Source organism: Polypterus senegalus, chromosome 2 (assembly GCF_016835505.1).
Source record: "Polypterus senegalus isolate Bchr_013 chromosome 2, ASM1683550v1, whole genome shotgun sequence".
In the NCBI taxonomy this organism is placed as follows: Eukaryota; Metazoa; Chordata; class Cladistia; order Polypteriformes; family Polypteridae; genus Polypterus; species Polypterus senegalus.
This window is the reverse complement of record NC_053155.1, coordinates 87,263,459-87,407,637: the sequence shown is the minus strand read 5'-3', so window position 1 is coordinate 87,407,637 and position 144,179 is coordinate 87,263,459. Positions and strand designations below refer to the sequence as shown.

Sequence of the window (144,179 nt, the reverse complement as noted above, 5' to 3'; positions counted from 1 at the left end):
GTCACGTGCTCCTCTAAACCATTTTCAACCACGCACACGGTAATCTCACAAAGTAGAACGTTATAAAGAGGTTAAGAAATATTGGTGCGATGCACATGCAGAGCAGGTTAGAGATTATGAAAGTAGTAAAAATCAAAAGTCTAAAAAACCTGATAGCAAAGATCGCATTAGTGCTAACAAATGTAAATTATTTCTCTGCGAATTAACGAAACAGCGAAAAGAGATCGAATATATGGTGTGGAGGCTGGCCCGGACACAGACAGGCAGATACGTTTATATCACCCACAACACATTTATTATACATTACTTACAAAGTTCAGTGCCACACAAACCCCACAAGTCCCCAAAGTCCTGGCCACAACACCAATGCCTTGCTTCTTCAGGCCGCCTCCTTCCTCCTCCAAGACCTCGTCTTTCTCTTCCCGACTCCAGCCATTATCTGAAGGGAGGCGGCCCCTTTTATAAGCACCTGGATGTGCTCTAGGTGTGTTCCAGCAACTTCCCACCGACACGCCCCAGTGTGGCTGAAGTGCCGGCTGCATTCCTGGAAGCACTCCGGGTGTCCCTGCTCTTCTTCCCCACAGTACTTCCGGGTGTGGCGGAAGTGCTGAGGTCCAGGGTCTCCAAGGCATTGGGGCGCCCCCTGGCGGTGACCACGGACCCCTACAGGGTGGAGCTTCAAAGCTCTGTACCCGTGGCCCCCAAAGGTACCAGGGTGGTTGCCCCGACATGGTCTGGGGAGGGAGCAAGCCCTCCTCCAGTCCTCCTGGGCGTCCCGGCTGGGTCGCCACCCCAGCCATCTCTGACAATGGGCATACGTAGGTGATATGACAGAAGTATATAGATATTCTTCACCTTTAAAATTTAAGTCAGAAACTTGTAGATCATGTAATTCGTGTTGCCATCAGGGAAAAGTAGTGTTTCTTCCCAATGAGGAAGCACATCCACGAGTATTAAAAGATTTGTTATTTGGTGAAAATGAAATCCACAAACACTAAAGGCAAAATATCTGAATCTACAATAATCTGTTTGCGTTCGCATTATTCAATGCTCAAAATGTAAATTTACATGATTTAGGACCATACGCTTTGAGAATTTATGGTCCTGCAACAATTAAAGCGAAAGAGTTAAATGATCGGACGTATTAGAAATTCTATAGCCAATAACAGATACTAATCCATACATCCAAAAGTATTGCACTTTACACGAAACTTATCTGCAAAACCCTCACATGCATGTATTGGTTACTTTACGAAATAAATTATTACCTCCTGATGATGATTGTTTTGTCTGTGCTGAAATTCCAAACACATAAACCTATTCTGAATTATGGTACAAGGTCATTAAACAGCTATTCGCTTTATAACACCACTTAGAAAAGATTCATTTTTGATTTTGAATCATCATTGACTGACCTAGCAGGTTGGCCTAGCTGGATAATGTCACCTCTAGTATCTGACTTGAGGTGAAAAGAATTACTGTAGAGACAGAGAACATTTTTGAGGCTCCAGAAGTGAGCTTAAATGACACTTTGGAGTTAACAAAGTGCACTAAGGCACTTAAGACATCTTTATAATTATAGATCTTTATAATAGAGAAGGGAAATTAGGTTGATTTCAGGATTGCAGGGGATGAGGTAAGAGCAATGAGAATAGGAACTAAGCTTTTTCAGATAAGCAAAAGTAGATTACGAGGTGACATGATTGCAGTGTTTAAATTATGAAGGGAATTAATACACTGAACTGAGACTGTTATTTAAAAATGAGTTCATCAAGAACATGGGGACACAGTTGGAAACTTGTTAAGGGTAAAGTTCACACAAACATTAGGAAGTTTTTCTTCACACAGGGAACAACAGGCACATGGAATAAGCTACCAAGTAGTGTGGCAGACAGTAAGACTTTAGGAACTCTCAAAACTAGACTTTGCAAGAATTAAATAGATAGGATTGGCAAACTTTGTTGGGCTGAACTGGATATTCTTGTCTTGATTGTTCTAATGAAAGTGCTCTGCTAAACTGAGAGACGCTTTAGCATAGACTTGGAATCATAACCATCCATCCATCCATTATCCAACCCGCTATATCCTAACTACAGGGTCATGGGGGTCTGCCAGAGCCAATCCCAGCCAACACAGGGTGCAAGGGTGGAGACAAAACCCCTGGCAGGGTGCCAGCCCACCGCAGGCATAACCAAATATTTCACATTATTTGTAAGTTACCTGAATGAAGGGATGCCTCCCTCCAGTAGTACAGCAAGAAAAAATATGGAAGTTATTTACAAGCCTTTTTGATTATACAAACAACCCCAACAAACTGATAAACTAAGAACTCACAAAATTACAATGAATTGCAATTTCAGCCTATGTCCATGATTAGACATTGTGATAAATATTCTATAAATTAAGACATAATGTGAAAAGAAACTTGCTTGTTGATGCTGCCATTGCTCCAATCAGCACTGATGGGATTCCCAAGAAGAAGCAAAACCCGCCTGACAGGTAGCATGTTATCTGTGCCACCTTACTGCTGGCTGAGGCCAGAACTCTCTGGTAGAAAGTCTGAAAACAAACCATGGCAAAACTCTGAAAAGCAAATTGAAAATGTGTGCATTAGTAAAACTGTTATACATGTGATAATGGTAGTTTTCAGCTTTTGTGATAAATTACTTCGTAATCTGAATGTCATGTTCTGACTGTGAGAATTCAGACGAAAGCCTCATGAGTCGGCCTTTATTCTGTCAAACAAAGGGCCACAGAATTTATGAGAATACACACAATAAAAATGCTATAAAACTGCAATATCAGTTTAAAGTGGCTCTAGAAGTGCATCACCTCCTTTTCACATTTTATTGGACTATGGTATATTATCTTAATACATTGTCTTAGGATTTTTCTTTACATTATTCAGCATTAAAATACTATGACATCAATATCAATAGAAAATCCAGACCTCTTCAATTAATTTTAAATGAAAAAAGAGTAAGTAAGAAGTATACAGTAATCCCTTGCTACTTCGCGGTTCAGTTTTCGCGGATTCACGACTTCGCGGGTTTTTTAAATATAGTAGTAGTATTTCCTAGTCTAAGAACAACAAAACAAGTTCGGTGACTAAGTGCGTTGTAACACGGGCTGTGATTGGTACATGGGAGGGAGATGATAAATCACAGATTCCCGCTTTCTAATCAGGCCCATGATTGGTGCTTTGACTGATGCCCAGATCCCACAGCATCTCCCCTTGTCTCTCTGTCACGGCCATTTCACTTCAAGCTTTCTCGCCGAAGCGGTTTACTTTACACTGTACTGTGTGTGATTTTTTTGTAGTTTCTTTGTGTTGAACTTCGCTTCAATTTTCACCCCCTGCAATGGCTCCCAAACGTGCTCCTTCTTCCAAGGCTGGTGCTGGGCCTAAACGCCAACGAAGAATGATGACGATCGCTGAGAAGGTGAAACTTCTGGATATGTTGAAGGAAGGGAGAACGTTCGCGGCTCTGGCTGCAGACTGGCTAATGATCTGCAAGAGCGGTCACAGGAATGGGACGACGATATGGTTCGATCAGTCCAATTTTGCAACAAGGTCGACGTCATGACCACCTACAAGCTGCTCTTCGACCAGAAAAAGAAGCAGCGGCAGCAACTGCCGATCACAATGTTTTTGCAGCCTCGCAAAAAAGAGCCAGTTCCTACTACTACTACGGATACACCTTTGGAAACCGTGGAAGAGGTGCCCCAGGAAATAGCACCGCCATCTGAAGAGACGTAAAATACAGTCAATGGCTCCGCAGTAAAAATCATCATCATTTTTACTGCACAGCATATTCATCACCATCATCACGTCATATACTGTATAGGTATGTGTACTTCGCTATACAGTAACTATAAACTTATCTACCGATTTCATATTGCTTAACAGTTGTCCCTGTTATTAATAGAGTAAAGGGTGGGTTGTAAACAGTACAGGGAGGGTTTAAAAACGTCCAAATACACGTTAAATAATTAAATAAATATGGGGTCTCTACTTCGTGGAAATTCAATTATTGCGGCCGGCCTTGGAACCTATCTCCCGCGATAAACGAAGGATTACTGTATACAGAAAACAAGTCATTCATCCTGTTTAAAATAATATATGTTCATAAAGTGATTAATGTCACATGTACAGTGAACAGCAACAAACAACATGTTGTCACACTCAAGTGGTGTGATCTAAAGGTGAAACTGACATTTCTGAGCAGAAACAGGTGAAGAAAAAGAATTAAAATTACATAAATTAAAGTAAATAACTTGTTCATTCAGTACAAGCTCTAAAATGTATATATGAAACCTATATGAAAGCTAAAATTTACAAATCTTTCTAGAGTATTAAAAAAGATGAAAATGGCCAATTCCACAGGCACCTTATATTAATCTCCAGTGTAACTGAATGTATTTATAAGTAAAATAATTGTATGGAGCAACCTATTAGACAAAACTAAGCCAATAAATAAATGATCTAATCAATAAATCTGCTGTGAATTGTGACAAGAAATAATTAATAACACAAAATATGAATATACTGTAGATAAATAAATGTGTCACAATGTATTTATATTTTTGCCTATTTCTCTCTGTATTTATTTACATGTTTCTTCACTTATTTATTTCAGTATTGCTGCACACAACATGAGATAATCCCAGAAATGACAACTGCCACTTCCACTTGTCAAAATTAAGAGGGCTTGTTCTAGTGACTGCTGCTATTGATTGGTGAATTGTCTGCAGAGTGAATGCTTGCACTTTGTTTGTTTTGGGAATCCTGTGGCTCATGTGCTAGCTCGAAGTTGTGACTGTGCGAAGCCGATACACCGAATTTCTGTGTGAAGCAATGACTTCATTTCAGGAAACTCTGAACTGATCGTCAGGAGTCTGCATCTGAAGTGTCTGCAGGAAACGAGGCACTTGATGGCTGGAAGTTTATATCTGCTTTGCCGATGATTCACCAATCAAAACACAGGACTCGTTAGAGCCCGCCCTCTCAAATTTGACAACTGAAAGAGACTGTTTTCATTTCAGAGCTTATTTTATGTTGTGTGGGTGTTACTGAAATAAATGAATAAGGAAATAATTAAACTTAATAAAAGGACAAGTGTCAATGTGTGTGTCTGTGTATCCATCTGGTTGCTATGTCTCTCTTATATGCGATTATTAGGATTTATAAACACCTTAGTAATGATTGTGATGCATTTTATTGTTGCAAATGTTTGTGATATACCATTGGTTGGAATGAAAAATGCAGCTGGTTTTAACATTGCATGCATTAAAAATAAGGCATGAAACTCATTTCAAAGCACATAAGGTCCAAAAGCACTTCCAAAAACCCACTGTGGGGAACACAGGGCAAGTGTAAGGGCAGACAGGATCTTATTTTCACAAAAAATAATCTGTCTGAATTGGTAACTGAATCAGCAGGACATTAAACCAAGAGGTAACATTTGCCATGTTGGCTATGCAATGCAAGTTTAAATGTTAGCCAGTGAAAACAACATCAAAACATCTAGAAATTATATGAGCGTATTTAAAATAACACACCTTTTGTGTAATATTTCTCTGCTTCTTTGTTTCAGTTATCAATTTTCATCACAATAATGATTGCCAGGCCTTATACATGTAGCATGGACATTTTACAGAGCGTAAAATATAACACTGCTGGTCTAGTTATGCCAAAGGAAACAAAGAAGTCACCAAAGTAAGCTTGGTGAAGTAGCAGAATTGACTGTTGTAACGTGTTGCATGTTGGATGGACATGCAAGTAAAAATTTCGCTGTACTCTGTATATAAGCACACTGACAGACATTTTGGGTGCTGTTACATTTATGTTTTCTTTTTTTCCTTTTACAGAGATCTTTTCAATTAGCTTCTAGGATTATTCTACACAAGGCTGCTTCAACCTGATTATCAAATCTCAGCCTGGCTGGGGTTCAAATTCATGCTGTTCATTTCTGATTCTTTCATTTATGTTGATTATGAGCATCATTCACAATTTTTGACTTTGCCTGTGTATATCAGCTTCCTTAATCAGTGACATTTCAGTTCTGATATTAATTGTAGTTTTAGTTTTTATTTTATTTTATAAAATTAACTTTTATTTTTATTTCATTCTAGTTTTCAGTGGAGTCAACAATTTTTATTTTTATTTAGTTCTGTGTTAAAAATTTATATATATTTATATTTTATTTAGTTCAGACTTTTTACATAATAATAGTACAATTTTAGGTTTTTTTCTGTTGCAAGACCACAAATGATGGCCTATGCACATTTCAATGCAAGTTATGTTTCAGTGAACAAAATAAACTCACAGTTCATAATGCCGCTAAACACAGCTTGACTATCAATGATCAAACAGATTAAGTGGCCTAATGAGTACAGTCAGCAAGATCAAATGTTTCAGCCCAAGAAACCAGTCTGTGCAAGCAGGTTGCTGTTCACCTTTAAACAAGCACGCATTTCGAGAGATTTGTTCATGTTGCAACAACGTCCACTGTTCAGATAGCCGCACAGTGAAAATATTCGCTTGACGAGCGCCTGTAATGCAGGTCCACAGACAAGGTCCTCGGCCACTGGCGCCAGTAGACTGTATGTTGACGATGTCTGCTGCCGGTACTGAAGCAGTGGTGTGCAGTGAGGTTCATGGCTGGTGAGGCACTGACTCCTTCAGAATGAATTTACAAATATATGAACCTAAAAGAGTAGCTTAGTCACTATTCAGTTGGAAGCATGCACATTGACTACTGGTTATGTTTCATATCCCATCAGCATTGTTTACATACAGATAGGTAAGGCACATTTGGCTAAGAAAGAACGTTACTTTAATAGCAGCGAGAGCGGAGAACAGCGCATTTGCTCAGCACCTTCCATGCGTTCTAAATCTGCCATTGTAATTCTACAATTCCTACTCAATCAATACAAATGAAAGTATAGAGTGGTGTACAAAAAAAACTGATTTCAATTTTGATCTTAATTGAAATTTTTTTAAATTAATTTTAAAACAGACTATTCAACAAAAGGATAACAAGAAAAACAAAAGAATATTTTATTTAAGATCAAAATTTTGAAATATTGGAGTTTTTTTCTTACTCTGATCCCATTTTTTATAAAATTGAAAATCGTTTATGGTCTTACCTTTATTTGTAAATGATGTCCATGCGCCTATCCTTCTCCACGAAAATGTCTGTCACCTTCTTGTAAAAGTCCTCCTTTGCGTTTAGTGTTAAATGTCTTAATCGACCATTTTGGCAGTTAGTCGGAACAAAAAATAAAAAAACGGACCACTGCAGTGCACTTGATTTTCTGATATCGCTAACTTATTGGAGCCTAGAGCCTCTGCGTAGAAGAACAGCAGCAACGAGCACCTGTTGGGCTCACATCTGCCTCTTTCAGTCTTTTCAATTCAGTTTTATGTCCGATCAGTAAGACTAGATATGTCACACACATTCATTACAGATATTAGCCGGACTGTGGAAAGTCAGGGTATACAATAAACGTGTGTGCAAACATTATATTGGCGACATACAGAGAGACAGCAACAGGCACACGTCAATTCCATGCATCAACCCCAGTGTGTGAGGGACTGCGCAGTCCAAGGCTCGGCTCGGCTCTTGTCGTCTGTCGCTGCCGCACCTCGCATTTCTCTCTTATATTTGATTAGAAAATGTGCAAATTCAACGATTTTTGGCTATGAAAATTATCAAACGTATTGACGCCATACAGAAAATAAATGTATACCTCAGACTAGTGGACAAATGTATTTTATGTTATCATTATTAGATTTTTTTTTACTTTTCATGATGACAGTTGTTACCGCACGTCCCTGTATGAAGTGCAGTCATGGTGCAAGAGAAGTGCTGGACTGCCACTAAACACTGATCCAGCTGGTCCTGCACTGAAACTCCCAGACACTTTTCTTCTTCTCGCATGCTACATTTGCTTTTATTATCATCTGCGCTGTAATTAAAGTATTTCCACATGTTACCTTCTCGCTTTCTAACAGCAAACATCTGTGCAAAACTCACCCTTGTCAAACACAAGTGCTTACTGCTTCAACCTAACGAGCCAAAAGTGCGCAAGAAACAAACAAACGGTCCTTTATGGAAGTTGCGCCATGTGACTATAGTAAGCCCAAGTTACAAGATCACCGTATACTGAGCAGTGCAACGCATCTGTACGCTCAGGGTGACCTACAAATAACCCCTCTGCACGACTGAACTGGATTGAACGAAAATGCTATTGCTGTTTTTTCCGCTTTTACTCAATTTTCATGCTCGCTTTAGTTCGTTCACATATCCCAGATTTTCATTTTTATTTAGTTTTAGTTTCTACGGCCATGTGGCGCGTTTCCCCGAGGTTTGATCCAGCTTGTAAGATCATAATTGTTGGGGACCCGAGAGGCTGGACCAGGCCAAGAGGTCACCCATGTGACACCTGGCTGCGGCAGATAGAGGGTCATTTCCAGAGAGTGGGACTGGACTGCGTGTCTCGGATCGCGAGTTGTTTTGTTGTGTAGTGGGTGCGGCAACCATAGACATATATAGATAGACGCCGCATTCACTGTGTTTCCAGTCGACACGATACGTCAGTGCGTCCGCCCTGTTGCGAGTGGCAAAAATGCCATTTAAACTAATACAGGTAGACGTGAAACCGGTGTTCTGACAATTTGTCCTACTTTGTCGAAGTATCCTACCGTAGTTAAAAATTTCTTCCCACTTTTTTTTCCATAGCTTAAAAAAGCAAAATAAACAAGTTCTAATTAGCACATTAAATTAACAGTTTATTTATTACACACTATGTCAACAAAAGCAGCAGATTACTTGGCATGAATGGTATACACCGTATATGTTACAGCCATCCGTTTATTGTAAGTCATAACATTAAACTCATGACGTTATACCATGTCATCATTTAAAATGTTGTATTTAGAAGTCGTCTATCAAATTTATGTAAATGTTAACATTTCTCAATTTATTCTATATGCATCATTTTGGTCTGCGCATGCGTAGTATCAGTGAGTAGATCATTTTGAAGGGTAGGCTGTTTCGTTAGAACACCAGGTTTTCTGATGAAAAACAATAACGTTTAAAACAGTATCGTTTACATACAACAGATTTTGGCGAATCGTTTACATGCAATTATTTATATCAATTTATACACTAATAATGGCAATTATTAAATAATTATTATTATTAAATAATTCCTCCCATATAAGTAACATTTCTCGGACTGCCTTCTTCCATCTCCAAAACATTTCTAGACTTCGTCCTGTTCTTACGCAACACAGTACTAAAGTATTGGTTAATGCCCTAGTCACCTCACGTATCTGGCATCCCACAAAAACGTATCCATCGCTTACAACTTATTCAAAATTCTGCTGCCAGGATAATAACCTGCTGTTCTAAATCCACTGAACATATTACACCGATTCTCTCTCAACTTCTCTGGCTCCCTTTTAACTACCGAATATGATAAAAAATACTGCTCTTAACATGTATAGCTCTCCACAGCCTCACTGCTCTCCTACAGACTTACATTCCCTCTCGCTCACTCAGATCCTCATCTGCAGCTCGACTTTCTGTACCACACGTCAGACTCTGTTCTATGGGAGCTCCAGCGTCTCTCATAGTGCTCGTCAACTCAGGAATTCTCTTCCCACTCATGCTCGTCAACTCAATTCAATAACACATTTTAAAACTGCATTCAAAACTTATCTTTTCAAACTGGCACACCAATTATGAATTTTGCACTGTTACTGCCAGTTATCCTTGTTTGTTTGCTAATTATTTCTTTTTGATTTATCCTTCTCTTGTTTTAATTTTACTAATGTTTCATTTTATTGTAAGGTGACCCTGAGTGCTAAGAAAGGCGCCTATGAAATAAAATGTATTATTATTATTATTATTATTATTATTATTAATTATTGAGATGAAAACTTGAACAATGTCTTAAAGTCAAATACTAAGACTGCAACTGGCAGTCTGGTCTGTCTTTTAACAGTGAGAGGATACACTCAATGACAAAAATAAACACTTTTATTGTATATAAATTGGCTTAATAATTTCTGAAAACATTTCACTCATTCCTCTCTCAATCTCTCTCTCTCTCTCACACACACACACACATGTGGTTACTTAAATATATACAAGATAGGATCTAAAATCCTTGAAACACAACTGTCTTACATAGCTTTTTCCATGTGTTGCCATATTGAGAGTATTCAGTCTGGCAATATGGTGCAGCCTTTGTTTGTGGAAGACAGACACAACTAAAGACATGAACATAAAATGATGGTTGTCAATTTCAAACTGTGTGTTCTTCAATGAGCTCCTTGAGAAAAAAAACATCATCTGAACCAACCTCAGCCAGAACAAATTGATTGATCAAAGATACACTGACAGCTTGTCCTAATGTCGACTGTTGGATAACACGCTCAGCTACTTTGACCACCTTGACTGTACCGTCAGAAGGAATCATCAAACCTCCTTTGTTTCTTAATGTGAACAAGTGGTAGGTACATCTGTTACCAAACTAGCATGGCACACATCACAGGATCTTTCTCAAAATCCCATCTAAGGGCTACCTTCCAACTGCTTCCTAAGGTGGATTTCTTTGGGAAACCTTCAGAGTTTGAGAAATGTTAACAGCTAACAACAATCTACATAGTTAGTGACTAAATACGTTTAGCCAAAGCGTATCACCTGAGCACATAAATGCATAGCTTTGCTAGCTTAGTCTGGCGTAACTGAAGTTAAGATTATAAAATGGGATTTTCTAATGGCCAAATATAACCAAACAATTGTTCAGCCTTACCTATGAGATGTAATTCCCCGGGATCTGGTTTGGAGCGTACAGCGGTTTGTACAATCCCAAGCAGCACATGCGTAAGGCATTATTATTATTATTAATAATATTATTATTATCCATTACTTCACTCCACAGCAGTGCCACTTTCGCAATATGGCGGCAACATTGACGTATGATGCTGCTGGTCTGGATACTCTGTATGTTCAATTCATCATAATAACTATTCACAGTGGCTCTAAAATCCGTTCTGACCCCTACTCTCTTTTGTTTCTTTTCCGGTTTCTTTGTGGTGGCGGCGCCTACTCAAAGCATCATGATGCACCAACATTGATGGACTGAAAGCCAGAAGTCTACGTGACCATCATCATCAAGTCCTTCCATGAAAACCCTAAATACAAAGAGGACTGTTTGACTAATGTTAAGTAGATTGCCCAGAGGGGACTGGGCGGTCTCTTGGTCTGGAACCCCTACAGATTTTAATTTTTTTTCTCCAGCTGTCTGGAGTTTTTTTTTTTTTCTGTCCACCCTGGCCATCGGACCTTACTTATTCTATGGTAATTAATGTTGACTTATGTTTATTTTTTATTGTGTCTTCTATTTTTCTATTCTTCATTTTGTAAAGAACTTTGAGCTACATTTTTTTGTATGAAAATGTGCTATATAAATAAATGTTGATTGATTGATTGATTGGTCATGTGGTGTCTAGTAATTCTATGTCTATGGGGCAACGCACTGTACCAGTGCAGGCTCCCCAACTTGATTTGACTTTGTTCCTCTGCCTTAATTTGCGACTCTTCAATTCCACCCGGGGGAGTAAATGCGAACATTAATTTTATTTTAATTTTTTTCATTTTTATTACTATTTAATTTAATATTGTTTCTTTGTATCAGTATACTGCTGCTGGATTATGTGAATTTCCCCTTGGGATTAATAAAGTATCTATCTATCTATCTATCTATCTATCTATCTATCTATCTATCTATCTATCTATTTCAGTTCTCGTTCTTGTAAAATGAAAAACAATATTTTTAGTTCTAGTTCTCGTTTTTGTTATAAAAATATCACTGCTTTGTGTTCTACAGTGTTCTTCTCATTGTTATTGAAGAGCATTTTATGTAAAGAAAAAAATCTTATTTCATAAAGATTCTGTAATGCCTGTTTTATGTGTAGCTGGGATTTTTGATGGCAATCTCTTCCTCTAGTGGCCAATTTTGGAAGTGCTTTTGAACTCCTAGTTCATGAAACTGATAATCTGCTCTCTATTATTTAAGGCTGGTCCTTGCTTTGTATCCAGTACTTCTGGGTTGGGATTGCATGACCCTGTATTAGATTTAATGGGTTAAGATAATTAATAGATGGAAGCTGTAACGCAGCACTTTCTCTCTAGTGGCTGCTGTCATGACAGTTGGCAGAGGAAAATGGAAACAGGTCTCTCTTTTGATTTTTATGTTGAAGTGCCCTAAGATACAACCAAGTGCTCGTAATAATGAGAGTGATAAAAAATTAATTAACGGTTGTGGCATTTCTTTACATTTGAAATAACAGTGTCCATCCAGTTCCAAACATTTGTCAAATCCAGGAATCCGATCCAGGGAGGCTGATGTAAAGTGTGAGTTGCAGTGTACACAATGTCAGTGACTGCAGGGTGTAAGATGAGAAAAGGAATACAGATCCACTGCAAATGAAAGAAAAACACAACAAGAGGCACATGAGTGGATATAATGTGTAATAGACAAAGATGCAAATATTACACATTTTTAGTAGATTCTGTCTGCCTAGTAAAACATTAATTAAGAGACCTCTTTCCCAAACATGCAGTAAAGTTATACATTTCAAAAGTGTGCTGATAGATCCAAAACATTTTACTTGCCTTGCCTAACATGCACTGAACTCAGTGGTATCAAGTCTTAGATTCTGTGTCTCAGCAGAAGAGGACCACAGATAATTTTATTCATCCCATATAAGTAAATTGTTTGTGTAGTAAGACAGACTGTAAGAGATTTAAATGATTTTAAACATGTTCAGTTATAAATAACACAACAGTAAAGAGTTCACTGAGGTGGACATAGCAAGTTATACTTGATCACTCCACCCCAGCATGAAATGGAGACGGTGTTTTAAATCCTACTCCTGATAAAAAGGAAAAATTCATAAATAGCTACATAAAATTAGACAAAACAGTCTGATTTGTCTAAAATAAGAGAGCTTGGAAGGTAACTTCTCCATTCCCATCCAAAAGTTCAATTTACAGCGTGATGCTGCATCCTCATCATCATTAGGGCAAGTCAATCTATCATGCAGCTGTAATTACAGAAATGATGAGGAACTGGTATGCTTTGATAGTTAAAAAAGGTGATTTTTTGAATATATAAAATGTATCTATTCTTATTCATTTCTGTAATCACTGCTACATGATAGACTTTCATTCCACCTGATGACAAAAAATAATACATCAACTTTCAGAAATCTTAGGGAGGACTCATGAGAGACTAATGCTTAACAATGCAGAAAACAAAAACCAGGAAGCACTTTTTGTCTTAAGATATCTTATTTTTGTAAAGATGCAAAAGAAACATAAGTAGCAAAGCTTAGCTTTGTCTGTTGACTACTTTTTTGTTTACTCCCTTAAGAAAAATGTTACTGCATCTCTGATTCGCTCCAAATAAATCCTGTTTGATTTTATTCACCATCTTTTCAGTTTCAAGTCAGGTTGAGGACCATGTACTGACACAGCTCATTGCCTCACCTGCCAGATGAAGAAACAGCTCAGGAATCCCAACTGGCAACTCCCAGGCAGACACGCAGTCCAGTCCCAGTCCTTGGAAATGTCCCTTTATTAGCCACAGCCAGGTGTTACGTGGGCATCCCCTTGGTCTGGTCCAGCCACTCAGGTCCTCAACAATGAGGATCCTATGAGCCTGATCACCCTTGGAGAATCACGCCACACGGCCGTAGTGCAATAACTGATGCTCCTTCACAATGCAGGTAATGTGCCTTATTCAGGACTCTGTGAGCATCTGCTTTCTTGACATAAAATCAGACCAGCAGTACGCAAGGATTCCCAGCAGAGACACAATACCAAAGGAGTCCAGTCTTTGTCTCAGGTCACTGGATAATGTCCATGTCTTGCAGCCATGTAGCAAAACAGGAAGCACCAGGACTCGAAAGACTTGGACTTTTTTCCTTATGCACAAACCCCTTTCCAGCAACCTCATGACCCCCATGCTCTCCCAATCCATCTACTGACTTCATAGGAAGAGTCACCAGAGACATGAATGTTGCTGCTGATGTAAGTAAATCTCTTGAGGCGGTCGACACTCTCTGCAGACAGACACACTGCTAATGGCTGTGCCTAAGAGGTCATTAAATGCCTGGGTCTTGGTTTTTATCCAGGACACTTGCAAGCCCAGACACTCAGAATCCTTGCTCAGTCTTTTGAGAACCTCTTTCAGGGCCTTTATTGACTCCGCGAAGATCACAGCATCATCAGCAAAGTCAAGATCAGTGAATCTTTCTTCACCAACAGATGCCCCACAGCCGCTGGACCCCACAGCATTGCCCAACAGTCAGTCCATACAAGAATTGATAAGAGTTGAACACTTTATGAAAATCGACAAAAGCTGCAAAAAAAACTCTGCCAATATTCTCAGTGCCAGGATCCGGTCGATGGTAGACTTCTTAGGCATAAAATCAAACTGCTCCGGTTGCTGGTAGGTGAACAGGTGCTGACAGATCCTATTGAGGATGACCCTAGCAAGGACCTTACTCAGCACCTAGAACATAATTATTCCCTTGTATTTGCTGCAATCCAGGTGATTACCCTTCCCTTTCCAGATAGGGATTACAAGTCCTGTTTTCCAGTCAGTTCGGTTGATTCCATCGTCCCAAATGGAAACAATGATTGCTTGCAAAGCCAGGAGGACTGCCTTACCACCAGCCTGGAGCAGTTCACCCCGGACATCACAGATTCCTGCAGCCTTCCCTAAGCTCAGCTGGTTCACCACCTATGCAATCTCTGTGGGTGGTTCACAGCTAATTGGAGGATCAGCCTCAAGAACTGTAGACCCAGAAATGTCCAACATCCTAGCAGGAGGATAAGCTTTAAAAGGCTGCTCAAAGGAACCAGCGGTAACAATCGCAGCATCATCCGTAAGGACCATTCCATCCCATCATAGCAAATCCACTTAACTCCTTCATTTGGTTGTCTGAAACGTATGCCGCGTCAGCAGTGATTCAGGTATACGGGTATGCACTCCCCGAAGTAGCTGGAAGGCAGAAACGGAGCCGGCCTGGATAAAACAGCCATTTTTGACGTAGTACATGCACTTACTTATACTAGGCCAATAATTATACACACAAGTATATACACATTCTGATCTTTGTAAAGTGTACATCAGATCACAGTATATTTACGAAATAATGGTGTATTCACTCCCACCAAACTGATGATAATGAGATGAAGCTGGACTAATAGCCAATTATGTAGGCCACAGAGTACAGCCACCAAGTAAGGTATAACACTTGCCTTGTAGAGATGATGATGGATTGATAGGATTCGATACCCAAAATCACTTTCATCATTCCACGCAAAGTTGAAGCCACAAAGTGAAAGCCAGAGGTGCCAGTTAAATTCTGTATCCCCTTAAAAAGAAATACAAAACAAGGGTGCTGCACATTACGTAATTTAGTATATACCTGTATGTTTTTCTATTGAAGTACCTTAGTATTGCGGTACTTACAATATATAAAGTGTTATTATTAAAATAACTCATGAAGGAAATTGGAAAACAATGATACAAGATTTAAAATAAAAGTATAAGTAGGAACAGCACCTGCTTAAACCAGTTTAGGATCAGAGGTGGAGCCCACTGAAGCAGCACTAGGTGTGAGGCCATTAACCTTGGATGAGGATGCTAATGCATTGCGAATTAGATAAATTGTTAAAATAAAAGGAGACCAGACATTTGAATGATTTTCTATCATCTTAAATGATACATGCATACAGTACCATCCATCCATCATTATCTAACCCTGATATATCTAACTACATAAGTCTGAAGTCTGCCTGTTACTTTAATGGAGTGCATGATAAAGTTCAAGCTGCACAGGGGTATTTGTTCAACTTTGATGCTCAGCATGAGTGAATTGTTCTCCTGCACTTATGTTGGGAAATGTATTTGGAACAAGATGAGTTAGTTTGTCTGACACAAGATGAGACAGGAAGCCATAAACTTATACTGGCAAGTTAACTAACTCTGGAGTACTTTCAGCCATTACATTTTCAGCAGAAATGTTTCCAAGAAACACTACTGGGGCTACTTAATGCAAAAGAGCAAAATATCATAATACCTCTTACTTGGGCATTGTGATCTTTTTAGTTATTCACAATTAAGTGTTATGTGTTTTTAAGCCAGTGTGTATATATATATATATACCATATATATATATATATATATATATATATATATTTGTAATAATTGGCTGGGTCATGCCCGGCCAGGACACCTACTGCATATTTCGGGTGAGCAGCTGGTTAGCTCAATGCCTCTCCGGGCAGCAGGTAACAGCGCTGTAACAATGATTCCCCAACCTCGCATGGCTCATGGAGATGGAGTCCTCAGCTAGTTGGGAGCTAGGGGTGGCGCTAGGGGGTGCTGCTTGGAATCAACAGCCCGACTGGATGAGTCTTCAGCCCCTCCTGCGTGCAATTTAGGGACCCAATTCCAGCGCATGAGGCACTTCCGGTGGAGCTATAAAAGGAGTCAGCCACCACCACTTTCAGGGGCAAGAATGGGAGGGAGGAGGACTAAGCTTAGTGAGGAAGAATTGTGGTGGATGAAGAGTGTTTTGAGTGGTGTTGTGTTTTTGCTTTGGGATTGTGCTGGGCTGTATGACGCGGGAAGGCGTGTCTCACGGCTGAAAAAATAAAACTCTTTGTTTATTTTTCGTGCCTCTAGATCAGTCTGTGCGAGATTCGGGCACTATATAGCACCTTATTAATATATATATATATATATATATATATATACGATATATATATATATATATATATATATATATAAATATAAATATATATATATATATACTATATATATATATACTCCTTAGCAAAAAAGCGTCCTTTTTGGGACTGTGTATTTCAACAATAATGTTTTAAAAATCCAAATAGCACAGATCTTCATTGTAAAGGGTTTAAACAATATTTTTCCATGCATATTCAATTAACCATAATCAATTAATTAGCATGCACCTGTGGGAGGCGTCGTTAAGACCTTAACAGCTTACAGAGAAGTAGGCATTTAGGTCACAGTTCACAAAAACGCAGGGGTACTAAAGAGACTTGTCTGCCGACTGTGAAAAACACCCAAGAAGATGCCCAGGGTCCCTGCTCATCTAGTGAGAGCGTGCGTGGAAGGCATGCTGGGGAGGCATGAGGACTGCTGAAGTGTGGCTAGGGCAATAAATTTGCGCATGTCGCGCCTGTGAGACACCTAAGACAGCGCTACAGGGAGACAGGAAGGACAGCTGATCATAAATTAGCAGTGGAAGACCACGTGTAATACTTTTCACAGGATCGGTACATCAGAATATGCAGGCGGTGGGATAGCCCACAACAACTGCCAGTCACCAGAGACACACAATCCCTTCATCCAGTGCTCAGACTGTCTGCAATAGGCGAGAGGCTACGGACTGAGGGCTTAGGCCTGTTGAGCAGGTCCTTACCGGAACATCATCAGCAACAGCGCGCCTATGGGCACAAACCACCGTGGACAGACAGGATGGCAAAAGTGTCTTCGCACTGATGATGAGTCGGTTTTGTCTCACCAGGGTGATGGGCCGGATTCATGTTTATCATGGAAGGAATTGAGCCGTCTGGGACTGGTTAGGGTGAGGGCTAGGGACCATTCCCCAGAAATGTCGGAACTTGCAGGTGCGCGGCGAATTTGGAAGAGTGGGAAACATCTCACAGCAGAACTGGCAAATCTGGTCCCGTCCATGAGGAGGATGCACTGCAGTACTTCAAGCAGCTGGTGGCCACACCAGATACTGGCTATTTTTTGATTTTAGGCACTCCTTCATTTCAGGACACGGTACGGTATTTTAGTTTATGTCTTATGGGTATTTGACTCTTTGAGTATTCATACAAATATTTACACATTAAGTTTACTGAAAGTAAAACAGTTGCGAGAATCAGAGACGTTTCTTTTTGCTGAGTAATATATATATATATACAGTGGAACCTCTCAGAATCTGACAGCTGTATACGAGAAATTGAGATCTGAGGAAAGTATGATGAAAAATTTGGATCTAATCCCCGAGCATTGGCTTTCGTATGCTTGAGCCATGAGCCAGGCTGTGGGTATCGTGGTAGCGTTTCCCGATCTGCCTCGACTCGGGGATTCGCCCAAGCTGATGCTGCCAGCCCGTCAGCTCACTCAGTGTTCCCTTGAATTTCTTTCTCCCGTAGCGTGAGGATCAGCGTATGATTTCAATTGTTTCGCTGTAGCAGTTCACCATATAAGTATCAAAAATGTCGGACATGCAGGCGGAATAGGAGATGATTGCCTCAAGAGGAGAGAGAGAAAGAGAGAGGCTAAGCGTCATGAAGTGACGAAAAGATAAGGAGAGGGAGTAGCGGGGCCCGTGAACTAAGAAGATAAGAGAGAGAGGCGTCGTGAGTGAGAGAGATAAGGAAGAGGCAGCGCCTTACGAGGAGAAGAGTGCACTCCAGCTTCGGTTATGCTCACGCAGCGCTCCAGCAGACAAAGTGTATCCGCTACTACTCGTATTGCGGAACTTCCGCTCATTTTATCAAGTCAAAATAGATTAAAAATTTAAGCATCTTGCAAAACACTTATAAACCAAGTTACTTTTCGCAAACCAAAGTTACACTTGTATATCTTATTTATCAGTGTTATTTGTTAGGAAAATTGATTTTATGTTGATATTATTTTGGGGGTGGAATTAATTAACTGGATTTCCACGGTTATTTTTCAATATAGGGAAGTTTGTTCTGAATCACGAGAAATTAAACTTTACAAACAGTGCTGGAGCGAATTAAACTCACACGCATCTCGAGTTCCACTATATATATATATGTTTGAAGGATCACAGGTGGACTGTTACCTGGGGCAGGGATTACGGATGAGGAGACAAAGCATTGAAACATGTTTCAAAAAAGGAACCAGAAAAGTCCTTAAATTATCATTATTGCATTCACAATTTGGCAAAATTATGTAAAGCATACTTTAGCAAATAACATAAACTTCATTTTAAATACATATCTTTATATGCTGAGACAGCATGTATGAAGCTGTAGATGGATATTCAAATTATAACCAGGAGATTTTAGGACTGGTCAAGGAACTTGACTCATGCTTTTCTGCAATGTAATTTAATGTCTAAGGAATGGAGCAGTAATCTCAAAGCTACAGGTTCAGCTGCCACTGCTAACTCACTTTGTAACTCAGATCAGTTCACTCAGTGTGCTTGTGCTCCAGCTGCAAAAAATATACATATAAACAATACATGTTAATAAAAGGATTAGTATATGTGTGTCCGTCTAGCTACTTTGTCTGCCATTTCAATAGATGGTGCAACACACATTAACACTGCTTTGAAGAATCCAATACCAAATGGCATATAACAGATACAGTACATATGTATTGTATGGTGCACAGCAAACATTAACGCTGAGGTCTATGTTGATTACTTAGATTTCAACACATCTTAGACAGGTAGCTACTTGCATTATAACTCAGCACTATTATAGAGTTTTGGAATTTTGTTCATTATGGAAAGGTGCTATATAAGAAAATAATTCTGCACAGTTTAGGCAAAGATTCAAAATAGTAGATAGCCAAGAATCTAACATGTGTTTTTAGAACATTAGGATATTAGAACAATTTAGATGAGAACAGGCCATTCAGCTCAACAAACCTTACCAGTCCTATCCACTTAATTCTTCTAAACAAACTTCAAGTCGAGATTTGGAAGTCCCTAAAGTCTTAAGTCTATTGCAAGTGTTTATGGTTCTCTGTGTAAAGGAAAACTTCTTAATGTTTGTGCGAAATTTACCCTTAACAAGTTTCCAACTGTGTCCCCTTGTTCTTGATGGACTCATTTTAAAATAACAGTCTCGATCCACTGTATTAATTCCCTTCATAATTTTAAACACTTCAATCATGCCACCTCTTAATCTTCTTTTGTTTACACTGAAAAGGCTCAGCTCTTTTGTTCTTTTTTATTATTAAATCTATTTAAAACATATAACACTCCATACAATCAAGTCACACATAAGAAAACTAAAATCAAATCAACCCCCACCCAGGAGAAAGAAAGGAAGGCCAACAACCAGAGTAAAACTGTTTAGAGTAGTAAAGATTGAAAGGAGACTTTTCTCCCAATATAAATGCTTTTCTAAATGTTAATGATTAGGTCCTACCAGGTTTTAAAAAAGTTTTGAACAGGTCCTCTAAACTGAGAATTAGATTGTGTTTCCAATATTCAAGTAGTATATAACATTAGTTACCCACTGACCTAAAAGAGGTGGGTTAAGATTCTTCCAGTTGAGCAAGATAAGTCTAAACTTATTAGTCTTGGATAATTTCAAATGAGATAGATGTGCTTGATAAAAGATTTTAAGTTGCATAATTTAATGTTTTACACATACGGAACTAGAGTGAATTCTGTGCTTGGCTGCCTTCCACTTCTGAAATGTTGAGTAAGAGATCCTTTTTCCATTTTACTCTGGGAACTTTAAAAAGTTTTTATATATTATAGAAATGCTGTCTGAGTCCCCAAGACTGATCAATATCTCTTCTGGAATAGAAATAGGTGGGAGGAGAGGAAAGCTGGGCAGATTTTATTTACCAAAGTTTCTAATTTGGAGAGAGTGGAAAATTGTGTTGATGGGAGATTAAATTTAGAGTGTAATTGTTCATAGGATGCAATGACACTATTTATATACAAATCTCTATTCTTTCCTCATAATTCATCCCCTGTAACCCAGGAATCAGCCTAGTCGCTTATCTCTGATCCTTTACTAGCACTGCTATGTCCTTTTGTAGCCTGGAGACCAAAAAGGCACATGATACTCTAGATGAGGCCTAACCAGTTCATTATAAAGCTTAAGCATAACCTCCTTGGACTCGTACTCCACACATCATAACCTAACATTTTGTTTGCTTTCTTAATGGCTTCTGAACACTGTCTGACAGTTGATAGCGTAGAGTCCACTACGACCAGCTCCGTCTGTCTGTCCCTCTGTATGTCTGTCCGCTTTTCACAAGAGAACTACTTAATGGATTTAGATCAGGTTTTTTTCTATAATTTGCTTGAATATTCCAATTGATTTTGCAACTTCTCTCATTGCACTAAGTATCATAATTCGCTTGTAGCAGCAATTTATTCACGTGAATCTGAGGGAGAGGCTGCAGGCCGATGGGAGGGGGAAGCTGTAGATGCAGTCATATTAAAAAGTTTGGGAACCCCTCTTAATTCTTTGGATTTTTGTTTATCATTGGCTGAGCTTTCAAAGCAGGAACTTCCTTTTAATATATGAAGTGCCTTTAGGAAACAGTAGTATTTCAGCAGTGACATTAAGTTTATTGGATTAACAGAAAATATACAATATGCATCATAACAAAATTAGACAGGTGCATAAATTTGGGCACCCCAACAGAGATATGACATCAATACTTAGTTGAGTCTCCTTTTGTAAATATAACAGCCTCTAGATGCCTCCTATAGTCTTTGATGAGTGTCTGGATTCTGGATGGAGATATTTTTGACCATTCTTCCATACAAAATCTCTCCAGTTCAGTTAAATTTGATGGCTGCTGAGCATGGACAGCCTGCTTCAAATCATCATAGATTTTCAATGATATTCAAGTCAGGGGACTGTGATGGCCATTCCAGAACATTGTACTTCTCCCTCTGCATGAATGCCTTTGTAGATTTCGAACTGTGTTTTGGGTCATTGTCTTGTTGGAATATCCAACCCCTGCGTAACTTCAACTTTGTGACTGATACTTGAACATTATCCTGAAGAATTTGTTGATATTGGGTTGAATTCATCTGACCCTCGACTTTAACATGGGCCCCAATCCCTGAACTATCTACACAGCCCCACAGCATGATGGAACCTCCACCAAATTTGACAGTAGGTAGCAGGTGTTTTTCTTGGAATGTGGTGTTCTTCTTCCGCCATGCAAAGTGTTTTTTGTTATGACCAAATAACTCAATTTTTGTCTATCAGTCCAAAGCACTTTGTTCCAAAATTAATCTGGCCTGTCTAAATGAGCATTTGCATACAACAAGCGACTGTTTGTGGTGTGAGTGCAGAAAGGGCTTCTTTCTCATCACCTTGCCATATAGATATTCTTTGTGCAAATTGCGCTGAATTGTAGAACGATGTACAGATACACCATCTGCAGAAAGATGTTCCTGCATGTCTTTGGAGGTGATCTGTGAGTTGTTTGTAATCATTCTCACAATCCTGCACATATGCCGCTCCTGTATTTTTCTTGGCCTGCCAGACCGACCTGGGTTTAACAGCAACTGTGCCTGTGGCCTTCCAATTCCTGATTACATTTCTTACAGTTGAAACTGACAGTTTAAACCTCTGAGATAGCTGTTTGTAGCCTTCCCCTAAACCATGAGACTGAACAATCTTAGTTTTCAGATCTTTTGAGAGTTGCATTGAGGATCCCATGCTGTCACTCTTCAGAAGAGAGTCAAAGGGAAGCACAACTTGCAATTGACAACCTTAAATACATTTTCTTATGATTGGACACACCTGTCTATGAAGTTCAAGGCTTAATGAGCTAATCCAACCAATATGGTGTTTCAAGTAATCAGTATTGAGCAGTTACATGCATTCAAATCAGCAAAATTACAAGGGGACCCACATTTTTGCACAGCCAGTTTTTCACATTTGATTTAATTTCATACAACTAAATACTGCTTCACTAAAACTTTTTGTTCGGAAAACACCCCAGTACTCAGATGTTCCTAGGAAGTAAAGACATACCGCTGTTATCTTTTTTGTTGAAAGTAGAGCAAATTATTATGCAGGCTGAGAGGGGTTCCCAAAATTGTTCATATGACTGTATATTGATTTTTAAAGTTTGTCTTGTTTCACTACCATGGTATGCAACTTTACCAAGTCATTTCTGAACAATCATGCGTAAATGTGTGATAAGATCATTAGGTGAGACTTGATTTGTCTCTGTATTTTTTTTGTTCTTTTTACAGTAAGTTAAATTCACCATCAGTATTGACTTGAGGTGAGGTTGGGGGCATGCGCTGATAGTGTATTGCCTTGATCAGCTTGTATCTAATGACCAGCAGAATGTGTTACTTATGCTAATCTACTAAAATCACAAACATTTAATGGTGCCAGGAATTTATAGCTGTTAGACAATGTTCCTTAGTATTACTTCTTTAAAACCTAATCATGATTGTTCTGCCCCACATCTTGTTAGTTGAAATTGTTATTTGTTGAGCTGTGCTCCCCCTTCATCTTGTCATTTATTAACACACGAGTCAGTCACATCCCACACTCACAGTGGTGCTATAAAAGTCTATGAAACTCACGTAAAGCATGTAGGTCCCATAATAAACATTTGAATACAATACACCCCATGTTCCTCACATAGGTACCCCTTTATCTCTTGTTTCGGTCACATCTTTAGGATATATAAACCCCTGGGTCTGGTTAGTTGTGGTACGCAGCAATTTGAACCTCTGTCTACACGCTTCTCTTTGTCTTGATCCAACCGTGGAAATCACTCACCTTGTAAGTGTCTTTTAAAGCTTTATTGTTGAATGTATACTGTCTGCTATGTATTGCTTTGTAAAACATTCTTTATTGTTTTTGATTGAACACCTTTATATACCAGTATGTTTCTTTTGTATATATTTCAGTTTATAACGAGGTACGTCCAGTAAAAATCCTTCAAGACAGCTCACTCACCCCTTGTCATTTTTTATGTGGAAGTGACAAGTTGTTTAAGTCTCTGCGGCCGCGTTGTACAGACAGTGCGGAGTGGGGCAGAAAAATGATGTTCCTTGAAAGAAATACGATGCAATAGTTGGTATTCTTGCCACAAGTCCCCATGTGTCCACAAACGTTTTACAGACCTACTTTGCAAATCATAAACACAAAGTCACTTCTTGATTGATCAATGGGAACTGCAATGCAAATCATTCTTGCAACTCTCACACCTGATGAACTCTAGCTGAAGTTGCCTTAGTTCATTTTTTTTTGACATATTTAGAAATCTGTGAGGAGCTTGTCAGCCACTCGGATCATGTTGGGAACATGCATGTACTGACTAAATGACATTCAGTGACTACCGTAATTTTATGAAAAACCACTTAGTAGCTTGCAAGTTGAACCAAAACTAAATGTTGTATGCTTGCCCTTAGAAAATGCACTAAAAGAAAACAAAGAAAAAGATTCTATAAATGCACCCACATTACAAAACATATCCTGTTAAGAAAAGATTAAGCACAGTACAGTATATTAGAATTGATTCGTCACTGTGTGTGTGTGTGTTTGTGACCATGGAGGGGGCACAATAGAGTGTTAATCCAGCCATAGATGCGCTAGGGGAAGGATGGCCCACTAACAATAGTAAATACTCCATCATTTAAAGAACAATAATAGTAAATCTTGGTCTCATGCTGGACTCACACAGCTCATGATCAGATTGTTTAACACAATGTAGAGAGGATAACACAGTCGGAGTTTTGTTTATATCCTTTGCTATCCGGGTAGACAGCCATCTTAGTAAAGCGCCTAAGAAATAAAATTTATACTCTTCCAAAACAATATTAAGAGTGAATATGTAAGAGTATAAAATTACAAATTAGAGGGTTAAGACTATTTACAAAGAGAAGACTTGGAAAGTAAAAATAATAAAAAAAGACTGATTACTTAGACGGAACTGCCTTTTCTTCTCTCCCAATTAGCTAAGCAGTAAAGAGGAGGAGGGATGAGCTGAAGCCAGCAGGATATCTCAGAGAGGAGCTTGGGAGCAGAACTGCGTGAAGCAGAACTACACTACATCAGGCAGTGCGATCTTGTGAAGAAGGAACTGGCCTTAAAACTTCAAGACTTCTTGTTCATTGCCTGCTCTTGAGAAAGTCACTGAACTTGTCTGTTAACCTTAAAATAATTATATATTAACTGTACTTCTGAAATGCCTTGTCTATGGTGCTTCCTGTAGAAACTCACTATTTAAGAATGTTTTTTGTTCATAAGCTTGAACATTTCTTTTCAATACTGAGCTGAATTAGGACACTGGCAACGTCCTACGTTTACTTATTTGGCTGACACCTTTATCCAAGCACAGGCAGGGCACGTGACTTGCTCAATGTCACATGGTGTCAGTAGCGCAATTTGAACCTACAAGCTCAGGGTTTGAAGTCCAAACCCTTAACCACTTCACTACAATGCTTCCAAAAGATTCTAACATTTTTTAGGTCTGCAAACCACATGACACTTTGAAATATATAAACATTTTCTGGTTGCAAGAAACGTGTTGCTTTTTACACCTGAGTGGAATTTCCTTGACTATCTTTGTGCATGTTCAGTGAAATTTTTCTTGATAAACTTCATTTCCTTTTGTCTTGTTCATGAATTTCATCTGTTTAATTGTAATAGATGCTGCATCCCAGTCATCTTACTTGTGGCGAAGGTTCTGGACATTCACTTAATGGAAAAGGAGACATTTCTTTTTATTTAGCTAAGTACTAAGACCCTCTGCAAAAAGGCATTAAGGAACAGGGATTGGGCAGATTGCAAACTTTGATCCTTTATCCACTGTAGAGCTGGAAAAGCATATGGTAGAAGTTATGGGACTTAGGAAAGGGAGACATCAAGACACAGAGTTAAAAATCCAGAGAGTAACCCTTCATGCCAGTAAGAAAAGACAGAAAGCATTAAGAATCAATAAGTCCTGTCATTGCAGTGTGTGGATTGGAATGAAATCCTTAAGGAGCACAAAAACAGAGATTTTGGGCACCTTCGCACTACTGCATTTTCATTTAAAAATAACTTTTTAGACTAAAATGATCTCTGTCCACACAAATGTTTTCATGTCTTTTATGAAAGTATCGTCACCAGCACTAAAACAACCAAAAACGTAGTTGACAGAGACATTTGTCCACGCTAAGCGTGCGCACAGGAAAAGGAAGTGTTCTTCACACTAGACATTCATTTGAAGCTTGCGTTTACACACGGGGAATGGCAATATATGAGAAACATAAAAACAGAATGCTTTGATTTGACTGACAAAATCATACAGTATATCTGCTCCAGACCCTGGAATTGATCTCAGAATGGGGTTCAAAGATCACTCCTTACCAGAGACACATGTCTAGAATCAAAAAGTGAGTTGGATAAAGGCTCGCTGGTGAAGAGGAAGGAAGACCAGAGCCTTCAACAAAGACAGACAGAAAGGACAGCAGTTCAGGGAGTTTTGAAAAGCAAGAAATTAATCTGCTTTTGAAGTTGTTATTTTTCCTATTGCAGGATTATTTGGAGTTGAAGGTCATTGCAGTAGCTTTGGACTCAAGACAGAACCCAGTCAAGAACAGGGTTCTGGTCCGTTGCCAACGATACTCATAGACACAGCCTCTAGTTTCCAATCAAACTTACATGCATGCGTTTGGGATGTGTGAGAAAAACTGAAAATGAAGAAGAACAAAGACAGAATATGTCAATTCCATACAGGGCAGTGTTTGAAAGTGAACCCAGATCCCTGGACATGTGAAGCATCAACACTAACCACTGTGCCACTGTGGTGTTCCCCTACTAGACAGACAGACAGACATAAATTCTTTGCATAAACGTCCAGTAGATTAACAGAACCAGATTTTGTTTATTTCTGTGTTATAATTATGTGTTGGAGTTAAGCCAGGGTGGCACATACCCATTGCATTGATTGAAGGTTTTAGCAGCAAGATTATGGGCACACAGCTCCTAAGACTTTTAAAGATTAGTTTAGGATTTAATATTTTGCCCTTCAAGACTGAATGGCAACAGTGTGCCCTATTTATAATTACTTACCTAATCCTGCAAGAATAGCACCTGTCCAAAATACATCTGAAATCACAGAAGAAACGACCAGAATACAAGATATGACGTCTCCATATTTAATTTGGAATGGATCAATCATAGTTGTGTACTTTTTCTCTCTCATGGGTTTGGCAAAGAAAATCCCACCTGGTGATGAGTAAACATATTGTTACATAAATGTAATATATAACTGATTTATGGCTGAAGTAATTAAACATTCATATTATATCTGTTTGAAGTGGCATGCCTGTCATAATGCTTGCCACTACGGCGGGTGCAAATTTATTTAGTTAGCTGTTAGGTTGGCTGTCATTAGTCAGTCTTTGACACTACTGCACATATTTACTGATTACTAGGAGGTTCAGGAGCTGAACCAAGAAAACAATGTGAAATCTTTGGAAAAATACGTTATTATGAAAAATTAAAGGTGAACTGAACCCAGAATCTAAAGACAGGTGTACAAGTGGGATGTAGAAAAGAAAAGACGCAAGAGTGGTGCATGGGGAAGAAACCTCAAGAGTGGTGGAAATTTGATAAAGACGAACAAGTGGTCTTTATTGGGTGGCATGAAATGATTTGGTGAAACACAGAATCTGATGAAGTATAATTTATTTAAAAGGCAAAGTAATTGGTGAGGAGTGCAAAGAAAGTGAGGATTTCTTTCAGAACTAAATAATTCTAAGCATCATTACTACTTAGTTATACTATTTTGACAATGTGAAGAAGCACGATTTTGTACAATTCTTCCATTTTATGAAAAAGGATAATCCATTAAAGCAGGGGTTCTCAAGTTCAGTCATCAGTGCTCTATAACTTAACGTTTTCATCCCAAAAATTTTTAGAATCAGTTAGTCCTTATTAGCTTATTGTTTAATTTTCTGATCTTTTTCCTTTACTTATTTTAACTTCGGAAATGTGCAGTAGTGTGAGAATTACTTTTATAACAAATTAAGATTGTTTTCCATTGCTTTAAATGCTTAATTTTACTTGTTGTGTTCTTTTCAATGCACTTTGTTCTGTTGAGTTTTCTCTCTTAAATTTATCTGACAATTAACAATCAGGTGCAAATGACATTTAAAGCTAAAAGGCAGTGTTATCGACTCGGGTACTTATTAGCAAATAATGGCTTTAATAACCTGAATATTAACAAAGATAAAATATTAAACAGCAAGATAAATTGAATGAGTTAATTCTATTCTAGCCCACATAAATTGTTGCTTCATCAAGCAATCATTTAGCATAACTGGAGTAACACAAGAAAACACAGAAGCTGGGAAATGGCAGCTTGCTTAATTAATGGAAAGAATCCAATTAAAGGGACAAACTTCAGATGAAAATCTGCAGTCACAGGACTGAACTTGAAAATCTCTGCATTGAAGCAGCATGGAGCAATGGGTGGAAACTAACCTTCTCTCTTGGCACAATCTTTCACTATGCACCTATCATCACTCCACACTGCCAATTTAGAGTGTCCAAATCAACCTACAAGTGTTTTGGATGTTTAAGCACCAGGAGAAAACAGAGGAGAGCAGCAAATTGCACTTATGTGGTGACTGAACTTCAGATTGGACTTGAGCACCCACAGTTGCAAGGGAAAAGTACTATTTACTGTGCCATGATGTCACCTACAATCATATGTAAAGGAAAAATGTGAGCGAACAAAACTGAATCAATCTAAACAATCATGGTAAACATATTTACTGATACCTTCTGATTTTATGTTCTCTTTTACCACTTCATGAGGTCTTACTCATAAGAAAATGAAGTCATGTAATTGGAGGCATGAATCTCTCTTACCAACGAATGAACCTAAAGTATATATCAGAGGCCCCAGTGCCCAGAGGAGACCATGAGCGTACGTAGCTTCTGCTGTTCCCAAAATGAATCCACCTCCAACACCGGTAGCTGTCAAATACAAGACAGAGGAACTCAGATGAAGGAGAAGTGTAAGTAGGATAAGGTGAACATTGACTTTATGAAGACCCATCTAAGCAGAAGCCATTGGCTCCATTTGCTAATTTTCAAGAAAATGTTAATTTGGTGCCCATTAAATTTTCCATTACATGTTAGTTCTCCTTGTTCTCTTAAAGTGGGGTCTCTGAAAAAAATATATTGTGAATTATTAAAGAATGATTAAAATGTCAACAAATTCCTTACTGTTGACTCAGCATAGATTTCTACATGTAAAATGTTTGCAATGCAAATGACAGGGCACCACGAGCCACATGTTACTGGGACTGTTGCCACTGCACATTGTTTGGACTGAAAGGCAGTCTCAAGACCCGTCTCTCACTCTTTGTCCATCCATTTGTCCTGATCATGGTCGTGGTGGCAATATACTGAGTTGAAGAGGTTATCTTATTTTCAGAAACAGTTTTCAATACTTTTAAAGAATTCCCACATGACTTCACAGAAGATTTAAATCTTCTGGCATGTCTTTGGCCTGCCAAAGGATTTAATTTCAGTGGGTCCAACCAGGTACAATTCCTGTTGAAGGAGTCATCCTCACTAAATGCCCAGACACTTGTAGTGACTGATCTTAATACAGTGATGCATGTGCGCTTCATGGAAGTTCTTGTGTATAGTTGAATTTTGGGTGTATGAGTGAGCACAGCAACCGTGTGCAGAACCCTCATGTCAGCCACTTGTAACCACTGTCATGGGGTGACCTGCTGAAGCAAAAGGGGAGAAGGCCACAACTTGCTGGAAAATGGAGCTAAGAAAAGGATGGAAGGGTCCTGGGGCTGTCTGGAAGGGACAATAGTTCCATCTATGTACTGGACTCCAATATCTGGTTTGGGTTACAATCCCCACTGGGGATATTTTGCCTGCCTTGCCAAGCTTTGTCTTCCACAGTGATGGTTGACAACAGAAGATCTCTGGGAGGTTGTAGAAGAGGTGAGGAGGTTTTTCTTCTGCTTACTGCCAAGAACCGCAGCCCAGGATCACGCAAGAGTTTCTGATCTTTCTACTGATTTGTTGGCACTGAGAGCTGGGAGTTGGAAGGAAGAGAATAATTGCTCTTTACAAAGGGAGAGTGGCCAGGTACTACAGGCAAAATAAGAGAGAGACAGTGAATGAGTGACAGAGAGAGAAGAGTAACGAAAAGGCACCTAGATGTTTAGAAGACTGCTAGCCCAAGCAGAAACATAGCATAGCTACGCCTTTAGATAATCAGATAACCAACATCTATGGCACTTTACAGGAATGATAAATGCTTTATTGTCTTAACAACATCAGTTACATGGGTTTTCAGTTTAGAAAGCATGTACAAATATGATGCCAATTCAATTGTAGAACTTAAGGAAGTCAGTAATCATTATTTCCCAACAAACGAATTTAATGCAAATGTGTTTAGACATATTCAGGCCCTCTGCAAATCATTCTCAACGGACTCATGAACTTCTTTAATCTACAGGCCTTCCAAAACTCAACGTTGGTTTTGAAGGAACACCTGCTAAGTTTGCATTAAAGGCCACTTTCTTTAACTTTATAGCTTCCTTTACGATGGCCATTAGCCATTAGCAGATTTTGAGTTTTAACAATCAGGCACTCACCTGTCATTGTGAAGACGCCAACCAAGATGCCAATATTTCTCCCTCCCACCATGGACACTTCGCTCCTCTCCCCTTTACATTTTCTTTCCTCTTTCTTGGACTTCCTGGATGCCCAAATTCCAGTGACCAGAATGATTAAATAAAATACAATGACGGCAATCAATCCAGGGATGTTCAGAGCCATCTTCAAAGACAGGGAACAAATGTTTTCTGTTATATATAGAGCAGTGTGAAGTTGGCAGTTTAATTCCCCTTTTATTCAAATTGTCCCATTTTCATGCAGTTGATGCCTGATCAATACTTTTGATGGGTTCCAACATTGGTTAATACTTTGTCTTTGTGGGGTGTCGAACTAGACTAAGCAGGTCAGAGAATATTATGTTATGATATCTGATCACTTGCATGCTACTTAATTGGCAATTCTTATCTAAACTGACCACATACTGCATGAGTGAATGTCTTCTGCAGTGGTCTAGTGTACTATCCAGGGTTGGCTCCTGCCTTATGCCCAATGATGTCAGAAGAAGAAGAAGGTTTAGAATTTATATAATACTCAAAACACTTTTCACTGAGAGGGGGGAACCATTTCAACCACCACCTATGTGCAGTAGCCACTTGGGAAATGTGTTAGCAGCCGTTTTGTTCCAGTACAATCACCACACATTAGTTTTTAGGTGGTAAAGGAGGGAGGGAAACAGTTAGTCAGGAAGGGACAGGGGATGATTAGGGGGGGCAGAATGTTCAGGTTGTGATGGGCAAATTAGCCAGGACATAGGGAAACACACTAATCTTTATGAAAAATGTCCTTGGGTCTTGAATGACCACAGAGAGTCAGAAACAAGGTTTTACACCTTGTGCAAAGGACGCTGCCACTTTTACAGTACAGTGTCCCCTGTCACTGAACTGGGGCATTGGGTTCCACACATAGACAACAGGGTAAGCACCCCCTGCTGACAACACCAACACCTCTTTCAGCAGCAACCCAAGCTTTTCCAAGATGGAAAGGGTTCAACTAATTACAGTAGCCACCTAAGCTCTTACATACAAATTCTTGATCCTCAGTGCCAATTGATGCTGTAAATTTAAAAAAGTAAATGAAAATTATTATGAAAGGTTGACCACCTTATTATAAATACACAAGCTGTTGTTTCTGCCTCGAGAAGATACCATATGAGTACTCAAAATTGTATTATGAGCCAGGGTCATCTGCTTATAGGAATTCCATCCATCCATTTTAAAACTGCTTTGTTCAGTTTGCAGTTACAAGAAATCACATCTACGATGGCAGCATCAAACAGAAAGCTGAGACCCTGTAATTTAGCTTTACCAGTCAAACGAAGGGCACAACATTGGGTTGTAGGAAGGTGCAAGAGGAACAAAGGGACAACACACAAAGTCCATTACAGAAAGTAAGGTCAAAAATTAAATTATCACCTGAGAGCTGCGTCCTCACGTCTATCTGTGCACCTTCCTCAGTATTAAATACAGATAACCACTAAAATGATTCGTTTTATTAGTTCGGCCAATAGCTTGTACACTATGCACCTACTATACTGCTTCTTTCTGCTTATCAAATCCATCCTTCCAACCATCCATTATCCAACCTGCTATATCCTAACTGCACGGTCACGGGGGTCTGCTGGAGCCAATCCCAGCCAACACAGGGCGCAAGGCAGGAAACAAACCCTGGGCAGGGCGCCCGCCCACCGTAGTTATCAAATCCTTTTCCAATCATTTTTATCTGTTTAGTGTTTATATGGCTGCCCTTTATCATCTAGAATATTTGCGTAACCTGTCTTGCACTTTCTTATCTTGATGCTTTGAACTGCAGTCTTGTGATCCATGCCAACCGTATGGATTGTCTGCTTGGTGCAAACCTCCTTATAACACTATACCCTGATTTTTTGAGAAACATATTAAATTAAAGAAAAACAAAAAACAGTTTTCATTAACTAATCCTCAGCCCAACAGTTACAAACTAAACTGAATTAGAGCCAAGTGACATTTAGTGGAAAGACATTTCTTATTATTAAAGAACAAGGCAGCTTTAATAATAACAAAATTCATATATTTTGAAGATTTGTTTCACTGGTTGATAAGCTTAATTTCACTATACATTCATCCACGCACAAAGAGTTACAAGTGTCTAAATCTTATCTGTACTTATCCATCCAAGTAAAAAAGACACCCCTACCTTCTTGAGATATGATAGTTATCCTTAAAGATGCAAAAGATATAGAGACTTAGGCAGCAGACAAAGCTGATATGGCAAGTATAAAACAATTCTCAGCTAAGCCAAACAAAATCCAACTAACTCAGTTGTATTCTGAAGACTCTGCCAGCTGAAATTACTTCTGCTGCCACTAACTAAGCCAATAAATGTCACGTGATCTCATTCAGTGCCAGGCAGCAGGCTCCATTTTGGCTCTTGGAGGACACCCATTCTGAGCCACAATGGTACCATTAAAGAAGACATTTAAGTGGATTATTAAGAGGAAAGTAATTCTGATTAGTTTGTCCTTTTTGTTACAGTCACCATGCTAACATTTGTGTTGTTTTTCAATTCTTAAATCATTATACCTGACTTGCTGTTGTTCATTGATATTCATTTATATTGCACCAGAGCTCTGATTTGTGGTTAGCACTCAGTTCAGGTCCTGAATTCTGACTGAGAAAGCATTGGTTTGATTAAGTTCCTCCTCTGCTCTTTTTAAAAAATGCTATGTGCTGCCTCTTTCCACAATTATTTGGAAAAAGTGAAATCCTCTCATTACAACTCATTTGTGTTCAAAGTCAAAAGCATGGTTTTCTGATGTGACATATAGGGGGCGCTATCGCTCCCTTGAACCCTCAGATCAAATGTCAGACATGAGGTAAAAGTCCAAATATTGACTTTATTAATATTGCACAGTGCACAAAGCACCCTCCTCTCCACAATACTCATAAACCAATAATCACTAATAAACAATCCTCCACTCCCATACGCATTGCCACCCTTCCACCCAGCTCACCTCGTCGTCTGGGAGTTCCCAGCATCCTTTTATAGTCCCTGACCCGGAAGTGTTTCCCACCCTTCAGTCCATGATTCCTTCTCACTTCTGTGTCAGATAAAAAGTCCTTTTCTTTACCCCGGAAGCACGTCATTCCCCTTGTCAATGTGACTCAGACATACTTCTGGGGCGTAAGGCAAATAATCGCTGTTCCTCCTTGCAGCGCCTCCTAGCGGTCCCCATGGTATCCAGCAGGGCTGTGAATAAAGACTCTAATGTCCATGATGCCCTGCTGGCATTCAGGGCACCTCCATGCTGCAGGGAGGGCTCCACCTGGTGGCGTGGGGGTATTGGTCGGGATGAACGGCTGGCCATATATTATACTGACTAATATGTTTTATCAGATTTAAAATCAGAGTTTAAAGTGTTAGTTTGCTTTCATATTGAGTTTTATCACACAGCTCTCTGCAGCACAATCACTTCATCCTTTGCTGAACCTTTAGTTTATAATTTCAGGAGCCTAAGCCTATCATGTTAACACTGGGCACAAGGCAGAAACCAACCCAACCCTGGACTGGCCAGCACTTACACACATCCACGCTCACTCATTCAGGGCCAATTGACCTGGAAAGACACGTGGAAAGAAAACTATAACACCTCCTTTGTAGACATGGTAGGTATGAAAAACACAAGCCAGTCCGAACAACTTGTACTGCTGATGCCCACGACCCATCTTCTTTTCTCAAACTGACCACCCAATGTTTTATGAATCTGGCTAGGAGGTGAGCATTTACTTCAGAAACAAAATAGAAAGAACTCTCAGCAGCTACTCTGGATTCCTCCAAATCTACGGCTTGCACAGTTCCAGCAATCCACAGCAATGTTTAGTTTCATGACAATGCAATCCAGGATGCCATTTGTTTAGTGGCACTGACTAAAGGTGTTAGACAGAAGGGTAAAAGACGGATGTTACAATGGAATGTTCTCACATTTTAATGTAATCTCTGAATGGCTTTCTTAAAGATGCGATTATATATAATTTTTATAGTGATTTTCCACTCCCCTTTACAAGTCTTAATCCATATGTGTGAGAATCCATACATCCTGTTTTCCAGTTCTTTTATACAACAGCTATTTGCTTTAAATTTTATCAGCAGGGAACATAGGGACATAAGCAAGGCAATATTTCTTACCAGTTTTTCATAGTTCTAGGAGACTAGGTTAAACAAATTAAAAGTTTGAATTTAAATAATTAGAATAAAAAATTTGCATTTCTCTTTTGTACTGTTTAAACTTGGACTAAGTTTACCCTACAACTACAATTAAAAGTTTCAGCATGAATTGTACTAATAAATACTGTTGCATTTTTCAGTTTTGGAAATTACCGAGAGAGAAAAAACAAAACCAAACAGTTTTTAATCAGTTTTTTCATATACTGGCCAGTTAGCAGCAAAAGTGTGATTGTCATGCTATGTTTGAGGAGTACAGGTAATAAGGGCCCAAGATGAGATAGAGCCCAAACCAAGAAAGCTAATATATCTGTCTGTTCTCTGACTGCTGACCCATTTAGGCCTGTCTGCCCTTAAAAGCAAACATTACTAACTGTCTTGATTTCAGACGAGCAGGTAGGAAGGAGAGACGGGCTACAATATGTTGGCTGTTCTCACTGAACTGCCAGAAGCGCTCCCAGGATAGTGTCTTAAAGTTTTCACAAAAACATTCTGAGTGTTAATTTACAAGAATTTAGCAATCTGCCCAATTTACAAAGCCCTCCTCTCTCTTAGAGCATGTTAAATAGAAATAAATATCAGTTTTCAAAGCTTAATAAAATGATAGCAGACATAGTGGTAGTAGAAGTCTTGACATGTAAACAGAGTACAGCCATGATCAATGAGAATGCATGTATTTAATAAAAAACAGAAATCAGCTTACCTATTTAATTGTAAAAGATGAATAGATTCATTTGGCCTATATTTTATTCAATCTGTTAAAGAATACAGTTAACCTCTGACATGAGTAGCTGTTTAAAATCAATTGACACTGCTCTCTTGCAACACCAAATATTCTATCATGAAGACACCTTTCCTTGAAGCTTGTACCAAATTTGAAATGCTTAAATTCTTTTCCTGTAATCTCACAGTTATTATATCAAACTTCTGTGTCCTGAATCTGCAGGTAACCAAAAGACAAATTTTGTGAATAAACCAAGAGAAGCAGGGGATTACAGAGAGGAGGTGAAGTCATTAGTGGAATGGTGTGATAAAAACAATTTGATACTGAATATCGAAAAAATGAAAGAACTGGTGATCGACTTCAGGAAGAAACAGCTGACACACACCCCGGTCTACATCAACAACACTGCTGTGGAAATTGTGCAGTCTACCAAGTTCCTAGGAGTAAATGTGACAAACAACCTCAACTGGTCCCTGCACACCTCCTCCATCACTAAGAAGGCTCACCAGCACCTGATCTTCTTGCGGAGGCTAAAGAGGGCCTATCTCAGCAAGTCAGTCCTCGCCACTTTCTACAGAGGGACCATAGAGAGCGTGCTAACCAGCAGCAGCTCTCTGTGGCAGGAGAGCTGCAGTGCTTCAGACTGGAAAGCACTGAGGAAGGTTGTGAGGGCTGCTGAGAGGATCATTGGAGCCCCGCTGCCTAACGTACAAGACTTGGCAAAGCAACGCTGTCTGGCCAGAGCTGTGCGGATCACCAGAGACCCCACTCATCCTGCCTCTGAACTCTTTTCCCTCATGCCCTCTGGCAGAAGATACCGTAGCCTAAAATGCAGAACCACCAGGTTTAAAAACAGTTTTTTTCCTACCACCATTCGTCTTTTAACTCTTTCAGGGCTGATGTCAACTTTTGTCAAAATTCAGGAGTAGAGGACGGTAATCAGCTGTAAAGTGCAATAAAACTCCTCCTTACGTTTTAGTCTGACTCTCTATGCTAGAAATAAAGTTACAGAGCTTTGTTGATTGAACCTTGATTCCCTACGCATGCATGAGTAGAGAAGAGCAAACAACCTCTAAAATGGCACCGACATCTGGTGAGAGACCAATGTGAATGTGCAAAGTGGGGATGTTTTACTTAATTTCGCTGAATAGGAGCCTGACTTGTCAGACTCCGAGTTTGTTGCAAGTGATCTGGAGATGGATGTCAAAAACGAAAGTAAGGTACCAGCATCATCTGATTGGTCCCCAGCTGATCGTGGTGCTGAACACGTTTGTGCAGCTGAGGACCACCACTTATGATGACAAGAGGTACAAACCATATTGCTTAACACAGCAACAGCCACCGCCACCCGCCTACTGTGCGAAGATAACCAGGCAGCCGGCCCACCGTGCATTCCTGCTGACCATCAAGGTGCCCCCATGCAACCACTGCCAACAGAGAAGCTTAACATGTGCCAACGGCAGCCACAGCATATAGCAACAGATGTTTTATGTTGATTTATGTGTGAAACCGTTGCTTTGTGTGCTTTTCAGAAAACTACGTTTTTTGGAAAAAATATTCAGCCCTCAAAGAGTTAAATACCATGTGTTTTTATTAATGTCTTGTGCATCGTCTTTTCGTTCTGCAGCACATATTGGATGTTCTGCTGAATGACAAATAAACTTGAATTGAATTGAATTGAAAAGGTAAAACAAAAGAAAATGAGTTCCATGAACTAATTTAATACACACTTTTAATTATCCCACGTGTCTTACAACAGAATATTACAAACTCAACAAAGAAACACATAAAATTTTCCAGGTGCCAATAAACCAGAGCCGTAGGGTACAAAAGAAAATATCTGTGAAACAAATAAAACAATGAAAAAATAGTCAAAAAATAGATGCAAAGATAATATAATTAAAAAAAAACAGTGTGAGCCCACTATATGAAATGGTCAGTCCAAGATTTGTGCAAAAATTATTGACGAGAATATATCGTGAAGAATAAACAAGCATAGCATCAGGAGAAACTGAACAAAGTGTCAGTGAATTCCTGATCGCATCATGTGATGTAAAGTGTAGGTTTGGCCGATGCATTTCAACAAGAACCTCTTCTTCAGGGCACAACAAACCGAGAAGAGAATAGAATATATACATTAAACACATCAAACCAGAGACTTTGAACTACCTATTGTACAAACTCAGGTGCTCACAATAGCAGATGCCTTATCAGTCAAATAACCAAAAACAGAAACAGTAATCATAAGTTAATTATAACCAGATGTATAAGCACTTAAGGAAGAAACTACTTAACAAGAGATGAAGCTTACCTCACCAGATATTAATAAGCAGCCTTGACTGAGGGGCTTGTAACTATCCATCTATCCATAATCCAACCCACTATATCCTAACTAAAGGGTCACAGGGGTCGGCTGGAGCCAGTCCCAGCCAACACAGGGCGCAAGGCAGGAAACAAACCCAGGGCAGGGCGCCAGTCCACCAAGGGCACACACACCAAGCACAATTTAGAATCGCCAATGCACCTAACTAGTCTTTGGACTGTGGGAGGAAACCAGAGCACCCAGAGAAAATCCACCCAGACACAGGGAGAACATGCAAACTCCACACAGGGAGGACCCGGGAAGCAAACCCAGGTCTCCTAACTGCGAGGCAGCAGCGCTGCCCACTGCGCCACCATGCCACTCGGCTTGTAACTAGGTAAAAGGAAAACCAAGCACAGTCCAAACTCAATAAAATAGAACTAGAAAGCCAAAGCTGTGTGAAAATGATAATAATGAAGAAACAGTTTACCTTACACAATTCATACGCAACACAGAAGTCTGCGACTGTCTGAATGGAAATGAAAGCAAAAGTATGTAAAAAAAACTCAGGGGTTTATCAAGCAAAAGTCTAAATGAAAAATCCAATGTGCTTCCATGCATAACAATAAGTTATCAAAGTTACTCCGATGAGAGTGTGGTCTTATTACTTCAAGAATGGTAAACCTAGGGTCTGAAACTTTACGGTTTGTAGATGTTTAATAGTTTTGGTCCTGATGTTGGTTTTATATTTTGCAATACGATAAAGGATGGACCATAGGGTTTTACCTATGCATTACAAAGGGCAGGAACATAACAATGCTACAGGTAAATGACAATTTGAACTGATAACTATAATTTAAGCAGGGAAAATGTCCAGGAGTAATATGCTTAGAAGCCATGTTGAAGGTAATAGAAATCATTGCACATAAATAATTAACTAAATGATTCAGAATATGGTGAATCAGACAGACTAGGATATAATCTTAATAAATGGCAATGTTTCAAAATGATACATTTAATCTGACTTGCATAATAAGAATATGTAAGACTACACATTATCCTATTAGAAGTCGTGAATTTCTTCATTGGTTTAAGTAATAACTCCCTGTTAGTGTAATGGGCATGTTCAAATGCCATCTTGACACAGATTTTAGAATCTCTTCTATGCAAGAGATGGGCTTTCATATCTCTGGCTTGTCTAATGAAATTGTCCCATTCTAAGCAAATATAATGAAAACGAAAGAAATGAGATACAGGTACATTATTAATCAGTCATCTAGGATGAAAACTAGAAGCATGTAGTAAAGTATTACAATCAGTTGGTTTGTGATATAAAGAAAATCGAAAAGTGTTATTACGCATATATATACTTGTATCTAAAAACAAAATAGAGTTGACACTATTATTAAGTGTAAAAGATAAATTAGAATTGCAATTATTGATCACTCCTCCACACAAACCTTTAAGGATACAAAGTTCACAGTTGCAGTGCAATTACGCTCAGAATGATAGGACACGGAACAATAATCTCAGATTTCACCCTGCTATGCTCATTCCTTAGCTCTGCTCTTCCTTGTGTGAAGGTTAAGACTCAAAAGAGCTCCCCTTCAAGTAGCCAGGCATATATACATAGACATATATTCATATATATATTGTGAGATGTGTCCGGCTTGTCATCCTGGCCAATACCCCCAGGCCACCAGATGGAGCCCTCCCTGCAGTATGGAGGTGCCCCGAAGACCAGCAGGGAGTCATGGGACATGTAGTTTTTATACAAGACCCTGCTGGATGCCACAGGGGCCGCAAGAAGGAGCTGCAGGGAGGACTAAAGACTTCTTCGTGCCCTGTAACCCGGAAGTGAGTCAGAGGAAGAGCGACGTGCTTCGGGGTGAAAAGAAAGTACTTGTACCTGATCCAGAAGTGATTGAAAGTCAGATGGACTGGGGATTGGAACGCTTCCGGGTCAGGGTATTTAAAAGGACTGTGGGAGCTACCAGACGGTGAGCTGAGCTGGGTGGAAGGGAGGCAACGCGTCTGGGAGTCGGAGGATTGTTTATTATTGTAGTTAATTGTGATTTATATGAGTATAGTGGAGGAGAGGGTGCTTTGTGCACTGTGGCATTTAAATAAAGTCAATTATTGGACTTTTACCTGGTGTCTGGAGTCGTGGACAAGGGTTCAAATGAGCGATAGCGCCCCCTATCTGTCACAATATATATATAGTGGAGGCTGGCCCGGACACAGACAGGCAGACACGTTCATTTTTCCCACCACACGTTTATTTACAGCTATACTGTATACAATGTCCATAAGTGCCACACAAACCCCACAAGTCCCCAAAGTCCTGGCCACAACAATGCCTTTCTTCCTTTTCAGGCCGCCTCTTTGCCTCCTCCAGCAAGCTCAGTTCACTCCGCTCCCGACTCTCACCATTATCTGAAGGGAGGCGGCCCCTTTTATCCACACCCGGATGTGCTCCAGGTGCTTCCCAGCAATCTTTCGCCGACACGCCCCAGTGTGGCGGAAGTGCCGGCTGTATCCCCGGAAGCATTTTAGGTGTCCCTGCTCTTCTTCCCCCCAGCACTTCCTGGTGTGCCGGAAGTGCTGAGGTCCAGGGCTCCAAAGGCATGGGGGCGTCCCCTAGTGGTGACCACAGGCCCCTACAGGATGGAGCTTCAAAGTTCTGTACCCGTGGTCCCCAAAGGAACCAGGGCGGTCACCCCCAAATTGTCTGGGGAAGGCACAAGCCCTCCTGCAGTTCTCCTGGGCTTCCCAGCCGGGTCGCCACCCCAGCCACCTCTGACAATATATATATAGTCAAAAGTACGACAAAGAGTCACACAAAAAAGGTTTGGGGCAGCCACCCATATTGGCTGCAAATAGATAAATTTAAAGTTATAGATTTTTACAGGTTGGAGTCCAAAACTGAACTGATTTGCTTCGGGGTCAGGTGGAATTTCCTGTAACTGGTCTACAGAGAAGTAAGAGAAAGAGTTACAGCACACCGCCGCCCCTTGGTCTGGCATGGAATTCCCTTTAGTTACATCCCATGTGCACATATACATATAGTGGTGGACAGCCGGGCCCCTGCCTGGCTGGGACTCCTCGCCAGTGAAACGACCAGAGGACTTACATCCCCCAGAGCGTTAAATGGCAGCCCCTTGGTTTGCAGCAGTGCCTCAGTCTCCCACAGGGCTCCTTGGGAATTATAGTTTGGGTTCCGTTGGCACCGCCAAGGGGAATGCAGGTACTGTTGGGCCATTTGTTGTTGCACTTCCTCCACATCCAAAGTGCTGCAAGAAGAAGGATATCAAGCACCTGGAGCACTTCCAGGTGCCACATACTGTAAAAGGAGCCAGTGGCCACTACTTGGAGAGCCAGAGTCGGGTGGAAGGGAGACGAAGCTCGCCAGGAGAAGTGGAGGCGGACAGAGAGAAAGGAGAAAGAAAAAAGAAGAGAATTATGCTGTGTTTCCTATGCTTGTGACTGTACTGTGAATGTGGGAAATGGGGCAAAGTGTTTCCCACGTGGAAAAGAAGAAAAATAAAAAGTCTGTGCTGAAGTTGTGTCTTGGCTCTTGACCTAGCTGTTCCCAGCGTTGGTGATAAAAAATAGAGACAAACGTGCAAGCAGGAAAACTGGATTGATAGGTTTTAATCCAAAAACTAGTGCCATAAATAAAAGAATCTAGACTATTACATTTCATACCATACAACCTGGATTGTCCTGTATGTCTAAAAGCAGCTGAAGATCAGCAACACATGCAAAATGTGTGTCAAGTAGCTCTTATCTTATTGTTACTTGAAGCTTTGGCAGTAATTTACTTCTTGTTACTCTTTACATCTGGTTGATTTCTACCTGCTAGCTAGTTCATTGTCAGAGCATACTTTTAGCCTCTTTGCAGTAGGTAAAATTAAAAAATAAATAGCAACTACTTAGCAGCATAGTGTCACAGGAGGTAGTGTTAATACCTCACAGTACTCAGACACTGGTACAATTTCCAGCTAGGTGTAACTTATGTGTGAAGTTTGTGTGTTCTGTCTTAGTCCATATGATTTTTATTTGGATACGAGTTTATGTTTTTATGAGTGTGCCCTGCACTGAGTGACCTTCTTTTGTGGATGTTATCATGCAAGGGTACATACTGACTCCTAGTAACCCTGTCGTCAAATCAGTTAAACAACTAAATGGTTTAAAAGTTAGACATTGCATGGGTTCTGGTTGATCATTTCCACTTTGCTCAGCATGAAATTCTCCAGTGTGCTGAACATATGGATTCTAATTATGCATTACTATGACTATAGCAGGGTGGCACGGTGGCTCAGTGGTTGCCTCACAGTTAGGAGACCCGGGTTCACTTCCCAGGTCCTCACTGTGTGGAATTTGCATGTTCTCCCCGTGTCTGCATAGGTTTCCTCCAGGTGCTCCGGTTTCTTCCCACAGTCCAAAGACATGCAGGTTAGGTGGATTGGCAATCCTAAATTGTCCCTAGCGTGTGGTTGATGTGTGTGTGTGTGCCCTGTCCAGGGTTTGTTTCCTGCCTTGCGCCCTGTGTTGGCTGGGATTGGCTCCAGCAGACCCCCGTGACCCTTTATTAGGATATAGTGGGTTGGAGGATGGATGGATGACTATAGCACATTTCCTCTATTAGAAAAACAAAGATTTTTGCTTTACATCTTATAAAATGAAAGTGACAAAAAAGATCTTTGCCTTAAATTGCCTATAGGCTTTGTCATTACATTTAAAATGTGACCTGCCATCCTCTATTCCTTTATCCTGGAATACTATTTTTAAAAGTGTCTCCCATTCTTCCAAAATCCTGAATTACCCAGTCTGCAAGACAATTAAAGTTTGAGTCTGGTCACTGAATCCACTTTTGTTCTCTAACAGCTCTCCATGCTTTGATTCTTCCTCCTGGCACACTTTTCTGGTTCTTCTTTTCTGACTCCTTTTTCCTTTCATCTCTACAGGTCTTTTCTCATGCACTGTTGAGGCCATGTAATCATTGTCTTCTAGCTTTGAGTAATGAGAAAAGCGCTATATAAAGAATTATTAGCTGGAAATTCCTATTTATCTTCTAATCTCTGAAAGTCCCAATCTGTAAACTGATTGCTCTTGAATTCTTTGCATTGAGGGTCAGCAAGTCATCTGGTTTCATTATCAATACGTGGCTTTTAGTTTTATTTCTCAAACTTAGTTTCAGGCCTTTGTTTTCCATTTGTATTTTCTGCGCCTAGGTTGTGGGTAGAGGGCTATGAGAGTGTGTGTGAGGGTTTGTTGTTTTACTCTGTTCTTTTAAAACTAGTTGCAATTATTTCACATCTTGTAACTACTGAAATCAAAAAGAATTTGTTCGCAAAAAAATGTTGAATCAACTCTGAGTAGGAATTCCCAGTCACAGAGCATTTCAACCTTGCATGGTTTTGCAAGGCTAGCATTTTACCAAACTGACTAATTGGATTGTTTCTGTGTTTATTTTCCTCTACATATTAACCTGAAATCACTAACTGAAGTGCAGTGAAGTTAAATTCTAGAAAGTTGATTCAGTTCATCTGGACATAGTTCTTTTCCTAGGGAGATACGTTACATCATTCATCCAATTGACTTCTTCAGTCTAGAGGAAGAATTTCCTTACTTGGATTATTGAGCATGCATCGAGACAGTGAAGTTAAAGAACAATAATGGATGAATGGGTCAAAAAGATTGTAACACCTGAACTGTAACTGTGGTGCTAATTTTTCTCATAACCTTGTGTCTCACATCAGTGCAAGGTGCTATTGGAGTGGAATCTTTGGCGTACGAGCATTTGTAATGCACTTGGAAAGTCAGGAAGCTTGCGGTGGGCTGGCACCGTGCCCGGGGTTTGTTTCCTGCCTTGCACCCTGTGTTGGCTGGGATTGGCTCCAGCGGACCCCTGTGACCCTGTAGTTGGGATATAGTGGGTTGGATAATGGATGGATGGATGGAAGTCTGGAAACTTGAGACCCCAAACAGAAATACTAGGGGGTCCAAAACACGAATGTGATGGAACTTGACTCTTTGGCTAAGCAAATAAAAAAAAACTTCCATTTGTATTGTCCCGTCCTACAGTGTGTACCATTCCTCTGCACTTTACAATGTGGTGGATGGCCGGCTTCATATTCCGGTCCTCACCCCCAGGCCGCCAGAAGGAGCTCTCCTGACAGCGTGGACGGGCCCCGAATTCCAGCAGGGCCTTATGGACTATGTAGTTTTTATGCACAGCCCTGCTGGATACCTTGGGGGCCACTGGGAGTCGCTGTCAGAGGGCCCGTGGACTCGTATATGCCCTATAACCCAGAAGTACGTCATAATCCCGGGACAAGAAGAGACAACGTGCTTCCGGGGTGAAGATATGGACTATTTACCCTGACCCGGAAGGAATAAGGACTTGTGGACTGTTGGGCAGGAAGACCTCTGGGTCAGGGGGTATAAAGGGATGCTGAGAAAGCCCAGACACTAAGCTGAGCTGGGAGGGTGCTTAGTGCACATATTTACTGTAGAAATAAAAGAATAATAGTTATACTTTTATCTAGTGTCTGGCGTGGTACCTGAAGATTCAAGAGGTGGACCAGAACCTCAACTGTGACAACAAGTATAGATGCCCTGTAAAATGTATTCATTTTATTTTTATAGTTGAGGCACAGGTGGGTTAAGTGACTTTCTCATGTCCACGTAACCAATCAGAGGTGGGGATTTAACCTTATGGTTCAGAGTCTAGGTCCTTAACAAATTTAAAACTAAGTATGTGTCACTTCAGCCTGCAACCTGCTTTTATAGTCCAAAGGAGAATTTGAAAAGAAACTGCACTATGTCTTGTGATCTGTAAGCTCTCATAGATAAAAGTTCCAGCTAAATATGTAAATGTGACATTTTATGCACTCTATAGCTATTATCTAGTATTACGTGTGTTTGTATAGTTTATTTTAATATTAGTATTAATTATTTGAAAATGGCCATATTATTCAGTAATTCTACCAAGCATTTTAGCAAACATTTTATTGTATGTGTAGTGATATCAGGAAAGCTGTTCTGCATATTAAATAACATATAAGATAAATAATACATTCTTATATGTCATGATGCCAGAGGGTGGCAACATGTTGCTATTGGTCAGAGATACAAGTAAGGGCTGAACGGCTTGTTCTTGTCAAAGTTGTTCTTATATATTTAATGAAATTTGAGCCTTTTTGGCAATAGATCTCATTATAGACACTAAATCCATCAAAAATTGCACCTCCATATATATGAAAACTAGTGTATGGAGAAGGTGAGACATGAATAAGAAAACCAGAACAAGAATTTATAAGAAGAGTCAAGAACAGGACTATACACAGGGTTTGATATGATGTAAATTTAATATCTGTTTGATATGGAGTAAAGGAAATACTTACCTACTGATCCAGTAAAGCTCCTGTGTTGCTTGATACCAGTACCAGACATACTGTACCTAATTATATACCCAGTAAAGCTGTCATGTAAAGGAATAAACTCCTCTTTTCACACTCTGATCATTTATCACTTTTATTGTTGTTCTCTATCTCCTTTATTGCTGTTTCGCAAATAACCTTTGCTTCAAACACAGAGTCCAAAGGTTATAAGTGGTTCATTTATCCTAGCTCCACATTTATTCTCTTTCTGGTTCTTACTCCTTTATCTCATTCTTCACTGCATACCATTACTTCTGTATATTCTGTGTTTAATTTTTAATCCTATGTGTTCCAGACCTTCTTGCTAATTTCATACTCTCCTTTGTAGTTTACTTCAAGATTCTGCTACTATGGTCAAATCAAAGGAAACAGTTGTTCTCAAAACTCTTCATTTCTGATGTTCTCACTTGGTACATTCATCATTATTATAAAACAGTGTGGGCTGAGCATTGACAAAACTCACTGCTGCTCTGCTTTCTTTTTTCTGACATATTATTTACTCCCACATACATTCCATAGATTATTCTAATAATTCTTTCCCGAGACACCAGTCATCCAGCTGCCTGCTTGACCCTGGCTCAAGTAAAGTTTTTTTTAATGTAATATTTGAATATTTTGTTATTTGATTTTTTCATTTCATATCCTTTATTAATTCCCGATGAGAAATTGTCTTTTTGCATGGCCTTTGGAGGTCAGAACACATGCTTAGCCATTGTAGCAGGGCTGTGCATAAAAACCACATTGTCCATGATGCCCTGCTGGTCTTCTGGGGACCTCCATGCTGCAAGGAGGGCTCCACCTGGCGGCTTGGGGGTATTGGCTGAGATGAATGGCCGGCCATATCTTACAGTATTCCCCCCCCAGCGACGAATCATGATTCGGAGCGGCCAGCCCCGCGAGGGATGTCTTCCTCCAGGAGGAGTTGTTCGGGCTCTGGCGAAGTCCAGAAAACTTCTGGGAGAACCTTGGGGGATTATTATATAAAAAAGGATTTCTATTCCACGTCCTCCCAGGACAATTTCGCCATCCATGTCCCGGTCGGCAGCATTCGTAACACAGCTGCCTTCCTCCAGTGTGTATCCCTCTGCGAGTCTGGAAACAGTCTGGAAACTTCTGCTCCGCCCCTTTGTACACTGAGGAGGGTTCCACGGCCGCCCCTGAGTTCTCAGCTTGCTGCTCAACTTTGTCAGGAGACCCCCTCTTTATTCTTGGGATCCCCTGTTTAATCTGGGGCTTGTCCACAGTTTGGGTCTTTCTATTAATGAAAGAGAGCCCTTTTACTGTCTGCATGCCCTTTGATTTATTAATAACACGGGTCGGGGTCTTTAAGACCGAATCGCTCCCTTCCCCCGGCCACTCTGTAAATGTTCTGACCTCGTTTGTAGGGCACGTAGTGTACTGGCACCCGCTATTTATTAAAAGCGGGCCCGGTTTACACTGCGTCCCTCTTGTTTTATATACGGTACGGGTTTCACATACCTGTACCGCCACATCATGATATATGGGAGGCTCCCCACCAAATCGCCGCACATAATCCCTCAGCTTCTCCAACGGCGTTTTGGCTGCCACTCCCAATTCCCCGATGATCTTCTCAATGGTTGTCAGGACCTGTAAGAAACTATTTACGGGCTCGATCAAGCACTCGAGTTCCCGCAAGTCAATCTTATTTTTTATTTCGACCGGCAAAAGACTTACTTCCTCGTCTGTCTTCTCCGCCGGCCAGGAGCCAATGAGCATGCCCGCTTCAGGCACGTGCTCTGACGGGTCTCGCGGAGGCTTCTGGGACTTGGAGTTCTCTTCACAGGTTGAGGATCGGGCCGCTTCTTTTAGCAGGCTGCGGTTTGTCTTTTTTTCTTTTATGACCTCCCGAACAGCCATTTCCCGACCCTCCTTACCTTTTTGTGGGTGGCGCGCCGCCGCCTCCCCTTCCACTTCCGAAAGTCCGAGTCCGTTCCTTCGGGTTCGAAGGCGCAAACAGCGGGACGCGGTCCTCCTCCTTCCCAGCCTGCACCGGGTTTGTTGCCATGTCCCTCCTCGGCTACCGTCACGCGGAAGTCGACTCCTAGGCGCTCTGGCTTCGACAGGAGCAGGCCGCCGTCTTCGGGGCACTCTCCTTTTTCCCTCGGAGCCTCCAGGTGATCATCTCCAAGATACATGCACGGGACAAAGCGAGTAACAATAAAAGAATTTGTAATGTCGTTCCCGGCACGTAACTTAGAGTGATCGTTGCTTCCTGGAGGTTTCTCCGGACTTGTAAAGCCTCTCCTTGACTCCTCCCGAGCGTCGGCCATTGCACCTAAGGCACTCCCGCTGGCGTTGTCGCTTTGCTTGTCCTTCTTCTTCCCCATTACGGACTTGATAAAGGTGAGGTTGGCGATTTTACCTGTGTGTGTCGTGACGCTGTCTTCTTGGGGTTCTCTGTCCACAATAAAATTTTTAAATTCAGGTCCTCTGCCAAACTGACGGCCAAAGAATCCTGCCAGCTACGCCAATTGTGACAGATTAAGCGCTTGCTCGCACCCTTGCACCCTCAGACACCACGTCAGACACTAGGTAAAAGTCCAATAATGATATTTATTATATCAATAATGTGCACAAAGCACCCTCCACTCCCAAATACTCCAATAACAATCAATAAACCACAATATTAATAATAATTCTCCACTCTCCCAGACGCTTAGCCACACTGCCTCCCAACTCAGCTCTCCGTCTGGGAGCTCCCACAGTCTTTTTATACTCCCTGACCCGGAGGTGTTTCTGCCCATCAGTCCACAAGTCTTTATTCCTTCCGGGTCAAGGTAAATAGTCCTTTTCTTCAACCTGGAAGTCCGTTGCAATTCCTATGACGAACCTCCGGGTCACAAGGCACGAAGAAGCCCTCGGTCCTCCCTGCAGCTCCCTCCTGTGGCCCCCATGGCATCATGGTGCATAAAAACCACATTGTCCATGATGCCCTGCTGGTCTTCTGGGGACCTCCATGCTGCAAGGAGGGCTCCACCTGGTGGCTTGGGGGTATTGGCTGGGATGAATGGCCAGCCATATCGTACAACCTTTAAAGCCTCCATCTTGGGCTACTATAGTCAGTTCTGTTTAGGACTCTGTGATATGCGCATCGTTTCTTTGATAAGAAAACCCTTTTGCCGCTGGGAAAAACAATATATACGGGTGACTGCCCCAAACCTTTATAATGTCTTGGACTTGTTTATATGACAATATATATATATATATATATATATATATATATATATATATATATATGTATATATTTTAAACTAACACTTACTGTAACTTGTATATTATATTAATAAAATAAATTGAAAGCTTACATAATAACATTCAGTGAAACTGAGAATATAATGATTATCTTTAAATAGGAATCTTTACTCATACTTCCTATTTACCACATGCTCGTGTATACAAATAATGCAATCTACCTATCCAGTCATTGCATGGGTTTTTCCAGCGCACAACTGCTTTAACGTGCCCAGAACAAATCTTACAAATGGTGGTGAGCAACAGAGAATGATATTTGCTAAATTTTACAATTTAGCAAATTTTACAACACAAGTTTTAATCTATGCCCATTTGGGAGACGATTATAGTTTGTGTTAAATCAGCTTTTAGCAATTCACTCAAGAGCTACAGTCCTGTTACCATTTTGATTGTTTAATTTTATTTTACCATGTCTGTGACTTCTGTGCTACAGTTGGAGGAGTATTATTATTGGCATCATCATGATTGTTGTTTTTGTTTGTGTTATTGTTGGACTGTATAGGTTGTCAGATGTTACGACTGAAAATAACTAGTATGCAAAAATAGTATAAAATAATATATATAATAGGAGGTGGTGTGGTGGTCATGAGGCTAGGGTTCTGCATCAGCAATCAGATGCTCCCGTCCTGCCATTTGGTTTGAGTCTAAGTGTCCGTAGGTCTGTATAGTTTAAAAAAAATGTTGCATTGCTCAGGGCTGTTTCTGGGCAATAGATTGTGCTGTACCGAGGCATCCGAAATAATCATTTGTTTCTGGTCTGGTCCAGTCCAGACAAATGTTTCTAAATAAAATATAGATAGGAATCTCTACATGAGGCTGCAGTAATATTCCCTGTCCACTAGAGGGTGACCTTTGCCCTTTCCTGGACAGCCAGTCCTCAGAAACGACCCTGTACCTGGCTATCAAAACATACATACTTTATATTTAGTTTTATTGTAACCTGCCATATTTATTTCACCCAAATCTAATTATAACCCTAATTGCAAAGGTGAACAGTAGTGAAGCCTGAATCCAAGACACAAACAGGACACTTCTACATAAATCAGTCTTTTTATTCCTAGAAAAAGCATATAACCAGTATACAGTACTACTATTACAGACAAGTTAATCCAGCTAGTAACCTGATTGTTTTAGCTGAGCAACACATGAGTGAAATAAACCATGGGCTGGATTTGTCTCATAGCTCTCTACTCCATCTTGTGGATATATAAAAGATGTTACAATGAAAAAAACCCTGAGCTCATTCCAGTTTATCAATTAGTTGGTACTGTACACACACAAATCGCCCTCTGCCTGACACTCTGACAAAACAAAAGCATAAGATACATTCATTCTAGACTGATGAATTTTACATTTGAATCCACTGTAAGCACTAGAAGCAAAAACTTAGTAATCAACTGTGAGTAGTAGGCTTGCAAGTAGATCCCAAGTATTCAGAAAATTTGAAGTAACTTGTAGTGCCACCAATCAGCTACCATGCATTTAACAAAAAACGGGAAATAAGATTGTTAAATTTTGTTACTAAAGCACTCAATATCCCTTTATTTATTTTCTAACCAACTTAATCCTCTTAAGAGTTGTTGGGGGTAATGGTAGCTAGTCTAGAAGCACTGGGCCCAAGGCAGGAGCTAATCATGAATGGAGCTCCATTTAATCACAAAGTTTACTCACGTGAATAAACACCAACCTACTAAAACGTCTTCACATCAAATCATATAAGAGTCGCCAAATAACCCAGAATGTGTATTTTTGTGACGTGAGAGGAATAGTTAAAAGTTACCGTCTATTTTATTTTGAAAGTGTAGGCGAAAGACACTTTATCCGGTGAATGTTCATTCTTAATGGTGAACAAGTTAAATCTGATAATGCTTAAATTATTAGCCTTGTTTAACATGTACACCCTGCAATACTTACCAAATTTACAGGTTTGATTTTATCTTTACTCATTGGGTAGGATTTGCATGCATGAGAGCTGACAATCAATGAACGCTCATCCGGAAATTCAATGCATATAATGCAGCAACAAGTAATATAGAACACTGATGTTTTGAGCCTCACAAACTGAAGAGTAGCTCTTTGGTCTGATATCTCATGTTAAAAATACCACAGCAGAATGGAAAAAAAACAGGGCTGAAATTGTTTTCTGAATATACCATACCTGAACCCTTGGTACAGTACAGGCTCCATTAAGCATCACTCTATTGGCTGTCATTAAAAGGAACGAGCATTACAGTGCTGGAGGTCGGCTTTCAGTCGGTAATGTGACATTGGCAGTGATCATCAGTCATTCAAATTGACATGATCTGGTGATGTGATCAGCAAAGCTGAAATAACCCATGGATAGAAGATGTTTAATGTGACACAGCCTAAGTTTCTCCAGCTGCTAGACTAAACCTCTTAGGCCCTGTCCACATGGGCATTCAAATCTTGGTTAAATGAATGCGCTGTGAGTTGCATTTTGTAGAGGCGCTTCCAATATGACGTTACATTTGCATTCGTTTCCCTCTGGTAAATGCCAATCTGCAGCACAGATTATAGTTTTGTGTGTTTACCTGCAGGGGTAGTTACCAGGGAGTCCAGAGTGTTTTTAGCCTGTGGGGTTTGAGGTTCATCCTTCATTGGATTTGTAAAATAAGGATCAGTTGGCTTTATTAGACCTGAATATTGACTTCCTTGTGTTTAAAACAGCGACATAGGCAGAGAAAAGATGGCCGCCGCTACTGGGTTCACCCGCTGACTGCAAGGAGTGTGAAGAAATGAAGCTTTTGTGCAATCTATGAAAAAATGTGACGATTTCCGCATAAGTTCTTCAAATACTGTTGGGTGTCAGTCTCCAGTTTTGATTGTCTGCTGCAGCTGGTATAGCACCATATTACATGCAAGTCAACCAATATGTGAGTCAGTGTTAGCCATGAAGAGGTGCTGCTTGTCACCTTGAAGTAAGCAATATACAAACAGTACTCGCGTACGCACTCACCCACTGTCATTAATAATCCATAGTAGATAAACATACGTCATTAGGATGGAGAAGTAGTGTGTTAAAGAAGTTATGAAAAAGAAAAGGAAACATTTTAAAAATAACGTAACATGATTGTCAATGCAATTGTTTTGTCACTGTTATGAGTGTTGCTGTCATATATATATATACATACACACACACAGACACACACACATATAAACATATATACATATACATATATACATATCTACATATACACATATCTACACATACACATATCTATATATATATATATACATATACACATCTAATGTACAGATATATACACATACATATACACACATACATACACACACACATATACATATATACATATACAGTAATCCCTCTTCGATCGCGAACCCCCCGCGATAGGTGAAAATCCGCGAAGTAGAAACCATTTGTGTGTATGGTTATTTTTAGATCTTTTAAGCCCTTATACGTTAAGACTGAACATAACTAGTATGCAAAAATAATATAAAATAATAAATATAATGGGATGTGGAGTGGTGGCCATGAGGCTAGGGTTCTGCATGAGCAATCAGATTCTCCTAACCAGTCATTTGGTTTGAGTCTGAGTGTCATATATTATATACTAGCAAAATACCCGCGCTTCGCAGCGGAGAAGTAGTGTGTTAACGAAGTAATGAAAAAGAAAAGGAAACATTTTAATAATAACATAACATAATTGACAATGTAATTGTTTTGTCTTTGTCATGAGTGTTGCTGGCATATATATATATATATATTTATATTGTAAAAGATGCAGAAGTAGACAGCATAAAGGTTTGGGGTTTTCCAGCCCAGTATATTGTAGACAATCCACAATAAATTAAATGAAAAAGCAGGTCAAAATATCAACTAAACAGTTCATATGCGCGACCCGTATCATGGCGTCCGCGGCCATTTTATTAGGGAGGAGCCGGAAGTGTAGGAATGCTGGGAAGGACTGTGAGGGAGGATGGGATTGATGACGTCAGGACAAGATGGCAGAGGAAGGGCGGAAGTACCGTACTGCGGTCAAAACCCGGCTTATGGTGGAGGAAGGTCTTTTCTCCTATGAGGAAGCAGAGGGAGAAAGTTAGTACCCCGCCATTCCCTGCCGGCGAATGTGTCCCCAGGTGCGTTTGAATCCGTCTGCGATCTCCTACTCGCGCATGCTTGACATGATCCCCCCCTTAGCCCAAGACCGTCAGGTCGGGCGGACCTAACCGAGAGGTCGTGAATACGAGAGAGGGCATCGGCATTGGTCTGAAGGGTGCCTCGCCGATAAGTGACAGTGAACTTATACGGCTGTAGGTCCAGAAACCACCTGGTGACCCGCGGATTCGACTCTTTATGGAGGGACATCCACTGAAGGGCAGCGTGATCAGTCACCAGAGCGAATTTGCGACCAAGCAGGTAATAACGGAGATGGGTCACTGCCCACTTAATGGCCAAGGCCTCCCTCTCCACTGCCGCGTACCTGGCCTCCCAGTCCATCAGTTTCCGGCTTAGATACATTACAGGGTGTTCGACACCATCGACGCTTTGGCTTAACACGGCACCCAGGCCTGTGTCCGAAGCGTCGGTCTGGAGAATAAAAGGGAGCCCAAAATCGGGTGTCCACAATACAGGTGTCGACGTTAGGGCCTTCTTTAGGTCACTGATGCGTGTTCCGCCTTGTCAGTCCACACCACGTATAAGGGAGTGCCCTTCTTTGTCAAATTGGTCAAGGGTGCTGCTCTTTTGGAGAAACGGGGAACGAACCGGCGGTAGTACCCCACTAGCCCCAAGAAAGCCTGCACCTGCCTCTTGGTATTCGGACGGGGCCAATCTAAGATGTCTTTAACTTTTGAACACTGTGGTCTCACCTGTCCCCGTCCCACTAGGTAGCCTAAATACTTGGCCTCTTTTAAGCCAAAATAACACTTCCGTGGATTGATGCAGAGGCCGGCTTTAGCTAGTGTTTTGAGGACAGCTGTGACCTGCAATAGATGCTCCTCCTAGGTGCCGGAATAGATGACGACGTCATCCAGGTAGGCGGCACTATAGGACTGGTGGGGCTTCAGCACTCTATCTACCAGACTTTGAAAAGTCGCCGGGGCCCCGTGCAGCCCAAATGGGAGAACCTTGTATTGCCAGTGCCCGCTAGGGGTGCTAAAGGCCGTTTTTTCTTTCGTGGATGCCGTTAAGGGAATTTGCCAATACCCTTTTGTCATGTCAAGAGTAGTCAAGTATCGAGCTGTACCTAGCCGCTCAAGGAGGTCGTCAATGCGGGGCATTGGGTAGGCATCGAATTTGGAGACTTGATTCAGACGTCTAAAGTCGTTACAAAATCTCCAGGAGCCGTCTGGCTTGGACACGAGGACAATAGGGCTGGACCAGGGGCTATGGCTTTCCTCAATTATATCCATGTCCAACATTCGCTGCACCTCTAATTCCACCTCCGTGCGTTTTGCCTCCGGGAGTCTATAGGGCCTCTCCCGGACGATTACACCGGGGTCCGTGACTATGTCATGGGCAATCAGCAAGGTCCGGCCAGGCGTCTCGCTCACTATATAGACTATATAGGCGAATGTGTCCCCAGGTGCGTTTGAATCCATCCGCGATCTCTTACTCGCGCGTGCGTGACTATATATATATATATATATATATATATATATATATATATATATATATATATATATATATATATATATATATGTCACACACGCAAGCATGGGAGGCAGCTAAAGGGCTTGAGTGATGGCAGTTCTGAGACAGGCGGGCTGTGGCAGAGTGCACTGACTCTTTTCTCACTTCCCTGTAGACCATCCCTGGGAGACTCCACCTGGCTCTCGTGACATCACTTCGGGACCGAACCAATGGAGACAGAACCAACAGGCGCCGGCCCCTGATGTCACGTCGGGCCTGATCCAATGAGTGACGAACACGTGCCCATTCCCATGACCTCACTTCCTGTCTTCCCCTTTAAAAGCCTGCCCTTTTTCCCCTTACCCTCAGTCTTGTCTTGGACTCGTTTGTATGCACATCAGTGCTGTTGTTGGTGAAAGAAACGATTTTGCAGCCAGGATACCAAATATACGGGTGGCTGCCCCAAAACTTCTTTGAGTATGTCTCAGTTTTGTGACATTGGCGTAGCCGGCAGGATGGAGAAGTCATGAAAGAGAAGGGGACAGGACCTGCAAAATGTCCAGGTGGGATCGTACCGGGGCCGAGTTTTCAGGCGGGGAGGGTGGCCCGTGTTTGAGTGGCCGGTACAGGCTCTGCTCCGGCATGCTCATATAGGCAATCTAGACAGGCCAGGGAGTGTTCGGGAGGGGCTCACAGACGTGGGCTGCCGGAAGGGGAGGCTAAGAGGGCTCTTTGTGCTCTCTCGAGGAGAGTGCCTGCCTCCCTGTGAAGCCAGAGCCCCGATTTCCACCTAGGGGTGCCCCAGACTGGCAGGTGAGTAACCTGAAAACTGGAGGTTTGACCCAGAGCGCCAACCCCACAGCAAGCCTGGTCCCTATGGGAAAAAGTAGGGCAGTGGCTGCGGCCACAGAAACTTAAGCCCTCCCAAGTCATAGAGCAGGTGGCTTGCTACCTGCTTCTGGACACACTACCCGTGGTTTCACCCAGCCGGTCTGGGGTAGGGAATTTTTAAATATGGCAGAGCTCATAGAGCTCGTGGAGAAACAAAGGACGGGCTCGCAATCTGGGGAGCTGAACCGTCCTCTAGCCAACTCAACGGGTATGTCCCAACACCTAGCCCCCCCCTGTACAACCCAGAGCTTGTGCCGGCGTCCCCGGGGTCGCGGGCGCTCAAACCGCTTGGGAATGAGGCGGAATGCAGGTGGAGGGGGAGGAGGGGTTGGTGTGCTCTGATAAACCCGTTGGCGGTTCCACACACAGGCGTGGGATCGCCAACGGGTACAAAACGCCTGCTCTGTTAGACACCGGCAGCAACACTACCATTGTTGCTCGCCGCTTTGTGCTACGCGACAGTGGTTAAATTATAAGGTCGGTATAACCTGTGTCCACGGGAAACCCGCTGGTACAAGGCCGCCACGTGTGTCATCAGTTCACGGGGATCAGTCCGAAATTAACTGTGGCAATCCTTCCTGATCCTCCACACCGGTGATACTGGGGGAACTGGCCTGAAATTAAAAGCGGTGAGACACATACCACTCCCGGGAATACTTTGAGCCTTGTTATAGACGGGCACGAGCCGTCTCAAGTTGCCTCCACGCCGTGTAATCAGCCGGCAGAGAGAGACGAAGCGGCTTCCCTGAGTGACGTGGTTACCCTCGGCCGTCGTGCTGGTACGCCATCCACTGAAGCCGAGGCGGAATGGGAGGAAGCCACGCCCCTTGAGGTCGACGCTGACCCTCTCTGTATTGCGGTTTCAATTTAAAGAGACGCCGGCTTCTTTCAGAAGGGAGCAATGGAATGACGACTCCCTGAAATTTGCAAAAAATGCAGTGGTCTTTGTAAATGGCCAACGCACTAATCAGTCTATACCACAGGGCCCTTACTTTGTATTAGACAATGACCTTCTTTATCGTGTAGCAATGCATGATGGGCAGGAGAGAAAGCTGCTGCTAGTTCCGCGTACCTTCCGGCGGCAGGTCTGCGAGCTAGCACACGCCCACCTCCTAGGTGGCCACTTGGGCACCGAAAAAACTCTGGAGCGGATCAAGCTCCGTTTCTACTGGCCGGAGTCAATGAGGAGGTTCGTCGCTTTTGCGCTTCCTGCCCGGAGTGTCAACTGCGACAAATTCCCAGGAGGGACCGTGCTCTCTTGTCCCTATACCCTGATTGATGTTCCCTTCCAAAGAATCGGGGTCGATTTGGTTGGACCCCTAGAGCCCTCAGCCCGAGGACACAAGTACATTTTAGTCCTCGTGGATTACGCTACACGATACCCTGAAGCTGTTCCGCTGCGCTCAGCTACATCCAAAGCTATCGCGACGGAATTACTAGGGTCTTTTCGCGTGGGTGTTCCCAAGGAAGTCTTGACAGACCAGGGGACACGTTCACCTCGGAGACGTTCAAGGAGACTGCCAAGTTGCTGAAAATAAAGCATTTAAAGACCGCGGTGTATCATCCTCAAACCGACGGGTTAGTAGAGAGGTTTAATCAGACTCTCAAGCAAATGCTGCGTAAGGTGGTCAGCGAGGATGGAAGGAACTGGGATCAGCTCCTCCCCCTCGTCCTTTTTGCTTATCGGAAGTCCCACAAGCCTCCACGGGTTCTCCCCTTTGAATTACTGTATGGGCGACAACCTCGGGCATATTAGACATTCTAAAAGAAGGATGGGAAGAAGAGGCTCTTCCCTCTACAAACATATTAGAGTATATCGCGCAGTTACGCGATAGATTGGGAAAGATTCGCCTCTCCTTAAAAGTCACATGGAAGAAGCACAAGCAGCACAGGCCCGTATTACAACCGCGGCACGTCTCTTCGGGAGTTCCACCCAGGAGATCGGGTCATGGTCCTAGTGCCTACCTCCCACTCTAAGCTGCTTGCCCATTGGCAGGGCCCCTACGAAGTTAAGGAGAGGAAGGGACTGGTCGACTATTTGGTGAGTCAACCCAATCGTCGGCCAAAGGAGCGGGTTTATCATGTGAACTTGCTGAAACCGTGGAAGGACAGGGACCCCGATCCCTCCTCCGCCAGCCCCGCCACTCTTCGCCACACACACGCCTTAACTTCGCACGGACTTAAGTCCCAGACAACGGCAGGAGCTGGAAACAGTTATCCGGGCCGTCCGGGAGGTAGTCAGTGAACGCCCCGGAAGGACCTCTCTGGTTGAGCACAACATTGTGACAGAGCCCGGGGTTATTGTCCGAGAACGCCCGTATCGTCTTCCCGAGGCAAAAAGGGCTGAAGTGGAGCTTGAGATCAAGCGCATGCTGGAGCTAGGTGTGATTGAGGAAAGTTATAGTCCCTGGTCCAGCCCCATTGTGCTCGCCGGTAAGCCTGACGGAGTTGGAGGTTTTGCAATGACTTCCGCCGGCTTAATCAAGTCTCCCAATTTGATGCTTATCCAATGCCTCGAGGGGACGACCTCCTCGAGAGGCTGGGACAGGCTCAATACTTGACCACACTTGACATGACAAAAGGGTACTGGCAGGTTCCTTTAACGGACACCGCAAGGAAAAAAACGCGTTTAGTACCCCTAGCGGACACTGGCAGTATCGTGTCCTTCCATTTGGGTTACACGGGCTCCAGCAACCTTCCAGCGCCTGGTGGACAAAGTGCTCCGCCTCATAACTCATACAGTGCTGCCTACCTGGATGACGTGGTCATCTATTCCAGCACATGGACAGAACACCTACAGCAGGTCCAAGCGGTATTACGGACACTTGGTGAGGCCGGGCTCCGGATTAATCCCAAGAAATGCTTCTTTGGGTTAAGTGAAGCCAAATATTTAGGCTACCTGGTGGGTCGGGGTACCGTGAGGCCACAGTGCTCCAAAGTTGATGCCATTTTGAAATGGCCCCGTCCGCGAACCAAGCGGCAGGTCCAAGCCTTTCGGATTAGCCGGGTACTACCGCCGGTTTGTACCCGTTTTGGAGAGAGCGGCGCCTTGACTGATTTAACAAAGAAGAGGGCCCCAACATTGTGGTATGGACTGAAACACAGACACTGCATTTAGTGACTTGAAACAGGCCCTTACGTCTGCACCTATTTTGATGGCACCTAACTTCTCTTTGCCTTTCATCCTCCAGACGGACGCGGACACAGGCCTGGGCGCCGTGCTGAGCCAAAGCGTCGATGGTGTGGAACACCCCATCATGTTCCTAAGCCGGAAACTGTTGGACCGGGAAACCAGGTATGCAGCGGTGGAGAGGGAGGCTCTGGCGATTAAATGGGCGATTACTCAGCTGAGGTACTACCTGTTGGGCCGGGAGTTCACTCTTGTCACGGACCATGCACCTCTACAGTGGATGGCCCTGCACAAGGAGTCGAATCCCCGGGTCACCCGGTGGTTTCTTGACCTGCAGCCGTACAAGTTTTCGCTTGTTCATCGTCGGGGTGCTCTCCATGCCAACGCTGATGCTCTTTCTCGGGTTCACGACCTCTCGGTTAGGGTCGCCCGACCCGACGGGTCTGGGCTAAGGGGGGGGCCTTGTCACACACGTGCGCATGGGAGGCAGCTAAAGGGCTTGAGTGATGGCAGTTCTGAGACAGGCGGGCTGTGGCAGAGTGCGCTGACTCTTTTTCTCACTTCCCTGTAGACCATCCCTGGGAGACTCCACCTGGCTCTCGTGACATCACTTCCGGGACCGAACCAATGGAGACAGAACCAACAGACGCCGGCCCCTGATGTCACGTCCGGGCCTGATCCAATGAGTGACGAACACGTGCCCGATTCCCATGACCTCACTTCCTGTCTTCCCCTTTAAAAGCCTGCCCTTTTTCCCCTTACCCTCAGTCTTGTCTTGGACTCGTTTGTATGCACATCAGTGCTGTTGTTGGTGAAAGAAACGATTTTGCAGCCAGGATACCAAATATACGGGTGGCTGCCCCAAAACTTCTTCGAGTATGTCTCAGTTTTGTGACAATATATATTGTCAGGGATGCCAGGGGCCATGACCCGGCCGGGACGCCAGGAGGGACCGGAAGAGGGCCAGAGCCCTGCCTGGATCACGTGGGGTTTGCCTTCCGGGTTGCTTTGGGGGCCACGGGTCGAGGGCATGGAAGCCCTTCCCTGTAGGGGCCCGTGGTCACCGCCAGGAGGCGCCCCAATGCCTTGGGGACTTGTTTCCCCAGCACTCCCGCCACACCAGGAAGTGCTGGGGGGAAGACTTTGGAGGATGCCCGGAGAGCAGCCGGGAGGACAGCCGGCACTTCCGCCACACTGGGGCGTGGCCAGAAGAAGATTGCCGGGAACACCTGGGGCTCATCCGGGTCCTCTATAAAAGGGGCCGTCTCCATTCATTCGAGGCTAGAGTCGGGTGGAAGAAGGACGAGGCAGAAGAGAGTGGAGGCGGCCCGAGAAGAAGGTATTGTGGCCAGGACTGAGTGTCATTTTGGGGTTTGTGCACTTTATGGACTTTTGAACTGGGTCTGAGTGACCATTGAATTGGGTCTGAGTGACCAATATTGTAAATTATTGTGTTTAATAAACGTGTGGTGGTTTTTAAAACAACATGTCCGCCTGTCTGTGTCCGGGCAAAGTTCACATCTGGCGTAGTCGGCAGGATGCTCCGCCTGTTTCAAGGCGGGGACCTGTATATCACAAATTTGTTGTGGACAGCCCGGCGCAGCAGGGGACCCCACCCACGTACCGCGGGGGCTGCGTGCACACAGCCCGCTGGTAAAGAACCCCACGGACCGCCAGGGGTCCGCAGGGGGGGCCGTTATTCCCTGATGCGGGAGGGCGGCGTGCCTACAGCGAGTGCAGCGGTCTCCAACGAGCGCGCCGTTGCTGGAGGCGCCCGGGACGGCATGGCGTCAAGAAAGGCCACGCCGAGGAGGTGTCCTCGGTTTGACGAGTCCGGGGAGGTGAGTTCCCTGCCTAGCGGCAGCCGGCCCATGGGGGCCGGGCGTGTTTTCTTTATTGCAGACAGGGACTTCCCGGATCCACGTCAGTGGCAGGCGATGCTGGTCTGCGGGGCTCCGGCAGCACAGCGGCAGCTGCGAGGACTGCGGAGGAGGAGACGCTGCAGCTCGAGAGGTGCTGGCAACAGCAAGGCTGCTGGCAGGCACGTCGACACCGCAAAAGGAGAGCCAAGATGGCCGCGGACCAGAAGTCCCTCCCCCTGACAGGCCCGCGATTGGATGGTGTGTCTTGTGTGCCCGCCGATGACTGCAGAGAGGCGGGACCAAGGAATGTCCATCACGGGCAGGGGGGAGACCCGATTGGGCCGGAGGAGAAGGCCCACAGGAAGTGGCCGGCGTTGGAGGCTGACAGACAGGTAGGCTCCGCGTCGGTTAACTTCCTGTCTTTGCCGGCTGCTCTGGCGGAGCTGGAGGCATCACTTCAGCCCGTGGAGCAGCGTGTATTACAGATGCTACGTGCTCTCCGGGCTGAGGTGCTGGAACTGGAGAGGAAGGCGCTCGCGGCGCTGAAAACGTTTCGATCGACAATGGGACGGGCGCGACGCTGGAATCTCCAGCGGAGAGGTTCGGGCGAGACGGTGAGTACAGCCGACTCCATACAGCATACGGGAGGGTCTGTTGAAAAGGCTGTGATGATAACGATCAGTTCCGTAAGCAGCCCTCCGACAGGAGGTGCGGCGCCCAGGGCTGTATCGCTGCGCAGGGGAGTCCGAGAGGACGCTGAATGGACACGGGCTGCTAAGTGCCCCGGTCCTAGCGCCCCGCCCGAGTGGCTGCGGTCTTGCGCCGCTCTATAGGGACGCAGACGGGACAGAGGCGTCTTCTTTTCCATAAGGAGTCTCAAACCGTCATGGCGTCCCAGAGTGAACGGAGGAATAAGAGGCTGGGTGCCGATTCCTCCGATATGTTGCGGACGCAGACGGGAAAGGGGCTTCGTGTTGGTTAATACGGAGTCGCATAACGTCAAGGCGTCCGAAGTAAAGGGAGGATTAAGCGGCTGGGTGCCCTCCTCCAATACGGGTGAGACGCGTTGCTGGGTGCACGCCAGACGGCTGGCCGCCCTCTGAGGGAGCAGAGGGAATCCCTGAGGCCGGTGGTGAGAGAGCAGGCGGTGCCGACGGTTCCACTATCGAGAGGGACACGGAAGCCGCGGAGAGGGTGCCGATCAGGCAAGTGCCGGGGTGCCGGTTGGAGGGGGGAACGCTGCCCGTGCGTGGCATGAGCTGGGTGCTTTGGCAGCGGTTCTGCCCCTGTATTCTCTTTTGTAGGGACGGACCCCGGGCGAGCTGAAGGAACCCCTTCGTGGCGGAACAGCCCTCTGATGTCGGGCCGTCTGCAGAATGATCTCTGCCGGTGCGCAGGTGCGCCACAGCTGGAGGAGCCTACGGGGAACGAGTGGCTCGGAACAAAGGGGCGTGGAGGTCTCGGAGGGTGCCCGATCGAGGAGGCCCCGGGTGCCGGTAAAGGGGAGCACAACCTGTGCGAGGCGCAGGGATGCACCATGGGTTGGTGCTTGGATTGTGTCTCCGCCCCTGTCCCTGCTAGGAGTGCGGGGCCGGACCCGGCTATCCTCAAGTGGGACCCGTTTTGGGCTCTGCTGCCCTCGCTGGGACGGGTCGCTCTTACCCACGAGTGGTCTCGCTGGCTGTGGGGCACTGTCAGGGATGCCAGGGGCCATAACCGGCCGGGACGCCAGGAGGGACCGGAAGAGGGTCAGAGCCCTGCCTGGATCACGTGGGGTTTGCCTTCGGGTTGCTTTGGGGCCACGGGTCGAGGGCATGGAAGCCCTTCCCTGTAGGGGCCCGTGGTCACCGCCAGGAGGTGCCCCAATGCCTTGGGGACTTGTTTCCCCAGCACTCCCGCCACACCAGGAAGTGCTGGGGGGAAGACTTTGGAGGATGCCCGGAGAGCAGCCGGGAGGACAGCCGGCACTTCCGCCACACTGGGGCGTGGCCAGAAGAAGATTGCCGGGAACACCTGGGGCTCATCCGGTCCTCTATAAAGGGGCCGTCTCCATTCATTCGAGGCTAGAGTCGGGTGGAAGAAGGACGAGGCAGAAGAGAGTGGAGGCGGCCGAGAAGAAGGCATTGTGGCCAGGACTGAGTGTCATTTTGGGGTTTGTGCACTTTATGGACTTTTGAACTGGGTCTGAGTGACCATTGAATTGGGTCTGAGTGACCAATATTGTAAATTATTGTGTTTAATAAGCGTGTGGTGGTTTTAAAACAACATGTCCGCCTGTCTGTGCCCGGCAAGTTCACTATATATATATATATATATATATATATATATATATATATATATATATATATATACTAACTAGCAGAATACCAAGGCTTAAGATCGGAGAAGTAGTGTGTTAAAGAAGGTACGAAAAAGAAAAGGAAAAATTTTTAAAATAACGTAACATGGTTGTTAATGTAATTGTTTTGTCATTGATATGAGTGTTGTTCTCATATCTATCTATCTATATATATATATATATATATATATATATATATATATATCTCTATCTATCTATATACTGTATATATATACCCGCGCTTGGCAGCGGAGAAGTAGTGTGTTAAAGAATGAAAGAGAAAGAAAAGGAAACATTTTGAAAATAACGTAACATGATTGTCAATGTAATTGTTTTTTCACTGTTTTGAGTGTCGCTGTGATATATATATATATAGCAAAATACCCACGCTTACTGCGATGTCATGTGTTAAAGAAGTTATGAAAAGAAAAGGAAACATTTTAAAAATAATGTAACATGATTGTCAAAGTAATTGTTTTGTGTATTTGGTGGCAGCGTCACAAAGTTATTTTCGTCTAGCTGCATCAGAAAATGTACCACAACGTCTGACACGCCTCCTTTTTACTGTTTTCTCACAACTTGGATTGCTAATGTCATATATACACACACACACACACACACATACATACTACATACATACATACATACTACATATCATACATACATACATACATATCTACATACATACATACATACATATCTACATACATACATATACATATATATATATATATATATATATATATATATATATATATATATATATATATATACAGTACATACCTATCTACATCATATATACACACACATACATACACACACACACAAATTATATATATGTATGTATGTGTGTGTGTGTGTGTGTGTGTATATATATACCCATACATATACTTGTGTGTATGTTTGTATGAGTGAACGGAGGAATAAGAGGCTGTGCCGATTCCTCCGGCGTTGCTATGGACGCACGGGAAAGGGGCTCGTGTTGTTAATACGAGTCGCATAACGCCAAGGCGTCCGCAAAAGGGAGGATTGTTGTGCTGGGCGCCGCCTCCTCCAATACGGTGAGACGCTGCTGCTGGGTGCACGCAGCCGGGCTGGCCGCCTCTGAGGGAGCAGAGGGAATCCCTGAGGCCGGGTGGTGAGAGAGCAGGCGTGCCGACAGTTCCACTATCGAGAGGGACACGGAAGCGCGCGGAGAGGGTGCCGATCAGGCAAGTGCTGGGTGCCGTTGGAGGGGAACGCCCCGCGTGCGGGCATGAAGTTGGGTGCTTTGGCAGCTGTTCTGCCCCTGTACTCTCTTTGTGTGGACGGACCCGGCGAGCTGAAGGAACCCTTCGTGGCGGAACAGCCCTCTGATGTCGGGCCGTCTGCAGAATGATCTTCTGCCGGTGCGCAGGTGCACACAGCTGGAGGAGCCTATGGGGAACGAGTGGCTCGGAACAAAGGGGCGTGGAGGTCTCGGAGGGTGCCCGATCGAGGAGGCCCCGGTGCCGTAAAGGGGAGCAGTACCTGTGCGGGCGCAGGGATGCACCATGGGTTGGTGCTTGATTGTGTTCCCGCCCTGTCCCTGCTAGGAGTGCGGGGCCGGACCCCGGTTATCCTCAAGTGGGACCCGCTTGGGCTCTGCTGCCCTCGCTGGGACGGGTCGCTCTTACCCACGAAGTGGTCTTAGCTGGCTGTGGGGCACTGTCAGGGATGCCAGGGGCTATAACCCGGCCGGGACGCAGGAGGGACCGGAAGAGGGTCAGAGCCCTGCCTGGATCACGTCACGCTTGCCTTCCGGGTTGCTTTGGGGCCACGGGTCGGGGCATGGTAGCCCTTCCCTGTAGGGGCCCGTGGTCACCGCCAGGAGGTGCCCCAATGCCTTGGGGACTTGTTTCCCCAGCACTCCCGCCACACCAGGAAGTGCTGGGGGGAAGACTTTGGAGGATGCCCGGAGAGCAGCCGGGAGGACAGCCAGGCACTTCCGCCACACTGGGGCGCGGCCAGAAGAAGATTGCCGGAACACCTGGGGCTCATCCGGTCCTCTATAAAAGGGGCCGTCTCCATTCATTAGAGGCTAGAGTCGGTGGAAGAAGGACGAGGCAGAAGAGAGTGGAAGCGGCCGAGAAGAAGGCATTGTGGCCAGGACTGAGTGTCATTTTGGGGTTTGTGCACTTTATGGACTTTTGAACTGGGTCTGAGTGACTATTGAATTGGGTCTGAGGACCAATATTGTAAATTATTGTGTTTAATAAGCGTGTGGTGGTTTTAAAACAACATGTCCGCTCTGTCTGTGCCGGGCAAAGTTCACTACTATATATATATATATATATATATATATATATACTAACTAGCAGAATACCAAGGCTGTATCGGAGAAGTAGTGTGTTAAAGAAGGTACGAAAAAGAAAAGGAAAAATTTTTAAAATAGCGTAACATGGTTGTTAATGTAATTGTTTTGTCATTGATATGAGTGTTGTTCTCATATCTATCTATCTATCTATATATATATTGTTCTCATATCTATCTATATATATATTGTTCTCATATCTATCTATCTATATATATATATATATATATATATATATATATATATATCTCTATCTATCTATATACTGTATATATATACCCGCGCTTGGCAGCGGAGAAGTAGTGTGTTAAAGAATGAAAGAGAAAGAAAAGGAAACATTTTGAAAATAACGTAACATGATTGTCAATGTAATTGTTTTTTCACTGTTTTGAGTGTCGCTGTGATATATATATATATAGCAAAATACCCACGCTTCGCAGCGATGTCATGTGTTAAAGAAGTTATGAAAAGAAAAGGAAACATTTTAAAAATAATGTAACATGATTGTCAAAGTAATTGTTTTGTGTATTTGGCAGCGCCACAAAGTTATTTTCGTCTAGCTGCATCAGAAAATGTACCACAACGTCTGACACGCCTCCTTTTTACTGTTTTCTCACAACTTGGATTGCTAATGTCATATATACACACACACACATACATACATACATATCTACATACATACATACATATCTACATACATACATACATACATATCTACATACATACATATACACATATATATATATATATATATATATATATATATATATATATATATATATATATATACAGTACATACCTATCTATATCATATATACATACACACACACACACACAAATTATATATATGTATGTATGTGTGTGTGTGTGTGTGTGTATATATATACCCATACATATACTTGTGTGTAAGTTTGTATGTGTCTATATGTGTGTGTATAGGTTTGGTCACTGAGTGCAAGGGAAAAATAATAAATTATAGTCTATAAGTTATTAAACAGTAAAACATTAACGTTTTAAGAAGTACAGGTACATTGAAATTACATTTTCTATGTAAACGTTCAAATTTGTGCCTCTAGTAATGTGCCTTACCGGCATTTAAAGAAAATTAGTTTTGTGTCCTCTGCAGTGTTAAGAGAGAAAGGCTTTGGTTTGGGATAAAAGGAAAAAGGTGTAAAGAAAGGAAAGTTGCCTTTTTCTTTTATATAGTATAGAGAGATGTGTTCGCTGACGCTATGATCGCCTTTTGGGGACAGTCATGTGGGTCTTGTGTAGACTGGTGAAACATCCCCGCCATTAATCGGCTGTGATGGCACTGTCAGTCCTCCACTCCTGTGCGTGTCTTCATAATCCGAGCTGAGGACCTCATAATCGTATACGTGCAAAAGAAAGTGTGAATTATATTAATATAATAATATTAATAATATTATTTTGCCGTGGTGTAGAAAAGGGGTCCCGTGTTTGCACTTGTCTGGGCTATAGCGCAGGGGGAGGATGAAAAAAATTAAAAGTGTTCACTTTGACTTAAGGCAGAAGCGCAGTCAGCGTCTCAAAGGCCGGCACAGCTATGCACGCACACTGGCTGCTCGACTTTTGCTGGGCAGGAGACCACAGTTTTGCAGACACGTCATGATATCAAAAGTCTCAGCGCTCTTTGGAGGTCATTCATATATATATATATATATAGCAAAATACCCCACGATAGCGGAGAAGTAGTGTGTTAAAGAAGTAATGAAAAAGAAAAGGAAACATTTTAATAATAACGAACATGATTGACATTGTCATGAGTGTTGCTGTCATATATATGCCTGCCTAAATAAGTCACCCTGCTTTGTTTTACTTTTATTTACCGTTCATTTAATCACGGCTAGTGGCGAAAAATTATAAAATGGAAGGAGGATGGCTTTACCAAAACAATTATTGATGGCGAATCGATTATTCATAAAGCTTAAATTGGTGATCTGTTTTCTGTATTAACCTCATATTTTTCATACTTCTTCTCAAACTAAGGTGGTGCGAAGGTAAAATGAATCGGGATGCGCTGATCAATGTAATCGGTGTACCAGGAAATCATGCATTGACAAAAGCTCCCCTTTGCTTGTAATGTAACTGTCAATCCCCACAAACACAGTCTCTCGGAATTTGCATAAGCACACCCCTTCACCTACAATTTTAACTTAGTTACAAAGTGATCAAAACTCTCGTTTATATTTAGGTTAACACATAAAAACAGATCACCAATTGAAGCTTTATGAATAATCGATTCGCCATCAATAATTGTTTTGGTAAAGCCATACTCAGTGTAATCCTCCTTCCATTTTATAATTTTTCCGCCACTAGCCATGATTAAATGAACGGTAAAAAGTAAGAGCGTTTAGGGTGACTTATTCAGGCAGGCAGGCACAGCTCAATAGCTCGAATTTGGATATAAGTAGGTTCTATTTAGTCGCCAGAAATATCTTTGTTAGGAATGGAAGTTGAATTTAGTCTTTAAATTTCTATGGTGAAGAAAAATGTATGCAATGATGACTAAATTTAACTATATAAAGTCAAAACTTGTATATATAAAGTCATTTCTGAATATATAAAGTCAAAACTTGAATATATAAAGTCAGTGTCAGAATATATAAAGTCAGCGCTGGAATATATAAAGTCAAAACATGAATATATAAAGTCAGCGTCGGAATATACAAAGTCAGCGCTGGAATATCCATCCATTTCCCAACCCGTTGAATCCGTCCACAGGGTCACGGGGGTCTGCTGGAGCCAATCCCAGCCAACACTGGGCGCAAGGCAGGAACCAATCCTGGGTAGGGCACATGCATCATTTTCAAAACATTAACCAAACAGTGTTTTTTTAATTTATTTTTCTGAATACGTTTTTGTTAACTTAGTTCAGTTCAGAGTTGTTTCAATTAATAGATTTTGACTTTCACTTTATATATTCAGGAGTGAGTTTATATACTCCGATGTTGACTTTATATAATCAGGAATGACTTTATAAATTCCGACACTGACTTTATATATTCAAGTTTTGACTTTATATATTCGGGAATGACTTTATATATTCAAGTTTTCACTTTATATATTTCAGCGATGACTTTATATATTCAAGTTTTGACTTTATATATTCTGACGCCAACTTTATATATTCATAAAATCAATGTATTTGCCTGTTTGGCACCCCATACTATATTAAAAGAAAAGAAGAAAAATTAAAAACATTATTTGTACAAAATCTTAATTTATCTATCCATTACTAAAAAATTAAATGGGCAGGCTATTTCATATCAGTGCAAAATGGCGCTTGTTAAAATGGATGACACCTGCTCTTACGTGCACTTAGTGCTGCGTGGGTATTATGAACTATCGTACCTGTTCAAGTTCTATTTAAATCTATACTAATAAAAGGCAAAGCCCTCACTCACTCACTGACTCATCACTAATTCTCCAACTTCCCGTGTAGGTAGAAGGCTGAAATTTGGCAGGCTCATTCCTTACAGCTTACTTACAAAAGTTGGGCAGGTTTCATTTCGAAATTCTATGCCTAATGGTCATAACTGGAAGGTATTTTTCTCCATTAACTGTAATGGAGTTGAGCTGGAATGACGTGGGGGGGCGGAGTTTCGTGTGACATCATCACGCCTCCCACGTAATCACGTGAACTGACTGTCAACGCAGTGCGTAGAAAACCAGGAAGACCTCCAAAAAGCGCTTAAGAAAACATGCATTATATAATTGAGAAGGCAGCGAAAAACAATAAGAAGCGAGCGAGTGACATATACTACCATATTCATGAGTGTTGCTGCCTCGGAAAGAAAGCAAGGTGTAAACCTAAACTTTAAATTAAGTTCATAGACAGGCTACGCTGGCGTTTCACATGCCCACAGGTAATGCGGGATACAAGTTTAATGAGAGGACGCAGGATATAAACGAGAGTTTTGATCACTTTGTAAGTTAAAATTGTAGGTGAAGGGGTGTGCTTATGCAAATTCCGAGACTGTGTTTGTGGGGATTGACAGTTAAAGGCGGGTGGGGAGTCACGCCATCATCTCCCCCCATTCATCTCATTTCGCTCTGAGCTGAGCTCCAGCTAACGCCGTCTTCGAAGCAACTTCAGACTGCCACCAAATACTCACAGAAAAATCCACAAGTTAATACACACGCTGTCTCTAGAGTTTCTCCACACTGAATCCTCCAGGCACTACTTACAAAAGGTCACATTGACAATCGTGTTACGTTATTTTTAAAATCTTTCCTTTTCTTAGCACAAGCACAGCTGAGAAGCTTCGATGCATGTGCTCCATAACGCTTAAAAATAATGCATTTAATCACACTTTGCATTACAAGCAAAGGGAGCTTTTGTCAATGCATGATTTCCTGGTACACACGATTACATTGATCAGCATCCCGATTCATTTTACCCTCGCACCACCTTAGTTTGAGAAGAAGTCTGAAAAATATGAGGTTAACACAGAAACAGATCACCAATTCAAGCTTTATGAATAATCGATTCGCCATCAATAATTGTTTTGGTAAAGCCATCCTCCTTCCATTTTATAATTTTTCCGCCACTAGCCATGATTAAATGAACGGTAAATAAAGTAAGAGCAAAGCGAGGGTGACTTATTTAGGCAGGCATATATATGACAGCAACACTCATGACAATGTCAATCATGTTACGTTATTATTAAAATGTTTCCTTTTCTTTTCATTACTTCTTTAACACACTACTTCTCCGCTGTAGGCTGGTATTTTGCTATATATATATATATATGAATGACCTCCAAAGAGCGCTGAGACTTTTGATATCATGAACGTGTCTTTAAAAACTGTGGTCTCCTGCCCAGCAAAAGTCGAGCAGCCAGCGCGCGCATAGCTGTGCCGGCCTTTGAGACGCTGACTGCGCTTCTGCCTTAAGTCAAAGTGAGCACTTTTAATTTTTTCATCCTCCCCCTGCGCTATAGCCCAGACAAGTGCAAACACGGGACCCCTTTTCTACACCACGGAAAAATAATATTAAGGCGATTCACACTTTCTTTTGCACGTGATACGATTATGAGGTCCTCACCTCGGATTATGAAGACGCACACGAGTGGAGGACTGACAGTGCCATCACAGCCGATTAATGGCGGGACGCCTCACCAGTCTACACAAGACCCACCTCGACTGTCCCCAAAAGGCGATCATAACGTCAGCGAACACATCTCTCTATACTATATAAAAGAAAAAGGCAACTTTCCTTTCTTTACACCTTTTTCCTTTTATCCCAAACCAAAGCCTTTCTCTCTTAACACTGCAGAGGACACAAAACTAATTTTCTTTAAATGCCGGTAAGGCACATTACCAGAGGCACAAATTTGAACGCTCACATAGAAAATGTAATTTCTATACCACAGCCGTCGTAGCGCCTTTCAAAAGGGATCTACTACCGAGAGATGATCCATATACATTTTAGCTGCTGTTAGTTACTTACCTGTTGTGTTACACAGTCTTTAAAATGTAGTTTACCTGAAACCACTCCAGTAGTGCTCAATGTACCTGTACTTCTTAAAACGTTAATGTTTTACTGTTTAATAACTTATAGACTATATTTTATTATTTTTCCCTTGCACTCAGTGACCAAAGCTATACACACACATATAGACACATACAAACATACACACAAGTATATGTATGTGTATATATATGTATGTATGTGTATATATATGTATATATGTATGTATATATATATATATATATATGTATATATATATATGTGTATATGTAGATATGTATATAGATATGTAGATATGAAGATATGTATGTGTATATATATGTATGTGTGTGTGTGTGTGTGTGTGTGTGTGTGTATATATATGACAGCAGCAATCCAAGCTGTGAGAAAACACTAAAAAGGAGGCGTGTCAGACGTTGTGGTACATTTTCTGATGCAGCTAGACGAAAAAAACTGTGACGCTGCCGCCAAATACACAAAACAATTACTTTGACAATCATGTTACATTATTTTTAAAATGTTTCCTTTTCTTTTTCATAACTTCTTTAACACATGACATCGCTGCGATGCGCTGGTATTTTACTATATATATATATATATATATATATATCACACAGCGACACTCATAACAGTGACAAAACAATTACATTGACAATCATGTTACGTTATTTTCAAAATGTTTCCTTTTCTTTCTCTATTTTGCTATATATATATATATATATATAGATATATAGATAGATAGAGATATAGATATAGATATAGATAGAGAGAGATATAGAGAGAGATATAGAGAGAGATATAGAGAGAGATATAGAGAGAGATATAGAGAGAGATAGAGAGAGAGATAGAGATATATATATAGAGAGAGAGAGATAGAGATATATATAGAGATAGAGATAGAGATATATATATATAGAGAGAGATAGATAGATAGATATATATAGAGAACAACATATATATATATATATATATATATATGTTGTTCTCATATCTATCTATATATATCTCTATCTATATATATCTCTATCTATCTATATATTAGATAGATAGATAGATATGAGAACAACACTCATATCAATGACAAAACAATTACATTAACAATCAAGTTACATTGTTTTTCAAATTTTTCCTTTTCTTTTTCGTACCTTCTTTAACACACTACTTCTCGCTGAAGCGGGTATTCTGCTAGTTTTAAATATAAGTAATTTTTATTTGGTCGACAGAAATATGTTTAGTCGGAATGTAAGTTAAATTTAGTCATCATTGCATAAATTTTTCTTCACCATAGAAATTTAAAGACTAAATTCAACTTCCATTCCTATCAAAGATATTTCTTGTTGACTAAATAGAACCTACTTATATCTAAATTCGAGCTATTGAGCTGTCGCCTGCCTGCCTGAAAAAGTCACCCTCGCTTCGCTCTTACTTTTTTACCGTTCATTTAATCATGGCTAGTCGCAGGAAAATTATAACATGGAAGGAGGATTACACTGAGTATGGCTTTACCAAAACAATTAATGATGGTGAATAAAGTATCCATTATTCATAAAGCTTCAATTGGTGATCTGTTTTTCTGCGTTAACCTCATATTTTTTCATACTTCTTCTCAAACCAAGGTGGTGCGAGGGTAAAATGAATCGGGAAGCGCTGATATATATATATTGAATATATTGAAATAGTTTTACTGTCAAATAATGCAAACAATACGCGGCACGTGTTTCGCCCTAATTCTGGGCTCATCAGGCGTACACACTCACTGCACCCCCTCTCGGGAATCGAACCTCGGACATCAGCCTAGAGGCGAAGCCTCTCATGTTGCGCCACGGCGTGTGGTTCGTTTATTTGACAGTATGTAGATCGGGGTGTGTGTGTATATATAATATATATATATATTATATATATATATATATATATATATAAATATATATATATATATATATAAATATATATATATATTGTGGACTTGACCCGGACACAGACAGGCGGACATGTTGTTAATCTTCACCACACATTTATTTACAATATTAATAATGGTCACTCAGACCCAGTCAGTGCACAACACCCCAAATACTCAGTCCTGGCCACACAAATGCCTCTCTTCGGGCCGTCTCCACAGCTCTCCTGTGCTTTGTCCTTCCGCCTCCCGACTACAGCCGTGAATGAATGGAGATGGCCCCTTTTATCCAGTTCCCGGATGAGCACCAGGTGTTCCCGGCATTCCTCCCTTAGCCATGCCCCAGCATGGCGGAAGTGCCAGCTGTCCTCCCGGCAGCTCTTCGGGAGTCGTCCTAAATCTTCCCCCCAGCACTTCCTGGTGTGGCGGAAGTGCTGGGGCAACAGGTCCCCAAGGCATTGGGGCGCCTCCTGGCGGTGACCACGGGCCCCTACAGGGTGGAGCTTCTATGCCCTGAACCCGTGGCCCCCAAAGCAACCAGGAAGGCAGCCCCCACGTGATCCCAGCTGGGCGCACGCCCACTTCCGGTCTTCCAAGGCGTCCCGGCCGGGTCATCGCCCCTGGCATCCACGACAATATATATAAAAAGAAAAGAAAAAGCAATCTTGCCTGAAATCAATAGAATCATTTTGTAGGGTCTGTCCCTGAGACTTATTACTTATCATCGCGCAGCAGAGCCTAACTGGAAATTGGAGGCATCTGAATTGAAATGGGAGATCAGAGGGTATAAAGGGGACGCGAGAAATACATTAAATGTGGAGAAACTCTAAAGACAGCGTGTGTATTAACTTGTGGATTTTTCTGTGAGTATTTGGTGGCAATCTGACGAAGTTGCTTCCGCAAGACTGCGTTAGCTGCGGAGCTCAACTCAGAGCGAAATGAGGTAAATGGGAGGGGAGATGATGATGTCACTCCTCCACCCGCCTTAACTGTCAATCCCTACAAACACAGTCTCTCGGAATTTGCATAAGCACAGCCCTTCACCAGCAATTTTAACTTAGTTACAAAGTGATCAAAACTCTCGTTTATACCCAGCGTCCTCTCATTAAACTTGTCAACTCCATTACAGTATATGGAGAAAAATAGGTTCCAGTTGTGACCATTACGCATAGAATTTCGAAATGAAACCTGCCCAACTTTTGTAAGTAAGCTGTGAGGAATGAGCCTGCCAAATTTCAGCCTTCCACCCACACGGGAAGTTGGAGAATTAGTGATGAGTCAGTGAGTGAGTGAGTGAGTGAGTCAGTGAGGCCTTTGGCTTTTATTAGTATAGATATATCCATGTAATCATGGGACATATTTGGCCCTCCAGAACATTAAATGAACAACACTTAAACACAATATAGATGTTTTATTTGCACTCATCAGGATTTTGGCAGAAATTGATGCAGAGAAAAAGATGCATGCAATGTTTTTTTGATTCCATCTGAAAGGGCATCTGGCTGAACGTAAGAATGTAAGGGGTGCATGCCCATGTGGACAGTCTGCAATGAGCAGAAAAACACTCAACATTCAATCTGTACTTACCTGACACTACAGACGGCAGAAAAACACTCAGTTTAGATGTCCATGTGGACAGGGCCTTAATGAAGTCTACATGTTCTGTCCAAGTTATTGAGGCCTCAGTTTGGGTAGTTTACTGCCAATATATTACAAGGCTCCCACAGTGCTTAGTGTTTAAATCTATATGGCTGTATTTTGTCAGACAATTCAAAGGTTATTCCAATGAACTGATGGAAATCAAAACATACCAGGCACCAGTGTCCCGTTGTTCGATGCATTTTTTGCCATACAAATAGTGCACGGACTTGCACATCTTACTAGTCATTAGGAAAATAAGACAGACATTACTAGTTCAGTAAGACCACATTATACTTATCCTCAATTTCTTAAAGAGGTTAGTGAGTACATACTGTACATAAACCTTTGACGCATATTTTTAGGATGACACTGTTCACTTAGAAAATTCTGATATAAAAGATGAAAGCAACAATAGGCCTTCAAGCTTAATGTGTATCACAGGAAAATTAACAGGAGGGATTATTAAGGATAAGACTGAGCAGCACATGGCAAGATCAGGAGTTTTACTGAACAGCTAGCATGGGTTCAGAAGAGGTAGGTCATGTTTTAGCAATATGCTGGAATTCTATGAAAAAACAACAAAAGGGTAGGATCAGAGTGGTGCATATGATATTATCTATCTTGACTTTCAGAAAGCATTTGATAAGGTGCCGCATGAAAGGTTGGGCACCTAAATAAAAAGAGAGGGAGTTCAGGGTGTTGTGTGTAGAATTGCAATGGAAATGGGTGCAGAATTGGCTCAGACACAGGAAACAGAGGGTTATGATGTAGGCAACCTCATCAGAATTAGCTGATATTAAGAGTGATAGTCCACAGGGGTCAGTGTTAGGGCCACCGCAATTTGTAATCCATATAAATGATCTGGATAGGAATATAAGTATCAAACTAGTTAATTTTGCAGATTTTACCAAGATAGGTGGATTAGCAGATAATCAAGAATCCATTGAATCATTATAGTGGGTCTTTCAGAGTATATAGACTTGGGCAGATTTGCGGCAAATGAAATTTAAAGTCAGTAACTGTAAGGTACTACACATAGGAAGTAAAAATGTTAGGTCTGAATACACAATGGGAGGTCTGAAAATCGAAAGTATAAATTATGAGAAGGATTTAGGAGTTGTAGTGGACTTGTCACTATCAACTTTCAGACAGTGTTCAAAAGCCGTTAAGAAGGCTAACAGAATGTTAGGTTATATAGCACGATCTGTGGAGTACAAGTCCAAGGAGGTTATGCTCAACCTTTATAATGCACCGGTGAGGCCTCATCTGGAATACTGTGTGCAGTTTTGGTCTCCAGGCTACAAAAAATGCATAGCTTCACTAGAAAAGGTCCACAGAAGAGCGACTAGGATGATTCAGGACTGCAGGGTATGAGTTATGAGGAAAGGTAAAAAGAGCTGAGCCTTTTCAGTTTAGGCAAAAGAAGATTAGGAGATGACATGATTGAAGTGTTTAAAATTATGAAGGGAATTAGTACAGTGGATCGAGACTGTTATTTTAAAATGAGTTCATCAAGAACATGGGGACACAGTTGGAAACGTGTTAAGGGTAAATTTTGCATAAACATTAGAAAGTTTTTCTTTACACAGCAAACCATAGACACTTGGAATAAGCTACCAAGTAGCGTGTTAGACAGTTAGACTTGAGGGACTTTCAAAACTCAACTTGATGTTATTTAAGTAGTATTAAGCAGATAGGACTGGTGAGCTTTGCTGGGCTGAATGGTCTGTTCTTATCAAGATTGTTCTAATGTTCTAAAGTAAAGTTTATGTTAGAGAAGTCTGTATGGCCAGCCACAATTTTCCTGCCTAAAGCACTACTGTAAATTGATATAAATTGAATTCATTTGCCCAACATGTATTATACATGTATGCACATTTTTTGAATGCTTACAAGAGGTTTTAATATCATCAAAACTTTTTGTCTCAAATTCCAACTGTCTCAGATAATCATCAATCTGTAATAGATAGATCACAGGGCTTGGAAATATTGACAACTACCTCAGCATACCAAATAGATCTGACAATGGGTGAGTCCATGGATGGCTTTGCACATCTACTCCAGTCTATGAGCACTTCACCTAACTGCTGCATTCACCTCCATTGACTTTTATCTTGGGTTTCTCAGCAAAGCCTGATTATGAATTTGTATCCTAGGAGTTTCTAAAATACAAGCCAAGGTATTTTTCCACCACTGTGAAACAGAAATACCTTTCTGCAGTGCATTTCTTATCACTGAACCTGGCCCATCCATAGAGCTAATGATTCCTGCTGCACACAGGTTCAAATAAAGTTATCCAGCTTCAACATTTCCAAACATGGCTGTTGGCTGAGTTCAAGGAATATGCATATTTCTTTCAGGACCAAATACAAACTGCTACTTCTCCTATACAATTTATTTGTATGATCACAAGTGAAGGAACAGTTCAGTCTGAAGCAAGTCTCAGCCAAGCTCCTTGGAATTCCCATGGTCCCTCTAAGGTGCATCCTTAACTTCTAGTTTCTGTTACCTTCCTGATGAGTGATACAAACAGACTCTAATGCATCTTGAATTCTTTGTTAGGCTCCAAATCGTTCTACCTGTGCTCCCAGGAGGTCTGACCAGAGCAGCCTAGAAGACTCGAGTCTATACATTCAGCATAAAACATAAACCAAGTTGTGAACCCTCCTGGCCTGGCATTTGTTCAAAGAAACACCAGTAAGTGAAATGGAAGAATTTGATGTTTCCTTTTGATCTCCAAGGTGTATTTTGTTGCACTTGTTTTAATCTGAATTTAGAAATTCACACATGTAGTCGTACAGTTGTCTTGATGATTTGGATAAATCCTGTTCATGCTTATACCAAAGAATGTAGGTGGAAGTTCACCCTCAGCTTGTACATCAACAGAATCGGCAGGGAGTTTTAAGGCCTAACTGAGAGCACAAATTCCTCTTCAGGGTTCTGTGAATTTATTTTATTTTTAGAACTCGCCTCTTAATACAAGGCATTTCTGTTCACTTGTCACAAAGCTGCAGGCACTAATTAAAAACCAAGCAACTCTGCAGGAGTCTTCTGGCCTCTTTGGAGTCCTTTTTTGGGTCATTTTTTGGCACCCATGAACTTTTCAAAGAACATGATTTTTAGGGTTATCAAAGAAAATATCTGTTTTCATAGTTTGTATCTGTAGCTTACACGTCTACATTTATATTAAACAGGCATCTTTCTTGAGATTTCATATTTTTATATTTCTGTGTTTCTAATTATTATTTTACAGAATGGACGGATTAAAATAAAAACTGAAAGTAGGCCATTTCAGATTCCATTTACCCGTTATTTCATATGAGCTCTTATTTCCTTGGAGCTAAAAATAAGACACAGTGAGAATCCTGGGATTGGTCAACCTAAAAAAGAGAGAGTTGCACATTGTGATTGTTGAAAATATGGACAACATAGAAAAAGAAAGATTTATTTGTTTCATCTATGCTCTATGTTTATTGAAGGGCATGTGTGTCAAAACCAGCTCTGTCTTATTAGCATCATAGGTCCTCCGGGCAAAGTAACACACTGGGGTCTCTGTTTTGATAGCAAAACAGAAACATACATAAGCATCAGAAACTTTGTGGGCCCCTACATTCCTGGGTCCAGCCAGCCAATGCCCATTGTGCCCAAAACAACCCAATTGCTTGTTGAAAGTTAAAAACCCTTTTCTTTAACTGACAAATTAAAAGTAAGTCAAAAACTACTTCAATTTTACAAACTATTTTACAATCTGTTCATTCACTTTCTGACATATTTGTCCTGTTCTGGATCACAGAGAGCTGGTGCGTGTCTCTCATCCACACCTACTATAAATTGGACCAGGTTGGTTACATTGATTAGAATCTAACCCAGGTCTGAAACAGGACCCCGATTCCTATCATCAGGGTTAATGTATATCAGAGTTTCCTACAGTACCCAGGTGGTCCCTCATGGTAATGCTCTTGCTAAGGTAGCCTGTCATTTAACTCCATCTAAACCTCTTCCATAGTCATGGTCCCACTTTTGCTCAAATATCCTTCCCCACTTCCTTCTCTTCCCTTTCTAAACTAATTTTAATAATGTTAGACAGTGCTCCAGCAATCCCAACTGTGAGCACAGCCAATTCAGATTTCACAATAAATTTTATCCTACAAATACGACCATCCCAAATCACTATAAAACAAAATTTACAACCTGGAAAACTTCTTAGATCTCACAAAGAAGGAAATGCATTTCCCTTTTATAATTCTGTTTATCTCATGTTACCTGCATCACAGGTCAATGGACTTTCCTCAGAATTGGTTGAGGACTGGAGTACTTTGGCTTCTTTTTGCGTATCTTTGGTGTCCACTTCCCAGGATGCCACTATTTCTTTCTTCCTAGTTGTTTCTTTCCTTCTTACTAGGCCAGGGAAGTATAGGTGTTGTGTTTATGTTAAGTTGCTCTCTTTGATTTGTTTGGCCCTGATAATAGTTTATTATTGTCTTTTAACCCAGGATCTGGGTGGGACATATAGATGATATTTACTGCAGTAAGTTGTTTCACACATGCATGTCTGAGGAGCACCTTCCAGGCTCATCAGAGGTATCACCCCGGGGCTGGTGGGGTGCGTTGCTAGTAATCATGTTGTCTCCCTTTCTCTCCACAGTTCCGAGAAGACGTCCCATGTGGGCAAGTGACTCTGCCCCTTCTGGTCAAGAGTCCTAAAAAGCCCAGGCTCCCTGAAAGAGATTGTGTGTTGTTAGACTGAGTTGACACAGGGAAGAGCTCCATCCTATTCAAGAAGGCCCTCTAAAAAAACAGCTCTAGTTTGCCTGCCTAGGCTATTTTCTTTTCTTTTGGATTTTAACTTTGAGATCACACATTGCATCACTGTTTATGTTTGCATTTTCAAGGAATTAAATGAGACAACCTGGCAGCCGTCCCAACGTTTCATATTTTTGGTTTGCCTTATTCCCTGACTTAATGACAGTAGTTAAAACCAATTATGGAACTGTTTGGAACAAAAGGCACTAGTTGCAGGGCCCATCAACACTATTACAATTTCTTTTAAAAACTCAGACATTAGTCCCCACTCTACCATAGAGTTTTCGAACCCTGAAAATGGAGACTTCTGAAAACACAGCTTCATGGTTGCGGTGTGGATGGACAGAAACATGTTTTTTCGAAAAAAGCAGATTCTAATCATGCTCTAATTTGTTTATGCTTATTACGTGGCCATTCCATGATTGGATCCTGCTCATTATGATATCTCACCCCAATGTCTCATTTCCTGATTGGTCACACTCCAAGAAAGAAAACAATATACTCAAATAGGTGACATTTCCATACATGTATGCATCTTAATTGCATTTGTATAGTTTGAATGCTCCATACATGCAAAACAAGAAAATAATTTGCTGATTACTAAAGTTATGCAATAAATCCCATGATTAGCATCATTTCCATCCCTAGGTTTTGGGCACGACATCTGTGTTGCCCAGGCTGTTGGACAATTATGTAATATTTGTTTCAATTGATGTGAAAATGCTAGTGTGGATGGAGATCATTTTCTTTTAAGAACTCTGTTTTTAGAAGAAAACATTGTAGTATGAACATAGCTGGAGACTTCTTTCTCTCAGTTTCTTTATTTTTTATTTCTTTCTTCAGAATTCGTCTCTTAGTTCCCATAGCTGAATCACACTGAAGCTTTAATCATGGCTTCTTTTTGTAGATTGCTTGATAACAGATTAAATAAATATGATGTGGTAAATCTCTATGCATAGCAATTCAACTTGCTTCATGTAAATTATGCCCCAAAAACAAAAGTTTGCTCTTCATTAAAACCATAGGTCTTTTTGGTAATAAAATAAATCTTTATTTAAAAAATACACACAGATGTAAGTGTGAAACAGTTTATGAAAAATGAACCCGAGTACATTTTCATATTCTCCTTAGTAAAATGAGTCAAGGTTACAAGCAAAAAATAATATTGATTATATGAATAAAGCAGTCTCTGGCTACATTTTCATTTTGCTATAAAATAACAGATATGCTTTAGTAGTGGGCATTTTAATTTTAAATCTGTGTAGTGTGTGAGTCCTGTAAAAGAGGGCATCTGTTAAAAACTGGCAAATTGCTCCGTTTTGAGGGGTGTCAAGGGAGGTGCTGGTCAAGAAATCCTGTCGATCACACATCTCTTAAGCTATTACTTTAAACTTTAACCATGCTCAACATTACTGATTTTTTCCATTGTGTACATGGTTTCTCAAGCAAGCATGTCTGCCATCACTTCATGAGGATTAAAATATCCATAAATGTATTTTCATCTGGAAAACTAAATGTAAAACTTTACATTTTCAAAACGTAAGAGTGTAAGCAAAGTACAGAAAAACATAAGTTTATCTATATATTTATAACATATTTTCACTTTACAAGTCTTTTAATTTTTAATAATCTGGTCAAGTCAGGTCGGGGAGCATGCACTGGTACAGCATGTTGCCGCACCCAACACATGACGAAACAGCTCGGGATACTGGTTGGCCACCCCCAGGCAGGCACGCAGTCCAGTACCACACCCCTTAAATGAGCATCTATCTGCCACAGCCAGGTGTTACGTGGGCGTCCTCTTGGCCTGGTCCAGCAACTCAGGTCCTCAACAATGAGAATCCTTCGAGCCGGATCACCTTTGGGAAGCCGCACCACATGGCCATAAGTGCTGTAACTCACGCTCCCTTACCAGGCAGGCAATGTGCCTCATTTGGGATTCCATGAGTAACCGCTCATTCAACACAAAGTCAGACCAACAGTACTCTAGGATTCTCCGAAGAGACACAGTACAGAAAGAGTCCAGATTTTGTCTCACTGGAGAGTGTCATTGTCTGGCAACCATACAGCAAAACAGGAAGCACCAAGACTCTAAAGACTTGGATCTTTCCTTCTTTTGCAAAGATATCAGGACATGCACACAGCCTTTTCCAGTGATCCCATGAACCCTCATGCTCTCCCAATCCATCTACTGACTTCAGAGGAAGAGTCACCAGAGAGATGAATGTCGCTGCTGAGGTAAGTAAATCTCTCAACAAGGTTGACACTCTCTCCACAGACAGACACACTGCTGATGGCTGTGTCCAAGAGGTCATTAAAGGGTTGGATCTTGGTTTTTATCCAGCAAGCCCAGACACTCAGACTCCTCGTTTAGTCTGTCAAGAGCCCCAATCAGAGCCTACATCCACTCTGCAAAGATCACAGCATTGTCAGCAAAGTCAAGATCAGTGAATCTTTCTTCACCAACAAATGCCCCACAGCCGCTGGATCCCAAAATCCTGCCCAACACCCAGTCCATGCAAGCACTGAACTAAGTAGGTGCAAGAACACACCCCTAACGAACCTCAGAATCAACTGGTGAAAGCACATGGATTCTCCCTCCATTCTGCACAGCACTAACAGTACCAGTGTACAGGCCAGCCATGATATCCAGCAACTTGGAGGGGATCCCACAAAGTCTCAGGATGTCCCACAGGACAGCTCGATTAACTGAGTCGAACGTTTTACAAAAATCAACAAAGACTACAAAGAATCCCTGCCAATATTCTCATTTGAGCTCCATGAGAACCCACAGTGCCATGATGTGATTGATGGTAGACTGTAACCAGGACTTTACCTGGCACCAAGAGCAATGTCATCCCCCTGTACTTGCCGCAATCCAGACTATCACCCTTCCCTTTCCAGATAGGTGTGACAAGTCCCGTTTTTCAATCAGTTTGGATGATGCCTGTCTCACAAATGAAAGCAAAGATTGCTTGCAATGCCAAGAGGACAGCCTTACCAACAACCTGGAGAAGTTCACCCCTGATACCACAGATACCTGCAACCTTCCCTACCGTCAGCCAGTTCATGACCTGTCAATCTCAGTGAGATTGGGTGGTTCACAGGTAATTGGAGGATCAGCCTCAAGAACCATGGACCCAGAGATATCCAATGTCCTAGCCAGATGATCAGCTTTGAACAACTGCTCAAAGTAGCCAGCCCAATGGGTCACAACTGCAGTGTTATCTGTAGGACTGTTCCATCAGCTGTCATGACTGCTACTCTCCAAGGAACAGATACGGATGTGCATAATGCTTTGATTCCTCTATAAGGAAAACATAGGTCAATAGACCGTATATGGTGTGTCACTTGCTCATAGATTGCTCTAACAAACACCTACTTTTCTGCCCTCAGAGCCCTTGCTGCTGTCCTTCTCATTTTCTGGTACAGACCGGAGTTGCCTTTAAGCTGTGCTCTGTGACTCTTCTCAATGATATCCAGGGTGCCCTGAGAGATGAAACACCTCCTTCTGGAACTCTGGAACACCAGTAACACCAACACAACCCTCAGGATTGTTCAAGGTCTTGTGGGAGACTTTCCATGACATCACATTAGAATCAGCAGTCACCCCCAAGTCTGTACGTTCCTCACACAAACTGCACGCAGACTCATTAGAAACAGCCTGATCTTGGAGTCTCTGGCCAGGTCTTGCCTCATTTTTCTAGTAGGTGGTAGCCTACTGGATCTAAGCTGGATTTTCAGAGTAGCAACAACAAATCTGTGGGCACAAACTGGGCACTTCTGTAGACACTGCATTTTTGTAAAACCCTCCAGTGTCTGTCCATGAGGATGTGATCGATCTCCTTCACCACACAACCAGTATTGGAGTACCAAGTCCAACAATGCAGCTCAGGGCGTTGGAACTAGTATATAGCGATTCACAGCCCCTGACCTTTTTTAAAGTCAAGGAACATGGAGCCACTTTCACCACGCTCACCAGATCCAATCCTCATAGTCAGCCCTGTCAGTGCCAGTGGTCACAATGAAGTCACCCATGACCATAGGAGTGTCACCTCACGGGCACCCATTAACCACCAAGCGAAGTTGCAAATAAAATGTCTAATTCACTGAGACATCACTCACCATGGTCAAAGCATACACTGAAACAACAGACATGGCACACAGAGAGTACCTTAATCTGAGTCTCATAATACACTCGTTGAAAGGAGTGACACCAGACACCATTGGATGGAGCCAATCCATAACAGCAACAGCTACACCCTAAGTATGACAGCCATCTGAGCATATAGACCAATAAATATGTACCCCACCTACAGAGATCTGGCCAATCCCAGGTCTGCACACATGAGAGAGTGCCACCACTGAAATGCAGAGTTTACAAGCATCCTCCGACAGCAGAGGAAGATCATCATGCCAAAAAGACAAGACATTCCACGTGCCTAGCCAGATGGGCCGCCTCAAATTGGGATGTCCCAAGTGCTGCCGTGTAGTAGGTGACGCCCTCAGCACCACACCAGCTCTGATCCCCAACAGGCCTGACCTCATTGGCTCTCCAATGGTTTAGACTCTTCCAGGGATGATGGGCTTTCCCCCATCCCCTTCATAATGCTACGGTGAGCAGAAATGAGTCCTGTCTGTCGTCTCAGAGCTGCATGAAGTGTTTTTAGAGCGGCTGGAGTTCCAATCCTGCCACCAACCCCCTTGATTTCCCTGCAAGTTGGAGAACTTCTTGCAGGACCAGATGCAGTTTAATATCATACCAAGGGTCATTTCAGGGAAATCATGGGGGTTGGTGGCAGGACTGTCACTCCAGCAACCGTAAAAACACTTAGCCCAGCTTTGAGATGACAGAGAGGACTCCTTTTTTAATAATAATGTTACAAAAATGTGCTATGCTTTTCCAACTAATTCAATTAAAGGCCACCCTTAAAATAGTAGTAATTATAATACTAACAACTCCACTCATTTATTACTTTCAGCACCATTTTCACAGTTCATCTTATCCAGAGAAATTGTTTCATTGTGTTCTTTCAAGTTAATAGTTTTAAGTGTCACAGCAGCTTTTTCCTGCAAATTATAAATATCCCATTTTTCAGGTAGGAAGCCTCTTTTAAAAAGGAATAAAATTAAATAGGATATAGACACAATGGTGAAGAAGGAAGCTATCATTGAAAGAGTTTTTAATGGGAAGAACTGCACATAAACTCCATCTATAAGTGTGCAGCCTGGATAATGAATAACAGGGGGAATGTGTAAGAAAGGTTCTCCACTTAAAAGTCTCAATGCCGTTCCCACCACTAATCCAGCCATTGCCCCATAGGCGTTAGTCTTTGGGAGATACATGATGCACACCAGCTGTGGGAAAAACACAGCGTATATCAACTCTCCACTCATTAAAAATAGAGAATAGACTGAATTGGTTAACATTGCCAGGCCCATGCCAGTGAGTCCAAACAGAAGAATTCCAAATTTGATCACCCATTGGACCTCTCGGTCAGATGCCTAAAAGTAAAAAAAAGGACATAACAGAATTATATTGTGTTGTAGCTCTGCAATCTAACTTCTGTGACCATATTGTTGTTTGTAAATTTTGTCTGCAGGTTCTAAGTACGTCAGCACATCTATTTTTAATTTTTAATTCCTTATTTGATCAATATCACTGGCAGAACAACAGAAGGTGGGTAAAAAAAGAAAAAAATAGAAAAACCCAGTACAAACAAAAAATGTGCCAAGCATTTTATAATTTTGATAAACTGTCAGATTTTAAGATGTTAAAGGCAACTGAATTTTAGTCAACAAAGACAGAAAACTAAAATATGGGAAGGTGGTCCCAGTACCACGATCCTAAAAACATTCAAGTATAAACAAGTACAATTTTAAAAGTTGAGTCACATAAATATTAACCAAGTATAAATACAGTATTTCATTGTCTTACTTTTTTCCTTAATATTTGTTTGTAAATATTTCGAGCAAACATGGAGCTGCAAGAGAGCAGCGCAGAATCCATTGATGACATGACAGCAGCAGCTATAGCTCCAATCCCGGCAATAGCTATGTATTCAGAGCAGAGATGCTGAAGGACAATTGGCAAAATGTAGCTGGCCTCTCCTTTCTCATATGGGGTGGGAAGACCGTAGCTGGTCTGATTCCAGTCTGAAACAGAAATGTGCATAGAGTCAGATGAAAAAAGAAGAAACAGATACTCACTAAAATTGAAGTTGTGCCATAATATATGACAAATAAACACAGTAATAACAGTCTTCTGAAAACGTAAGCTCATCTTCAATGTATTGCATATTAGAACATACTGTAATTAGCAGGGGTGGTGCAGTGGTAGCACTGCTGCCTCATAGTAAGGAGACCAGGGTTTGCATCCTGGGTCCTCCTTGGGTGGAGTTTGTGTGTCTGCATGGGTTTCCTCCATGTGCTCCTGTTTCCTCCCACAATCCAAACACATGCAGGTTACGTGGATCGGTGGTACTAAATTGGCCCTAGTGTGTTGGTGAAGTGTGTGTGTGTGTGTGTTCACCCTGCGATGGACTGGCACCAGTGTCCAGGGTTTGATCCTGCCTTGCACCCTACTCTGGCTGGGATAGTCTCTAGCAGCACCCCACGACCGTGTTTAGGACTAAGTGGGTTAGAAAACGACTGACTGACTGTAATTAGCAATCCCCTGACTGACCCTTACCTGGGGCCAGATTTATAAAAATTGTATAGTATACAAGAAAACAAGGCCTGAATTGTGCATATGCAACTTTCCATGCAAATGTCAGGACTTACAAAAGAAAACTTGACAAGAGAATGCGCGTATATTTACAATATCTCTGACAGATCCATATGCAGCCCCCTTGATAAAATAGAAAAATGTAGCAAATCCACCTGTCTGACGACTCATGCTTATAATAATTCATATCACCAAGCTATTATAACGTGTGTTGATGTGACAAACATATAAAACCTCAGAAATGATGAATATGATTGATGGAATCTGTTTTAGTTGACTTTTAAGATGGCCAATACTGCATATTTGCGCTGGAAAACTTTTTATTTTTTCCTCAGTTTATATCGGCTACCTGTTGTTACTTCTCAAGATTAGAAGCCAAAGTACAGTGAAAACACAGGCGTGATTCTGTCTCTGCACACAGAGAGCTATAAATCTCATTCCCTACAGCTTAAATATGGCCTAATGGTGTAACACAACATGTCCTGTTTGGTGCTGAATGAAGACTATGGCAGGGCCATCTCAATGTATGATCACTTGTTTGCGGGACCAAGAATCATAGGGGCCCACAATGTTTCTAAAACCTCTGTATGTGTCTACATTTACATATTTGTTCGACGACTTTATTTAAAGCGACTTACAACATTTGAGACATTTCTTTTCTTGTTCCAACTGAGCACAGCCGGATGAAGTGACTTGCTACGGGTCACACAGTGTCAGTGGCAGGATTTGAACCCACAGCCTCAGGATTTCAAGTCCAAAGCCTTAACCACTACACCTCACTGCCTTCTGTTTTGTTTTCAAAACAGGGGCCCCAGTGCGCTACTTTGGCTTGGGGTCTATGATGCTGTTAAGATGGCCCTGGACTATGGAAATGGTCATATACAAAGGAAAGAGGGACTGGCAGGACTCTTTGGCCCATGATGCCGATTGGTTTTTGAACAACATAAAAAGCAATCTGCGGCAGTGTCCAGATTTTCTAATGTAATCAGAGTAATGGACTGTACTTATATTGAAACAAGACACCTGGTGAAAATGACGCTGTTTTTGTTAACAATTAGCAGTAACGTTCCATTAATGCAGTGGTTCTTAACCTTTTTGGCTATGGGATCCAGTTTTAAGCAAAAGTTTGAGGGGGTTACGTCTCTTGGGCACACTTAGTTATACTTAGGTAACATTGAAGAGCAGGTGGGTGGGTGAGGGGGTAATTCAAATGTTGTGCCAGATTTAAGTAATGTCAGGGAGAGTCCCTCTTGGTGTAGCCTGCTTCTACGTGTATATAAATGAAAGCTTTTTTATTATTTCTAGAACATTTAATATCAAGGAGCAGGACTGGAGCCCTTGTCGTTTCAAGCATGAAGACAAAGGATGATGTTGGGTGGCAGGGCAGTTCTTCAGGTACAAGTATACAACAAATTACTGCTGGGATGCTGAATGGCTTTTATAAAAAACCAAAAACAAAAAAACATCCAATTACCTGTTACATTTGGATTGCAATCCACAGGTTGAGGAACAGTGCATAAGACACAAGTCATCTTTGGGGGCAAGATGAGACTGACAAACATTGTGACTTGGTGGCCTGGGTCAACACATGATTCGTTTAGTTTGAGGCAAAGTAGTATTGGCAGACGATTTGCTGATGCTACTGTACGTAATCACTGGATGTGTCAGGCAGCAGCCAATGAACGTCTACAGCTTTGTGATTCTATACAGCATGCTTGAGGTTGATGAGCAAGGTCCAAATAGATTACATTATATAAGATTATTTATTTATAAAAACACATTTAAAACAACAGAGGGTGCGCCAAAGTGCTGTACAAAGAAGCATTAAAGTGAACACAATGCAAACAATCATACAGAAGCAGGTCAACAAGACAACCAATTATAACAGCCACCACAATCCCATTATACACAGTGAAAAACAGAAGAAAACAAGTAAATCTTAAGCCGACTTTTAAAAACCTCGATAGAGGATGAAGACCTGATGTGAAAAGGCAAGTCATTCCAAAGCCTAAGAGTAACAACTGAGAAAGCTCAGGCTCCTCTTGACTTCAGCCGAGTTGTCCAGGTGACCTCAGTGCTTTTGGTGCCACATAAGGGTGAAGGAGGTTGGGAGCAGTCGCTAATACAGCACATTGCCGCACCCACCATATGACAAACTGTAATAAGTTTATATGTTTAATATGTCACTGTGCTCTGTACAAAAAATCTTTTAGAAATCAACTCACCTGTACAGCTGACACAAGGCCAGATTTAGCACACGGGGCTCATCATTTAGAACTGCTAGGCAAGCATTAGAAGACAAGAAAGGTACAACTATGAAAATGGGCATTGTACTCTTTCTGTCAGCATGACATTGGATCTTCTTTTCCTTGTTTGGAATGGCATGATTTACCCAAGTAGGAGTCTGCACATGGAGGAAGAGTATAAAGCCTTGGAACATTGCCCAGAACACCTTCGAAGCCGACGGACAGATGGGAGATAATGTCATCCGATTCTGAAAATCCTTCCAGCACAGCAATAAAAATGGCAGACTGTATACATCGAGATCCTACTTCAATAATAGTCTTGCCACATAAATTGTCATTAAAGAAGTTTATTACTTTCTCTTATCTGATTTCTTACCACCGTATCACTATGGGAGGGATATCGCCGCTTTATAATATATCTTTTTAGGTTCTGGTTGCTTAAGACGCCGCTATTGGAAAACAAACGTATTCCCACGGATCTAGTGCCACCTAGAGGGAAACACAAACCAACTCAGGATCCCAGATTAGGACCCGAGTGCACCCATGCAACGGGTGACACCTCAACACCAAACTAGTTTAGATGGAATGGAACAGTGTGAGGTTTTTTATGGTGGCTGGAATGCCAGTTCTCCAATTTTTCCCTTGCAGGTTGGAGGGCCTACATGCAGGGCTAGATTCAGATTAACGTCATATCTAGGATGGAGAAATTGCACGTTAAGGGCCTAGCTCAAGGGCCCAACGAAGTTGAGTCACTTTTGGCATTTAAGGGATTCGAACCGGCAACCTTCCGATTGCAGATATCTAGCCATCAGAGCCACCACTCCGCAAATTGGAGCGAGACTATGCAAGGCTTTAAAAACAAACAATAAGATTTTAAAATCAATGCGACACCTCACCGGTAGCCAGTGGAGAGAGACTAAAATGAGGGAGACGTGATCCTTTTTCCTTGACCCAATTAAGAATCTAACTGCAGTGTTTTAAACCATCTGAAGGTGCGACAGAGCAGATTTTAACAGACCCACATGTAAGGAATTGCCATAATCTAGGTGAGATGTAATAAAGGCATAGTTGTTTCAAGATGGGGTTTGAGGCACTTTCACATAGCCACATTTTTAAGATGATAGTGAGCCATAAAGTGAAAATTGTGTATAAATGTGCCTATTCCAGGCTTTAAAAATCTAATTTTGTTCTGTAAACATTTTCCTGTTCTTTGGTGTATGTGTACTTTCACGCTTGATTCTGTACAAAGCTGCACAAATGATTATCATTTGTGACTCTAAAATCACTGACTGAAGAGAAATGACTTTCACCGAAGGACAGCTAGGAGAAAAACTCATTCCAAACTAAGAACAACATAAGCTTGACTTAGGGTTATAAAATCACTTTTAAAGGAACATTAAGAATAATGTCTTCAAGACAGAGAACACTGAAGTGGTTGCAATTTTTACCATGTTCAGAGAAAAGTGGGCACAGCGTACTAAAATGAACACCTCGTACTAACCTCCCAAGTATGATGATGAAGGGGGTAACGATTTGGCATTGTTTTTCAGTCACAGACCTTAAACATCTTGCAAACTGCAGTACTTTAATACATTTTAGAAGTCAGAAATCGCTCACCTGTTGATGCAGCGACTGCTCCGATGAGCACGGGAGGAATGCCCAAAGAGAAACAACAAATGGCTGCCACGTAGCATGTCACCTGAGCTTGCCGCGTGGTGGACACTGCCAGGACACGTTGAAAAAATGACTGATAGCAAAGTCCCCCAAGGCTCTAAAAACATATAAAAGGGTAATGAAACCATTTGAAATTGCTATAAAAACTAGTAAATGTTGTTTAGTAAACATTACCAGAGATAGGTGCTCATGTCATCATCATCCTGCACCCAAGCCTGTATTTCTTTGTGTACAAACCGTCTTTGTTTTCACTCAGTTTGCACCTCTGTAGATAACTAGGCAAACTTTTGTCAGCAAAGTGAGATGACAGCCACTGGCATAAAATGTTTAGACCAGGATTCAACATTCTGCTAACATGAAAACATGCTTCTGTGAAACAGAATTGTGAGTAGTTGCAAGACAGTGAACCATAACAGCATTTACAAGGCCAACTAATTGAAGTCAAGACCACCAAGAACTGTATCATATTATAGCAGCGCTGGACATAATGATTATATAACCCATCTTTAGGAAAAATTCTCACCTGTTTATGTTCAAAGGGAGAAACAAAGGAAGGGAATAAGTAGGGAATTCAATTAGAGAATATGCTGTACTCATAAAAACAACTCTTTATAAACAGAATGCAACAGAAAGCATGTGCAGTCATCCAAATATAGACAATAACACAATTTTAAAATGAAACATTGAAAATGCAGAAATAAATTGGAACAGAATTCTCATATACCGACGTTAAATAAAAGGATAATAAAACAAGGAAACTGCCTTGATGATAGCCCCATTCATTATTCATGATCTAAATGAGTAAAAGGCAAGCCCTGCTTTGTTCATTCTGCACAGGTTTCTCAGTATAGCTGGATTAATATCCAACTCTGTCTTTTCTTTTCAATATAGTTGTCTGCACTTCATCAGAATCTGGCCCTATAAGAAATATATGTACACAAATCTTTTAAATAGTCATTAATTTTCCCTCAGTAAAAGGTAACTTATTTTAACTAACTTATTGTCGAGCCTGTTTTTATTTTTATCTGATCTCTGGACTTTACCAAAAATAAGCATTGTATTTTCTTTCTTTTTCTTTCTTTCTTTCTTTGAGTGCCTTGGAGGACAGACAGGCATCCTACCTGGATGAGAGCATGACCTCTTGGAAGGTGCCAAAGGATGGACAAGAATAAGCCAGATGCCAAGAGCAGTTCCATCCCCCATATGTTAGATGGCAGTAGTCTACTGTAGGTGTCCCAGCTTTGACACCCACCCACAAGGGTTCATGGGAATTAGAGTCCAGAGGTGCAACCCAGACGGGATTCCTGGATGCCACAAGGGGGCACAGTCGGGTAAGGACCACACTGGCTCTGAAACAACCTGGAAGTGCTCTCCACAAGTCATGCTAGGTCACCGGAAACCTGTTCCAGGTTTAGGTAAAAAAAAAGGGTGACACTCAACCAGAGGAGGAAGGAGAAGAAAGAGTTTAATTATTTGTATAGTTACTGGCTATGCTTCATTGCACAAAAAGTGCTTAGTGGATTAAAAATCCATTATTTGAACCCATGACTGTGTTGGACATTGCTTATTCTGGGGTTTAGGGATTGGTGGCACCCCCTGCTGGTTATACTTTCTTTCTTTCTTTTTCTTTCTTTCTTACCTTCTGTGTATATTTATCCTCGAAACATGTTGGTGCTCTGGCTTCTGAATCATTTTGATGAGCACACTGCTAAATTTCATACTACTCAATGCAGATAAACACTACTCAATTTTCAATCAGCTTTATTATGAAACCTATTTTGGACAGATACATTGTCTAGGTATGTCCTGGATCTGTAGTTATCAATATATACTGTATGTGTATAATATTTTTCCAGTAGGCTCCTCCAGACAGCAACTTGGGTTCCACAAAGATCAGGGCGCCCACGCTGGGGAATACACCTCCCAAGTCCCAACTCCCGCTGCCTTCCGTGGAGAGTCATCCGCCTTCCGGTCACTCCCACTCTTCAAAATAAACTCAGTGGGAGCAACCACTATGACTACTCCCAGGTTGTCAGTCCAACACCTAGGCTCCCAGCTCAACTGCAAGCGAGCCTGCACTCGCTCGCTTGCTCTCCAGCACCAACTTTCTCCTTCCTGCTTCCTGCCTTCTCCTGAAACCTCCATTCTTTCTCTTTCCTCCTCCTTTAGCCACCTCGCGCTTCTATTTAATTAAGAGGACGTGGTAGTTGTAGCAATCAGCAGCCCCTGGGAACAATTACGGATGTGGACCATTTCTCACCTGTGCACCTAGGTGAGAACTGCCCACATCACGAACTCCTAAAGAACCTCTTTGGCTACACACCACCACACCCCCTTGCTAAGCCACGAGAGTGGCGATTATTTCTTTAAAACTGGCCTTAGAACAGGAGCTATGGACCCGCTATACCACATTCACCTTTGTATGTGAGCATTTTGTTCCAATTTAGTCCAATTTAGTTCTCCATTTTCAATGTCTTCATTTTCAAATTTTGTTATTATCTATATTTGGATGATTACTTATGTTTACTACTGCATTCTTTTTCTAAACAATTGTTTTTGTTAATACAGCACTGAACATAAGGAAGGAAACAGTCCTAGAAATGAGCCAGGATGAATTCATAGATGAAATAATTTTGTCTTCTTATTGAATGGTACAAACATATATAAATAATACTATGGAATGTCCATCAGGGGTTGAGTGGCCAGTTGGCCCAGGTCTCCTGACTTTGTCTTTTGACTTTGCATTGTAACCAGCGTTTGACCCCCTAGATGTTTGTGTTCTTCAGGGATGTTTTGGAGTGGAGCTTTTGTGTTCCTCTCCCTTACTGTCAACTCTTCATATCTCAGCAATAATATGAATGGACTGGATCCATCCATCCATCCATCCATTGTCCATTGTTTATCTGAGGTCGGGTTGCAGGGGCAGCAGCCTAAGCAGGGAAGCCCAGAACTCCCTCTCCCTGGCCACCTCCTCAGCTCCTCTGGGGGAACCCCAAGGTGTTCCCAAGCCAGCCGGGAGATATAATCCCTCCAGCATGTCCTGGGTCTGCCCCGTGGCCTTCTCCCAGTGGGACATGCCCGAAACACCCCCACAGTGAGGCTTCCAGTGGGCATCCTTACCAGAAGCCTGAGGCACCTCAACTGACTCCTCTCAATGCGGAGGAGCAGCAACTCTACTGCGAGTCTCTCCCAGATAACTGAACTCCTCACCCTATCTCTAAGGGAAAGTCCAGCCACCCTGTGGAGAAAACTCATTCGCTTGTATCTGCGATCTTCCTCTTTCGGTCACTACCCAAAGCTCGTGGCCATAGGTGAGGAACGTAGATGGACTGGTAAATTTACAGCCTCACCACGACGGACTGTTGCAGAGCCTGGATTACTGCAGATGCCGCACTGATCCATCTGTCAACCTCCCACTCCATTCTTCCCCTCACTCATGAACAAGACCCCGAGATACTTGAACTCTTCCACTTGAGGCAGTAATGTGTTCCCAACCTGGAGAGAGCATTTCACCCTTTTCCAGCAGAGAACCATGGCCTCGGAGAGCTGGAGGTCACTGTCCAATTACGCCAACAGAACCACATCATCCACAAGTAGCAGAAACGAGATTCTGAGGTCACTGAACCAGACCCCCTCCGCTCCTTGGCTGTGCCTAGAAATTCTGTCCATAAAACTTATGAACAGAATCGGTGACAAAGGGCAGCCCTGGCGGAGTCCAACCTCAACAGGAAACGAGTTTGACTTATTACCGGCAAAGCGGACCAAGCTCCTGCTCCTCCTGTACATGGACTGAATGGCTCGTAACAACTGGATTCTTACATGTTAATCACTTTGAAATTACTCTGTTTTACTGTGTGTTTAACCTGATTTGTAGTTTAATATATGCACATCATGTAGTTTATAAAATTTATTTTAACTGTAAAACATTTTATTGGCTAACTTAAAAGATTACAATATGCAAGCTGTTGAGGCAACTCAGGCCCCCTCTTCAGGCAAGATGTCCTGATTAATTATGTAATAATTACATCTTGTCTGAAGAAGGGGCCCGAGTTGCCTTGAAAGCTTACATATTGTAATCTTTTTAGTTAGCCAATAAAAGGTATCACTTTGCTTGACTTCCTGACTTCACTTCTCATTACATCTATTACATTACATACGTTTGAACTGCCTTTTCCAAAGGTTTCTTCCCCACAAGGGGTTTTTGGGAGTTTTTCCTTGTCTTCTTAGAGAGTCAGGGCTTGGGGGCTGTCAAAAGGCCAGGCCTGTTAAAGCCCATTGCGGCACTTCTTGTGTGATTTTTGGCTATACAAAAATAAATTGTATTCTATTGTATTGTATTGTATCCATAATGGATAACAAAGTAACACCCAACTACTACCTGTAATACTTAAATACCCAGAAAAGAGTGCTATACAAAAATAAGCTGAATTGATGTGAATGGAATGGCTTCAAACATGGAATCTTGAGGATGCAAAACAGAGCAAGAAAAAAAAGTAATCTTTCCAACTGGACTAAAATTAGTTATAGGCAGATTTTCAAGTGGAAGGGCAAGAAAACAGATAATTGATTTCTTGAGAAAACCAGGAGATGCAAGCAAAGGGCAAAACAAAATAAAATAAAAATAAACTGAAGCAAATGAAACCCAGATGAAAGAAAAAATTCAAAATCAAATAACACACAATCAGTCGAAAACCATGCAAGACAAGAAAAGTAATCACAGTAGAGTGTCAAAATGAAAATAAGGATTTTTCCACCAATTGGATAAGGCTCATAGCAAAAGGCTGACCTTTCATGCCCAGTTGCTGATTAGGTCAAGGTTATGACCCCGAAGACCACGCCCCTAGAAACACAGGACATAATCATGAGAACGGTACACAATATGGCTTCTCTTAAAGGTAAAGGCTTCAAAACATCAATTTTCAGCCTAAATCATGGCAACAGTAAAAGTGAATGAACTGTAAATATATGGAACAAAGAGGATTTTAAAAGTGATTATTTTCAGATTAAAAACAAAAGCAGAGTGTGACTGGTGCAATGCCTTTTTTATTTTCACAGTGAAAAATAGGCGAGCGCTAATCTTGCAGAATGAATTCTTTTATCAAGGCCAGCTTGCTGAGATGCTAAGAGAATCAAAGCGTCTTATAGGAATCCTTACAGTTCACATTTATTATGCCTTATTATGTTCTGCATTCCCATCTCAAACACTGCTTGGCTGTAGTGGCGAATATTTTTCTGAAGCTGAGCTTCAGGGGGTAAATATTTATAAAAATATTTGATATTAACCCAAGACAAATGTTTCTTCTGGATTTTCTTGAAGTGTATCTTGATATGGTTAAGTCAAGCTAGATAAAGGAAATCATTAAAACTGGAGCACATGTAAAATAACAGCTTGCAAAATAAGTCCAAAGTCAAAAACCTAGATGAGGAAGGCTAATAACCCAGGCCAAATTCAAATTCTTTATTTGAAAACAGTTTAATGTTAAGTTTCAGTAGGGTGACTTACTATTAACAGAAGGTTGTCAATTAATGGCCATACTGTCTTCTCATCCACACTGCCAATCCATGGCAGTTGATATACTTCATGGGTGGCTGTATAGGTGATGTCAGTCACTGCAGAGTTTGTCATGAGGAACGGAATGCAGAACCACTGAGGTAGAGAACAAATAAATGAAAACACAGAGGCAGAGAGGTACCAGTGAGGATTCACAATGACATGCAGATTAATACAGGTTAATATAAAATGTCAAGAGTTTGATTGTTATAAAATTTCAGCCTAAGGTTCAATTTTTTTTGATAAGCCTGCACTAATGCTGCTTAAAATGTAGCCTGTCCCTTTAAGAAACATAATATTAAACTAGGAAGTTTAGCATTATCTAATTCCATGTGATATTATGATCAAATGTTTTGGAAGAGCCCTTACTTTGAACATAAATCCCACCAACAGGGTCAAAAAGAAGCATAAGGCAATGCAAATGTGATATTTCTGGACTGGCTTGTGATTAATTAAAGGAAACAGAGCAGCAACATTCAGGTAAAACAGCATCTTTTAGAAACCTGGATTATGGCCATACAACAAATTACCATAGAGTTAAACATCCAAAGGTTTCTTTATCTACTCAAAGCATGCTCTCCCTCATTTCTTTGGCTTCTAGGGGTTTCCTTCCATAAGGAAAGTATCAGTGAGTCTGACTGTGTGTGTTTGAATGTCCCTGCAATAGATACATGGGTAACATTTTAGTTTAGGTACTGCAAAAATACATCTATTACTCATTTACTGTTATGTAATGTGACCTTAACAAAGGCTTCTTTTTGGTCTTCATAACACTTATAAAACATCAGTAGATCAGTTATTCATCTCTATGCAGTGTGTCATATAGACACAATGAGAAAATGACTTCTTAATATGTAGGATTCACAGATCTTAAACTCAAAGTGTAAAATCAAGAGAAATATATCTCAGTAAAGCCACCTCAGACCACTCCAATGTGAAGTTCTGTTAGTAGGTCACATTGCAGAGCTGAATAAACACTTTACTGATGCTTTGTAAGTGTTATGAAGATCCAAAAAAGTGTGTTTTAAGGTCTTGTTACATAACAGTAAATGAGTAATTAATGCATTTTTGCAGTACCTAAACTAAAGTGTTACTTGTGTGTGTTGGCTATAAGATATCCAGTGAACTGTATGATATTTAATAAATATACATAAAATTCCAAAATGTTTTTGCTTTTATGTCTTGTACAAAGTAAAGAATTATTGTAGGAAAAGCATGCGTGGCAAAACCCCAATGAGATATGAATGAATTATGTGACTCTGCCACTTTTCAAACTGACCAGTTGACATCTCCAAGTCCAGCTCCATTGCTGACTCATACACAGACTTCTAATCTTTCTCCACCATTTAGCACATGATCATTTTCTTGCAGTTATACCTGGGTTTTAGCATAAAAATTCAGTAACCTTAAATCATATTTACTGAAAATGAAACAGAAAACTTACCAGGCTGACAGCAATAAAGATTAGCTGGATAACATCAGTGTATGCTACAGAGTACAGGCCTCCTAGTAAAGTGTAAAATATAGCAACAGCTGCAGAGATGATGATAGACTGGTATGAAGCTAAGTCAAGGATGACAGTCATTGTACCACCTAAAAACGAAATTAGACATAAGCTACACAGGATGAAATAAAAAGCACTATGTTCATTAATCCCAGATAAAACACATGAATTATTTCTTTCTACAAACAAGCTTGACCAGAGCAGGGTTGTGCGGAAACTGGAGCCAATCCCAGCAGGCACTAGGGGCAAGGCAGGAACAACCTATTTTTTCAGGGCGATTCTTTATGTACCTTCCACATTATATCATAAAATGTAACAATGCCGCTCAAATTACTAAGTTAATGGTCATTAAAATTGAATTCTGCAAGTTTAACTGCTACTTCTGGGTCAGTATATAGTGTTAAGAAAATTGCTTTACCCTTTCTGCACTCTAAATGTATAATACAGTTATGTATCTTTGGAAGATGAGTGGGCAGTACAGTGTTGTGTTATGGCACTGATGTCTCACAGACCCTGGCTTTGAATCTTCACTCAGTCAGTGTCTAATATTTATAGATGACCTGTTCTCTGTGTGTCACCATGGAGTTGTGCTGAATGCCTCCTATGTAGATTGAGGGTTTTGTATGAGGGTGCCTTATGATGAACTGCTATTTTAATCAAAGACCAATTACCACATTGCTCCTAAACCTGCCAGGTAGACTTTGGTTTCTGACAACTATAATGGATGAGATGACATACACATCACTTCATCACTATCATTACCACTAGTTTAACAAGCATTTTCATGATTTTGCACCCCAAAATATTTTCAGTCACTCTCTGGGGTTCTGGGCATGCTTTGGGACCCATTTTTTACTATTATCCAAGACCTTCAACCAAATCTTCAGCCTCCTTCGGTTCTCATCTCCACCTCCCTCTTCGTGAACAAATTAATCTTCTAGAATGGATTTATGTTTATGTGTTTAAGGTTTCTGTGGTTTTTGTGGTTTTAAATGTTGATCCTGTTATCGTTAGCTGTCCCATCTGTCATCCACACGGCCTTTCTATCAATGACTTGCTCTCATGAGTTGAAAAATTGGTCTTTTTGAGTCCAAATGGATTCCAGAATTACAGCGACTCCTCGCTGGGCTGTAATTGTGAATGCTGTCATGTCTGACACATCCTTCAGTTCATACTGCTCAAATAATTAAGAAAAGCCCACAAAGCAAGCATTAAACAGCAATTCTTTGATTCTCTGTTGTCTTGTGCTACACTAAACTCTTAAACAAGCCATCATCCAACAACTAACCCCCCACCTTCACAAAAGCACAAGATACTCCCTTTTATATTTCAGTGGATAGAAACAGCAGGTAAGTAATATAAGCTTTGGTCATTTTATCAGCTAGTCTGGACGATTGTTTCACTAGCCCTGAGCGAGCAGGTGGCACTGGTTTGTAAACTAAAGCACACAAGACACAACTTCTATTAACTAAGTTGATTGTTTCTTTAAATGCCCCCAAATTATATATATATATATATATATATATATATACAGTATATATATTCATAGCATCTGTAGTCTTAGTCGATCTGATTGTATGGGTGGTTACCTACCAGGTAATGTATGTGGTAGGTACACTAGTCTGCAAAAATCCACCAAGGGCCCTCAGTTGTGATCAAGACTCAGACTACGGATGCTATGAATTTAATTACTTCGATCTCCAGGCTGTGAAATAAATGAACCACACGCCGTGGCACAGCGTAAAGGGACTTCATCTCTGATGCTGAAGTCCGAGGTTTGATCCCCGCAAGGGTTACAGTGGAGTGTGTATGCCTGATGAGCCCAAATAAGGGCAAAACACATGTCGTGTACTCTTTGCATTATTTGACATTAAACTATGTTATATATATATATATATATCTATACTAATAAAAGGCAAAGCCCTCACTCACTCACTCACTCACTCACTGACTCACTCACTCACTCACTCACTCACTCACTCACTCACTCATCACTAATTCTCCAACTTCCCGTGTAGGTGGAAGGCTGAAATTTGGCAGGTTGATTCCTTACAGCTTCCTTACAAAAGTTGGACAGGTTTTATATCGAAATTCTACGCGTAATGGTCATAACTGGAAGCAGTTTTTCTCCATTTACTGTAATGGAGATGAGCTTCAACGCCGTGGGGCGGAGTTTCGTGTGACATCATCACGCCTCCCACGTAATCACGCAGTACATAGAAAACCAGGAAGACCTCAAAAAAGCGCTCAAGAAAACATGCATTATATAATTGAGAAGGCAGCGAAACAATAAGAAGCGAGTTCTGCTACTTCGGAAACAAAGCACGATGTAAACCTACACTTTAAATTAAGTTCATAGACAGGCTGCGCTGGCGTTTGTAATTTAGTGCCTGCCCATATAAGGCCATCCGTCAGCGGCAATCCAATAGCAAACTGCCACGGGTAAATATTCACGGGTGAAGGACTGTGCTTATGGAGAGGAAGATGAGATGGTCAGGGTGGTGTTTGACACAAACTCAGCGAAACTGCGAGAGAAAGTTTTAAGTGCCAGGACTAAGGTAACATTAAATAAAGCTATGGACATAGCACGAGATGGCACCAGCACAGCTGGGAACCTTCGATGCAAGTACACCGAGTGGCTCACGGAACTGACGCAGTGCACAGATAAAAGCAACAGTTCCAAAGAGCTGAACAAAACCGAATTACACAATTGAAAAGGCAGCAAAAATATGAAGCGCCTGATAAGCATATTCATAAATGCAGCTACTGTGGAAACAAAGCACACGGTGGAAAAAGTCAATGTCCCGCTAAAGGAAGACAGCGTAAAAAAAACCCGTGCATGCAGTTTGTCACATCACAGATAAAAAGGAAGACAAGCTGTTTATTGATGCAGTAAGGAACTAATCGATGAATGAAACCTCTTATCTTTACAACGATTGACAAACACGGAATGTAACTTGAACACATCGCACAAATACGAGCCTGATTGAAAGAAATAATGATAATCAAATCCTTGATGACAGCAACATTCAATAACACTCACAAAACAATTACTGTATATTGACAATCATGTTACGTTATTTTTAAAATGTTCCCTTTTCTTTTTCATAACTTCTACTTCTCCACTGCGATACACGGGTATATATATATAAATGTATATCTATAGCCCGATCTACAATACATACTTTAGCATAGACAAGCGGTGGCGCAATTGTAGAGTCTTCTCTAACGCCGACATTGAGGTTCGATTCCGAGAGGGATGTACTGAGTATGTACGCGCTACCGATTCATTTTACCTTCCCATCTCCTTGGTTTGGGACGTATGAAAAATATTAGGTTAACGCAGAATCATGTTACGTTATTTTTAAAAGTTTTCCTTTCTTAGCACAAGCACAGTTGAGAAGCTTCGATGCATGTACTCCATAACGCGTTAAAAATAACGATTTAATCACACTTTCAATTCCAAGCAAACGGGAACTTTTGTCAATGCATGATTTCCTGGTACATCCATTACACTGATGCACACATCACAGCTACAAAAATGTTAGAGTCGGAATAAAGCGCGTTCCTACGACTGATCATTTCGACTTCCCGAGCGAAGCCTTGATAAAAGCATGGTTTTGTGCACACTGAAAAGCAAGCAAAATTAGATGCATTACAGAAAGCGGACTTTGTGGCTCTTACTGGGGATCATTGGACTTCCGTGACCGTTAGTAATTCTAAATACATCTAATTACAAAATGTTCAATGATCACACTGTTTTAGCCTAATGTACAAAATAATTTTGGCTAATGTTACTCAGAGTTTAAAGAGTAAGCTGGTCAAATTACCTTTTATGTTTCTGACTTATTTTTTTGCGAAAAAAACTGCACTTTATGGTGAAATTTTGGTTATTATTATTTAAAGACAATACTATTCTGAAAATGTACTTAAAGTACTTAAACTACCACTTTATTTTTAAGTCTGCCCAATTTTAACCAGGGATGATATTTTTGTTTCTGTTTTGAATTCAAATGCAGTTTAAAAGCTTTTTTCAGAAATTAAAACAGCTTCAGTTTACAATATTCATGTCCATGTCTATTATTTGATTCTGTCGCCCACTAAAACCGTTTTAAATAAAAAAAAAATTTGCGATTTGGGGCAAATTTACGTGCGATTACATACGATTAATCAAGATTAATTCTTACACAGCCTCTAATTAATTGGATTAATTTTTTTAATCGAGTCCCACCCCTAATATATATATGTAGATATATATATGTAGATTTGTATATATATGTGTATATACAGTATATATGTAGATATGTATATGTTGTATATACAGTATGTATATATATGTGTGTGTGTATATATATATATATATATATATATATATATATATACCAGCAACACTCATGACAATTACAAAACAATTACATTGTCAATCATGTTACGCTATTATTAAAATGTTTCCTTTTCTTTTTACTTCTCGCTGCCAATCGCAGCTATTTTGCTATATATATATATATATATATATATATATATATATATATATATATATTTATATATAAATAGATAGATATGACAACAACACTCATATCAATGACAAAACAATTACATTAACAATCATCTTACGTTATTTTTAAAATGTTTGCTTTTCTTTTTCATAACTTCTTTAACACACTACTTCTCCGCTGCGAATCGCGGGTATTCTGCTAGTATATAATATATCCGCCAGGCGGAGCACTCCCTGCAGCATGGGAATTATAGACCATGGAGTTTTTATCCACAGCCCTGCTGGATATCACGGGGGCCGTTAGAAGGCTCTGCAGGGAGGAGCAGCAACTATTTGCCCTACGCCCCAGAAGTATGTCCGAGTCACATGGACAAGAGGAATGACGTGCTTCCGAGGGGAAGAAAATGACTTTTTATCTGACCCGGAAGTGATAGGAGATCACATGGACTGGGGGATTGGAAACACTTCCGGGTCAGGGACTATAAAAGGACGAGGGGAAATCCCAGACGTCGGGCTGAGCTGGGTGGAAGGGTGGCAATGTGTCTGGGAGTGTGGAGGATTGATTATTGTAGTATTGTGAATTTATTTATGAGTATTGTGGAGAGAAGAGTGCTTTGTGCATTTTGTATTAATAAAAAGTCAACTTGGTGGACTTTTACCTGGTGTCTGACGTATTGTCCAAAGGTTCAAGAGGATGAGAGCGCCCTCTATCTGTCTTTATTTATATATAAAGAAGCTGGCAGTCACAATTAAATTAGCTCCTGCATAGATTATCAGTGGTGCTATGGTCAGTGCTCCTGACTCGTGGATTCAATGTCCTGGATTTGAATCCTACGCCTTACTGTTGTCTAAGTGCAGTTTGCACATTCCCCCTACGTCCCTATGTCTAAATGGAATTTTATTTTGATACTCTGGTTTTCATCCTACATCCCTAAAGATGTGCATAGTAGGTCGATTGGCAAGTCAGACCTGCCCCTGTGATGCACTGGTGCCCTCTCTGAAGTGGTTTTCTGTTTTGCACCCACTGCTTCCAGGAGAAGCTTTGAAACCCAGTGACCCTGAATTGAATCAAGTGATCCATTTGATAATGTTTTGTTACCTTTTAGATTATGACAGGGCATTATCACTTGAAAGATAATGCGGTCTAAGATCACAATGTTTAAATTTGTGCCCTGGTGGCCAAAGGGTAAGACAGTAAACCACCAAGTTGTGAGCTTATTTGGCATCAGTGACTCCTTGTTCATACCTGGACAAATTCCTTAAACTCTCAGTACTCAAACAGTAGAACTATATCAGTGACAGTACTCTGTTCTTCCAAAGATTCTTTGGATAAAGCGGATCTCAATATTAATTCATATTAATAATGTCTTTATAATGTACAGAATAAACACACGTTTGAACAATTTCTAGTATAATAATTCAGCTTTTTTCTGAAAACCTTATATTTGTAAATGGAAGAGATAAGGTTTGAAGTATAAGTGATACAGACGCAGGGCCATTTTAGGGGCTCATGATGTTTCTCATGCCCGTGTATGTTTCAGTTTTGCTATCCAAACAGGGACCCCAGCACACTACTTTACCAGGGGGCCTAGGATGCTGTTAAGATGGCACTGACAAAGTTCTTCAACCTGGAAGAAACTGGCTGATAGATTATCTGAATGGTCCACTTCCACAGATACTCACCCAAAGCTGCAAGAACACAGGCTACCCACATTATGTCAGCAATGAATGCCAGAATGAAAAATACGCTTGTCAGTGTATCTCCGTATTTAATCTGGAATGGGTCCATCATGGTTACATAATTCTTAACTCTCATCGGCTTCACAAAAAATAGTCCTCCTGAAAATGGTTACAAAAGGTCAGTGTTACTTAGCTATAACAGTCATGGATCTAGAAATGAAGCAAAATCAATTTTTCTTCACTTTCTTTCAAATATCTAAATCATTTATTTTTCCTGAAAATTAAAAATCAAAATATTTAACATTTCCTCCTGCAAAACTATAGGCAAAAATGAAACCCTGCTCATAATTTAGGAACATCAACAATTCCGTTGTTGTTATGCTATAAGGTGAATTAAAATAAAGCCGATTTAACACATAACACAGCAAGAAAATAAACAACTGCACAGCCAGGGAACTATATTTCCTAAAAGTTTAAAAAAGTTATGCAATGTTTAAGAACAGAATCTGTATCATTAGCATAAGCAAAACAAAAATTACCACATATATTCACAGATAAGATCTCCCACAGATAAGTCAGGACTTGATTTTACTTGATTTTAGGTCGGATGCGGAAAACTCATGCTATTGCTCCAAGAAATTATGATATGCTAACGCCCACCTGAGAGAGTAACCATGGAGCACACTGCCTTTTTTTTCTATGTATTGTGCCTACGTGACCACACAGAAATACCCGAACTATTCTGAAGTAACATTTGCACTGTTTTGTGTTTTCTGTATCACACCATCATACATCTTTATCATAAGAGCATCCCTTAACTATGATGGAGCGTTCCATCAGAACAAAATTTGAAGCTGGTTTTAAATTAAATGTTGTTGAAGTAGTGAAAGAAATTGGTAACTGCGCTGCTGCAACAAAATTCGATGCGTGATTGGAGGAGGAAAGAAGATATAAAAAAAACAATTAATTGTTGCATGTTTGAAGGGGTGTATAAGTCGGGGTTTGATTATCTGATCGATTTTTCAGGTTTAAAGACCCGACTTATACGTGAGTATATACGGTAAACAATTTAATCTGGTTAATAAATGTAAAATAACAGAGAATGGCCAGAAAGCAGTTTTGAAGCAGTCATACATTGTCTTTTTTTAACACATATCATGTAACCCAAGTGCGACCCAAGCCTGATATGACAGCTTTAAGAATGCACAGGTTAACGACCACCTCAAGAGCATGGGTTAAGAGTGCACCCCAAGGTGATCAAAGGTAAGTTTTGGAATGGGCCTACTTATTAGAATCTCTGTCAATAAATACAATTCAGCCATCAACAAGATATGCTCTTCATAGGTTTGTGTAAGGCATGGTGTCATTCAGTTAAAAACTGTACATCGTACACACCTGTCTTGACTATGATTACCCAGAATTTATCCAGAGCAAGAATCAGATTGTGAACACTGACATCATGCGTTCAGTCTTGAGATGAATGGTCAAGTCTGTGGGATGTAAGCTGCAGAGATCTAAAGAGCAAACTGGCCAGAGTAGTGAGATGAAGCAAGGGTCAAAACACTAAAGAAATCAGATTGGAAAAGTTGTTCTAAATGTTATTCAAAACAGAAGCTCGGTCAAAACCTGACATAATTTCCTAGGGGTTTTTGAGATTTTGAAGGTTATTTCTTATGCTGAGTCATTAATTTATTGTTCGTGAAGTATATCAAATTTTTAACGTGACTCAATCTTAAAATACAAGTGTGATGTCACACTTAACAATGCTTATGTGCCAAGTACCTAGTATTATACTGTGTCATAATAACCTGCTACATAAAATGGATTCCATTGTGATGTCTATCAGGAAACCAAAATGATTTTGCCACAAACCCAAAATGAAATTCTTAATTGAAGTAGTAAAACAAAGGAAAATATCTTTTTCCAAGAACACAAATACTAATATACTAATAGTACCAGCAAACTAACTCTTTCAGATGTTTATCCATAAACTTGTGAGGCTGACGTCCTAAGCCACGTTCCTCTGGTTTAATCGTTTAGAGACGTTGCAGCAACTGGTGGCACCCGTAAAAAAATAAAATGGCTTCAATATGGATACAAAATAATTTAAATTCTTAAAATAACTTTAAGCAAAAATTAATACAGGGGGTCCTTGGGTTACAACATACAACGTTTCGAGTTTACAACGCTCACTCCCATAAAAACTTAAAAAAATTGAGACGTGAGAAGGAATAAAGGTAAGGATTTTTTTTTACACTCATTTTTTCTTTTACTACAGTACAGTGTACAGTACAGTATATTTATGTCCTTTTCCTTTTTCTGTGGCATAGTTGTGTTTTTATGTTCTAGATTATGATTTTGCAAATGTGTTAGGACAGGTATGTGATTTAGGCTAGGGTGTGTTTCGACTTACACCAAAATTTGGGTTACATCACTGTTGTAGGAACGGAACTGTGTCATAACCTGAGGACCCCCTGTAGTCACTTTGAAATCTGCATATTTCAAAACCCTTGAATAACAGAACAAAAATCATTAAAGAGTAAAATCATAAAAATTTTGAAATGAACCCACTTCACGAAGCAAGCAAAGTGGCAAAAAATAAAGAACGTCTTCTACTTACTGCCCCTTTACAACATATGGTCATATACAAATATCATTACACTTAATTTAATTTTCCTATTTAATAGAGTATTTTTTAATTACTGCTTACTACTTTGCAGACACAAAATTCTTGTCCACAGGCCCCTTCACAGTCCAGAGCCATGATTTACTTTCAGTTACAGTCAACTGCACTCGATAACATGTATACAACTATGTCTCACATAATACAGTTCTATTAATGTTAGTGGAGGGTATCACACAATTAAATATATGTTAATGCAAAATTGCTATTAAGTGAATTGACTGTAGAGAAGGTCCAATCATTCATTATCTGCACACAGAAAGTGAAAAGATACAGTACCTAAAGTGAACATAATCAGTGCTATCAGGATCAAAGACTTCCCTAAGCACATTTGTCATTATTCTCTCACAAGGACTTTAAGGCCACATCCAACCTACAACATTTTTGTTTAAAAATGCATACATTTAAACATTAACAAAACATATCAAATCAATTCAAAATTAGTATCAATTTTTGCCTTTGTCCAAACTACCCCAAACTGTTTCAACCCCAGAAAATGGAGGCTTCTGAAAACACTCTCCAGAGCCACATACAGGTACCTCCGAAACACAGCTTCAGCATTGTGGAGTGGATGTGCGAAAATACAGTTTTTCAGAAACATGGACTCTCATTGCACTCTAATTTGTTTGTGCTGATTACCTGGCCACCCCTTACTGGATTTCACTCATTACAACATCTCATTTCCTGATTGGTCACCCTTGAAGGAAGAAAAACATAATCCAAATACGAGTGCACAGAAGAGCTGCTTTACATGGTGCTTATTGTGTTGCTAACCTGTATGCATCTTAATTGCACTTTGTACAGTTTTAATACATGCGCAAAAGGCAAACAGTTTACCAATCACTACAGTATTGCGATAAATCCTGTGGTCAGTGGTGTTAGCAGTCTTTCAAGGATAGTCGGTTTTAGGTAAGACATCTATGCTGAATGCATGCCTAGTGTAGCCTAGTGTCATATCCATTTTTGGTTGTTTTTGATGTGAACAGTAATAATTTCATAAATGATGGATGGAGATAACTTTTAAGTAAAAACACAATAGTATGTTGCCTAAGACACCTATTAAGGCAGAGCAGCTATAGCCAAACTCATTCTGAAAGTTGGTTTGCACACCCAATGAATAACTGCCTAAGGTTTTAACCCTAATCCATAAATGAGGACCCCCAGTCGCAGATTTTCAAATTCTTCCCCTTTCAAGGTAATACGACGGCCATGAAATTTTCTGACTTTTCATTTTGTGTTGTCTTGAAAAATGTGCCGAAATCCACTTCTCAATAGCTTAGGGCAAATAAGTGCTACAGTAGCACAAAGTAGTTGGGGGTCTCCAAGACCCCCCATTCATGGAAACGTTACCATTTACATACAAGCATTTTTGCTTCATTTTATATTTTATATTTGAATTTTCTATTTAAATTTCTATTTTCTTTGGTTTAGATTTTCTTAGTCCTGCCTGAGACATTGCTGGTATATAGTTTGTTGAGGAGCAAGTCCAGTTGATGTGTTTATGAACAATGAGTCAACGACCAACAAAGAAATTCAATGCAAGTGAAGCCCTGGCTGAAATAATCAAGAAATTGTTGGATTTCGATACATCAGACAACTCAAATGAAGAGGACAATGATGATGGAAGTGGCACTGCATTAAGTGATGAGGAAACAAAAACTGATGATGAAACAGCCCCGTGGAGATGTAGCAAATGTAGCTAAGTAGCGACGCTGTCACATGAGCCCAAGGGAAAACTAGAGAGATAAAGGCCGCTTGCTCCCAGTGCAAACTTCTGGTGTGCCAGGAACATTCAGCGCGTTACCTTGTGTGTCTGGCCTGCAAACAAGTTGACGGTGAAGCAGATTCTGAGTGACTGTTCTGTATGCGAATCAGACGTGTAACTGACGTCTTGTTTTAGTGTTACTATGACTGTATTTTAGATGATTTGGTGAACACTAAACACACATTACTATTACAAAAGTAACATGTAAACCATTGAAAATTTACATCACATTTACTTCATTTCAGAGGTAATAAATATTTCTGAAGCTATTGTATTGCTTTTTAGGCAGATTTAACCAGTTTAAAATGGTCTGCAAGACCCCCCCATTCATGGAAGCGTTATAAAAATGGCTTTCATGGATAAGGGTTAATCCTGCACTTCATCTTCTTTCTGTAGATTGTGAATTAGTATCCAACCTTCTTCTTTGTTTCTTTACCCATTACCCAAACTTTGAAATCTCTATATTTTCTTCAACCTCAAATTTTGAACAAACGTGATGAAGGCAGAACAGTTTCTAGTTTTCATTGAATGTTTCACTGTGAAATTAACTGTTCCTACTTTTCTATCTTGCACACATCTGTCCATATTGCCCTCCTTTGAGTCGGTTCTTACCGATAATAAGGCTGAGTGAAAATCCTACAGGTGCCAGGCTTGTGACCAGTCCTGCTGATGGATTATAAACCATTTCTGCAGTTCCAAGAATAAAACCACCTCCGATCCAAGTGGCTGAAAAAAAAAAGCAAAAAAAAAAAAAACGAGCAAATTTTAAGCAAGAAAGAATTTACCGATAGAAGAAACTGCACATGTTGTCACGTGTTTCATTAAATTGAATGTATATTACAAAATGTCAACATTAATTATACTTTTAAATAATGCCAACTTCTTATAATCTGATTATGTCATCACTAAACAAAATGCAATCTTATCCATGTAAAAAACTAAGTATCACAGCCTGACAGAGGCTCTACCCATGAGCCTTCATCTTTAATTTTTGGGGGTTTACTCAGCTGAACTTGTATTAAAATGTGGGATCAGCTCAGTGCTGTTTTCAGTGCTGATTTGTTGAACGCATTACTCTACAACTTGTCAAAAAACTTTCTTTAGATTTTACTTAAATAATGTCAATTACTGAGCAATTCCCTAGACAAGGTTTGGAAATAAAAAAGTGAATTAAGACCTGGCGCGTTGCCCGAGCATTACACCTTGTGACCCTTGGATGGCTGCCTAGTCCTGCAGTGCTGTCTTGCTGTTTCCGTTTTGGAAAATTCAGACTTTGGCTCACACCACCGCCTGACTGAATCCTTCAACATATTTCGATTTTGGATCTAGGGAGCATTGCATGCTTAAGGTTTCCTCACAAAGATTCATGTTTGAAGCAATTTTTTTTTTATATCAGGGTTCAGTTCCTTTTTAAGTAGTTTTTCATATGTTTGCCTTGAGGATGTAGAATTATTAAGGGAATAGGAGATTTGCCAAAAATGATGCTGGGAATCTGGATTTTTGGGCTTCGTCTAATCTAGAAGATTTAATTTTTACATCTCTTTTTCTTGTTATTAACAATATTTATCTGCTGTTCTGTTAACAGCATATTATGCTTTAGTTTTTGTGTGGTTGCCGTTATTTTATGATTATCGTGCATGTCATTGACACTAAAACTAAAAACTTTCAGATCCATTTCTCTTAGTAAACCTTTCAGTTTATAGTAATGAAATTTAAAAGTCACTTCTGAGAAGATATTAGTGTGATCAATACCTTATTGAAAAATGTTTAGCATGCGATTATCAGTTTTTAATGGTGAATAACACCAAGCATTTCCTTGAGTCTCTGATTTTTGATTTTGGCTTACATATTCATTCACCTCCAGAGGTCAGATTTATAAAACTTGTGTTTGCACAAAAATAGCCTACCATCCAAATGTTGGGACTTATTAAAGAAAGCTTAATGGGAGAACAGTTGTATATTTATGGCAGCTTTGACCTATCTGTATACAACATCTCTGAGAAACTGGGAAATGACAACACCCTTCATCAAGTCGGGCAATGCAGACAAACCAGCTCAATAACAACTCATACACACAATAAATCATATCACTGAGCTGTTACTGGATTGTACATCCATCCATTCATTATCCAACCAGTTATATTCTAACTACAAGGTCACGGGGGTCTGCTGGAGCCAATCCCAGCCAACACAGGGCACAAGGCAGGAACAAATCCCTGGGCAGGGTGCCATCCCACCGCAGGGCGCACACACACACCAAGCACACACTAGGGGCAAGTTAGGATCAGCAATCCACCTAACCTGCATGTCTTTAGACTGTGGGAGGAAACTGGAGCACCCAGAGGAAACCCACACAGACACAGGGAGAACATGCAGACTCCACGCAGGGAGGACCCAGGAAGTGAACCCGGGTCTCCTAACTGCGAGGCACCTCAAAAGCGATAATTATCATGTAGACTGTATTCTACTTCTCTTTTAAGAGGGTTAATGCTGCATTGAACAAGGAACATTTTTGGTTTTTCATCAAGTTTATATAGGTAACTTCTTAGGAAACTGGCTGATGGGGCTAAGAATATCTCAGCCTAGCTTCACTCCATTATGCCGGATGTGCTGGACGCCATTAACCAACTGGTAAGGCAATACATCTAGTTTTCATATGGCGTTGTTATATATATACAGGGCAAGTCAAAATTATGTTAACATTTGAATGGTGGAAACAATTTATTCACAAAACATACTTCACATGTGCAAGATGATTTACAAGAATGTCTCAACCTGTTCACCATTATGTTTAACAAATGTACCATATGTGGCATATAAATTGTCCACAAAAATTGTATACAACTATATACAACTATATACATAGCAGTACCATTAGTGTTAACATAATTTTGACTCACCCTGTATATAAAACATAACATGTTCTTGCCAACTTAAAAAGGCAATATGCAGCACTGACCAGCTCTCCAAAAGTAACTGGAGCACTTTAATGCACTCATATTGCAAATAAGAGCATCTAGTGAGAATGAAGCTGCTTTTATTAACTGTAAGGAGTGACATTCCATTAACCCACAAGCCATCTGTGACACTAAGATGACACTGACAAATGTCATGATTGGTGGTCTGTGTCAACCTGTGATTCATTTACTTTGAAGCAGATGTGACGGTGCTGTATGTGGTGGGAGGCTTGTTGAAAAGTTAACCGGGTGAACCCGCAGTTTTGCATATGGCCTGTATTATTCATGGTAACACAATCATGGCTTTACATATACCAGGCAGTAGTGGCTATCTGTTCAGATATTACACCTTTCCTTAAACCCCAGAACACAGAGGAGAGGCGATATAATGCTGTACATGATCTTGCATGGCCAGTTGCAGAGCACAGTCATATGCTTTTGAAAACAGTTTGCAGGGTCTTGATACGTCAAGAGGGAGGCTGCTCTACCAGCCATTGAAGGTCTACAGCATTGTGACTGCATATCTATCTGATTGATTAGCATTGTCCACGTATGGTTATTTCCAAGGTGGATTTAGAGGCACGTTCACATATGTACATTTACAAGATGGTTGTGATTGATAAAGGAAATCTGCATAGATAGGTGCATACACCAGATTTTATAAATTGGAGTTTTATTGTCATATGCATTTTTGTGTTTTTGGCATTCACATTTTTTTCACGTTTGAATTCACACAAATTTTTATAAAATGAGACCTCAGGTCCTTCCTGATGCCCTATGAACAATTTCACTGTTACATGAGAATTACAGCAAAGTGACAACAACTTTCTGAGCAAACCAGAGTCACTGTTGCCTCTTTAACCCCAACAGACAGCCGCTCATGACACAAAGTAAAAGCACAAAGAAGTATTTTTAATTCTTCTTCTTAATTGCAAACATAAAATAACTGACCACATAAGCATTCACTCCCTTCAAGCCCATATATAGTAGGTGCACCTTTGGCAGTGATGACAGCCTCAAGTCTGTGTGGCTAGGTCTCTCTCTATCAGTTTTGCACATCTGGACAATGAACGCCTTCCTCATTCTTCTTCACAAAGATGCTCAAGCTCTGTCAGGTTGCATGTGTGAACAGCCTCTCTCAAGTCCAGACACAAATTCTCAGCTGGATTGAGATCTGGTCTTTGACTTGGCCACTTCAGGATTTTAACACTGTTGTTCTTAAGCCATTCCTATGTAGCTTTGGCTTTCTGCCTGGGGTCGCCTTGCTGGAAAACAAGTCTTTTCCTAAGGTAGAGGATTCTTGTAGACAGCATCAAGTTTTCCTTCAGAATTTCCCTCTATTTTGCCTCATTTATTTATCCCTTCTGGGCCTGCTGCAAGGAAGCATACCAACCACACACTGCTGCCACCATTATGCTTCATAGTGGGGATGATGAGTATTTGATAATGGGCACAGACCAAAAATGAACGTTTTGGCCATCAGATTATTTAACCACAGAACCTTCTTCTAACTGACTTCAGAGTTTCCCATATGTTTTTTATTTTTAACAGTGGCTTTTTCTTCCATAAAGCTGTGACATATGAAGCACTAAGGCAACAGTTGTATCCACTCATCCAATCTCATCTACTGCAGCTTGTAAATCCTTTAAAGTACTCATAGGTCTGTTGCTGGCCTCCCTCACTAGTTTTGTTTTTGTACAATCACTCAGTTGCTGTGGATGGCCTGCTCCAGGCAGATTTTCAGCTCTGCCATATTCTTTCCTCAACTTAATGATTGATTTAACTGGACTCCAGAGGATATGCAGTGACTTAGGTATTAGAAGGATTACTTCTTTTGCCTTTGGTGTCTTACACAGTAAGAGTTCCTATTACTAATGTAAACCATAGAGCCACAAGGTATTGAAACCAGTGTGCAAATCTTGATTGCAAAACCTTGCACAAAAAGTAATTAAAAACATAGTCCGTTTTTACTCGTATATCTATAATATCTCTTCCTTCATTCTTCCCATATCAAACCTTTTTATCATCTCATATCTACATCCCCATACAAATCGAAGCACCACTGATTTAACCTCAATCCCCAAATAACGAGGAAAAGGAAAAAACATTTCCAAATACATACATGAGGATGGTATGTCTGATTTCACCACCAGCAGCTTTCCTATAAAAGTCAAATTTCTTCCTTTCCACATATTGAGTCTATATTCTATCATTTTTATTTTGGCTTCCCAATTTCTTTTTCCTCTTCCTGTCTTGTAGAAATTGACGCTTAAGATCTTTATACAATTCTTGTTAATTGAGAGTTAATAAAGGGTATCTCTCCTTTTTTTCATTTATCAAAGTACATCATTACTGACTTGTACCAATTCAATGTGAACACTAATACCTCCTGCAAGAGCCCAAAAATATTACTTAAACAAATCTCTATTATTTATAAGAAAGAAAGACTTATCGTTTGCATATTAGGATACTTTCAGTGTCCTATATCCTCCTTTTTCTTAAATGCTTGGCCACTGGTTCAATATACATAACATAAGGCAATGAAGTGAGCAGGCAGCCTTGGCACATTCCTCTCCCTGTTTAAACTGACTTTATTTCCCACTCCCTTGTACATTGTTTTTAACCATCCAATAAACTGTGTGCCGAAGCCAAACTTTTCCATCACTCTGAATAGAAACTTGAGATTCAATTGATCAAATGCTTTCCACTGATCAAGATTAATTAAAATCCTAGGCATAATCCTAACTCTAATTCCTGTCTTCTACCCAATCTATGACATCTCTCAACAGTAACAAATTCCAGTCTAATTTCTTCCCTTAAACTCCACAAGTTTTATCTTGATTTGTAATATTTAGCAATACCTTTTCAGCCTATTTGTGAAAACATTTGCTACACATTTATAATCTACACAAAGTAATGTTACAAGTTTCCAATTTTTCAAATCAGATTCAACTTTTTTTTGTACAGAATATAAGCTATCCCTGTTGCCATAATTTTCCTTCCCTTAAAATCTCTGCAACCATCTCATTCAGTAAGGGCTGTTAATGGTAGGGCTCTGTGCTCCCTCTTTCATAAACGGCAGCCTCTTGAACCTGACACTATTGATAGTCATGACCGGGATGAGCTGTACAAATGAGGACACCACATGAAGCAAGCGGAAGGTGCAAAAAAAGTGTACAGTGCCTTTATTAAAAACAGAATCAAAAGTATTCAAGTAAATAGTGCAGTGTTTCAAAACAATCCATAAAAACATAAATCAATAAATATTAATTAAAACAAGGTTATAAATCCACTGGCAGGAACTGTTCTTTTCTTTTTTAAACCCGCTGCCTTTTTTCTTCCTTTAACTGTCAGCTCCCGTGCTACCTTCACAGGCCTCGCAGCGCAGGGGTCGCCCGATCTGCGTATGCAGCTGACTTTCTGCACATCCAGATGCCTTCCGTCCCACAGCTACGACATCACTGGATCAAGACTTGGGTCCCCAACGCCCAGGGCGCTCACGCTGGGGCTCTCCTCCCAATCCTCCAAGACCCCTGCTCCCATCCCTGTCAACCAAACTCCCAGTCACTCCAGCTCCTCGGAACAGTTCAGCTGGAGCGACCACTTTCAACTTCTTCCCACCAAGTGTTGGCCTCACACTCCTTCTCAGGGGTTCTTTTCTTCACTATTTGCATTGTCCCTCACAAGCCTGCTCCCTTTCACTTGCTCGCTCCCGCACCGGCTCTTTTCTCCTACTGCCTTCTGTCTTTCTTCTAACCTCTGTCTCAGTCTTTCTTTTTCTCTCATCTCGCACTCGCACTTCCCCTTTTAAAAATGGGGACGTTACACAGGTGTGGTGATTAGCAGCTCCTAGCATCAATTATGGCCAAAAGCGATTACGCACCCATACACTTAAGTGTGGGACTGCCCACACTGTACCACAGAAACCGCTCCTGCCATGCTACCACTCCCCCTCCTTAAACTCGCAAGTGTTGCGATCACGTGGACCTCACTTTACCACAGGGCTCTAAAATCTCCCAAAAAGTAAAATTCTTCAGGTAACCCATCTGTTCCTGGTATTTTTCCATTTTGCATACACAGAGTTTCAGAGTTTCTTTCGGGTCTCTCAAGGTAATTTCACATTCCAATCCTGCCATTTGCTTTTTAATAACTGTTTATTTAGCCATTCAATTAGAAATTCTCTCTAATCTTCTAATCCTGAGTATTCAAAGAACAGATCACCATAAATATCCTTCACCACCCTTAACATGTCTTCTTTTTCTGTCTTTATTTGCTCTGTCTTATCTCTCAACTCACGCAATATTTTCCATTCCTCCATAGATGAGCTCTGGAGTTCTGTGCAGTTTTCCAGGTTTTTATGCTTTTTCTACAGGTCAAAGGTCCCAAAAGACAAACATGCTATAACCACACATGGAAACAATCTTTTTCTGGTCTAAAGTGGATAGCACACAAGCCCACCTACTCTCCTTTAATGGCCTGCTTGAGTTTAGAGGTTGCTTGCTTGGCAGTATCTGAAATAGCTGTCGACCCTGATGTCCCTGGCCATAATATTGATCAGGGCAAATCAGCACTTCACCATTGTGTAACACTTGACTCATCTCATCTCCCTGTCAACTAGTTTATGTGGCTATTCTTAAAAAAAATAATGTGTTTGTTATAAACCTCACAAATCACAGTGGCACACTTAAAACCTTTGCCTACACTGTGACATTAATCAATGACTCGAAACTGCCTTGTTGTGTTTGTGCAGTGGCAGAATTTCCTTCTATCAAGAGTTGTTAGGATTTGATTCTGTTTACTGCAACACTCTACTGGGAAACGGTTGTTCTGAATTAAAATTTATTCAGGTCCTCAATGTGGAATTATGTGAAATTTGACAATATAGGAATAGATCTAATTTGCATAACCTTCTGGTAAAAGACGTTTATCAAAGTATCATAAGTGCACCCTTATCATTTGTCAAAGTTGTACACTCCAGCACCAACAAAGTCCAATTATCAATACATTATCATTTATTAAGCCAGGAACTTAGACGAGATTTTCTTACTCTGACCTGTTCAATGTATTCCAAACCTGTACCAGGTACTGTATATCTCAACAAGCATTCACTTCTGTGGTTACTATCCGGCAGAACTCTGCCTTTGGCTATGCCTACACTACTACATTTTCATTTAAAAATGCAGAGATAAGCCTCCATTTTTGACTTTTTTCCACACCATCTTGGTGTTTTTAACTCTTGAAAATGGAGACCTTTCCAGAGCCACATATTTCTGAAAATGTAGGCTCTGTATTGTACAGTAGTATGGATGAGTGAAAACAAAGAGTTTTGAAAATACAGACTCTAATCGCACTTATTATGTGGCCTTCTCCGATTGGATCCTGGTCATTACATTTTCTCAGAAAATTTGTTTTCCATTTATACATTACTCTCAGTAACAATTCCACATCATTATCGGTAAAAAAAAAAAAAATGTGTTTTTTGTTTTTCATATTTGCTATTGCTGTTCTTTGTGAGTAAACATAAGCTGCAAATGATTATCTGGAGTGGAGGATACCTCTTTCTTTTATGCCAATGTGTGCATGCCCAGTGTAGGCAAACAGTTATGTCATATGCTATTTCAGTGTAGACAGAGACACTTTCATAACCAATCTGAAAACACTAGTGTGGACGGAGATGGTTTTCATTTCAATACAAAGTTTTTGAAAGAATACACAGAGGTGTGGACATAGCCTTCCTCTCTACTTAGATCTATATTGGAATCCGCTTGATTCAATCTGAGGGATTTACCAAGATGTTTCCACAGCCTGTGTGGACTGTTGCCTTTTCTATCTCCATTAGTTGTTACCATTACCTTTTCCAGAAGAAAATAAAAATTAAATTCATGATACTTTTTGGGGTACAGTAAATGAAGCTGTACTGAGGGATTAACAATAAAGACTGATTACTTACCAGTCATTGTGAACACACCCACCCAGGCACTGAGGTTTCTTCCGCCTACCACTGATACTTCGCTTTGCTCTCCTGTGCATTTTTCCTCCTCTCTTTTGGACTTTCTTGATGCCCAGATGCCAGTGATGAGGATAATCACATAAAACACAATGACAGCTAACAGACCTGGGATGTGCACTGCCATCTTCTAATTACCCTGAACAAAAATATTAAGAAAAAAAAAAAGACGTATTAAAAAACCTCTACTTGTATACCTCACTATGAAGTAATTCAGAAAAACACAAAAGTGATTTTACATAACACCTGTAATTTTTTTTGGATATACTTTGTTAATCCTTGAGGGGAAATTGTCTTTTCGCATGACATTTGGGGGTACAATGCCACTGGTGCATTTTTATATTAAAGGGCCAATTATAGAATACAGTAATCCCTCCTCAATCGCGGGGTTGCGTTCCAGAACCCCCCGCGATAGATGAAAATCCACGAAGTAGAAAACATATGTTTGTATGGTTATTTTTATATATTTTAAGCCCTTATAAACTCTCCCATACTGTTAACATTATTAGAGCCCTCTAGACATGAAATAACACCCTTTAGTCAAAAGTTTAAACTGTGCTCCATGACAAGACAGAGATGACAGTTCTTTCTCACAATTAAAAGAATGCAAATATATCTTCTCTTCAGGAGCAGAGAATTTCAGAGAGAGAGAGCGCTCGCAAAGAAAAGCAAATAATCAAAAAAATCAATACGTGTGCTTTTAAGTATTCCAAAGCACCGCAATAAAGCGGCATTTTTTACAGGAGCGTCAGTATCTTCTAAGCAAACAGCCTCTGTGCAAACAGCCCCTCTGCTCACACCCCCTTCGTCAGGCGCAGAGAACGTCAGAGAGAGAGATATTAAAGCAAACCATCAAAAAATCAATAAGTGTGCTTTTGGAAGCACCGCGATAAAGCGGCATTTCTTAGAGGTGCCTCCGTATCCACTAGGCAAACAGCTTCTGTGCAAACAGCACCTCTGCTCACAGCCCCTCCGTCAGGCGCAGAGAATGTCAGAGAGGGTGAGATAGAGGCAGAGACAAGCAAACAATCGAGCACTGCGCAGGAAGCATATCTGATAGCATTGAGGAGTTTTAGTTAATATGTAATACATGCTCTGATTGGGTAGCTTCTAAGCCATCCGCCAATAGCGTCCCTTATATAAATTAACTGGGCAAACAAACTGAGGAAGCATGTACCATAAATTAAAAGACCCATTGTCCACTGAAATCCGAGAACCAGCAAAATATCCGTGATATATATTTAGATATGCTTACATTTAAAATCCGTGATAGAGTGAAGCCGCGAAAGTCGAAGCGCGATATAGCGAGGGATTACAGTATTAGAATAGGTTCCCTTCTGGCAGTAATGGAACTAGAACCGGCAACCTTCCATGAATTTGATTCATCTAGGTTTTATCATACAAATATTCAACAGGGAAAAATGATTTCCACACAATAGCTTCAGCAACAGAAAAAGACTTTTCTCCAGAAAAAAAAAAAATTATGGTAACTACAGGTTCTACCAGAATGATTTTTGAATAAAATGAATTCAGTCATTTAACTGTAGTCATTTAATTTATTGTAAAACAAGGTAGATGTCGGGCAAGAAAAAAGGAACATTATCTGTACAGTTAAATTGTTTAAAGCAGTACAGATCACTGTTCGAAAGCTTTTTAAAGAAATCATGAATAGTCCATTCATCCATTTTAAATTTTATATGCACTTGAAGGGCATCATAACAAAACTTCATCCGTGGAATGGAATTTCTTTCTTCTTAAAAATAATGGGAGCCACAAAAAAGTGAAAAAGTTAATTTTTAAGTTTTAATTTGCTAGTGGGACAGGGCAAGTGACTTCTATGTGGTAGTTATTATACTCTTGAAGAACCAATTTGCCTTTTATCATAGAATTCTGCAACATCCATAAGTCTAAAAAAGGCGTTTCAAATAAAATATCGACATTTTCAAAACCAATGAGGGTTGCCATTTGCCAAAAATCAAACCTTGTAAAATGTATGAGCCGGTTTTGTAGGTTGATTGCTATTGTCCATTAGCAGCATACATTTAGACTTGAGGTTTTAAATGCACAGTTGCTTGTAAAAACGATAACTTACAATATCTGTAATGATAACGTTAGCTTTTTACCGGCCATTTTATCTCTGCCTATTGTGTATTTTACACTGGCTAAAATTACCTGAGGGCCAAGTTTGGGCCAGTATTTTCAAAGATTGTCACACAGCTTGACTATGAGTTATGTTATGCTTTTGATTAGCTTTATACTTAAAGATCCCCCTTTGTAACTTAACCAGCTCAGTTAGATACTATAACTACAAAGCAAACACAGTGAGAAGTACTGGGGCTCCCGTAGGCAAACCCTGCATAATTGATATCTCAAAAACTGAGAAATATAACTTGGGTAAAGTGTTAAATTGTATCTTTTCAGATGGGAATCTGGATACAACTACCAAAGATGACAGTTCTTCAAGTTAAGACCATTTCCGGCAGGAAGAGAAGGGTCCAGGTGGAAGGACTCCGGAAGTGATGTCAGAGGGAAAGAAAGAAAAGATGTTATCATTGAGTGCCAACCACTAGAGTGGCAGAGAATTACCCTTAAACTCTCCCCTATGCACACACACATGACAATACATACTTCCAACAACTGTGATAAGAGGTTAGCTTAGTCATAAAGGAGCAATCCATGCCAGAGCCTCTACAGTAGCTAACAATTAATGAAAGCCAATGGGCATTGTTTGGTGCAAGATGTCAACAAATGTTAGCTTTGTTAGCTTCCTTAAGGATTATGTAAGTTACTTGTTTCTGCTCTGTGTGCAGCTTAGCATTGATCCTGTCTCCGACCTATACCAATATTTTCATTTACATTTACTTATTTGGTTAATGCCTTTATCCATGTCTATCCAGCAGGGGGTGCTAGCTCCCTGGTTAGAACAAGTTATTTTGTAATTGCGGCATTTAGAAAAAAACTATATAGATATAATGTAAAAAGGCGCTATCCCTCCCATAGTGATACGGCGGTAAGAAATCAAATAAGAAAGAATAACTTAGCTTTCTTTAATGACGATTTATGCGGCATTACAGGCAAAGGAAGCCAATGACAAGACCATGTGAGAGTCTGCCATTTTTGTCGCTGTGCTGGAAGGAATTTTCAGTATCAGATGATGTAATCTTCCATCCGTCTCCATCGGTTTCGAGGTGTGCCGGGCAATATTCCAAGGCTTTATACTCTTTCTCCATGTGCAGACCCCTACTTAGGTAAATCATGCCATTCCAAACAAGGCAAAGAGAGGATTCAATTTCATGCACACAGAAATAGTACAATGCCCATTTTCGAATTTGTCCCTTTCTCATCTTCTAATGCTTGCCTAGCAGTTCTAAATGCTCAGCCCCTCTGTACTAAATCTGGCTCAGCTGTGCATGTAGAAAGAAAAGAAAAGCAGATTTAAAATATTTGCACAGAGCACAGTGACATTAAAACTTATATTCTTATTTCACCATGGCACCATATAATAGGTTTATATATATATATATATATATATATATATATATATATGTATGTATGTATATATAGTAAAAGATGCAACAGTAAGCAGCATAAAGGTTTGGGGTTATCCGGCCCCGTATATTGTACACAATCCACAATTAAAGAAAAACTCCGGTCAAAAATACAAACACAAATATGTTCATATGCGCGACACCATTCTAGGCATCGGCGGCCATTTTATAAGGGAGGAGCCGGAAGTGGAGGAATGCTGGGAAGGAACCGTGAGGGAGGATGGGACTGATGACGTCAGGAATGATGGCGGAGGAAGGGCGGAAGTAAGCGTACTGTGGGAAGGCTTATGATGGCGGAGCGTCTTTTTTCCTGGAAGAAATCAAAGGAGAAAGGTTAGTACCCGCCACTCTCTGCCGTCGAACGTCTTCCGAAGCGGTTTAAGGTCCGTCCGTGGTCTCCTATTCGCCTGTGCGTGATATATATATATATATATATATATATATATATACTGTATATATAGGGTGGTCCAGATCTAATTATGCAATATTCACAACTTAAGTTTATTACATAAAGAATTCACAAATAATTCTTTTTGTTGCCGATAGATGGCAGCACCACATCACCACTACCTACAAAGAGGACTACAGTAATCCCTCGCTATATCGCGCTTCGACTTTCGCGGCTTCACTCTATCGCGATTTTTCTCATACACGCTTACGCCACTACGCATGCGCTTTCTGAGAATTTTATCTAAGCCCCACGATGGCTCCTAAACGTGCTGCTTTTTCTAAGCCTTCTGAGAATAAAACTAAGCCCGGAGGAAGATGCTTACTATCCAGAAGAAGGTGAAACTCTTGTATATGATGAAAGATGGCAATACCCTACAAAAGCCTCCTCACGCATGTGAAAAGACAGCCAGCAACTGCCTATCAAGATGTTCTTCAGCCGCGCACCCAGACACCCACTGCCTACTCCTAGTACTTCTTTAGCGGAAGAAGACAACAACGCACCTGCTGAAGATACTGCACCACCTCTGAAGACTCTCCTACTGAGGTCGTGCCTTCATAGGTTAGTGGTTGTGTGCAATTAAATGTACAGTACAATAATCTACTATAGAAAAGCGCTCGGGATTGTCCTTCCGTCCCATGAGTGCAAAGCGTAGTGGTATTCCGCTTACTACAGACTTACTACTTGCGGCTTGAGGTACGAAGCGACGCGATGTAAGCAGAGTTCTGGTGCTCTCATCGTTCCCTTGCTTTTGTGCGCGATGCGCTGGAAAAATAGAAAAAATTATGTCTCTGGAAATAATTAATGTTGATGGAGTACAAATGCCTCACCGCGTAGTAAATATCAGGGGAGATGGTGCTTGCTTATTCTCATCTATAGCTTATTTAGTGCATGAAACTCCGCCTTTAGCGGTACAGATTCGGGCTGACATTGTACGACTTTGGACAGGCACTTGAGGGGATAAAAAAAAAGATGTTATGAATGGACACTTTGATGTTCTCATTCTCTACACTTACATGCCTGATGTACACATGGAGCGCACAATAATTGAAGATAAAAGTGGGTCGCCTTAAAAGGCGAGTGCGCCTAGTAATTTGATATTTGTAACGTTTAATATGTCTTATTTTCTCTTATTTTGTCTAATATATTGAGTAATACGAGTGTAATGGTGACTAAAGGGTGTTGTTTCATGTCTAGAGGGCTCTAATAATGTTAAAAAACGTATTTAGAAGGTCGTAAACAGGTTTTCTATACTCTAACTGCGAAAATATTTGATTTATAAATAAAGAATCCTACTTCGCGAAAATTCATTTATCGCGGCAGAGTCTGGAACGGATTAACCACGATAAACGAGGGTTCACTGTATTTCATTAATGTTAGGTAGAATGCCCAGTGGGAAACCCCTGCAGATTTTTTTTTTTTTCTCCAGCCATCTGGAGTTTTTTTTATTCTGATTTTTCTGTCCACCCTGGCCATCGAACCTTACTCCTTTTCTATGTTAACTAATGTTGTCTTATTTTAATTTCTTATTTTGTCTTTTATTTTTCTTTTCTTCATTATGTAAAGCACTTTGAGATACTTTTTGTATGAAAATGTGCTATATAAATAAATGTTGTTGTTGTTGTTGTAGCACCTGCCCTGCATTCCAAAATGGCGGAGAGACTGTTGTCAGTCGAACAGTGGGTGCGATGTGTTCACCTTTTCATAATTGTATAATTAGATCTGGACCACTCTGTATTGTAAGGTTTCTAAACTCTTTTGGGACTCCTCCCAACAGGACAACATACCGAAGAGTGCCCTGAAACGTGATCGCTGTATCTGTGGACGACAGCCTATCAGTTGCTGGGGCAACTACAGGCTCTCAGTGCTGTAGTGGGTCACAGCAAAAGCAAATCCTAGCCGACCGCGTTCACGCTATAAGTACCTGTCATCAATAGCTGAAGCAAGGAGCATTATAAATGCGGGGAACAGTATTACTTGGCCACTAACCGGGGCACAGCCCTGCCTGATTGCTGTGTCTGTGTATAGGAGAAAGGTAGATCCTGCTACAATAAATAACCGTGCTGTTCATGTTTCAAGCTGAATAAAGCTGGTTTTGCTAAAGTACTGAGACTCAGCCTCATGTTTTGGGGTGCAAGACAGTGACTCACACGTCACACTATATATTGTACATAGGTTTGCATAAAATAGCTTCTGCTAATTCAAAACAGTTACTGTAATTTTTTATTTTCAAAATTAGAATATCTTCAAACATGTCCTTAGGGCTAGAACAAAACAAGTTGTTAGATTAAGTTTAATTGTTTTATCGGTTAGGATGAATATTTGACAATCTGATAAGTGCTGGAAAAAGCAGGTATACATATTAGAAGATATTAGATTGTAGATATATATGTTATACAGTACACCCCCAAAATTCACGGGGGTTACGTTCCTAGAGCACCCGCGGATTGTGAAAAACCACAACTTTTGGATGTGGTTAAAAAATGCCTTTTAAATGCCTATTTTTATAGTTAAATAGCGTATGCCCCCAAAGCACTTTAATTTTGTTTCAAACTCAACTTAATACATTAAGACATTACCTAAAAAATGACCTTAATACATTACCTAAAAACAGAATGTAAAGGTAAACCCGTCAACTGTACAGTACTGTACTCTACTGCTATGTCTCCCATGGTGCTAGAATGTAAAATACCGATGTTACCGCTATACGTATTGTAATTCATGCAAGCACGTTTTCTTTGGTATGCTCTGTCATTTTCTTTGTTATAAGTAGAGTAAATACTGTACATAATAATTTCATTTAATTAAAATACAGTAAAAGGTACAGGTACTCACCAATGATGAATGATATTGATGATGATGATGAAGTTGCCGTACAGTACGATGCAGAGGATTTAAAACTCCTCGGGTGGCGCCTCTTCTTTAGGCGCTTCAGGAGGAGTCGTATCTTTGGACAGGTCTTCTTCTGGTGGGGTTTCGTGCTGGCTTTTCTTTATAGGTTTCAGGAACAATGTGATAGGAAGTTGCTACATTGTCTCCTGTAGCGAACTGCTGTTACAATTTCCGCAATTTCTCACGGATGATGTTACCATCCAAGGGGATGTTCTTCCTGCAGTTGGTGATCCACAATGCCAAGGCAGATTCCATCCTGATGATATTTTTATTTCTTATGGTCGTAACCTTTTTGGCACTATCACAGAAACGGTACTCTAGATCGCTGCTTTGTACTTCTTTATGTAGCTTACAGTGCTTTCATTAATGCCATAGTGGCGCACTACTGCAGCATAACTTTTTAGTTCCCGGAGCAAATCCAATAGTTCAACCTTCTCCTGGAGTGTTTTAAACTTCTTCTGGTGCTTAGGCTCAGTGGCAGAAGCCTTATAAGGTGCAGGGCGATTCGGCGGCATCTTGTGCATTTAAGAATAACAAAATGAATACAATTACAAAATGGAAAACACAAGGACACTCAGCTGGAGACGCGTCACAGGGCAGCAGTCAATTAGCAGCAAGGAGAAATGAATAACACTTTCGGATCGGCTACTTTCACCAACCCAAGTCGCAGGTTTCTTTACAACTGTTTCCTGTTCTCTCTACAGCAAAGGATTGCCACGATAAAAGCCATAAAAAACTGCGGAGGATATTTGAGCTTTCTGCTAACAATTATTAGTTGGGTTCTAAGGAAAAATCAGCGAATGACTGAGTCCGCGAACCCTGAACCGCAACTTCACGGGGGTCTACTGTATATACATACATCCTATGTCATATTACCAGACAGCAGCTGTGCAGGGAAGGAGGTGGAAAGTATGGGCAAAGAGTGTGGATGATAAAATGGAAGGTGTGTTTTAATGCAGTGATAGCTGTGTGTTGGGATATGTTTGTGACACTGATTACCTGCTGTGTTTTGTTTTTTAAGATAGATGTTTCAGCTGAACCCAATATCCTACACCTGCCCAATGTGCTCCCCTCTGTACTTACAGATTCCACCAGTGACATCATGTTCAAACCTGACAAAGCTCCTACAGTGGTGGAAGGTAAAATCATCGTAGAACACGGGTGTCGAATTCCAGGCCTGGAGTGCCACAGTGGTTGCAGGTTTTCATTCTAACCCTTTTCCTAATCAGTAATCAGTTTTCACTGCTAATTAACTTCATTAACTAATTATTTTTCAATAATGTTTTCAACTAAAATGAAAACCTGCAGCCACTGCAGCCCTCCAGGACCAGAATTCAACACCCATATCACAAAAGGTCTTGCCAACTTGCCTGCTGCTCCCATGAAGCTGTTTGGTCTGGCCTAAGCACTGCATTTAGACTATCCTTAAAAACTTACATAAACCTTTACATTCATTTGAAAAATGAGCTGGCTATTAGGGCAGGGGTCCCCAACTCCAGTGGCTACATGTTTTCATTCTAACCCTTTTCTTAATTAATGACCTGTTTTTGCTCCTAATTAACTTCTTTTGAATTAATTTTATTTGACTTGCTCTCTTAGAAAAGAGAAAAATCAACAATTTCGGAAATGTCTGCTATTGCACAATGAGAGCAGCAACAAGCCATGGAATTAAAAGAGGGGGTTTAATTAACAACCAGACTCGGCAACTGGTTGGAGTGAAATTGGTTGGAGTTTGAGGCCCTGACTTAGGTGGTCTTCTGTTGGCTCACTCACTTCACATTTCACTTCTGTTTGGGTGCCATTTAAGGAAACAAATGAAGCAATTTAGAGGAAAGATGAAGAAATTCAGGGGAACATCTCTGAAAAAACAAGTCAATTAAAATGAATTCAAAAGAAGTTAATTAGGAGCAAAAACAGGTGACTAGTTAAGAAAAGTAACCTGCAGTCACTGGGGTCCTCCAGGACCGGAGTTGAGGACTCCTGTATTAGGGGGTAATCCCACTTAATGCAGAAAGTTTCTGGCTGTTGTTACATTTGTGTCTGTTATGACAGACTGAAGCTTTTCCGTCCTCTTGAACCCTTCGATCCAACTCCAGACACCAGGTAAAAGTCCAATAATCCTTTATTTGGACAATTGTACAGTGCACAAAGCACCCTCCTCTCCACAATACTCAAACTCTCAACAATAATCAATAATACACTCCACCACTCCCAGACATGTTGCTACCTTTCCACCCAGCTCAGCTCACCATCTGGGAGCTGTCACAGTCCTTTTATAGTCCCTGACCCAGAAGTGTTCCAATCCACAGTCCATGTGATTCCTTATCACTTCCGGGTCAGATAAAAAGTCCTTTTCTTCATCCCGGAAGTACATCACTTCTGCCGTCGCTTTGCCTATAACGCACTTCCGGGTTATAGGGCACATATGACTCTCTAAACCTCCATGCAGCGTCCTCTGTTGGCCCCGGGGATATCCAGCAGGTTTGTAGGGGAAAACTCCATAGTCCATGATTCCCTGTTGGTAATCGGGGTACCTCCATGCTGCAGGGAGAACTCCATCTGGCGACCTGGGGGTATTGGCCAGGATGAAAAGCTGGCCATGGACCACACTGTATAACCAGTGTAGTTCTGTAGGTTTACATTTTTCTAAGCGTCTGTCACACACACACACACACAGTCATCTGGAATTCTTGCTTCTAGTGCTCAAATTAGAAATTTAGTTTTGATTTTATATTTACTGTACTATTGAAAAAAACTGACTGACTGCAGCATACTGTATGTCAGCATTTTGTGCTGTTATTTATACTTGAATTTCAATGACAGCTGTTGTGTCACTCACAGTTTACAGTTTAACAGCTGTACACTTTTACAGTGTACTATTAGTATTTTGTGCACAGTGCCTGTGGTAAAGACCCCTGTGGGCAAAGAGGTTCATGCATTCGTAAATTGCTTAGAGGTGAAAATGTAACTGCATTTCTCATGTGCATGAGGTGCTGCTGATCCCTAAAGGGTCACCACTTTTAATATCACCTAATTCTGAAAAAGTTTTTCTCACCATAAGCCATTGCCAGTTGTCTTTCAGACAATTTTGTGCCTACCTGATAACTGCACACTGAATTCAAAAATCATTTGATCAGTAGCCGTTCATGTGGTACCTTATTAAAAGCCTTCTGATCATCAAGATAAAAATATCATGTAAATACCTTATTTGATAGACTCTACAAATTTTATGTAGAAAAGTACAAGAAAAAAATAATATAAAACACGCCTCTGGTAAACGGAGGGAGTTAACATGGCAAATAAAAGTCTTTTTAAAATTGGACAAGCCTTTCTTGCACCAAATCATTTAAAACATTATTATATGCTATAATCCTAGACACATCTCCGTTAATGCTCTTCATTGCAAGGCCACTAAGACAGTCTTGTGATATTGTCGACCTTAAGTCATTTTTTATGAGCTTCAGTTTCTCTCTGCAGAAGCTAGTTATGCGGATAGTGGCTGCAGTTCTGAGGGTTATCCACATATTTGGATGTATTTCATTCAAATTAGTTCATTGCAAGAAAGATAACAGTTCCAGTGTTGTCATGTTAGCTTTAGGCACATCAGGGAAAAGTTCCATGTCTTCTGCCAGTGCTTTCCCATCAAGGTCTGACTGGTTATTTTAGTGTCATCACCAGGGCCTTTGGTGGTTGGGCAACTGGCACTGTGCTTATATAGTGCTAAATGTGTCCCTGTGTAATGTATCCCTGGAGTGTATGTACTGGTTTAAAATCCCTGGTGATGTAGTGGCCACAGTTCTCCTGCTGCAGTGCCAGTGCTCCTGCCTTCAAGACCTCCTCTCCTCAGACTCACTCTCTCACCTGAGTACCTCCGGACCCAAAAAACAAGTCAAGTGGGCGGCAGCAATGTCAGCAGAAAGATGCCTGGACTCAGTTGCTCACTGAGTTGCTCACTTAGTTGCTTACTGTACATGGGTTGGCTGTCACTCACCTTGCAGTGCCACACTTGAAGAGGAGGAGAAGGAGGGGACTGGGACCCAGCTGTTTGCCCATCTAACAGGCTGTGTATCACATGGGAACACCGGGGGGCGAGTCCTGACTTCTGCCCCTGGCTGGCAACAGCTAACTGCCAAAATTGAAGCGACTCTACCTCATGGTCACACACAAGGTGCACAGGTAGCGAGGAGGCGGCACGTCACACAAGAAGCCTGGCACGCTGCCTGCACTAATGTACGCAACAGCACATAGGTTGTGCTGTGGATAATGCAGACAGTACAGGCGCTTCTGAGGCACACAATATAAACATTTTTTTGTGCTCTGGTCTGGTCCATACAAATGTTTCTGAACAAATTAAAGATAGGAATCTCTACAATGGGCTGCAGTAATGTGCCCTGACCAGTCAAAGGTGCCCTAGGCCCTTGCCTAGACGGCCCTGGGTACACTAGCATCTTTTCGTGTTGTTTGCCTGTTATTTTGCCTTTTTTCTCTGTAGTTTGCTTCCTTCATTGATTCCTAATAATGACAATTACCAATACCTGAAAATCAGGATGAAAATATTGTTAAAAACTAAACTGCTAAGTACATTTTAATAAAAATTTACAGCTAAAAAAACAGCTTCTCAAAAACAGAAGTTAGTTGGAGCAAAAACCTGCATCGATCATGGGTGCCTGGCACTGACTTTGGGAACCACTACTCAGTGCTGATAGGTCAGAACACCTGTTAAATTTTATATGGATGTATTTTAGTGCCATTTTATACTACTCAAGTCGATGGTTTATTGTCCCATGCAGGGTTTTGTTAATTATAAATTGGAAGCACAGTAAATCATTGTCATCCATTGTAAAGTACAGTTTGTTGAAAATACAAAAATGGCAAAAATATGAAATACACAATGTGGAAGTCAATTTTTATTTAAATGGAAAACTGCAGATGTAGTATCTGTTTTTGACTGAAATATGAGAAATGTTTTATTTTATGAAGCTGCCTACTACATTGTTTGCCTTTTCACCTAAAAAGTTAATATTTGGGGTCTTTTGAGATGCCAGTATGAACCAAAAGATAACCCGAGGCCAAATATTTACTATAGGATCATTAAAGTCTTTACCCTGGTTGGGTTCTTATATACTGTAATGCAATGAATTATTAGAGTTGTTCACATTTCAAAATGCTATTTAGAAAAGATAGTGTGGGTGCATACATACTTATACACACACAACTTACACATATATGTCCTGCACAAGCAAACATATATACATAATACTATATATACTGTAGTATATATATTGTTATGGAACTTGTGTATTTAAAGAAAACCTGCCTCACCACACCAGCCCCTGCCTACTAGAATGTTAGTCTTAAGGGACCAGTTCATTGGCTGTAATACACTGAAGTAGATGATCCTTTTTTGCATAATGTAAGGATGGGTGGATTGTGTCAAATGTCTACCAGTCTTAAATCTTTTCCAGCACATTCAATATTTTCACTTTAAACCGTAAGCATTGATCTTTCATATGTACCAGCATGGAAAACACTTGGTTACCCACAATCACATTTTAACATTTCTCATGTGATTTGTGACTCAAACAAAAATGAATGCATTAGAAAATACAAAACTAGTTAATCAAAGGCTATGGGTTCTCACATTTTATGCAGTTTATCATACATCAATTTCTTGAAACCATTTAGTCAAATTCTACTTCCTTGATCTGCGGTTAGAATAAAGTCTCTGAAACTCTCAAGTCAAGTCAAGTTGGGGAGCATGCACTGGTACAGTGCGTTGCTGCACCGACTACATGACTAAACAACTCAAGGTCCTCGTTGGCAACCCCCCAGGCAGACATGCGGTCCAGTGCCACCCTCCGGAAATGACCCTCTATCTGCTGCAGCCAGGTGTTACGTGGGTGACCCCTTGGCCTCGTCCAACCACTTGGTTCACCAACAATGAGGATCTTACAAGCTAGATCACCCTCGGAGAAACGTGCCACATGGCCGTAGTGCCATAACTTATGCTCCCTCACAATGTACAGTAGGTAATGTGCTTCATTCAGGACTCCATGAGCAACTGCTCATTTGATACAAACTAAAACCAACAGTACCCAAGGATTTTCCGGAGAGACACAGTACTAAAAGAGCCCAGCCTTCATCTCAGGTCACTGGATAGCGTCCATGTCTTGCAACCATTTAGCAAGACAGGAAGCACCAGGACTCTAAAGACTTGGACCTTCGTCCTTTTGCATAGATATCGGGAGCACCACACACCCGTTTCCAGTGACCTCATGACCCCCCATGCTCTCCCAATCCATCTACTGACTTCATAGGAAGAGTCACCAGAGACATGAATGTCACTGCCAAGGTAAGTAAACCTCTAGACAAGGTCGACACTCTCTCCGCAGACAGACACACTGCTGATGACTGTGCCCAAGAGGTCATTAAAGGCCTGGATCTTGGTTTTTATCCAGGACACTTGCAAGCCCAGACACTCATACTGAAGCTCTGGCATGTTATAAAAGAGGGTGTCTTTGGGAAGGGTATCTAGATGTAATAATTTTAGTTTCAATACCCCTCGGAAAATGGAAGATAATTGGTCAAACTGGGAAAAGACCATTAATCTGATAAAGAAAAGCAAAGATCTATTAGAAAGCAAGAACAGAAAACCATAGGCAAAGTGCTCATCACAAATGAGTATAATATGAAGTTTAGTCACAGTGGAAAACTATTGGCAAAACTAGAATGACATTAAATACAGCCTGATCAGCTTTCGTCTTCCACATCAACTATCAGCTACATTATTGACACTTGCATTCTCAAAAGAAAGAGGGACAATATGGTTCTTCATCTCAGCTGAGCCAGTTGCTACAACTGATTGTACTAAAGCTGAGCAAATTCTTGAAATGTGCTGTCTTTTCTTTTTAAATTCCCTTTCACTTAACTAAAAGGATAAGATGGATAGATAACTCTTAACTTTGTTTTTATTCACCTCCTGAAAGCTTAGAATCTTTCATAAAAGAAACAAACCAAGCAGATTTCATATGGCGTTGTATAGGCCATCAAAGGAATGGAGGTCTAGAGACGCAGATATCCAGAGTCAAGTTTATATATTTTAAACAAGCCAAAATCTTGCAGCTGCTTTGAGTCCCTTTTATCAACAATGTTTAAATGCTATTCCAACAAAAACAAAATACAATAATAATACTTTCAAATGTTGTTAGCAGTGCACTCATCCAAAGCTGTTAGGACACACTACTAACAAGCTGCTGCCTGGTACTACTAACGTCATAACTGGCAGCTGACATTACTGCACACCTCAAGAGTGTGTCAGGGCTTGCTGTGAATTTCAATTGTAGAGTTTTCCTGCAAAAACTATCAAAACATAAACATAATCATGTTGATATATCGGTTCATCCATTTTCTGACCTCACTTAATCAATTCAGTGTCAGTGAAAGCAGTTGTCTAACCTGAGAGCAAAATAAGACTTGGGTAAAGTATTCCACTGTATTGTTAATTATTTTGCAATGTGGTTTCATTGATCTAAACATTCATCCAATCGTTCTGTTCATTTATCAGGTTTAAGGTTTAAATGCTGGTGCCTATCCAGTCTATCACAGATGACACTCACTTACAAATCCACACTCACTCATCCTGAGCCAATTTAGAACTGCCAACTAAACTAACTTCTTTGTCTCTGGGTTGCGGATGCCAATCTGGTGCAGACTCTGTTAAACTCTACATACTGTACAGTGGAACCTCGGGTCACAACCGTAATTCGTTCCAAAACTCTGGTTGCAACCCGATTTGGTCGTGACCTGAACTACTGTAATTTCCCCCATAGGATTGTATGTAAATGCAATTAATCCGTTCCGGACCATACAAGCTGTATGTAATTATATTTTTTTAAAGATTTTCAAGCACAAAAATAGTTAATTATACCATAGAATGCACAGTGTAATAGTAAACTAAATGTAAAAACATTGAATAACACTGAGAAAACCTTGAACAGAGAAAACGAACATTGCAAGAGTTCACGCTACAGCCTTACGAACCGCTCACTGTAAACACTTTTTTTAATGACTTTTAAGCACAGGGGAAAAAAATAAAAATTTTAATTTATACAAAAACTAACCATAAAACAACCAAGAAAACTAATCTTGCAGCAAATCTCCATGAATCTTTCTGGCTTTCTCACAGAATATCACCTTGTTTACACTATCCCCTGCAAGTTGCTTCTTGTTCAACCACTCTAGCAACAATTTTTCCACCTCTTCCAGCACTTGATGCCTCTGCTTGGTTAACACTTTAACTCCTTTTTCAAAATCAGCTGATTTAATGGCCTCTTTCTGCTTTAGAATAGTCGGAATCGCAGGTTTTGACTTCTTGTACTCGGCGGCAAGATCAGTAACATGAACGCCACATGCATACTTTTCAATAATTTCTTTAATTCGATTTCAGTTTTCTTCTAACCTTTCTTCTCACCAACACTACCACTCTTCACTTTCTTAGAGGTCATGGTTAATTGCAAACTTAATGCAAAAGCACACGAAATAGAGTACAAAGAGTTCATAGCGAATCCACGCACATCTGACCGAGAACAATATACAGGGAGAGACTGAACACATACAGAAATCATTGGTGCATACAAACCGGAAGGGAAACTGGCTTGTTTGTCACCCAAGTGTGTGGTCGTGAACAGATGCAAAAGTTTGTCGAACTTTTTGGTCATAACCCGATTTGTTCCGAGACGTTTGAGACCTGTGGTTCCACTGTATATGGTGAATGGGCCAGGATTCAAACACAGAATTCTGAAGCTAGATGGCATACGTCTTAGGCAATGAGCCACCATGCCACCTGGTTTTATGGGAACATGACATAATATTTTTAAACTGGCTTAGTTCAATTGCTAAACCAGCAATGTTAGTGAAAAATCAGTGAAACCAGAAATTCAGAAATGTGATTAATAATCGCCAGCATGAACATATTTCCTTTCTTAGCCAAAACATTCATAGCTCACTCTTTTCTCTAGTCATACATGAAATGGATATAGTCATCAGTAGATTGTTTTTTGATTTTTGGTGTTTGCCTAATTTTTACAATTATGCACTTTTTGGTGGATTTCAGATAGTCTTCTAAACCTTTTCAGTCTTTTTGCTAATCACTTGATGATTTCATAATGAACTTCAATGAGTAATTTTATTCTAAGAGAAATGGATAACCCAAAACCTTCAAACCATTCAAACCATTTTCCAGATGCTGTTAAAGGACATATCTCTGGTAAAAAGCATATTCTAGCAAAAGATACAAAGTGTCCAGTAAACAATATAGCTGTACTTGATCATATTTTTGCTGTTTCTACCTGTTTTTGGCTTAATGGAAATCTACTGTAGTCTACGCCTGTGATAGGAAGGCCTTCTCCTGTGGAGTCAATGAAGACCTGTATATCTGTTCATTTTTATACCATTCTGTCTTCTTCAATGAGACCGTGCAGTACATCTATCCATCCATCCATTATCCAACCCGCTATATCCTAACTACAGGGTCACGGGGGTCTGCTGGAGCCAATCTCAGCCAACACAGGGTGCAAGGCAGGAAACAAACCCCGGGCAGGGTGCCAACAGCAGACAGTACATCTACTTTTATGAAATTCTTTATAGAACCAAGAACGCTGAACATTCTCGGTAGAATCTCAAAGGCCTAAGTGAGAGATCATCTATTTCGCTTGAAATAACAAGTACCACTAGAATTTTGATGGCTAGTTGGTAAATGTACACACAAAAATGAAATCTTCTTTTCACATTAAGCATACTATTTTTATTCTTTTGTCAACAAGATCATATGACGATGAAATTTTCAGACATTGTACATTTCTTCTTTAGGGCAAAAAAACCTCTGAATGAACTTAACGTGACCTTCAGCTACTAGATACATTACTTCTAAGGAGCACATTAATTCTTCCAGTTTATGTGAGAGAGTGAGACTGTATGATTGTTGCCTGACTTCACTAATATGTTTTCTGCCAATCCCACAACATTCTGCAGACATCTGCCATAATAGTAGATTCACACATTTCCAGTATTGTTCCACTTTGAATAGAGCGTCCATTGAGAACAGACATATTTCTAGTATTTCAAGCTTTTTTCAGAACTCGGAATATGCTGCTTTTAGGACCTTTGCTGTTTTTTTCTTCCTTGTCCCTTAATTTGACTTGATGGTTTAATATCGCTCTTCATTAAGCAGCAATGTCTTCCTCATATAATGATACATCCATAAATCTCCCAATATGAAATGTCTCAAACTCAACAAGGGGATTTTCTGACAAACCTGTTTTAAAAAGTGTTACAAAAAGAGTCTGTGTAAATGAAAGCATGCCAAATTATCTTGGTATTTCTTCATGCATAGGGAAATTATAGACTAATGTTTTATTTTTACTATTGATTTCAAGCAGGGTCCTGGAGACAATGAGAAGTGAAGTAAAGTGACACCTTTTATTGGTTAACTGAACAGATTACAATATAAAAGATTTCAAGGCAGCTCAAGTCCCTTATTCAGGCAGCTCTACTATAGAAACTGAAGTTCCCTGTGTTTATATATACACTAGGAAAAAAACAAAACCTTTCAGTGAGTCCTCTTCAGGGTCAAAAATTAACAGACCTCTCCAGCCTAAGATTTATTTATCAGGAGAGGAGAACAATGTATAGTTAAGTTCATTTGATAAGATAACTGTCCAACAAAGTCTTTTGAAATTTTTGATGAGTTTTCCTTACAATGTGGAACTGTAATCAAATCATCTGGGTCAGTCAGAGATATGTAAATAGTCCTCATATCTGGTCATAAAACTCTTATTTCTGTTTAAACCATGTTGTAATGTGTTCAATTTTAGCATCAGTTTAGCTTCCCATTCCTTTCTCACCTGCTGTGTATTGAAGTTGCCCATAAGCACTGTTCCTGGAGACAATATGTCAGTGAATAAATTTTTACATGCTCTTGTTAAGATATTTAGATAGTTCATGATGATCAAATCACTTTAATGAATGCCCTCATGCTATTAAAATCATCATTTATTGCGACATGATGTTTAAGCCCTGACCATCAGCAGGGCTCTGTGTCCACTCACATCCAGTCTTGGCAAAACTGTAAAAAGCTGATAAAACTTGTGAAGAACACAAAGGTGTTTACCAGAATCCAAATGCGGCAAAGAGCGATATGAAAATCTTAACATCTGGATGGTCCTGTAAAGAGTCTTATCCTTCATAGCAGGAAAGATTTTATTTCCTGTTATTTATTTAAACATCAACACATGTGACACAACAACCCCGTATCATGCTGTTGGCTGTATTACTTTTGTAGATGATTTCCATGGCTTCCACGCAGCATGGTGCCTTGTTTACACCATCAGACATGCCCGTTCTCACATTTTGCTCTGACCTCACTGTTTATGTACAGTTAACTTTGTCAATAATTATTGAGCCATCATTTGAAGTTTTTAGTACTGGATGTCTGTTTTTGTTGTTCTCCAACTGCCTGTACATTTGATCTTTTCTTTTGTGCTTTTGCCACATGCTGACTAGTGATTTTGCCTCCCCCACCTTTTTTTCTATCCTATATGCCTGTATTTCTGAATATGTCCGATTATGCTCCTTCATATTTGTAATTTACCTATTTGTCTTCATGAATTTTCTCTGTGTCACTTTCACTATGTGTCTTCATTCTATGGCTGCCCACTTTCATTTTTTAATCATGTCGATGTCCTTACCCTTTCTGAACTAACATTATCCATTACAGATTTGTATTAAACAGAGGAGTCTGTTGTAGATTCACTGAGTGCAAGGCAGGAAACAATCCTTTACAGTATATGACATACTAACCCTCTGCCAATTTTGTTTCAGCAATCAACATAACGCAGATGTTTAGCATGTGGGAGAAAAACACTTTACATAAAGCTGGTGTGACAGTATCCACCAGGATCCACCTCTTGAACTCTCAGTTATCATGCTGGACTCTAAGTGAAGATAAATTAATCTTGCAGTTTACGTGCACCAAACACCCTCTACCACATACTATTCATACCTCAAATAAACTATTTAACACAATCACAATTAACACTCCTCCTCGCCCAGACACTTCGCCCCTCTACCTCCCAGCTCAGCTCAGCGTCTGGGTTTCCTCTGTGTCCTTTTATATCCCCTGACCCAGAGGTGTTCCTGCCCAACAGTCCACAAGTCTTTATTCCTTGAGGGTCAGGGTCAACAATCCATATCTTCACCCCGGAAGCACGCCGTCTCTTCCTGTCCTGGGATTGTGACACACTTCTGGGGTATAGGGCACATACAAGTCCACAGGCCCTCCTACAGCGACTCCCAGTGGCCCCCACGGTATCCAGCAGGGCTGTGCGTAAAGACTACAAAGTCCATAAGGCCCTACTGGAATTCGGGGCCCGTCCACGCTGTCGGTAGAGCTCCTCCTGGCAGCCTGGGGGTGAGGACCGGAACTTGAAGCCGGCCATCCACCACACTGGCTATTTCTTAATAAAGTGTTCCAGATCTGTTTGTTTGGGTGAAGTGCACTGGATTAGCTGAAATTAATCAGTTTCTAAAAGGTCTAGTAACTTATGGCACAACATTAACTTTACTTGAGTAACAGAGTTTACATTAAATGGAGCAGTGGCTTTTGGAAGCAAACATTTCGCTTTTAAAGCTAGTTCTCTGGATATTGGACATAAAGAACAAACTATGAGAGTCCTGAGCCCAACAATGATACTGATCTTGGACATCCAATTCAATATTACATTTTTATTATGAAATTTGTGTTTAATCAAAACTAGTTCTTACTACCTTTCACAAAATAATCTTTCCCAGTGCTAGATCATAAATGGCCAAATGTGTTTTGCCCATCTCACCTTACAAAGTTCAACTATTGGACTTCTTCCAAATTCTTTCATTTATTGTTTGAAGCATTTTTGGTGCTGTAGTAGCAGTACAAGTGCCTCTTAGTTCAACATTTATTTTACTGAGAAGTACAATCCTGTAGTGAGAACTTGGACGTAACTGACATGCAGAGCTAAATATTAGGAATGAGTTCAAGTTAATAAAAGTTGATTTGTTATCACTGTCGACAGAAGAAAATTAATACATCTTCCTGTAATCTTTTTGCTACAAAAAAAGATTGTGATGAAACTCTTTTAAAAAACACTAACTGCCAATACAAAAGTGAAAGATTTTAAAAGATGCAAAGTGGTTGATTTTTTTTTTTTTACATTTTTGTATTTTGCCTTTGATATGGAGGCTATGCTAGATATATACTATAAATTGGTCACCCACTCTAGGCAAAATTAATTTTTGTCACACAATATGCAAACATTCAGAGTCCCTGAACTTCAAAGTCTGAAGAAACGTTTTCAAAATTATAGAAAGAAACTTTGACGAAAGGAATATAATAAGTAAACAACACCTTCAGACAGTATCTGTGGACTGCAAGTCATTGCTATCATCTCCCCTTAAGGTACACATTTTTAGAGCTCTGGGTCAAGGACATTGCAGAGGGCACAGCAAACATGTCATGAACACGGATAAAGGGCCATGTTGGCCTGACTGAGAAAGAGGAAAGGCAGAGCAGCAGATTGTACATTTTGGACCAGAGGAAAGAGAGAAACAGAATCAAATGATAGGACCCAAATGACAAAGAAAAAACGTTTTTAAGCATGTGGTAGCTAGTTTTGGAGATATCAAGAAAGTTGTGCGATTCTAAACAAGGTACCATCTCTTAAATAGCTACAACTTGATGGCATCAAATGTTGTGACTTTTGGGAGACACATGACAGTAATGAGTCATTGCTACAACTCAGAAAATGCACACAATAGTCTAAAATGCAAACAAAATACAAAACAAGACAAAAAAATCGAGTTTTACATCTACTATAATCATAAAATCATAAGCAAAGTCACAAGAGTCACAACACACAAATCCACACAGCAATGCCTATTGCTTTTAAAGGCTTGGTATTGTAAACGTCTTTAGCTATTCCCAGATAAATTACAACTCTATCTAGCAAACACTCAGTTTTGTCAGCGCCCTTTTGTTTGGCCCTTTCTCACCCATGTCTGTGTATTAGATGTAGGGCAAGCTGACTGTGATTTCAAAAAGAAATTCCAAAAATGATTTTAAAAGCTCTTTTATTCAGCATCTAACTAAATAAAACCTTTTAAATGAACCAAAAAACATCACTTCTGTGTTGCATGTTTCTCTCATGAGCCTTTTATTCAGAGTGTTGAGGGGCTGGAACCTGACTTGGAAGCATTGGGCCTGTTAATAATAACAATAAGAATAAATAATATTAATAATAATGCTTTTTTTATTTATACACCACTTTAGGCAGGAAACAGTCCATTTCAGGGCCTCTGACACCCATGCAGAAGGATAACCTGCCAACGTAACATGAACAAAGGAGTCAGACCCAGGATTCTGGATGTGTTAGGTGGCAGCACTACACAATGCGCCACTATGCAATCACAATTCAATAAGCCATCAGTGTGATGTGATTTACAAAAGTGAATTGAATGAGATATTAAATATTGCAACATTTTCTTGGCTTGCTCTTCTCATTCCACAGAGACCTTTGCTAATGATTCTGGCAGTTTCTATTGCTGGAACAAACCTGGTGATTTGTTACTACTTACAGCTGAGTATTTTGTAAGTTACTGACTACCTTCATCTGTTACAGATTAGCCTAAATGCAGTTTTTAAGTTTAAAACTAATATTTGTTGGTCATGAAAATTAGGTTAAGCATTAACACGAAGCAAACAGAGTTATAATTATACATCAACATAGTTACTTTGAAAAGCTCTGATGCAGTCACCTATAGTTTGTGCCAGAACAAAGCACACGACCAGTAGTGTTATTCAGTGTATTCTTCTTTCGGCTGCTCCCATTAGGGGTCGCCACAGTGGATCATCTTCTTCCATAACTTTCTGTCCTCTGCATCTTGTTCTGTTACACCCATCACCTGCATGTCCTCTCTCACCACATTCATAAACCTTTTCTTAGGCCTTCCTTTTTTCCTCTTCCCTGGTAGCTCTATCCTTAGCATCCTTCTCCCAATATACTCAGCATCTGTCCTCTGCACATGTCCAAACCAACGCAATCTCGCCTCTCTGACTTTGTCTCCCAACCGTCAAACTTGAGCTGACCCTCTAATGTACTCATTTCTAATCCTATCCATCCTCGTCACATCCAATGCATAGCTTAGCATCTTTAACTCTGCCACCTCCAGCTCTGTCTCCTGCTTTCTGGTCAGTGCCACCGTCTTCAACCCATATAACATAGCTGGTCTCACTACCATCCTGTAGACCTTCCCTGTCACTCTTGCGGATATCCGTTATTCAGTGTATTTTTATTTATTTTATTTTTTTCGAGGTGCTATACTAACTAGTCATTTGTGGATTTATTTGGAAAGTCCATTGCAATTGGGGCAGTGTATCTTCATGTATTTCTTCTGTACTTAAAGGCAGGTTATTATGCAAAATAATTCATCGACATTAAAACATATTTCTAAAAGATGTTTGAAGAGATTAGGTCCATTTTATCATTTCAAAATAAAAGTAGTAATACACAGTCAAAAGAATGACTTGAATACTACACTTAAATGATTAATCCTTTTAAAGTCAGCATTGCACAGGAATTACAACTGTTAGTAGGTGTAATTTAAGTTATTTTACTGCACACTTACATGCTGCGATGAGCAAATCCTTTCCCAGTCCGGACTCTGTCCGGTCCCTTTGTAACCTGAATTGGCACCGGACACACTGTATCTGCCCAGGTTTTCATCATTCAGGTGGCACACTCTTTTGGGCTGCAGGAAGAGCATAAGGGATTCCCCACAAGGACTGTCTTAGCCAGCTGAGCCAAAGGAGCAGTCCATCAGCTCAAGTGACTAATAAGGCTTCTGACTGCAAGGGTATCCCTTCTTTCTTTCGTTTGAGCCCTGCTAGCTACATGTACAGGTTACCTGTGATGGACTGGAGACTTGTTTGGGGCTGTTTTCTGGCTTGTGCCCAGTGCTGCTAAACCACCACTACTCTGAACTGGACAGAACAAGTTTGAAAAAGTTAGGCACTATATGTTCATTTTACTGTAATAGGCTGGTGCTCAGTCCAGGGCTGTTTTTTGCTGTGTACTCAATTGGCTCAACCCTGGGAGACCATAAATTGGACAAATCAAGTTTCATAATCTCTTGTCAATTGTAGTTTTATGAACATGAGGCTTGTGTCTATTTATTCTTGATATCGAAGTAATGGAATATTAACATATGCATGTCCTGGTTTGCTTTTAGGCCACGCATGTCTGTGCCACTATAGTGTACAGTGAGAGACAATGGCTAAAGCACTTCTTAAAGTTGCTGGTTCAAATCTGAATTTGACACACTGTGTCACCCTTCACATGTAACCTGTCTGTGTTTTAGTTATTAAAAAATGAATGCTAATAACAGTATAAAAAGTCTAAATTAGTGTAAGCCAGACTAATTGAAAGTGTTCATAGGAAATGTAATGATTTGCTTCAAGAAGTAGGAATAAATAATAAACAAGAAAAGCTTCCCCAAATATATGAATTACAGTATTCAAATGTGTGCTTCAAAGTATAGTATAAAGTATAAATATTCTTGATTGTAATAGACATTTTTCATTGTTCATCCTCTGATAAAGAGTTAGAACCCTAGTAAAGGATCAAAAATCTAAACTCGCACAATAAAATTATACCCTTTACGCTTATGTTTGCAATTTGTCATTTTTAGCCTTCTGAGAGTACCTCTTAGAGGGATGTGACTACCAGTAAAGAATAAAATATAAAAAAAGTCATTTTTGTGATCAGCAATGTCAAAAAAACATAAAAACAACACTTGGTGTGCTTATACTATATAATCAATACCCATTTTTTTCAAAAGTTTTATGAAAAGGTGGAACATTGACCCCTCGATACCATTAGGGGGTGAAACACTGGGGTTGGTTGATGTTTCATACACAACTTCAGTTCCTTCTTATTTTTTCTGAAGACACCTATTGGTTTATTCTGTATCATATGGGTGAAACGTCCTGCACAAAATATGGTCCAGAAATGGACTACAAACTGAGGGGGTTTGGGGTCTACAGAGCCAAAAATGGGGGAAACTCAACATTTTGCATAACTAGACATCAAAACACATCAAGCAATATATCATGTGTGAAGTTTTCTCATATCGGTGAATCAGGAGGTGCTGAACAAAAAAAAAAAAAACTGATCAGATTTCATAGGAAATATAAGAAATTCTTATGGACAGAATATCCTCATCATATTAATTGCCTTGGACTAAATAATACACCTGTACACATCAACTGAAGGTACTGTAGAGAATTGCAGCTTGTTTGACCAATAAATATAACTAAACAGTTTGGATGATATTTTCCTATTACACCAGCCTTCCAGATATGTCAGGTCATTTTCTAACCCACTTAATCCAGACCAGAGTCGTGCAGGGCTGAAGCTTGGCCCAGCGAGCATAGGGCATAAGTCAGGCACCTGCCCATTGCAGTGCGAACACATATATCCATAACTAGGGCCAATTTAGCATTGCTAATTCACCCACCCTCCAGTAAACTGGATCCCCTGGCGTAAACCCACACAAACACAGGGAGAACATGCAAACATCACGCAGGGAGGGCTTGGGACACAAACCCTGGTCTCCTTTCTGCCACCACTATGCCACTGTACTGCCCCGCCTTCCAGATATCCTGTCTCTAATTCACTTCACATCCTCCATAAGTCTTAACTTTCAATATAATTCCAAACCTTTTCACCTCAGACTGGATGAACAGGATGAGTGGGTCACTTTGATTTTTTCTGAGATTTTTAAACCCTCAGCCACCAAATAAGTATTAAACTAATACAAAAGAGAAATAAAATACATGTCAGGTACATGATTAGAAGTATCAGAATCATTTTTCTAATTAGAACAAATTCATTACTGGTCCACTGGAAGTAATTTATTTGTTATGTAACCCATGCTCATTTTTCCCACAAGGCCTGTTTGGTAATACTGCAATAAGCCCATACATATTGCAAAATATCGGACAGGATTATTTTTCCAACAAGAGAGGCAATATACTAAATACACCAGAAGCAGTGCCAGGTCAATGGCACTTTGAGAGCATACAGAGATGCACTACAGTCATGAGACTCTACAGTAAACCAGTATGGAAGCACACATATAACACACCCTACACAAAGACCATATTGTTTGAATATCATGTAAAACAAAGTTCACATGTCAAACTTTAGGTCTTCATTCTTTAAACTACACTAGGTCGCATTTACTGAAGGATCCCAGCATATTACTATCTATCCAACACAGGTTGTTTTAGCATAAGTCATTTTCTTTCTTGCATTTACTACAATTCAGCACAACTACCCCGTTTGTAGAGAAAAGCCAAGCAAGCAAAGGGAAGCCGTTTGCAGGTAATTTAAAAAAAAAGAATAAAAGCAGAGGATAATTTAAGAAAGGACAGTTAGCCAAAGATAAGTGAGCGTAAAGTCAAGGAGCGGTTCTCACTTGTGCGCTGTGACCCTCGATGCCGGCCGTGCTGAAAGGACTCTCCTGTTGCGGTTAAAAGTTTTAAATCCCCCCAGCTCTTTAAATGCTCTAATTTACATGGGGCCATGCGAGCGGGGCGGGGCGGCGTGCCAGGGATTAGCTCAAATCCCACAACATACCAAGCAGTGAAACACAAGATCTTTGCGCAGTTCATTCAGTATTCTGACTGCCGATAACAAACGCACTATACTGTTTTCATTAGGAAGGCAGACTGTTGTTTTTTATTTACCCATCCGTGGTGATTTGTTTTTCCATGGGTGCTCTGTCCAAATCTGGTCTCATGGCAGGATTTAGTAGCGTTGCGCTACCATTAACAGCACAAATGCAGCGATATGCATACTCCAAATGGATTAGCCAGATAACTTGTTTTATGGGCTCATATATTTAAAAATATGCTCATTTTTTTAAATACCCTTGCCAGATGCTGGGGAGCAAAATAAGGTGGAATGATTACTACGTATGCACTAAACGCACTGAGCGCACGAAACAGTTTCTAAATCCCACACTTTTACAGCTTTAAGTAACCAGAGCTATAAACGGCAGTGATGTGTTGACGGTCATTACAAAAAAGTCCGCACACACTGGGTTGGACACAATGTAATAGGATTAAAGGCGGATCATTTGCAAATGTTTTTTTTATTAACCGATGATCAGTGAAGTGAGCCGTTAAAGCACCAATCAGCTGTAAAGAGCGTTACGGTTCGCGTGTGGTTTATTATTTTCAGTTGTTGCTACTTATTTTTGTCTCAGTCCAATTTGCGAAGTTGTAGTGTAATCAGTTAGGCACAGTGTTTTAAAAGGTAAATATTGATTTGCATAATTCAAATTTGTCAATAATTCGAAAAAAATATTTCCCATTGTGGTTCCTTTTTCGCCAATAAATGAACACGCTCACATCTGTTGCACTTGACGGAATTAACGAACCTTTGTAAAAGGTTGAATCAAGTCGGGGCACTTTGATTGTATCCAGATTTTGGAGAAGACAGACCCTATTCAACTGCAATCGAACGAGGGTATACTCTTAAAAACACAGGTTTTCTGTAATGGCACTTTACTGGGTTTTGTAGTTGTCGTGGAACTTTTTTTAATTCTGGGAATAGTTCTTTGCATTTAAAATGGTCTTTCTGGGCTTTGTAGTTTCCCAGTAAGTGGATAAAACTGAAATCTTTAATGTACAGTAGTCTAGCACGATGCTACAGATCAAGAGTACTTGATCTGAGTCAGTGTTGTCGCATGCAGTAAAGTGTCCGTTTAAAATAAGGAACCCATTGGTGTTTCACTAGATAGATAGATAGATAGATAGATACAGTAGATGCTGTATTAATCCCAAGGGGAAATTCATATACTCCAGCAGCATATTGATAAAAAAAAACAATATTAAATTAAAGAATGATAAAAATGCAAGTAAAACAGACAATATCTTTGTATAATGTTAACGCTTACCCCCCGAGTGGAATTGAACAGTCGCATAGTGTGGGGGAGGAGCGATCTTCTCAGTCTGTCAGTGCAGCAGGACAGTAACAGCAGTCTGTCGCTGAAGCTGCTCCTCTGTCCGGAGATGATACTGTTCAGTGGATGCAGTGGATTCTCCATGATTGACACGAGTCTGCTCAGTGCCCGTCGCTCTGCCACGGTTGTCAAACTGTCCAGCTCCGTGCCTGCAATAGAGCCTGCCTTCCTCACCAGTTTGTCCAGGCGTGACGCGTCCCTCTTCTTTATGCTGCCTCCCCAGCACACCACTGCGTAGAAGAGGGCACTCGCCACAACCGTCTGATAAAACATCTGCAGCATCTTATTGCAGATGTTGATAGACGCCAGCCTTCTAAGGAAGTATAGTCAACTCTGTCCTCTCTTGCATAGAATATCAGTATTGGCAGTCCAGTCCAATTTGTCATCCAGCTGCACTTCCAGGTATTTATAGGTCTGCTAATCTGTTATCATCAATTCATGGTCATTTATAGCGCCAGTAACATTTTAATAGATAAAGGTTCTTTCTAGAAAATTCGTATGGATGGTTCGCCAGGGGACCAAAAAATATTTCTTTTTTGGCATCGTTCTGAAGAACCACTCTGGCACTTTTATTTTTAAAAGTGTACACTCTGGTCAAAATCACTTGCAGACTTCGTACGCAAGCTGCCGTGTCTGCAGCACAGAGCGATTTGTGGCACTAAACTGGATTACTAAAGGGTTAAGACACGTTAGGCCACATTTTTGTTACTAAATTATACAGTGGATTCTGTCATTCCAAATGTGGGGACACTAGTCAAATGAATATGTGTTAACAACCTGGACACTCTCCTATAAATCCCGCAGAGAACGGGAAAAGTACAACGATGACCGTGTATTTTAATGTAATATTATTACATAATACGCTAATGTGGCTGTCAGTTTGTCTCTCAAGAGTTTTAAATCACGTGTAGCTCGCAAACCGTTTGGACTCTTGCCCTGGAATTTGGTACATACTGTACATGTATATACTACGCGGCGTCTACTATTCGTTTTCGGGATGATGATTGACCTCCAAGATTATTCTTCTGTTTATTTTTATTTTATTTTATTATAGAATCAGCTCTCGGCAGCGGGCGAAACATGCGTATGGGCGCTATTCTCATTACCTACCACCTTCGCCGTCACTTCCCCAACATCTTCGTATCTTATGTCATTCTTGAGGCAGATTGAAGATTTAAGTGGCAGCTTAAGTGAAAAATTAAGGAAAACGTACTAAGTAATTGCAACACAAATAACGACTTAATCAGTTTTAACGTGAAAAGATGCCGATGAAAAAAAAGAGAAGAAGTGGGCCGCGAGGGTGGAGAAAAGAAGAGCTGCTCAGGAAGCAGCAAGCGCATCAACCTCTGAGCAAACGAATGCTAAACGTACAGAGAAAGAGAATGAAAACTATGAATGTTCAAGTCACTTATATTCTGCGCCGTTACTGTGTAATATAAGTCACGTT

At 40.7% G+C, this 144,179-nt stretch overlaps 1 protein-coding gene across 2 annotated transcripts; it reads right to left on the bottom strand.

Annotated features, from left to right (window-relative positions):
• Nucleotides 1-81,673: 81,673 nt before the first annotated feature.
• Nucleotides 81,674-141,518, bottom strand: LOC120523132 (high affinity choline transporter 1-like). Of its 2 annotated transcripts, none has more exons than XM_039744132.1 (9): nt 141,453-141,518; nt 115,670-115,865; nt 107,375-107,488; nt 102,318-102,473; nt 96,080-96,228; nt 94,588-94,731; nt 89,028-89,181; nt 84,376-84,593; nt 81,674-83,942 (listed from the first exon to the last, which is right to left on the bottom strand). In XM_039744132.1, the coding sequence occupies exons 2-9, from the start codon at nt 115,851-115,853 to the stop codon at nt 83,403-83,405; spliced, it is 1,659 nt and encodes a 552-aa protein (XP_039600066.1). In that variant the 5' UTR covers nt 115,854-115,865; nt 141,453-141,518; the 3' UTR covers nt 81,674-83,402. The 2 variants fall into 2 exon arrangements, with proteins under 2 accessions (XP_039600066.1, XP_039600065.1); XM_039744131.1 differs by lacking the exon at nt 141,453-141,518 and adding an exon at nt 141,182-141,253.
• Between the last annotated feature and the right edge of the window lie 2,661 nt (nt 141,519-144,179).

What these genes read in the sequence shown, in the direction of transcription:
- LOC120523132 (XM_039744132.1), bottom strand. Translation starts at nt 115,853, where the DNA reads ATGGCAGTGCACATCCCAGGTCTGTTAGCTGTCATTGTGTTTTATGTG. An exon ending in GGGTGTGTTCACAATGACTG is followed by an intron (nt 107,489 to 115,669) that starts GTAAGTAATCAG and finishes TTTTTTTTTCAG; the next exon opens with CCACTTGGATCGGAGGTGGT. An exon ending in AGCAGTCGCTGCATCAACAG is followed by an intron (nt 84,594 to 89,027) that starts GTGAGCGATTTC and finishes TTTCTGTTTCAG; the next exon opens with ACTGGAATCAGACCAGCTAC.